Genomic DNA, 135,838 nt, shown 5'->3' with positions numbered 1-135,838 from the left:
ATGTGGCTGCAGTTTGTGGTTGTGATGTCACTTGTGGCTCAGTGCCTGATAGGCCAGTGCTGGTGTTGTGGGTGGAGTTTGTGGTTGTGATGTCACTTGTGGCTGAGTGCCTGATAGGCCAGTGCTGGTGATGTGGCTGCTCTTTGTGGTTGTGAGGTCGCTTGAGGCTGAGTGTCTGATAGGCCAGTGCTGGTCCTGTGGCTGCAGTTTGTGGTTGTGATGTCACTTGTGGCTGAGTGGCTGATAGGCCAGTGCTGGTCCTGTGGGTGCAGTTTGTGGTTGTGATGTCACTTGTGGCTGAGTGCCTGATAGGCCAGTGCTGGTGATGTGGGTGCAGTTTGTGGTTGTGATGTCACTTGTGGCTCAGTGCCTGATAGGCCAGTGCTGGTCCTGTGGGTGCAGTTTGTGGTTGTGATGTCACTTGTGGCTCAGTGCCTGATAGGCCAGTGCTGGTGATGTGGCTGCAGTTTGTGGTTGTGATGTCACTTGTGGCTCAGTGCCTGATAGGCCAGTGCTGGTGATGTGGGTGCAGTTTGTGGTTGTGATGTCTGTTGTGGCTGACTGCCTGATAGGCCAGTGTTGGTCCTGTGGGTGGAGTTTGTGTTTGTGATGTCACTTGTGGCTCAGTGCCTGATAGGCCAGTGCTGGTGTTGTGGGTGGAGTTTGTGGTTGTGATGTCACTTGTGGCTGAGTGCCTGATAGGCCAGTGCTGGTCCTGTGTGTGGAGTTTGTGGTTGTGATGTCACTTGTGGCTGACTGCCTGATAGGGCAGTGCTGGTGATGTGGGTGGAGTTTGTGGTTGTGATGTCACTTGAGGCTGAGTGCCTGATAGGCCAGTGCTGGTCCTGTGGGTGGAGTTTGTGGTTGTGATGTCACTTGTGGCTGAGTGCCTGATAGGCCAGTGCTTGTCCTGTGGGTGCAGTTTGTGGTTGTGATGTCACTTGTGGCTGAGTGCCTGATAGGCCAGTGCTGGTCCTGTGGGTGGAGTTTGTGGTTGTGATGTCACTTGTGGCTGAGTGCCTGATAGGCCAGTGCTGGTGTTGTGGGTGCAGTTTGTGGTTGTGATGTCACTTGTGGCTCAGTGCCTGATAGGGCAGTGCTGGTGGTGTGGGTGGAGTTTGTGGTTGTGATGTCACTTGTGGCTGAGTGCCTGATTGGCCAGTGCTGGTGATGTAGCTGCAGTTCTTGGTTGTGATGTCACTTGTAGCTCAGTGCCTGATAGGCCAGTGCTGGTCCTGTGGGTGCAGTTTGTGGTTGTGATGTCACTTGTGGCTCAGTGCCTGATAGGCCAGTGCTGGTGATGTGGGTGCAATTTGTGGTTGTGATGTCACTTGTGGCTGACTGCCTGATAGGCCAGTGCTGGTGATGTGGCTGCATTTTGTTTGGGAGGTCACTTGTGGCTCAGTACCTGATAGGCCAGTGCTGGTCATGTGGCTGCAGTTTGTGGTTGTGAGGTCACTTGTGGCTCAGTACCTCATAGGCCAGTGCTGGTCGTGTGGGTGCAGTTTGTGGTTGTGATGTCACTTGTGGCTCAGTGCCTGATAGGCCAGTGCTGGTGCTGTGGGTGCAGTTTGTGGTTGTGATGTCACTTGTGGCTCAGTGCCTGATAGGCGAGTGCTGGTGATGTGGCTGCAGTTCTTGGTTGTGATGTCACTTGTGGCTCAGTGCCTGATAGGCCAGTGCTGGTCCTGTGGCTTCAGTTTGTGGTTGTGATGTCAGTTGTGGCTCAGTGCCTGATAGGCCAGTGCTGGTGATGTGGGTGGAGTTTGTGGTTGTGATGTCACTTGTGGCTGAGTGCCTGATAGGCCAGTGCTGGTGATGTGGGTGGAGTTTGTGGTTGTGATGTCACTTGTGGCTGAGTGCCTGATTGGCCAGTGCTGGTGATGTGGGTGCAGTTTGTGGTTGTGATGTCACTTGTGGCTCAGTGCCTGATAGGCCAGTGCTGGTGTTGTGGGTGGAGTTTGTGTTTGTGATGTCACTTGTGGCTGAGTGCCTGATAGGCCAGTGCTGGTGATGTGGCTGCACTTTGTGGTTGTCAGGTCGCTTGAGGCTGAGTGTCTGATAGGCCAGTGCTGGTCCTGTGGCTGCAGTTCGTGGTTGTGATGTCACTTGTGGCTGAGTGGCTGATAGGCCAGTGCTGGTCCTGTGGGTGCAGTTTGTGGTTGTGATGTCACTTGTGGCTCAGTGCCTGATAGGCCAGTGCTGGTGATGTGGGTGCAGTTTGTGGTTGTGATGTCACTTGTGGCTCAGTGCCTGATAGGCCAGTGCTGGTCCTGTGGGTGCAGTTTGTGGTTGTGATGTCACTTGTGGCTCAGTGCCTGATAGGCCAGTGCTGGTGATGTGGCTGCAGTTTGTGTTTGTGATGTCACTTGTGGCTCAGTGCCTGATAGGCCAGTGTTGGTCCTGTGGGTGGAGTTTGTGTTTGTGATGTCACTTATGGCTCAGTGCCTGATAGGCCAGTGCTGGTGATGTGGGTGCAGTTTGTGGTTGTGATGTCACTTGTGGCTCAGTGCCTGATAGGCCAGTGTTGGTCCTGTGGGTGGAGTTTGTGGTTGTGATGTCACTTGTGGCTCAGTGCCTGATAGGCCAGTGCTGGTGATGTGGGTGCAGTTTGTGGTTGTGATGTCACTTGTGGCTGAGTTCCTGATAGGCCAGTGCTGGTGATGTGGCTGCACTTTGTGGTTGTGAGGTCGCTTGAGGCTGAGTGTCTGATAGGCCAGTGCTGGTCCTGTGGGTGCAGTTTGTGGTTGTTATGTCACTTGTGGCTGAGTGCCTGATAGGCCAGTGCTCGTGCTGTGGGTGGAGTTTGTGTTTGTGATGTCAGTTGTGTCTCAGTGCCTGATAGGCCAGTGCTGGTGATGTGGGTGCAGTTTGTGGTTGTGAGGTCACTTGTGGCTGAGTGCCTGATAGGCCAGTGCTGGTGATGTGGGTGCAGTTTGTGGTTGTGATGTCACTTGTGGCTCAGTGCCTGATAGGCCAGTGCTGGTGTTGTGGGTGCAGTTTGTGGTTGTGATGTCACTTGTGGCTCAGTGCCTGATAGGGCAGTGCTGGTGATGTGGGTGGAGTTTGTGGTTGTGATGTCACTTGTGGCTGAGTGCCTGATTGGCCAGTGCTGGTGTTGTGGGTGCAGTTTGTGGTTGTGAGGCCACTTGTGGCTCAGTGCTTGACAGGCCAGTGCTGGTGTTGTGGGTGCAGTTTGTGGCTGTGAGGTCACTTGTGTCTCAGTGCCTGATAGGCCAGTGCTGGTGATGTGGCTGCAGTTTGTGGTTGTGATGTCACTTGTGGCTCAGTGCCTGATAGGCCAGTGCTGGTGATGTGGCTGCAGTTTGTGGTTGTGAATGGCACTTGTGGCTCAGTGCCTGATAGGCCAGTGCTGGTGTTGTGGGTGGAGTTTGTGTTTGTGATGTTACTTGTGGCTCAGTGCCTGATAGGCCAGTGCTGGTGATGTGGCTGCAGTTTGTGGTTGTGAGGTCACTTGTGGCTCAGTGCCTGATAGGCCAGTGCTGGTCCTGTGGCTGCAGTTTGTGTTTGTGATGTCACTTGTGGCTCAGTGCCTGATAGGCCAGTGCTGGTGTTGTGGGTGGAGTTTGTGGTTGTGATGTCACTTGTGGCTCAGTGCCTGATAGGCCAGTGCTGGTGTTGTGGGTGGAGTTTGTGGTTGTGATGTCACTTGTGGCTGACTGCCTGATAGGGCAGTGCTGGTGGTGTGGGTGGAGTTTGTGGTTGTGATGTCACTTGTGGCTGAGTGCCTGATAGGCCAGTGCTGGTGATGTGGCTGCACTTTGTGGTTGTGATGTCGCTTGAGGCTGAGTGTCTGATAGGCCAGTGCTGGTCCTGTGGGTGCAGTTTGTGGTTGTTATGTCACTTGTGGCTGAGTGCCTGGTAGGCCAGTGCTGGTGCTGTGGGTGGAGTTTGTGTTTGTGATGTCAGTTGTGTCTCAGTGCCTGATAGGCCAGTGCTGGTGATGTGGGTGCAGTTTGTGTTTGTGATGTCCCTTGTGGCTGAGTGCCTGATAGGCCAGTGCTGGTGTTGTGGGTGGAGTTTGTGGTTGTGATGTCACTTGTGTCTCAGTGCCTGATAGGCCAGTGCTGGTGTTGTGGGTGCAGTTTGTGGTTGTGATGTCACTTGTGGCTCAGTGCCTGATAGGGCAGTGCTGGTGATGTGGGTGCAGTTTGTGGTTGTGATGTCACTTGTGGCTGAGTGCCTGATAGGCCAGTGCTGGTCCTGTGGCTGCAGTTTGTGGTTGTGATGTCACTTGTGGCTCAGTGCCTGATAGGCCCGTGGTGGTGTTGTGGGTGGAGTTTGTGTTTGTGATGTCACTTGTGGCTCAGTGCCTGATAGGCCAGTGCTGGTCCTGTGGCTGCAGTTTGTGGTTGTGATGTCACTTGTGGCTCAGTGCCTGATAGGCCAGTGCTGGTGATGTGGCTGCAGTTTGTGGTTGTGATGTCTGTTGTGGCTGAGTGCCTGATAGGCCAGTGCTGGTCCTGTGGGTGGAGTTTGTGGTTGTGAGGTCACTTGTGGCTGAGTGCCTGATAGGCCAGTGCTGGTCACATGGCTGCAGTTTGTGTTTGTGATGTCACTTGTGGCTGAGTGCCTGATAGGCCAGTGCTGGTCCTGTGGGTGCAGTTTGTGGTTGTGATGTCACTTGTGGCTCAGTGCCTGATAGGGCAGTGCTGGTGATGTGGGTGCAGTTTGTGGTTGTGATGTCACTTGTGGCTGAGTGCCTGATAGGCCAGTGCTGGTGATGTGGCTGCAGTTTGTGGTTGTGATGTCACTTGTGGCTGAGTGCCTGATAGGCCAGTGTTGGTGATGTGGGTGGAGTTTGTGTTTGTGATGTCACTTGTGGCTGAGTGGCTGATAGGCCAGTGCTGGTCCTGTGGGTGGAGTTTGTGGTTGTGATGTCACTTGTGGCTGAGTGTCTGATAGGCCAGTGCTGGTCCTGTGTGTGGAGTTTGTGGTTGTGATGTCACTTGTGGCTGACTGCCTGATAGGGCAGTGCTGGTGATGTGGGTGCAGTTTGTGGTTGTGATGTCACTTGTGGCTCAGTGCCTGATAGGCCAGTGCTGGTGATGCGGCTGCAGTTTCTGGTTGTGAGGTCACTTGAAGCTGAGTGCCTGATAGGCCAGTGGTGGTCCTGTGGGTGGAGTTTGTGGTTGTGATGTCGCTTGTGTCTCAGTGCCTGATAGGCCAGTGCTGGTCCTGTGGGTGGAGTTTGTGGTTGTGAGGTCTCTTGAGGCTGAGTGCCTGATAGGCTAGTGCTGGTCCTGTGGGTGGAGTTTGCGGTTGTGATGTCACTTGTGGCTGAGTGGCTGATAGGCCAGTGCTGGTCCTGTGGGTGCAGTTTGTGGTTGTGATGTCACTTGTGGCTCAGTGCCTGATAGGCCACTGCTGGTCCTGTGGGTGCAGTTTGTGGTTGTGATGTCACTTGTGGCTCAGTGCCTGATAGGCCAGTGCTGGTGTTGTGGGTGGAGTTTGTGTTTGTGATGTCACTTGTGGCTCAGTGCCTGATAGGCCAGTGCTGGTCCTGTGGGTGGAGTTTGTGGTTGTGATGTCACTTGTGGCTGAGTGCCTGATAGGCCAGTGCTGGTGTTGTGGGTGCAGTTTGTGGTTGTGATGTCACTTGTGGCTCAGTGCCTGATAGGGCAGTGCTGGTGGTGTGGGTGGAGTTTGTGTTTGTGATGTCACTTGTGGCTGAGTGCCTGATTGGCCAGTGCTAGTGATGTAGCTGCAGTTCTTGGTTGTGATGTCACTTGTAGCTCAGTGCCTGATAGGCCAGTGCTGGTCCTGTGGGTGCAGTTTGTGGTTGTGATGTCACTTGTGGCTCAGTGCCTGATAGGCCAGTGCTGGTGATGTGGGTGCAATTTGTGGTTGTGATGTCACTTGTGGCTGACTGCCTGATAGGCCAGTGCTGGTGATGTGGCTGCATTTTGTGGTTGTGAGGTCACTTGTGGCTCAGTACCTGATAGGCCAGTGCTGGTCATGTGGCTGCAGTTTGTGGTTGTGAGGTCACTTGTGGCTCAGTACCTCATAGGCCAGTGCTGGTCGTGTGGGTGCAGTTTGTGGTTGTGATGTCACTTGTGGCTCAGTGCCTGATAGGCCAGTGCTGGTGCTGTGGGTGCAGTTTGTGGTTGTGATGTCACTTGTGGCTCAGTGCCTGATAGGCGAGTGCTGGTGATGTGGCTGCAGTTCTTGGTTGTGATGTCACTTGTGGCTCAGTGCCTGATAGGCCAGTGCTGGTCCTGTGGCTTCAGTTTGTGTTTGTGATGTCACTTGTGGCTCAGTGCCTGATAGGCCAGTGCTGGTGATGTGGGTGGAGTTTGTGTTTGTGATGTCACTTGTGGCTGAGTGCCTGATAGGCCAGTGCTGGTGATGTGGGTGGAGTTTGTGGTTGTGATGTCACTTGTGGCTGAGTGGCTGATAGGCCAGTGCTGGTCCTGTGGGTGGAGTTTGTGGTTGTGATGTCACTTGTGACTCAGTGCCTGATAGGCCAGTGCTGGTCCTGTGGGTGGAGTTTGTGGTTGTGATGTCACTTGTGGCTGAGTGCCTGATAGGCCAGTGCTGGTGATGTGGCTGCAGTTTGTGGTTGTGATGTCACTTGTGGCTGAGTGGCTGATAGGCCAGTGCTGGTCCTGTGGGTGCAGTTTGTGGTTGTGATGTCACTTGTGGCTCAGTGCCTGATAGGCCAGTGCTGGTCCTGTGGGTGCAGTTTGTGGTTGTGATGTCACTTGTGGCTCAGTGCCTGATAGGCCAGTGCTGGTGTTGTGGGTGGAGTTTGTGTTTGTGATGTCACTTGTGGCTGAGTGCCTGATAGGCCAGTGCTGGTCCTGTGGGTGGAGTTTGTGGTTGTGATGTCACTTGTGGCTGAGTGCCTGATAGGCCAGTGCTGGTGTTGTGGGTGCAGTTTGTGGTTGTGATGTCACTTGTGGCTCAGTGCCTGATAGGGCAGTGCTGGTGGTGTGGGTGGAGTTTGTGGTTGTGATGTCACTTGTGGCTGAGTGCCTGATAGGCCAGTGCTGGTGATGTGGCTGCAGTTTGTGGTTGTGATGTCACTTGTGGCTGAGTGCCTGATAGGCCAGTGCTGGTGTTGTGGGTGCAGTTTGTGGTTGTGATGTCACTTGTGGCTGAGTGCCTGATAGGCCAGTGCTGGTGATGTGGCTGCTCTTTGTGGTTGTGAGGTCGCTTGAGGCTGAGTGTCTGATAGGCCAGTGCTGGTCCTGTGGCTGCAGTTCGTGGTTGTGATGTCACTTGTGGCTGAGTGGCTGATAGGCCAGTGCTGGTCCTGTGGGTGCAGTTTGTGGTTGTGATGTCACTTGTGGCTCAGTGCCTGATAGGCCAGTGCTGGTGATGTGGGTGCAGTTTGTGGTTGTGATGTCACTTGTGGCTGAGTGCCTGATAGGCCAGTGCTGGTCCTGTGGGTGCAGTTTGTGGTTGTGATGTCACTTGTGGCTCAGTGCCTGATAGGCCAGTGCTGGTGATGTGGCTGCAGTTTGTGTTTGTGATGTCACTTGTGGCTCAGTGCCTGATAGGCCACTGTTGGTCCTGTGGGTGGAGTTTGTGTTTGTGATGTCACTTATGGCTCAGTGCCTGATAGGCCAGTGTTGGTCCTGTGGGTGGAGTTTGTGTTTGTGATGTCACTTGTGGCTCAGTGCCTGATAGGCCAGTGCTGGTGTTGTGGGTGGAGTTTGTGGTTGTGATGTCACTTGTGGCTGAGTGTCTGATAGGCCAGTGCTGGTCCTGTGTGTGGAGTTTGTGGTTGTGATGTCACTTGTGGCTCAGTGCCTGATAGGGCAGTGCTGGTGATGTGGGTGGAGTTTGTGGTTGTGATGTCACTTGTGGCTGAGTGCCTGATAGGCCAGTGCTGGTCCTGTGGGTGGAGTTTGTGGTTGTGATGTCACTTGTGGCTGAGTGCCTGATAGGCCAGTGCTGGTGATGTGGCTGCACTTTGTGGTTGTGATGTCCCTTGTGGCTGAGTGCCTGATAGGCCAGTGCTGGTGTTGTGGGTGGAGTTTGTGGTTGTGATGTCACTTGTGGCTGAGTGCCTGATAGGCCAGTGCTGGTGTTGTGGGTGCAGTTTGTGGTTGTGATGTCACTTGTGGCTCAGTGCCTGATAGGCCAGTGCTGGTGATGTGGCTGCACTTTGTGGTTGTGATGTCACTTGTGGCTGAGTGCCTGATAGGCCAGTGCTGGTCCTGTGGCTGCAGTTTGTGGTTGTGATGTCACTTGTGGCTCAGTGCCTGATAGGCCCGTGGTGGTGTTGTGGGTGGAGTTTGTGTTTGTGATGTCACTTGTGGCTCAGTGCCTGATAGGCCAGTGCTGGTCCTGTGGCTGCAGTTTGTGGTTGTGATGTCACTTGTGGCTCAGTGCCTGATAGGCCAGTGCTGGTGATGTGGGTGCAGTTTGTGTTTGTGATGTCCCTTGTGGCTGAGTGCCTGATAGGCCAGTGCTGGTGTTGTGGGTGGAGTTTGTGGTTGTGATGTCACTTGTGGCTGAGTGCCTGATAGGCCAGTGCTGGTGTTGTGGGTGCAGTTTGTGGTTGTGATGTCACTTGTGGCTCAGTGCCTGATAGGGCAGTGCTGGTGATGTGGGTGCAGTTTGTGGTTGTGATGTCACTTGTGGCTGAGTGCCTGATAGGCCAGTGCTGGTCCTGTGGCTGCAGTTTGTGGTTGTGATGTCACTTGTGGCTCAGTGCCTGATAGGCCCGTGGTGGTGTTGTGGGTGGAGTTTGTGTTTGTGATGTCACTTGTGGCTCAGTGCCTGATAGGCCAGTGCTGGTCCTGTGGCTGCAGTTTGTGGTTGTGATGTCACTTGTGGCTCAGTGCCTGATAGGCCAGTGCTGGTGATGTGGCTGCAGTTTGTGGTTGTGATGTCTGTTGTGGCTGACTGCCTGATAGGCCACTGCTGGTCCTGTGGGTGGAGTTTGTGGTTGTGAGGTCACTTGTGGCTGAGTGCCTGATAGGCCAGTGCTGGTCACATGGCTGCAGTTTGTGTTTGTGATGTCACTTGTGGCTGAGTGCCTGATAGGCCAGTGCTGGTCCTGTGGGTGCAGTTTGTGGTTGTGATGTCACTTGTGGCTCAGTGCCTGATAGGGCAGTGCTGGTGATGTGGGTGCAGTTTGTGGTTGTGATGTCACTTGTGGCTGAGTGCCTGATAGGCCAGTGCTGGTGATGTGGCTGCAGTTTGTGGTTGTGATGTCACTTGTGGCTGAGTGCCTGATAGGCCAGTGTTGGTGATGTGGGTGGAGTTTGTGTTTGTGATGTCACTTGTGGCTGAGTGTCTGATAGGCCAGTGCTGGTCCTGTGGGTGCAGTTTGTGGTTGTGATGTCACTTGTGGCTGAGTGTCTGATAGGCCAGTGCTGGTGATGTGTGTGGAGTTTGTGGTTGTGATGTCACTTGTGGCTGACTGCCTGATAGGGCAGTGCTGGTGATGTGGGTGCAGTTTGTGGTTGTGATGTCACTTGTGGCTCAGTGCCTGATAGGCCAGTGCTGGTGATGTGGCTGCAGTTTCTGGTTGTGAGGTCACTTGAAGCTGAGTGCCTGATAGGCCAGTGGTGGTCCTGTGGGTGGAGTTTGTGGTTGTGATGTCGCTTGTGTCTCAGTGCCTGATAGGCCAGTGCTGGTCCTGTGGGTGGAGTTTGTGGTTGTGAGGTCTCTTGAGGCTGAGTGCCTGATAGGCTAGTGCTGGTCCTGTGGGTGGAGTTTGCGGTTGTGATGTCACTTGTGGCTGAGTGGCTGATAGGCCAGTGCTGGTCCTGTGGGTGCAGTTTGTGGTTGTGATGTCACTTGTGGCTCAGTGCCTGATAGGCCACTGCTGGTCCTGTGGGTGCAGTTTGTGGTTGTGATGTCACTTGTGGCTCAGTGCCTGATAGGCCAGTGCTGGTGTTGTGGGTGGAGTTTGTGTTTGTGATGTCACTTGTGGCTCAGTGCCTGATAGGCCAGTGCTGGTGTTGTGGGTGCACTTTGTGGTTGTGAGGTCGCTTGAGGCTGAGTGTCTGATAGGCCAGTGCTGGTCCTGTGGGTGCAGTTTGTGGTTGTTATGTCACTTGTGGCTGAGTGCCTGATAGGCCAGTGCTCGTGCTGTGGGTGGAGTTTGTGTTTGTGATGTCAGTTGTGTCTCAGTGCCTGATAGGCCAGTGCTGGTGATGTGGGTGCAGTTTGTGGTTGTGAGGTCACTTGTGGCTGAGTGCCTGATAGGCCAGTGCTGGTGATGTGGGTGCAGTTTGTGGTTGTGATGTCACTTGTGGCTGAGTGCCTGATAGGCCAGTGCTGGTGTTGTGGGTGCAGTTTGTGGTTGTGATGTCACTTGTGGCTCAGTGCCTGATAGGGCAGTGCTGGTGATGTGGGTGGAGTTTGTGGTTGTGATGTCACTTGTGGCTGAGTGCCTGATTGGCCAGTGCTGGTGTTGTGGGTGCAGTTTGTGGTTGTGAGGCCACTTGTGGCTCAGTGCTTGACAGGCCAGTGCTGGTGTTGTGGGTGCAGTTTGTGGTTGTGAGGTCACTTGTGTCTCAGTGCCTGATAGGCCAGTGCTGGTGATGTGGCTGCAGTTTGTGGTTGTGATGTCACTTGTGGCTCAGTGCCTGATAGGCCAGTGCTGGTGATGTGGCTGCAGTTTGTGGTTGTGAATGGCACTTGTGGCTCAGTGCCTGATAGGCCAGTGCTGGTGTTGTGGGTGGAGTTTGTGTTTGTGATGTTACTTGTGGCTCAGTGCCTGATAGGCCAGTGCTGGTGATGTGGCTGCAGTTTGTGGTTGTGAGGTCACTTGTGGCTCAGTGCCTGATAGGCCAGTGCTGGTCCTGTGGCTGCAGTTTGTGTTTGTGATGTCACTTGTGGCTCAGTGCCTGATAGGCCAGTGCTGGTGTTGTGGGTGGAGTTTGTGGTTGTGATGTCACTTGTGGCTCAGTGCCTGATAGGCCAGTGCTGGTGTTGTGGGTGGAGTTTGTGGTTGTGATGTCACTTGTGGCTGACTGCCTGATAGGGCAGTGCTGGTGGTGTGGGTGGAGTTTGTGGTTGTGATGTCACTTGTGGCTGAGTGCCTGATAGGCCAGTGCTGGTGATGTGGCTGCACTTTGTGGTTGTGATGTCGCTTGAGGCTGAGTGTCTGATAGGCCAGTGCTGGTCCTGTGGGTGCAGTTTGTGGTTGTTATGTCACTTGTGGCTGAGTGCCTGGTAGGCCAGTGCTGGTGCTGTGGGTGGAGTTTGTGTTTGTGATGTCAGTTGTGTCTCAGTGCCTGATAGGCCAGTGCTGGTGATGTGGGTGCAGTTTGTGTTTGTGATGTCCCTTGTGGCTGAGTGCCTGATAGGCCAGTGCTGGTGTTGTGGGTGGAGTTTGTGGTTGTGATGTCACTTGTGGCTGAGTGCCTGATAGGCCAGTGCTGGTGTTGTGGGTGCAGTTTGTGGTTGTGATGTCACTTGTGGCTCAGTGCCTGATAGGGCAGTGCTGGTGATGTGGGTGCAGTTTGTGGTTGTGATGTCACTTGTGGCTGAGTGCCTGATAGGCCAGTGCTGGTCCTGTGGCTGCAGTTTGTGGTTGTGATGTCACTTGTGGCTCAGTGCCTGATAGGCCCGTGGTGGTGTTGTGGGTGGAGTTTGTGTTTGTGATGTCACTTGTGGCTCAGTGCCTGATAGGCCAGTGCTGGTCCTGTGGCTGCAGTTTGTGGTTGTGATGTCACTTGTGGCTCAGTGCCTGATAGGCCAGTGCTGGTGATGTGGCTGCAGTTTGTGGTTGTGATGTCTGTTGTGGCTGACTGCCTGATAGGCCACTGCTGGTCCTGTGGGTGGAGTTTGTGGTTGTGAGGTCACTTGTGGCTGAGTGCCTGATAGGCCAGTGCTGGTCACATGGCTGCAGTTTGTGTTTGTGATGTCACTTGTGGCTGAGTGCCTGATAGGCCAGTGCTGGTCCTGTGGGTGCAGTTTGTGGTTGTGATGTCACTTGTGGCTCAGTGCCTGATAGGGCAGTGCTGGTGATGTGGGTGCAGTTTGTGGTTGTGATGTCACTTGTGGCTGAGTGCCTGATAGGCCAGTGCTGGTGATGTGGCTGCAGTTTGTGGTTGTGATGTCACTTGTGGCTGAGTGCCTGATAGGCCAGTGTTGGTGATGTGGGTGGAGTTTGTGTTTGTGATGTCACTTGTGGCTGAGTGGCTGATAGGCCAGTGCTGGTCCTGTGGGTGGAGTTTGTGGTTGTGATGTCACTTGTGGCTGAGTGTCTGATAGGCCAGTGCTGGTGATGTGTGTGGAGTTTGTGGTTGTGATGTCACTTGTGGCTGACTGCCTGATAGGGCAGTGCTGGTGATGTGGGTGCAGTTTGTGGTTGTGATGTCACTTGTGGCTCAGTGCCTGATAGGCCAGTGCTGGTGATGTGGCTGCAGTTTCTGGTTGTGAGGTCACTTGAAGCTGAGTGCCTGATAGGCCAGTGGTGGTCCTGTGGGTGGAGTTTGTGGTTGTGATGTCGCTTGTGTCTCAGTGCCTGATAGGCCAGTGCTGGTCCTGTGGGTGGAGTTTGTGGTTGTGAGGTCTCTTGAGGCTGAGTGCCTGATAGGCTAGTGCTGGTCCTGTGGGTGGAGTTTGCGGTTGTGATGTCACTTGTGGCTGAGTGGCTGATAGGCCAGTGCTGGTCCTGTGGGTGCAGTTTGTGGTTGTGATGTCACTTGTGGCTCAGTGCCTGATAGGCCACTGCTGGTCCTGTGGGTGCAGTTTGTGGTTGTGATGTCACTTGTGGCTCAGTGCCTGATAGGCCAGTGCTGGTGTTGTGGGTGGAGTTTGTGTTTGTGATGTCACTTGTGGCTCAGTGCCTGATAGGCCAGTGCTGGTCCTGTGGGTGGAGTTTGTGGTTGTGATGTCACTTGTGGCTGAGTGCCTGATAGGCCAGTGCTGGTGTTGTGGGTGCAGTTTGTGGTTGTGATGTCACTTGTGGCTCAGTGCCTGATAGGGCAGTGCTGGTGGTGTGGGTGGAGTTTGTGTTTGTGATGTCACTTGTGGCTGAGTGCCTGATTGGCCAGTGCTAGTGATGTAGCTGCAGTTCTTGGTTGTGATGTCACTTGTAGCTCAGTGCCTGATAGGCCAGTGCTGGTCCTGTGGGTGCAGTTTGTGGTTGTGATGTCACTTGTGGCTCAGTGCCTGATAGGCCAGTGCTGGTGATGTGGGTGCAATTTGTGGTTGTGATGTCACTTGTGGCTGACTGCCTGATAGGCCAGTGCTGGTGATGTGGCTGCATTTTGTGGTTGTGAGGTCACTTGTGGCTCAGTACCTGATAGGCCAGTGCTGGTCATGTGGCTGCAGTTTGTGGTTGTGAGGTCACTTGTGGCTCAGTACCTCATAGGCCAGTGCTGGTCGTGTGGGTGCAGTTTGTGGTTGTGATGTCACTTGTGGCTCAGTGCCTGATAGGCCAGTGCTGGTGCTGTGGGTGCAGTTTGTGGTTGTGATGTCACTTGTGGCTCAGTGCCTGATAGGCGAGTGCTGGTGATGTGGCTGCAGTTCTTGGTTGTGATGTCACTTGTGGCTCAGTGCCTGATAGGCCAGTGCTGGTCCTGTGGCTTCAGTTTGTGTTTGTGATGTCACTTGTGGCTCAGTGCCTGATAGGCCAGTGCTGGTGATGTGGGTGGAGTTTGTGTTTGTGATGTCACTTGTGGCTGAGTGCCTGATAGGCCAGTGCTGGTGATGTGGGTGGAGTTTGTGGTTGTGATGTCACTTGTGGCTGAGTGGCTGATAGGCCAGTGCTGGTCCTGTGGGTGGAGTTTGTGGTTGTGATGTCACTTGTGACTCAGTGCCTGATAGGCCAGTGCTGGTCCTGTGGGTGGAGTTTGTGGTTGTGATGTCACTTGTGGCTGAGTGCCTGATAGGCCAGTGCTGGTGATGTGGCTGCAGTTTGTGGTTGTGATGTCACTTGTGGCTGAGTGGCTGATAGGCCAGTGCTGGTCCTGTGGGTGCAGTTTGTGGTTGTGATGTCACTTGTGGCTCAGTGCCTGATAGGCCAGTGCTGGTCCTGTGGGTGCAGTTTGTGTTTGTGATGTCACTTGTGGCTCAGTGCCTGATAGGCCAGTGCTGGTGTTGTGGGTGGAGTTTGTGTTTGTGATGTCACTTGTGGCTGAGTGCCTGATAGGCCAGTGCTGGTCCTGTGGGTGGAGTTTGTGGTTGTGATGTCACTTGTGGCTGAGTGCCTGATAGGCCAGTGCTGGTGTTGTGGGTGCAGTTTGTGGTTGTGATGTCACTTGTGGCTCAGTGCCTGATAGGGCAGTGCTGGTGGTGTGGGTGGAGTTTGTGGTTGTGATGTCACTTGTGGCTGAGTGCCTGATAGGCCAGTGCTGGTGATGTGGCTGCAGTTTGTGGTTGTGATGTCACTTGTGGCTGAGTGCCTGATAGGCCAGTGCTGGTGTTGTGGGTGCAGTTTGTGGTTGTGATGTCACTTGTGGCTGAGTGCCTGATAGGCCAGTGCTGGTGATGTGGCTGCTCTTTGTGGTTGTGAGGTCGCTTGAGGCTGAGTGTCTGATAGGCCAGTGCTGGTCCTGTGGCTGCAGTTCGTGGTTGTGATGTCACTTGTGGCTGAGTGGCTGATAGGCCAGTGCTGGTCCTGTGGGTGCAGTTTGTGGTTGTGATGTCACTTGTGGCTCAGTGCCTGATAGGCCAGTGCTGGTGATGTGGGTGCAGTTTGTGGTTGTGATGTCACTTGTGGCTGAGTGCCTGATAGGCCAGTGCTGGTCCTGTGGGTGCAGTTTGTGGTTGTGATGTCACTTGTGGCTCAGTGCCTGATAGGCCAGTGCTGGTGATGTGGCTGCAGTTTGTGTTTGTGATGTCACTTGTGGCTCAGTGCCTGATAGGCCACTGTTGGTCCTGTGGGTGGAGTTTGTGTTTGTGATGTCACTTATGGCTCAGTGCCTGATAGGCCAGTGTTGGTCCTGTGGGTGGAGTTTGTGTTTGTGATGTCACTTGTGGCTCAGTGCCTGATAGGCCAGTGCTGGTGTTGTGGGTGGAGTTTGTGGTTGTGATGTCACTTGTGGCTGAGTGTCTGATAGGCCAGTGCTGGTCCTGTGTGTGGAGTTTGTGGTTGTGATGTCACTTGTGGCTCAGTGCCTGATAGGGCAGTGCTGGTGATGTGGGTGGAGTTTGTGGTTGTGATGTCACTTGTGGCTGAGTGCCTGATAGGCCAGTGCTGGTCCTGTGGGTGGAGTTTGTGGTTGTGATGTCACTTGTGGCTGAGTGCCTGATAGGCCAGTGCTGGTGATGTGGCTGCACTTTGTGGTTGTGATGTCCCTTGTGGCTGAGTGCCTGATAGGCCAGTGCTGGTGTTGTGGGTGGAGTTTGTGGTTGTGATGTCACTTGTGGCTGAGTGCCTGATAGGCCAGTGCTGGTGTTGTGGGTGCAGTTTGTGGTTGTGATGTCACTTGTGGCTCAGTGCCTGATAGGGCAGTGCTGGTGATGTGGGTGCAGTTTGTGGTTGTGATGTCACTTGTGGCTGAGTGCCTGATAGGCCAGTGCTGGTCCTGTGGCTGCAGTTTGTGGTTGTGATGTCACTTGTGGCTCAGTGCCTGATAGGCCCGTGGTGGTGTTGTGGGTGGAGTTTGTGTTTGTGATGTCACTTGTGGCTCAGTGCCTGATAGGCCAGTGCTGGTCCTGTGGCTGCAGTTTGTGGTTGTGATGTCACTTGTGGCTCAGTGCCTGATAGGCCAGTGCTGGTGATGTGGCTGCAGTTTGTGGTTGTGATGTCTGTTGTGGCTGACTGCCTGATAGGCCACTGCTGGTCCTGTGGGTGGAGTTTGTGGTTGTGAGGTCACTTGTGGCTGAGTGCCTGATAGGCCAGTGCTGGTCGTGTGGGTGCAGTTTGTGTTTGTGATGTCACTTGTGGCTGAGTGCCTGATAGGCCAGTGCTGGTCCTGTGGGTGCAGTTTGTGGTTGTGATGTCACTTGTGGCTCAGTGCCTGATAGGCCAGTGCTGGTGATGTGGGTGCAGTTTGTGGTTGTGATGTCACTTGTGGCTGAGTGCCTGATAGGCCAGTGCTGGTGATGTGGCTGCAGTTTGTGGTTGTGATGTCACTTGTGGCTGAGTGCCTGATAGGCCAGTGTTGGTGATGTGGGTGGAGTTTGTGTTTGTGATGTCACTTGTGGCTCAGTGCCTGATAGGCCAGTGCTGGTCCTGTGTGTGGAGTTTGTGGCTGTGATGTCACTTGTGGCTGACTGCCTGATAGGGCAGTGCTGGTGATGTGGGTGCAGTTTGTGGTTGTGATGTCACTTGTGGCTCAGTGCCTGATAGGCCAGTGCTGGTGATGTGGCTGCAGTTTCTGGTTGTGAGGTCACTTGAAGCTGAGTGCCTGATAGGCCAGTGGTGGTCCTGTGGGTGGAGTTTGTGGTTGTGATGTCACTTGTGTCTCAGTGCCTGATAGGCCAGTGCTGGTCCTGTGGGTGGAGTTTGTGGTTGTGAGGTCTCTTGAGGCTGAGTGCCTGATAGGCTAGTCCTGGTCCTGTGGGTGGAGTTTGCGGTTGTGATGTCACTTGTGGCTGAGTGGCTGATAGGCCAGTGCTGGTCCTGTGGGTGCCGTTTGTGGTTGTGATGTCACTTGTGGCTCAGTGCCTGATAGGCCACTGCTGGTCCTGTGGGTGCAGTTTGTGGTTGTGATGTCACTTGTGGCTCAGTGCCTGATAGGCCAGTGCTGGTGTTGTGGGTGGAGTTTGTGTTTGTGATGTCACTTGTGGCTCAGTGCCTGATAGGCCAGTGCTGGTCCTGTGGGTGGAGTTTGTGGTTGTGATGTCACTTGTGGCTGAGTGCCTGATAGGCCAGTGCTGGTGTTGTGGGTGCAGTTTGTGGTTGTGATGTCACTTGTGGCTCAGTGCCTGATAGGGCAGTGCTGGTGGTGTGGGTGGAGTTTGTGTTTGTGATGTCACTTGTGGCTGAGTGCCTGATTGGCCAGTGCTAGTGATGTAGCTGCAGTTCTTGGTTGTGATGTCACTTGTAGCTCAGTGCCTGATAGGCCAGTGCTGGTCCTGTGGGTGCAGTTTGTGGTTGTGATGTCACTTGTGGCTCAGTGCCTGATAGGCCAGTGCTGGTGATGTGGGTGCAATTTGTGGTTGTGATGTCACTTGTGGCTGACTGCCTGATAGGCCAGTGCTGGTGATGTGGCTGCATTTTGTGGTTGTGAGGTCACTTGTGGCTCAGTACCTGATAGGCCAGTGCTGGTCATGTGGCTGCAGTTTGTGGTTGTGAGGTCACTTGTGGCTCAGTACCTCATAGGCCAGTGCTGGTCGTGTGGGTGCAGTTTGTGGTTGTGATGTCACTTGTGGCTCAGTGCCTGATAGGCCAGTGCTGGTGCTGTGGGTGCAGTTTGTGGTTGTGATGTCACTTGTGGCTCAGTGCCTGATAGGCGAGTGCTGGTGATGTGGCTGCAGTTCTTGGTTGTGATGTCACTTGTGGCTCAGTGCCTGATAGGCCAGTGCTGGTCCTGTGGCTTCAGTTTGTGTTTGTGATGTCACTTGTGGCTCAGTGCCTGATAGGCCAGTGCTGGTGATGTGGGTGGAGTTTGTGTTTGTGATGTCACTTGTGGCTGAGTGCCTGATAGGCCAGTGCTGGTGATGTGGGTGGAGTTTGTGGTTGTGATGTCACTTGTGGCTGAGTGGCTGATAGGCCAGTGCTGGTCCTGTGGGTGGAGTTTGTGGTTGTGATGTCACTTGTGACTCAGTGCCTGATAGGCCAGTGCTGGTCCTGTGGGTGGAGTTTGTGGTTGTGATGTCACTTGTGGCTGAGTGCCTGATAGGCCAGTGCTGGTGATGTGGCTGCAGTTTGTGGTTGTGATGTCACTTGTGGCTGAGTGGCTGATAGGCCAGTGCTGGTCCTGTGGGTGCAGTTTGTGGTTGTGATGTCACTTGTGGCTCAGTGCCTGATAGGCCAGTGCTGGTCCTGTGGGTGCAGTTTGTGGTTGTGATGTCACTTGTGGCTCAGTGCCTGATAGGCCAGTGCTGGTGTTGTGGGTGGAGTTTGTGTTTGTGATGTCACTTGTGGCTGAGTGCCTGATAGGCCAGTGCTGGTCCTGTGGGTGGAGTTTGTGGTTGTGATGTCACTTGTGGCTGAGTGCCTGATAGGCCAGTGCTGGTGTTGTGGGTGCAGTTTGTGGTTGTGATGTCACTTGTGGCTCAGTGCCTGATAGGGCAGTGCTGGTGGTGTGGGTGGAGTTTGTGGTTGTGATGTCACTTGTGGCTGAGTGCCTGATAGGCCAGTGCTGGTGATGTGGCTGCAGTTTGTGGTTGTGATGTCACTTGTGGCTGAGTGCCTGATAGGCCAGTGCTGGTGTTGTGGGTGCAGTTTGTGGTTGTGATGTCACTTGCGGCTGAGTGCCTGATAGGCCAGTGCTGGTGATGTGGCTGCTCTTTGTGGTTGTGAGGTCGCTTGAGGCTGAGTGTCTGATAGGCCAGTGCTGGTCCTGTGGCTGCAGTTCGTGGTTGTGATGTCACTTGTGGCTGAGTGGCTGATAGGCCAGTGCTGGTCCTGTGGGTGCAGTTTGTGGTTGTGATGTCACTTGTGGCTCAGTGCCTGATAGGCCAGTGCTGGTGATGTGGGTGCAGTTTGTGGTTGTGATGTCACTTGTGGCTGAGTGCCTGATAGGCCAGTGCTGGTCCTGTGGGTGCAGTTTGTGGTTGTGATGTCACTTGTGGCTCAGTGCCTGATAGGCCAGTGCTGGTGATGTGGCTGCAGTTTGTGTTTGTGATGTCACTTGTGGCTCAGTGCCTGATAGGCCACTGTTGGTCCTGTGGGTGGAGTTTGTGTTTGTGATGTCACTTATGGCTCAGTGCCTGATAGGCCAGTGCTGGTGATGTGGGTGCAGTTTGTGGTTGTGATGTCACTTGTGGCTCAGTGCCTGATAGGCCAGTGTTGGTCCTGTGGGTGGAGTTTGTGTTTGTGATGTCACTTGTGGCTCAGTGCCTGATAGGCCAGTGCTGGTGTTGTGGGTGGAGTTTGTGGTTGTGATGTCACTTGTGGCTGAGTGTCTGATAGGCCAGTGCTGGTCCTGTGTGTGGAGTTTGTGGTTGTGATGTCACTTGTGGCTCAGTGCCTGATAGGGCAGTGCTGGTGATGTGGGTGGAGTTTGTGGTTGTGATGTCACTTGTGGCTGAGTGCCTGATAGGCCAGTGCTGGTCCTGTGGGTGGAGTTTGTGGTTGTGATGTCACTTGTGGCTGAGTGCCTGATAGGCCAGTGCTGGTGATGTGGCTGCACTTTGTGGTTGTGATGTCCCTTGTGGCTGAGTGCCTGATAGGCCAGTGCTGGTGTTGTGGGTGGAGTTTGTGGTTGTGATGTCACTTGTGGCTGAGTGCCTGATAGGCCAGTGCTGGTGTTGTGGGTGCAGTTTGTGGTTGTGATGTCACTTGTGGCTCAGTGCCTGATAGGGCAGTGCTGGTGATGTGGGTGCAGTTTGTGGTTGTGATGTCACTTGTGGCTGAGTGCCTGATAGGCCAGTGCTGGTGATGTGGGTGGAGTTTGTGGTTGTGAGGTCGCTTGAGGCTGAGTGTCTGATAGGCCAGTGCTGGTCCTGTGGGTGCAGTTTGTGGTTGTTATGTCACTTGTGGCTGAGTGCCTGATAGGCCAGTGCTGGTGTTGTGGGTGCAGTTTGTGGTTGTGATGTCTGTTGTGGCTGACTGCCTGATAGGCCAGTGCTCGTCCTGTGGGTGGAGTTTGTGGTTGTGAGGTCACTTGTGGCTGAGTGCCTGATAGGCCAGTGCTGGTCACATGGCTGCAGTTTGTGTTTGTGATGTCACTTGTGGCTGAGTGCCTGATAGGCCAGTGCTGGTCCTGTGGGTGCAGTTTGTGGTTGTGATGTCACTTGTGGCTCAGTGCCTGATAGGGCAGTGCTGGTGATGTGGGTGCAGTTTGTGGTTGTGATGTCACTTGTGGCTGAGTGCCTGATAGGCCAGTGCTGGTGATGTGGCTGCACTTTGTGGTTGTGATGTCACTTGTGGCTGAGTGCCTGATAGGCCAGTGCTGGTCCTGTGGGTGCAGTTTGTGGTTGTGATGTCACTTGTGGCTGAGTGCCTGATAGGCCAGTGCTGGTGTTGTGGGTGCAGTTTGTGGTTGTGATGTCACTTGTGGCTCAGTGCCTGATAGGGCAGTGCTGGTGGTGTGGGTGGAGTTTGTGGTTGTGATGTCACTTGTGGCTGAGTGCCTGATAGGCCAGTGCTGGTGATGTGGCTGCAGTTTGTGGTTGTGATGTCACTTGTGGCTGAGTGCCTGATAGGCCAGTGCTGGTGTTGTGGGTGCAGTTTGTGGTTGTGATGTCACTTGTGGCTCAGTGCCTGATAGGCCAGTGCTGGTGATGTGGCTGCTCTTTGTGGTTGTGAGGTCGCTTGAGGCTGAGTGTCTGATAGGCCAGTGCTGGTCCTGTGGCTGCAGTTCGTGGTTGTGATGTCACTTGTGGCTGAGTGGCTGATAGGCCAGTGCTGGTCCTGTGGGTGCAGTTTGTGGTTGTGATGTCACTTGTGGCTCAGTGCCTGATAGGCCAGTGCTGGTGATGTGGGTGGAGTTTGTGGTTGTGATGTCACTTGTGGCTGAGTGCCTGATTGGCCAGTGCTGGTGTTGTGGGTGCAGTTTGTGGTTGTGAGGCCACTTGTGGCTCAGTGCTTGACAGGCCAGTGCTGGTGTTGTGGGTGCAGTTTGTGGCTGTGAGGTCACTTGTGTCTCAGTGCCTGATAGGCCAGTGCTGGTGATGTGGCTGCAGTTTGTGGTTGTGATGTCACTTGTGGCTCAGTGCCTGATAGGCCAGTGCTGGTGATGTGGGTGCAGTTTGTGGTTGTGAATGGCACTTGTGGCTCAGTGCCTGATAGGCCAGTGCTGGTCCTGTGGGTGCAGTTTGTGTTTGTGATGTCCCTTGTGGCTGAGTGCCTGATAGGCCAGTGCTGGTGTTGTGGGTGGAGTTTGTGGTTGTGATGTCACTTGTGGCTGAGTGCCTGATAGGCCAGTGCTGGTGTTGTGGGTGCAGTTTGTGGTTGTGATGTCACTTGTGGCTGAGTGCCTGATAGGCCAGTGTTGGTGATGTGGGTGGAGTTTGTGTTTGTGATGTCACTTGTGGCTCAGTGCCTGATATGCCAGTGCTGGTCCTGTGGGTGGAGTTTGTGGTTGTGATGTCACTTGTGGCTGAGTGTCTGATAGGCCAGTGCTGGTCCTGTGTGTGGAGTTTGTGGTTGTGATGTCACTTGTGGCTGACTGCCTGATAGGGCAGTGCTGGTGATGTGGGTGCAGTTTGTGGTTGTGATGTCACTTGTGGCTCAGTGCCTGATAGGCCAGTGCTGGTGATGTGGCTGCAGTTTCTGGTTGTGAGGTCACTTGAAGCTGAGTGCCTGATAGGCCAGTGGTGGTCCTGTGGGTGGAGTTTGTGGTTGTGATGTCGCTTGTGTCTCAGTGCCTGATAGGCCAGTGCTGGTCCTGTGGGTGCAGTTTGTGGCTGTGAGGTCACTTGAGGCTGAGTGCCTGATAGGCCAGTGCTGGTGTTGTGGGTGCAGTTTGTGGTTGTGATGTCACTTGTGGCTGAGTGCCTGATAGGCCAGTACTGGTCCTGTGGGTGGAGTTTGTGGTAGTGAGGTCACTTGTGGCTCAGTGCCTGATAGGCCAGTGCTGGTCCTGTGGGTGGAGTTTGTGGTTGTGAGGTCACTTGCGGCTGAGTGCCTGATAGGCCAGTGCTGGTCCTGTGGGTGCAGTTTGTGGTTGTGATGTCACTTGTGGCTGAGTGCCTGATAGGCCAGTGGTGGTCCTGTGGGTGGAGTTTGTGGTTGTGAGGTCACTTGAGGCTGAGTGTCTGATAGGCCAGTGCTGGTCCTGTGGGTGGAGTTTGTGGTTGTGATGTCACTTGTGGCTGAGTGCCTGATAGGCCAGTGCTGGTCCTGTGGGTGGAGTTTGTGTTTGTGATGTCAGTTGTAGCTCAGTGCCTGATAGGCCAGTGCTGGTGATGTGGGTGCAGTTTGTGGTTGTGATGTCACTTGTGGCTCAGTGCCTGATAGGCCAGTGCTGGTGTTGTGGGTGCAGTTTGTGGTTGTGATGTCACTTGTGGCTCAGTGCCTGATAGGCCAGTGCTGGTGATTTGGCTGCAGTTTGTGGTTGTTATGTCACTTGTGGCTGAGTGCCTGATAGGCCAGTGCTGGTGATGTGGCTGCAGTTTGTGGTTGTGAGGTCACTTGAGGCTGAGTGCCTGATAGGGCAGTGGTGGTGTTGTGGGTGGAGTTTGTGTTTGTGATGTCACTTGTGTCTCAGTGCCTGATAGGCCAGTGCTGGTGTTGTGGGTGCAGTTTGTGGTTGTGATATCACTTGAGGCTGAGTGTCTGATAGGCCAGTGCTGGTGATGTGGGTGGAGTTTGTGGTTGTGATGTCACTTGTGGCTGAGTGCCTGATAGGCCAGTGCTGGTCCTGTGGGTGCAGTTTGTGGTTGTGATGTCACTTGTGGCTCAGTGCCTGATAGGCCAGTGCTGGTCCTGTGGGTGCAGTTTGTGGTTGTGATGTCACTTGTGGCTGAGTGCCTGATAGGCCAGTGCTGGTGATGTGGGTGCAGTTTGTGGTTGTGATGTCACTTGTGGCTCAGTGCCTGATAGGGCAGTGCTGGTGGTGTGGGTGGAGTTTGTGGTTGTGATGTCACTTGTGGCTGAGTGCCTGATTGGCCAGTGCTGGTGATGTGGGTGCAGTTTGTGGTTGTGAGGCCACTTGTTGCTCAGTGTCTGACAGGCCAGTGCTGGTGTTGTGGGTGCAGTTTGTGGCTGTGAGGTCACTTGAGGCTGAGTGCCTGATAGGCCAGTGCTGGTGATGTGGCTGCAGTTTGTGGTTGTGATGTCACTTGTGGCTGAGTGGCTGATAGGCCAGTGCTGGTCCTGTGGGTGCAGTTTGTGGTTGTGATGTCCCTTGTGGCTGAGTGCCTGATAGGCCAGTGCTGGTGATGTGGCTGCACTTTGTGGTTGTGAGGTCGCTTGAGGCTGAGTGTCTGATAGGCCAGTGCTGGTCCTGTGGGTGCAGTTTGTGGTTGTGATGTCACTTGTGACTCAGTGCCTGATAGGCCAGTGCTGGTGTTGTGGGTGGAGTTTGTGGTTGTGATGTCACTTGTGGCTGAGTGCCTGATAGGCCAGTGCTGGTCCTGTGGGTGGAGTTTGTGGTTGTGATGTCACTTGTGGCTCAGTGCCTGATAGGCCAGTGCTGGTGATGTGGGTGCAGTTTGTGGTTGTGATGTCACTTGTGGCTGAGTGCCTGATAGGCCAGTGGTGGTCCTGTGGGTGGAGTTTGTGGTTGTGATGTCACTTGTGGCTCAGTGCCTGATAGGCCAGTGCTGGTGATGTGGGTGCAGTTTGTGGTTGTGAGGTCACTTGTGGCTGAGTGCCTGATAGGCCAGTGCTGGTCACATGGCTGCAGTTTGTGTTTGTGATGTCACTTGTGGCTGAGTGCCTGATAGGCCAGTGGTGGTCCTGTGGGTGCAGTTTGTGGTTGTGATGTCACTTGTGGCTCAGTGCCTGATAGGCCAGTGCTGGTGATGTGGGTGCAGTTTGTGGTTGTGATGTCACTTGTGGCTCAGTGCCTGATAGGCCAGTGCTGGTGATGTGGCTGCAGTTTGTGGTTGTGATGTCACTTGTGGCTGAGTGCCTGATAGGCCAGTGCTGGTCCTGTGTGTGGAGTTTGTGGTTGTGATGTCACTTGTGGCTGACTGCCTGATAGGGCAGTGCTGGTGATGTGGGTGGAGTTTGTGGTTGTGATGTCACTTGTGGCTGAGTGCCTGATAGGCCAGTGCTGGTGATGTGGCTGCACTTTGTGGTTGTGAGGTCGCTTGAGGCTGAGTGTCTGATAGGCCAGTGCTGGTCCTGTGGGTGCAGTTTGTGGTTGTTATGTCACTTGTGGCTGAGTGCCTGGTAGGCCAGTGCTGGTCCTGTGGGTGCAGTTTGTGTTTGTGATGTCAGTTGTGTCTCAGTGCCTGATAGGCCAGTGCTGGTGATGTGGGTGCAGTTTGTGTTTGTGATGTCCCTTGTGGCTGAGTGCCTGATAGGCCAGTGCTGGTGATGTGGGTGCAGTTTGTGGTTGTGATGTCACTTGTGGCTGAGTGCCTGATAGGCCAGTGCTGGTGTTGTGGGTGCAGTTTGTGGTTGTGATGTCACTTGTGTCTCAGTGCCTGATAGGGCAGTGCTGGTGATGTGGGTGGAGTTTGTGGTTGTGATGTCACTTGTGGCTGAGTGCCTGATTGGCCAGTGCTGGTGTTGTGGGTGCAGTTTGTGGTTGTGAGGCCACTTGTGGCTCAGTGCTTGACAGGCCAGTGCTGGTGTTGTGGGTGCAGTTTGTGGCTGTGAGGTCACTTGTGTCTCAGTCCCTGATAGGCCAGTGCTGGTGATGTGGCTGCAGTTTGTGGTTGTGATGTCACTTGTGGCTCAGTGCCTGATAGGCCAGTGCTGGTGATGTGGGTGCAGTTTGTGGTTGTGAATGGCACTTGTGGCTCAGTGCCTGATAGGCCAGTGGTGGTGTTGTGGGTGGAGTTTGTGTTTGTGATGTTACTTGTGGCTCAGTGCCTGATAGGCCAGTGCTGGTGATGTGGCTGCAGTTTGTGGTTGTGATGTCACTTGTTGCTCAGTGCCTGATAGGCCAGTGCTGGTCCTGTGGGTGCAGTTTGTGTTTGTGATGTCACTTGTGGCTCAGTGCCTGATAGGCCAGTGCTGGTGTTGTGGGTGGAGTTTTTGGTTGTGATGTCACTTTTGGCTGAGTGCCTGATAGGCCAGTGCTGGTCCTGTGGGTGGAGTTTGTGGTTGTGATGTCACTTGTAGCTCAGTGCCTGCTCGGCCAGTGCTGGCGATGAGGGTGCAGTTTGTGTTTGTGATGTCACTTGTGGCTCAGTGCCTGATAGGCCAGTGCTGGTCCTGTGGGTGGAGTTTGTGGTTGTGATGTCACTTGTGGTTGAGTGCCTGATAGGCCAGTGCTGGTGATGTGGCTGAACTTTGTGGTTGTGAGGTCACTTGAGGCTGAGTGCCTGATAGGCCAGTGCTGGTGTTGTGGGTGGAGTTTGTGTTTGTGATGTCACTTGTGTCTCAGTGCCTGATAGGCCAGTGCTGGTGTTGTGGGTGCAGTTCGTGGTTGTGATATCACTTGAGGCTGAGTGTCTGATAGGCCAGTGCTGGTGATGTGGGTGGAGTTTGTGGTTGTGATGTCACTTGTGGCTGAGTGCCTGATAGGCCAGTGTTGGTCCTGTGGGTGGAGTTTGTGTTTGTGATGTCACTTGTGGCTCAGTGCCTGATAGGCCAGTGGTGGTCCTGTGGGTGGAGTTTGTGGTTGTGATGTCACTTGTGGCTGAGTGTCTGATAGGCCAGTGCTGGTCCTGTGTGTGGAGTTTGTGGTTGTGATGTCACTTGTGGCTGACTGCCTGATAGGGCAGTGCTGGTGATGTGGGTGGAGTTTGTGGTTGTGATGTCACTTGTGGCTCAGTGCCTGATAGGCCAGTGCTGGTGATGTGGGTGGAGTTTGTGGTTGTGATGTCACTTGTGGCTCAGTGCCTGATAGGCCAGTGCTGGTCCTGTGGGTGGAGTTTGTGGTTGTGATGTCTCTTGTGGCTCAGTGCCTGATAGCCCAGTGCTGGTCCTGTGGGTGCAGTTTGTGGTTGTGATGTCACTTGTGGCGGAGTGCCTGATAGGCCAGTGCTGGTGATGTGGGTTTATTTTGTGTTTGTGATGTCACTTGTGGCTGAGTGCCTGATAGGCCAGTGCTGGTGATGTGGGTAGGGTTTGTGTTTGTGATGTCACTTGTGTCTCAGTGCCTGATAGGCCAGTGCTGGTGATGTGGGTGGAGTTTGTGGTTGTGATGTCACTTGTGGCTGAGTGCCTGATAGGCCAGTGCTGGTGTTGTGGGTGGAGTTTGTGGTTGTGATGTCACTTGTGGCTGAGTGCCTGATAGGCCAGTGCTGGTGTTGTGGGTGGAGTTTGTGTTTGTGATGTCACTTGTGGCTGAGTGCCTGATAGGCCAGTGGTGGTGATGTGGGTGGAGTTTGTGGTTGTGATGTCACTTGTGGCTGAGTGCCTGATAGGCCAGTGCTGGTGATGTGGCTGCAGTTTGTGGTTGTGATGTCACTTGTGGCTCAGTGCCTGATAGGCCCGTTGTGGTCCTGTGGGTGGAGTTTGTGGTTGTGATGTCACTTGTGGCTCGGTGCCTGATAGGTCAGTGGTGGTGTTGTGGGTGGAGTTTGTGGTTGCGATGTCACTTGTGGCTCAGTGCCTGATAGGCCAGTGCTGCTCCTGTGGGTGGAGTTTGTGGTTGTGATGTCACTTGTGGCTCAGTGCCTGATAGGCCAGTGCTGGTCCTGTGGGTGCAGTTTGTGGTTGTGATGTCACTTGTGGCTGAGTGCCTGATAGGCCAGTGCTGGTCCTGTGGGTGCAGTTTGTGGTTGTGATGTCACTTGTGGCTGAGTGCCTGATAGGCCAGTGCTGGTGTTGTGGGTGGAGTTTGTGGTTGTGATGTCACTTGTGGCTGAGTGCCTGATAGGCCAGTGCTGGTGATGTGGGTGGAGTTTGTGGTTGTGATGTCACTTGTGGCTCAGTGCCTGATAGGCCAGTGCTGGTGATGTGGGTGCAGTTTGTGGTTGTGATGTCACTTGTGGCTCAGTGCCTGATAGGGCAGTGCTGGTGATGTGGGTGCAGTTTGTGGTTGTGATGTCACTTGTGGCTGAGTGCCTGATTGGCCAGTGCTGGTGTTGTGGGTGCAGTTTGTGGTTGTGAGGCCACTTGTGGCTCAGTGCTTGAGAGGCCAGTGCTGGTGTTGTGGGTGCAGTTTGTGGCTGTGAGGTCACTTGTGTCTCAGTCCCTGATAGGCCAGTGCTGGTGATGTGGGTGGAGTTTGTGGTTGTGATGTCACTTGTGGCTGAGTGCCTGATAGGCCAGTGCTGGTGTTGTGGGTGGAGTTTGTGTTTGTGATGTCACTTGTGGCTGAGTGCCTGATAGGCCAGTGGTGGTGATGTGGGTGCAGTTTGTGGTTGTGATGTCACTTGTGGCTCAGTGCCTGATAGGCCAGTGCTGGTCCTGTGGGTGCAGTTTGTGTTTGTGATGTCACTTGTGGCTCAGTGCCTGATAGGCCAGTGCTGGTCCTGTGGGTGGAGTTTGTGGTTGTCATGTCACTTGTGGCTCAGTGCCTGATAGGCCAGTGCTGGTGTTGTGGGTGCAGTTCGTGGTTGTGATATTACTTGAGGCTGAGTGTCTGATAGGCCAGTGCTGGTGATGAGGGTGCAGTTTGTGGTTGTGATGTCACTTGTAGCTCAGTGCCTGCTCGGCCAGTGCTGGCGATGAGGGTGCAGTTTGTGTTTGTGATGTCACTTGTGGCTGAGTGCCTGATAGGCCAGTGGTGGTCCTGTGGGTGGAGTTTGTGGTTGTGATGTCACTTGTGGTTGAGTGCCTGATAGGCCAGTGCTGGTGATGTGGCTGCACTTTGTGGTTGTGAGGTCACTTGAGGCTGAGTGCCTGATAGGCCAGTGGTGGTGTTGTGGGTGGAGTTTGTGTTTGTGATGTCACTTGTGTCTCAGTGCCTGATAGGCCAGTGCTGGTGTTGTGGGTGCAGTTTGTGGTTGTGATGTCACTTGTGGCTGAGTGCCTGATAGGCCAGTGCTGGTCCTGTGTGTGGAGTTTGTGGTTGTGATGTCACTTGTGGCTGAGTGCCTGATAGGGCAGTGCTGGTGTTGTGGGTGGAGTTTGTGTTTGTGATGTCACTTGTGGCTGAGTGCCTGATAGGCCAGTGGTGGTGATGTGGGTGGAGTTTGTGTTTGTGATGTCACTTGTGGCTGAGTGCCTGATAGGCCAGTGCTGGTGTTGTGGGTGGAGTTTGTGGTTGTGATGTCACTTGTGGCTCAGTGCCTGATAGGCCCGTGGTGGTCCTGTGGGTGGAGTTTGTGTTTGTGATGTCACTTGTGGCTCAGTGCCTGATAGGCCAGTGCTGGTCCTGTGGGTGCAGTTTGTGGTTGTGATGTCACTTGTGGCTCAGTGCCTGATAGGCCAGTGCTGGTCCTGTGGGTGCAGTTTGTGGTTGTGATGTCACTTGTGGCTGAGTGCCTGATAGGCCAGTGCTGGTCCTGTGGGTGGAGTTTGTGGTTGTGATGTCACTTGTGGCTCAGTGCCTGATAGGCCAGTGCTGGTCCTGTGGGTGGAGTTTGTTGTTGTGAGGTCACTTGAGGCTGAGTGCCTGATACGCCAGTGGTGGTGTTGTGGGTGGAGTTTGTGTTTGTGATGTCACTTGTGTCTCAGTGCCTGATAGGCCAGTGCTGGTGATGTGGGTGCAGGTTGTGGTTGTGATGTCACTTGTGGCTGAGTGCCTGATAGGCCAGTGCTGGTGATGTGGCTGCACTTTGTGGTTGTGAGGTCGCTTGAGGCTGAGTGTCTGATAGGCCAGTGCTGGTCCTGTGGGTGCAGTTTGTGGTTGTGATGTCACTTGTGGCTCAGTGCCTGATAGGCCAGTGCTGGTCCTGTGGGTGGAGTTTGTGGTTGTGATGTCACTTGTGGCTGAGTGCCTGATAGGCCAGTGCTGGTCCTGTGGGTGGAGTTTGTGTTTGTGATGTCACTTGTGGCTGAGTGCCTGATAGGGCAGTGCTGGTGATGTGGGTGGAGTTTGTGGTTGTGATGTCACTTGTGGCTCAGTGCCTGATAGGCCAGTGCTGGTGATGTGGGTGGAGTTTGTGGTTGTGATGTCACTTGTGGCTGAGTGCCTGATAGGCCAGTGCTGGTCCTGTGGGTGGAGTTTGTGGTTGTGATGTCACTTGTGTCTGAGTGCCTGACAGGCCAGTGCTGTTGATGTGGCTGCAGTTTGTGGTTGTGAGGTCTCTTGAGGCTGAGTGCCTGATAGGCCAGTGCTGGTGTTGTGGGTGGAGTTTGTGGTTGTTATGTCACTTGTGGCTGAGTGCCTGATAGGCCAGTGCTGGTCCTGTGGGTGGAGTTTGTGGTTGTGATGTCACTTGTGGCTGAGTGCCTGATAGGCCAGTGCTGGTGATGTGGGTGCAGTTTGTGGTTGTGAGGCCACTTGTGGCTCAGTGCCTGACAGGCCAATGCTGGTGATGTGGGTGGAGTTTGTGGTTGTGAGGTCGCTTGAGGCTGAGTGTCTGATAGGCCAGTGCTGGTCCTGTGGGTGGAGTTTGTGTTTGTGATGTCACTTGTGGCTGAGTGCCTGATAGGCCAGTGCTGGTCCTGTGGGTGGAGTTTGTGGTTGTGATGTCACTTGTGGCTCAGTGCCTGATAGGCCAGTGCTGGTGATGTGGGTGCAGTTTGTGGTTGTGATGTCACTTGTGGCTGAGTGCCTGATTGGCCAGTGCTGGTGATGTGGCTGCAGTTTGTGGTTGTGATGTCACTTGTGGCTCAGTGCCTGATAGGCCAGTGCTGGTGTTGTGGGTGGAGTTTGTGGTTGTGATGTCACTTGTGGCTCAGTGCCTGATAGGCCAGTGCTGGTGATGTGGGTGGAGTTTGTGGTTGTGATGTCACTTGTGGCTCAGTGCCTGATAGGCCCATGGTGGTCCTGTGGGTGGAGTTTGTGGTTGTGATGTCACTTGTGGCTCAGTGCCTGATAGGCCAGTGCTGGTGTTGTGGGTGGAGTTTGTGGTTGTGATGTCACTTGTGGCTCAGTGCCTGATAGGCCAGTGCTGGTGTTGTGGGTGCAGTTTGTGTTTGTGATGTCACTTGTGGCTCAGTGCCTGACAGGGCAATGCTGGTGATGTGGGTGGAGTTTGTGGTTGTGAGGTCGCTTGAGGCTGAGTGTCTGATAGGCCAGTGCTGGTCCTGTGGGTGGAGTTTGTGGTTGTTATGTCACTTGTGGCTGAGTGCCTGATAGGCCAGTGCTGGTCCTGTGGGTGGAGTTTGTGGTTGTGATGTCACTTGTGGCTCAGTGCCTGATAGGCCAGTGCTGGTCCTGTGGGTGCAGTTTTTGGTTGTGATGTCACTTTTGGCTGAGTGCCTGATAGGCCAGTGCTGGTGTTGTGGGTGGAGTTTGTGGTTGTGATGTCACTTGTGGCTGAGTGCCTGATAGGCCAGTGCTGGTGATGTGGGTGCAGTTTGTGGTTGTGATATCACTTGAGGCTGAGTGTCTGATAGGCCAGTGCTGGTGATGTGGGTGGAGTTTGTGGTTGTGATGTCACTTGTGGCTGAGTGCCTGATAGGCCAGTGCTGGTCCTGTGGGTGGAGTTTGTGGTTGTGATGTCACTTGTGGCTGAGTGCCTGATAGGCCAGTGCTGGTGATGTGGGTGTAGTTTGTGGTTGTGATGTCACTTGTAGCTCAGTGCCTGCTCGGCCAGTGCTGGCGATGAGGGTGCAGTTTGTGTTTGTGATGTCACTTGTGGCTGAGTGCCTGATAGGCCAGTGGTGGTCCTGTGGGTGGAGTTTGTGGTTGTGATGTCACTTGTGGTTGAGTGCCTGATAGGCCAGTGCTGGTGATGTGGCTGCACTTTGTGGTTGTGAGGTCACTTGAGGCTGAGTGCCTGATAGGCCAGTGGTGGTGTTGTGGGTGGAGTTTGTGTTTGTGATGTCACTTGTGTCTCAGTGCCTGATAGGCCAGTGCTGGTGATGTGGCTGCAGTTTGTGGTTGTGATGTCACTTGTGGCTGAGTGCCTGATAGGCCAGTGCTGGTCCTGTGGGTGGAGTTTGTGGTTGTGATGTCACTTGTGGCTCAGTGCCTGACAGGCCAGTGCTGTTCCTGTGGCTGCAGTTTGTGGTTGTGATGTCACTTGTGGCTGAGTGTCTGATAGGCCAGTGCTGGTCCTGTGGGTGCAGTTTGTGGTTGTGATGTCACTTGTGTCTCAGTGCCTGATAGGCCAGTGCTGGTGTTGTGGGTGCAGTTCGTGGTTATGATGTCACTTGTGGCTCAGTGCCTGATAGGCCAGTGCTGGTCCTGTGGGTGGAGTTTGTGGTTGTGATGTCACTTGTGGCTGAGTGCCTGATAGGCCAGTGCTGGTGATGTGGCTGCACTTTGTGGTTGTGAGGTCACTTGAGGCTGAGTGTCTGATAGGCCAGTGCTGGTCCTGTGGGTGGAGTTTGCGTTTGTGATGTCACTTGTGGCTCAGTGCCTGATAGGCCAGTGCTGGTCCTGTGGGTGGAGTTTGTGGTTGTGATGTCTCTTGTGGCTGAGTGCCTGATAGGCCAGTGCTGGTCCTGTGGGTGCAGTTTGTGGTTGTGATGTCACTTGTGGCTGAGTGGCTGATAGGCCAGTGCTGGTCCTGTGGGTGCAGTTTGTGGTTGTGATGTCCCTTGTGGCTGAGTGCCTGATAGGCCAGTGCTGGTGATGTGGCTGCACTTTGTGGTTGTGAGGTCGCTTGAGGCTGAGTGTCTGATAGGCCAGTGCTGGTCCTGTGGGTGCAGTTTGTGGTTGTGATGTCACTTGTGACTCAGTGCCTGATAGGCCAGTGCTGGTCCTGTGGGTGCAGTTTGTGTTTGTGATGTCAGTTGTGTCTCAGTGCCTGATAGGCCAGTGCTGGTGATGTGGGTGCAGTTTGTGTTTGTGATGTCCCTTGTGGCTGAGTGCCTGATAGGCCAGTGCTGGTGATGTGGGTGCAGTTTGTGGTTGTGATGTCACTTGTGGCTGAGTGCCTGATAGGCCAGTGCTGGTGTTGTGGGTGCAGTTTGTGGTTGTGATGTCACTTGTGTCTCAGTGCCTGATAGGGCAGTGCTGGTGATGTGGGTGGAGTTTGTGGTTGTGATGTCACTTGTGGCTGAGTGCCTGATTGGCCAGTGCTGGTGTTGTGGGTGCAGTTTGTGGTTGTGAGGCCACTTGTGGCTCAGTGCTTGACAGGCCAGTGCTGGTGTTGTGGGTGCAGTTTGTGGCTGTGAGGTCACTTGTGTCTCAGTCCCTGATAGGCCAGTGCTGGTGATGTGGCTGCAGTTTGTGGTTGTGATGTCACTTGTGGCTCAGTGCCTGATAGGCCAGTGCTGGTGATGTGGGTGCAGTTTGTGGTTGTGAATGGCACTTGTGGCTCAGTGCCTGATAGGCCAGTGGTGGTGTTGTGGGTGGAGTTTGTGTTTGTGATGTTACTTGTGGCTCAGTGCCTGATAGGCCAGTGCTGGTGATGTGGCTGCAGTTTGTGGTTGTGATGTCACTTGTGGCTGAGTGCCTGATAGGCCAGTGCTGGTCCTGTGGGTGCAGTTTGTGTTTGTGATGTCACTTGTGGCTCAGTGCCTGATAGGCCAGTGCTGGTGTTGTGGGTGGAGTTTTTGGTTGTGATGTCACTTTTGGCTGAGTGCCTGATAGGCCAGTGCTGGTCCTGTGGGTGGAGTTTGTGGTTGTGATGTCACTTGTAGCTCAGTGCCTGCTCGGCCAGTGCTGGCGATGAGGGTGCAGTTTGTGTTTGTGATGTCACTTGTGGCTCAGTGCCTGATAGGCCAGTGCTGGTCCTGTGGGTGGAGTTTGTGGTTGTGATGTCACTTGTGGTTGAGTGCCTGATAGGCCAGTGCTGGTGATGTGGCTGAACTTTGTGGTTGTGAGGTCACTTGAGGCTGAGTGCCTGATAGGCCAGTGCTGGTGTTGTGGGTGGAGTTTGTGTTTGTGATGTCACTTGTGTCTCAGTGCCTGATAGGCCAGTGCTGGTGTTGTGGGTGCAGTTCGTGGTTGTGATATCACTTGAGGCTGAGTGTCTGATAGGCCAGTGCTGGTGATGTGGGTGGAGTTTGTGGTTGTGATGTCACTTGTGGCTGAGTGCCTGATAGGCCAGTGTTGGTCCTGTGGGTGGAGTTTGTGTTTGTGATGTCACTTGTGGCTCAGTGCCTGATAGGCCAGTGGTGGTCCTGTGGGTGGAGTTTGTGGTTGTGATGTCACTTGTGGCTGAGTGTCTGATAGGCCAGTGCTGGTCCTGTGTGTGGAGTTTGTGGTTGTGATGTCACTTGTGGCTGACTGCCTGATAGGGCAGTGCTGGTGATGTGGGTGGAGTTTGTGGTTGTGATGTCACTTGTGGCTGAGTGGCTGATAGGCCAGTGCTGGTCCTGTGGGTGGAGTTTGTGTTTGTGATGTCACTTGTGGCTCAGTGCCTGATAGGCCAGTGCTGGTGATGTGGGTGGAGTTTGTGGTTGTGATGTCACTTGTGGCTCAGTGCCTGATAGGCCAGTGCTGGTCCTGTGGGTGGAGTTTGTGGTTGTGATGTCTCTTGTGGCTCAGTGCCTGATAGCCCAGTGCTGGTCCTGTGGGTGCAGTTTGTGGTTGTGATGTCACTTGTGGCGGAGTGCCTGATAGGCCAGTGCTGGTGATGTGGGTTTATTTTGTGTTTGTGATGTCACTTGTGGCTGAGTGCCTGATAGGCCAGTGCTGGTGATGTGGGTAGGGTTTGTGTTTGTGATGTCACTTGTGTCTCAGTGCCTGATAGGCCAGTGCTGGTGATGTGGGTGGAGTTTGTGGTTGTGATGTCACTTGTGGCTGAGTGCCTGATAGGCCAGTGCTGGTGTTGTGGGTGGAGTTTGTGGTTGTGATGTCACTTGTGGCTCAGTGCCTGATAGGCCAGTGCTGGTCCTGTGGGTGGAGTTTGTGTTTGTGATGTCACTTGTGGCTGAGTGCCTGATAGGCCAGTGGTGGTGATGTGGGTGGAGTTTGTGGTTGTGATGTCACTTGTGGCTGAGTGCCTGATAGGCCAGTGCTGGTGATGTGGCTGCAGTTTGTGGTTGTGATGTCACTTGTGGCTCAGTGCCTGATAGGCCCGTTGTGGTCCTGTGGGTGGAGTTTGTGGTTGTGATGTCACTTGTGGCTCGGTGCCTGATAGGTCAGTGGTGGTGTTGTGGGTGGAGTTTGTGGTTGCGATGTCACTTGTGGCTCAGTGCCTGATAGGCCAGTGCTGCTCCTGTGGGTGGAGTTTGTGGTTGTGATGTCACTTGTGGCTCAGTGCCTGATAGGCCAGTGCTGGTCCTGTGGGTGCAGTTTGTGGTTGTGATGTCACTTGTGGCTGAGTGCCTGATAGGCCAGTGCTGGTCCTGTGGGTGCAGTTTGTGGTTGTGATGTCACTTGTGGCTGAGTGCCTGATAGGCCAGTGCTGGTGTTGTGGGTGGAGTTTGTGGTTGTGATGTCACTTGTGGCTGAGTGCCTGATAGGCCAGTGCTGGTGATGTGGGTGGAGTTTGTGGTTGTGATGTCACTTGTGGCTCAGTGCCTGATAGGCCAGTGCTGGTGATGTGGGTGCAGTTTGTGGTTGTGATGTCACTTGTGGCTCAGTGCCTGATAGGGCAGTGCTGGTGATGTGGGTGCAGTTTGTGGTTGTGATGTCACTTGTGGCTGAGTGCCTGATTGGCCAGTGCTGGTGTTGTGGGTGCAGTTTGTGGTTGTGAGGCCACTTGTGGCTCAGTGCTTGACAGGCCAGTGCTGGTGTTGTGGGTGCAGTTTGTGGCTGTGAGGTCACTTGTGTCTCAGTCCCTGATAGGCCAGTGCTGGTGATGTGGGTGGAGTTTGTGGTTGTGATGTCACTTGTGGCTGAGTGCCTGATAGGCCAGTGCTGGTGTTGTGGGTGGAGTTTGTGTTTGTGATGTCACTTGTGGCTGAGTGCCTGATAGGCCAGTGGTGGTGATGTGGGTGCAGTTTGTGGTTGTGATGTCACTTGTGGCTCAGTGCCTGATAGGCCAGTGCTGGTCCTGTGGGTGCAGTTTGTGGTTGTCATGTCACTTGTGGCTCAGTGCCTGATAGGCCAGTGCTGGTGTTGTGGGTGCAGTTCGTGGTTGTGATATTACTTGAGGCTGAGTGTCTGATAGGCCAGTGCTGGTGATGAGGGTGCAGTTTGTGGTTGTGATGTCACTTGTAGCTCAGTGCCTGCTCGGCCAGTGCTGGCGATGAGGGTGCAGTTTGTGTTTGTGATGTCACTTGTGGCTGAGTGCCTGATAGGCCAGTGCTGGTGTTGTGGGTGGAGTTTGTGGTTGTGATGTCACTTGTGGCTCAGTGCCTGATAGGCCCGTGGTGGTCCTGTGGGTGGAGTTTGTGTTTGTGATGTCACTTGTGGCTCAGTGCCTGATAGGCCAGTGCTGGTCCTGTGGGTGCAGTTTGTGGTTGTGATGTCACTTGTGGCTCAGTGCCTGATAGGCCAGTGCTGGTCCTGTGGGTGCAGTTTGTGGTTGTGATGTCACTTGTGGCTGAGTGCCTGATAGGCCAGTGCTGGTCCTGTGGGTGGAGTTTGTGGTTGTGATGTCACTTGTGGCTCAGTGCCTGATAGGCCAGTGCTGGTCCTGTGGGTGGAGTTTGTTGTTGTGAGGTCACTTGAGGCTGAGTGCCTGATACGCCAGTGGTGGTGTTGTGGGTGGAGTTTGTGTTTGTGATGTCACTTGTGTCTCAGTGCCTGATAGGCCAGTGCTGGTGATGTGGGTGCAGGTTGTGGTTGTGATGTCACTTGTGGCTGAGTGCCTGATAGGCCAGTGCTGGTGATGTGGGTGCAGTTTGTGGTTGTGAGGCCACTTGTGGCTCAGTGCCTGATAGGGCAGTGCTGGTGATGTGGGTGGAGTTTGTGTTTGTGATGTCACTTGTGGCTGAGTGCCTGATAGGGCAGTGCTGGTCCTGTGGGTGGAGTTTGTGTTTGTGATGTCACTTGTGGCTGAGTGCCTGATAGGGCAGTGCTGGTGATGTGGGTGGAGTTTGTGGTTGTGATGTCACTTGTGGCTGAGTGCCTGATAGGCCAGTGGTGGTGTTGTGGGTGGAGTTTGTGTTTGTGATGTCACTTGTGGCTCAGTGCCTGATAGGCCAGTGCTGGTGATGTGGGTGGAGTTTGTGGTTGTGATGTCACTTGTGGCTGAGTGCCTGATAGGCCCGTGGTGGTCCTGTGTGTGGAGTTTGTGGTTGTGATGTCACTTGTGTCTGAGTGCCTGACAGGCCAGTGCTGGTGATGTGGCTGCAGTTTGTGGTTGTGAGGTCTCTTGAGGCTGAGTGCCTGATAGGCCAGTGCTGGTGTTGTGGGTGGAGTTTGTGGTTGTTATGTCACTTGTGGCTGAGTGCCTGATAGGCCAGTGCTGGTCCTGTGGGTGGAGTTTGTGGTTGTGATGTCACTTGTGGCTGAGTGCCTGATAGGCCAGTGCTGGTGATGTGGGTGCAGTTTGTGGTTGTGAGGCCACTTGTGGCTCAGTGCCTGACAGGCCAATGCTGGTGATGTGGGTGGAGTTTGTGGTTGTGAGGTCGCTTGAGGCTGAGTGTCTGATAGGCCAGTGCTGGTCCTGTGGGTGGAGTTTGTGTTTGTGATGTCACTTGTGGCTGAGTGCCTGATAGGCCAGTGCTGGTCCTGTGGGTGGAGTTTGTGGTTGTGATGTCACTTGTGGCTCAGTGCCTGATAGGCCAGTGCTGGTGATGTGGGTGCAGTTTGTGGTTGTGATGTCACTTGTGGCTGAGTGCCTGATTGGCCAGTGCTGGTGATGTGGCTGCAGTTTGTGGTTGTGATGTCACTTGTGGCTCAGTGCCTGATAGGCCAGTGCTGGTGTTGTGGGTGGAGTTTGTGGTTGTGATGTCACTTGTGGCTCAGTGCCTGATAGGCCAGTGCTGGTGATGTGGGTGGAGTTTGTGGTTGTGATGTCACTTGTGGCTCAGTGCCTGATAGGCCCATGGTGGTCCTGTGGGTGGAGTTTGTGTTTGTGATGTCACTTGTGGCTCAGTGCCTGATAGGCCAGTGCTGGTGTTGTGGGTGGAGTTTGTGGTTGTGATGTCACTTGTGGCTGAGTGCCTGATAGGCCAGTGCTGGTGATGTGGCTGCACTTTGTGGTTGTGAGGTCACTTGAGGCTGAGTGTCTGATAGGCCAGTGCTGGTCCTGTGGGTGGAGTTTGCGTTTGTGATGTCACTTGTGGCTCAGTGCCTGATAGGCCAGTGCTGGTCCTGTGGGTGGAGTTTGTGGTTGTGATGTCTCTTGTGGCTGAGTGCCTGATAGGCCAGTGCTGGTCCTGTGGGTGCAGTTTGTGGTTGTGATGTCACTTGTGGCTGAGTGCCTGGTAGTCAAGTGCTGGTCCTGTGGGTGGAGTTTGTGGTTGTGATGTCACTTGTGGCTCAGTGCCTGATAGGGCAGTGCTGGTGATGTGGGTGCAGTTTGTGGTTGTGATGTCACTTGTGGCTGAGTGCCTGATAGGCCAGTGCTGGTGATGTGGCTGCACTTTGTGGTTGTGAGGTCACTTGAGGCTCAGTGTCTGATAGGCCAGTGCTGGTGATGTGGGTGCAGTTTGTGGTTCTGATGTCAGTTGTGGCTGAGTGCCTGATAGGCCAGTGCTGGTGATGTGGGTGCAGTTTGTGGTTGTGAGGTCACTTGAGGCTGAGTGCCTGATAGGCCAGTGCTGGTGTTGTGGGTGGAGTTTGTGTTTGTGATGTCACTTGTGGCTGAGTGCCTGATAGGCCAGTGCTGGTGATGTGGCTGCAGTTTGTGGTTGTGATGTCACTTGTGGCTGAGTGCCTGATAGGCCAGTGCTGGTCCTGTGGGTGGAGTTTGTGGTTGTGATGTCACTTGTGGCTGAGTGCCTGATAGGCCAGTGCTGGTCCTGTGGGTGCAGTTTGTGGTTGTGATGTCACTTGTGGCTGAGTGCCTGATAGTCCAGTGCTGGTCCTGTGGGTGGAGTTTGTGGTTGTGATGTCACTTGTGGCTCAGTGCCTGATAGGGCAGTGCTGGTCCTGTGGGTGGAGTTTGTGTTTGTGATGTCACTTGTGGCTGAGTGCCTGATAGGCCAGTGCTGGTGATGTGGGTGGAGTTTGTGGTTGTGATGTCACTTGTGGCTGAGTGCCTGATAGGCCCGTGGTGGTCCTGTGTGTGGAGTTTGTGGTTGTGATGTCACTTGTGGCTGAGTGCCTGATAGGCCAGTGATGGTCCTGTGGGTGGAGTTTGTGGTTGTGATGTCACTTGTGGCTCAGTGCCTGATAGGCCCGTGGTGGTCCTGTGGGTGCAGTTTGTGGTTGTGATGTCGCTTGTGTCTCAGTGCCTGATAGGGCAGTGCTGGTGATGTGGGTGCAGTTTGTGGTTGTGATGTCACTTGTGGCTGAGTGCCTGATAGGCCAGTGCTGGTGCTGTGGGTGGAGTTTGTGTTTGTGATGTCAGTTGTGTCTCAGTGCCTGATAGGCCAGTGCTGGTCCTGTGGGTGGAGTTTGTGGTTGTGATGTCACTTGTGGCTGAGTGCCTGATAGGTCAGTGCTGGTCCTGTGGGTGGAGCTTGTGGTTGTGATGTCACTTGTGGCTGACTGCCTGATAGGCCAGTGCTGGTCCTGTGGGTGGAGTTTGTGGTTGTGATGTCACTTGTGGCTGAGTTCCTGATAGGCCAGTGCTGGTGTTGTGGGTGCAGTTTGTGGTTGTGATGTCACTTGTGGCTCAGTGCCTGATAGGCCAGTGCTGGTCCTGTGGGTGCAGTTTGTGGTTGTGATGTCACTTGTGGCTCAGTGCCTGATAGGCCAGTGCTGGTGATGTGGGTGCAGTTTGTGGCTGTGATGTCACTTGAGGCTGAGTGCCTGATAGGCCAGTGCTGGTGATGTGGCTGCAGTTTGTGTTTGTGATGTCACTTGTGGCTGAGTGTCTGATAGGCCAGTGCTGGTCCTGTGGGTGCAGTTTGTGGTTGTGATGTCACTTGTGGCTCAGTGCCTGATAGGCCAGTGCTGGTGATGTGGGTGGAGTTTGTGGTTGTGATGTCACTTGTGGCTGAGTGCCTGATAGGCCAGTGCTGGTGATGTGGCTGCAGTTTGTGGCTGTGAGGTCACTTGTGGCTCAGTGCCTGATAGGCCAGTGCTGGTGATGTGGGTGCAGTTTGTGTTTGTGATGTCACTTGTGGCTCAGTGCCTGATAGGCCAGTGTTGGTCCTGTGGGTGGAGTTTGTGTTTGTGATGTCACTTGTGGCTCAGTGCCTGATAGGCCAGTGCTGGTGTTGTGGGTGGAGTTTGTGGTTGTGATGTCACTTGTGGCTGAGTGCCTGATAGGCCAGTGCTGGTCCTGTGTGTGGAGTTTGTGGTTGTGATGTCACTTGTGGCTGACTGCCTGATAGGGCAGTGCTGGTGATGTGGGTGGAGTTTGTGGTTGTGATGTCACTTGTGGCTGAGTGCCTGATAGGCCAGTGCTGGTCCTGTGGTTGCAGTTTGTGTTTGTGATGTCACTTGTGGCTGAGTGCCTGATAGGCCAGTGCTGGTGTTGTGGGTGGAGTTTGTGTTTGTGATGTCACTTGTGGCTCAGTGCCTGATAGGCCAGTGCTGGTGATGTGGCTGCACTTTGTGGTTGTGAGGTCGCTTGAGGCTGAGTGTCTGATAGGCCAGTGCTGGTCCTGTGGGTGCAGTTTGTGGTTGTTATGTCACTTGTGGCTGAGTGCCTGGTAGGCCAGTGCTGGTGCTGTGGGTGGAGTTTGTGTTTGTGATGTCAGTTGTGTCTCAGTGCCTGATAGGCCAGTGCTGGTGATGTGGGTGCAGTTTGTGTTTGTGATGTCCCTTGTGGCTGAGTGCCTGATAGGCCAGTGCTGGTGATGTGGGTGCAGTTTGTGGTTGTGATGTCACTTGTGGCTGAGTGCCTGATAGGCCAGTGCTGGTGTTGTGGGTGTAGTTTGTGGTTGTGATGTCACTTGTGGCTCAGTGCCTGATAGGGCAGTGCTGGTGATGTGGCTGCAGTTTGTGGTTGTGATGTCACTTGTGGCTCAGTGCCTGATAGGCCAGTGCTGGTGATGTGGCTGCAGTTTGTGGTTGTGATGTCACTTGTGGCTGAGTGTCTGATAGGCCAGTGCTGCTCCTGTGGGTGCAGTTTGTGGTTGTGATGTCACTTGTGGCTGAGTGCCTGATAGGCCAGTGGTGGTGTTGTGGCTGCAGTTTGTGGTTGTGATGTCACTTGTGGCTCAGTGCCTGATAGGCCAGTGCTGGTCCTGTGGGTGGAGTTTGTGGTTGTGATGTCACTTGTGGCTGAGTGCCTGATAGGCCAGTGCTGGTGGTGTGGCTGCACTTTGTGGTTGTGAGGTCACTTGAGGCTGAGTGTCTGATAGGCCAGTGCTGCTCCTGTGGGTGCAGTTTGTGGTTGTGATGTCACTTGTGGCTGAGTGCCTGATAGGCCAGTGGTGGTCCTGTGGGTGGAGTTTGTGGTTGTGATGTCACTTGTGGCTCAGTGCCTGATAGGCCAGTGGTGGTCCTGTGGGTGGAGTTTGTGGTTGTGATGTCACTTGTGGCTCAGTGCCTGATAGGCCAGTGCTGGTGTTGTGGGTGGAGTTTGTGTTTGTGATGTCACTTGTGGCTGAGTGCCTGATAGGCCAGTGCTGGTCCTGTGGGTGCAGTTTGTGGTTGTGATGTCACTTGTGGCTGAGTGCCTGATAGGCCAGTGGTGGTGTTGTGGGTGGAGTTTGTGGTTGTGATGTCACTTGTGGCTGAGTGCCTGATAGGCCAGTGGTGGTCCTGTGGGTGCAGTTTGTGGTTGTGATGTCACTTGTGGCTCAGTGCCTGATAGGCCAGTGCTGGTGTTGTGGGTGGAGTTTGTGGTTGTGAGGTCACTTGAGGCTGAGTGTCTGATAGGCCAGTGCTGGTCCTGTGGCTGCAGTTCGTGGTTGTGATGTCACTTGTGGCTCAGTGCCTGATAGGCCAGTGCTGGTGATGTGGGTGCAGTTTGTGGTTGTGAGGCCACTTGTTGCTCAGTGTCTGACAGGCCAGTGCTGGTGTTGTGGGTGCAGTTTGTGGCTGTGAGGTCACTTGAGGCTGAGTGCCTGATAGGCCAGTGCTGGTGATGTGGCTGCAGTTTGTGGTTGTGATGTCACTTGTGGCTGAGTGGCTGATAGGCCAGTGCTGGTCCTGTGGGTGCAGTTTGTGGTTGTGATGTCACTTGTGGCTCAGTGCCTGATAGGCCAGTGCTGGTGATGTGGGTGCAGTTTGTGGTTGTGAGGTCACTTGTGGCTGAGTGCCTGATAGGCCAGTGCTGGTCCTGTGGCTGCAGTTCGTGGTTGTGATGTCACTTGTGGCTCAGTGCCTGATAGGCCAGTGCTGGTCCTGTGGGTGGAGTTTGTGGTTGTGATATCAGTTGTAGCTCAGTGCCTGATAGGCCAGTGCTGGTGATGTGGGTGCAGTTTGTGGTTGTGATGTCACTTGTGGCTGACTGCCTGATAGGCCAGTGCTGGTGATGTGGCTGCAATTTCTGGTTGTGAGGTCACTTTAAGCTGAGTGTCTGATAGGCTAGTGCTGGTCCTGTGGGTGGAGTTTGCGGTTGTGATGTCACTTGTGGCTCAGTGTCTGATAGGCCAGTGCTGGTCCTGCGGCTGCAGTTTGTGGTTGTGATGTCAGTTGTGGCTCAGTGCCTGATAGGCCAGTGCTGGTGATGTGGGTGCAGTTTGTGGTTGTGATGTCACTTGTGGCTGAGTGCCTGATAGGCCAGTGCTGGTGATGTGGGTGGAGTTTGTGGTTGTGATGTCACTTGTGGCTGAGTGGCTGATAGGCCAGTGCTGGTCTTGTGGGTGCAGTTTGTGGTTGTGATGTCACTTGTGTCTCAGTGCCTGATAGGCCAGTGCTGGTGATGTGGGTGGAGTTTGTGGTTGTGATGTCACTTGTGGCTCAGTGCCTGATAGGCCAGTGCTGGTGATGTGGGTGCAGTTTGTGGTTGTGATGTCGCTTGTGTCTCAGTGCCTGATAGGCCAGTGCTGGTCCTGTGGGTGCAGTTTGTGTTTGTGATGTCACTTGTGGCTGAGTGCCTGATAGGCCAGTGCTGGTGATGTGGCTGCACTTTGTGGTTGTGATGTCACTTGTGGCTGAGTGCCTGATAGGCCAGTGGTGGTGTTGTGGGTGGAGTTTGTGTTTGTGATGTCACTTGTGGCTCAGTGCCTGATAGGCCAGTGCTGGTGATGTGGCTGCACTTTGTGGTTGTGAGGTCACTTGAGGCTGAGTGTCTGATAGGCCAGTGCTGGTCCTGTGGGTGGAGTTTGCGTTTGTGATGTCACTTGTGGCTCAGTGCCTGATAGGCCAGTGCTGGTCCTGTGGGTGGATTTTGTGGTTGTGATGTCTCTTGTGGCTGAGTGCCTGATAGGCCAGTGCTGGTCCTGTGGGTGCAGTTTGTGGTTGTGATGTCACTTGTGGCTGAGTGCCTGATAGTCAAGTGCTGGTCCTGTGGGTGGAGTTTGTGGTTGTGATGTCACTTGTGGCTCAGTGCCTGATAGGCCAGTGCTGGTGATGTGGCTGCACTTTGTGGTTGTGAGGTCACTTGAGGCTCAGTGTCTGATAGGCCAGTGCTGGTGATGTGGGTGCAGTTTGTGGTTCTGATGTCAGTTGTGGCTGAGTGCCTGATAGGCCAGTGCTGGTGATGTGGGTGCAGTTTGTGGTTGTGAGGTCACTTGAGGCTGAGTGCCTGATAGGCCAGTGCTGGTGTTGTGGGTGGAGTTTGTGGTTGTGATGTCACTTGTGGCTGAGTGCCTGATAGGCCAGTGCTGGTGATGTGGCTGCAGTTTGTGGTTGTGATGTCACTTGTGGCTGAGTGCCTGATAGGCCAGTGCTGGTCCTGTGGGTGGAGTTTGTGGTTGTGATGTCACTTGTGGCTGAGTGCCTGATAGGCCAGTGCTGGTCCTGTGGGTGCAGTTTGTGGTTGTGATGTCACTTGTGGCTCAGTGCCTGATAGGCCAGTGCTGGTGATGTGGCTGCAGTTTGTGGTTGTGAGGTCACTTGTGGCTGAGTGCCTGATAGTCCAGTGCTGGTCCTGTGGGTGGAGTTTGTGGTTGTGATGTCACTTGTGGCTCAGTGCCTGATAGGGCAGTGCTGGTCCTGTGGGTGGAGTTTGTGTTTGTGATGTCACTTGTGGCTGAGTGCCTGATAGGCCAGTGCTGGTCCTGTGGGTGGAGTTTGTGGTTGTGATGTCACTTGTGGCTCAGTGCCTGATAGGCCAGTGCTGGTCCTGTGGGTGGAGTTTGTGGTTGTGATGTCAGTTGTGGCTCAGTGCCTGATAGGCCAGTGCTGGTCCTGTGGGTGCAGTTTGTGGTTGTGATGTCACTTGTGTCTCAGTGCCTGATAGGGCAGTGCTGGTGATGTGGGTGCAGTTTGTGGTTGTGATGTCACTTGTGGCTGAGTGCCTGATAGGCCAGTGCTGGTGCTGTGGGTGCAGTTTGTGTTTGTGATGTCAGTTGTGTCTCAGTGCCTGATAGGCCAGTTCTGGTCCTGTGGGTGGAGTTTGTGGTTGTGATGTCACTTGTGGCTGAGTGCCTGATAGGTCAGTGCTGGTCCTGTGGGTGGAGCTTGTGGTTGTGATGTCACTTGTGGCTGACTGCCTGATAGGCCAGTGCTGGTGTTGTGGGTGGAGTTTGTGTTTGTGATGTCACTTGTGGCTGAGTTCCTGATAGGCCAGTGCTGGTGTTGTGGGTGCAGTTTGTGGTTGTGATGTCACTTGTGGCTCAGTGCCTGATAGGCCAGTGCTGGTCCTGTGGGTGCAGTTTGTGTTTGTGATGTCACTTGTGGCTCAGTGCCTGATAGGCCAGTGCTGGTGATGTGGGTGCAGTTTGTGGCTGTGAGGTCACTTGAGGCTGAGTGCCTGATAGGCCAGTGCTGGTGATGTGGCTGCAGTTTGTGTTTGTGATGTCACTTGTGGCTGAGTGTCTGATAGGCCAGTGGTGGTCCTGTGGGTGCAGTTTGTGGTTGTGATGTCACTTGTGGCTCAGTGCCTGATAGGCCAGTGCTGGTGATGTGGGTGCAGTTTGTGGTTGTGATGTCACTTGTGGCTGAGTGCCTGATAGGCCAGTGCTGGTGATGTGGCTGCAGTTTGTGGCTGTGAGGTCACTTGTGGCTGAGTGCCTGATAGGCCAGTGCTGGTGATGTGGGTGGAGTTTGTGTTTGTGATGTCACTTGTGGCTCAGTGCCTGATAGGCCAGTGTTGGTCCTGTGGGTGGAGTTTGTGTTTGTGATGTCACTTGTGGCTCAGTGCCTGATAGGCCAGTGCTGGTGTTGTGGGTGGAGTTTGTGGTTGTGATGTCACTTGTGGCTGAGTGTCTGATAGGCCAGTGCTGGTCCTGTGTGTGGAGTTTGTGGTTGTGATGTCACTTGTGGCTGACTGCCTGATAGGGCAGTGCTGGTGATGTGGGTGCAGTTTGTGGTTGTGATGTCACTTGTGGCTGAGTGCCTGATAGGCCAGTGCTGGTCCTGTGGGTGCAGTTTGTGTTTGTGATGTCACTTGTGGCTGAGTGCCTGATAGGCCAGTGCTGGTGTTGTGGGTGGAGTTTGTGTTTGTGATGTCACTTGTGGCTGAGTGCCTGATAGGCCAGTGCTGGTGATGTGGCTGCACTTTGTGGTTGTGAGGTCGCTTGAGGCTGAGTGTCTGATAGGCCAGTGCTGGTCCTGTGGGTGCAGTTTGTGGTTGTGAGGTCACTTGTGGCTGAGTGCCTGATAGGCCAGTGCTGGTCACATGGCTGCAGTTTGTGTTTGTGATGTCACTTGTGGCTGAGTGCCTGATAGGCCAGTGCTGGTGATGTGGGTGCAGTTTGTGTTTGTGATGTCCCTTGTGGCTGAGTGCCTGATAGGCCAGTGCTGGTGATGTGGGTGCAGTTTGTGGTTGTGATGTCACTTGTGGCTGAGTGCCTGATAGGCCAGTGCTGGTGTTGTGGGTGTAGTTTGTGGTTGTGATGTCACTTGTGGCTCAGTGCCTGATAGGCCAGTGCTGGTGATGTGGCTGCAGTTTGTGGTTGTGATGTCACTTGTGGCTCAGTGCCTGATAGGCCAGTGCTGGTGATGTGGCTGCAGTTTGTGGTTGTGATGTAACTTGTGGCTGAGTGTCTGATAGGCTAGTGCTGCTCCTGTGGGTGCAGTTTGTGGTTGTGAGGTCACTTGTGGCTGACTGCCTGATAGGCCAGTGCTGGTGGTGTGGCTGCACTTTGTGGTTGTGAGGTCACTTGAGGCTGAGTGTCTGATAGGCCAGTGCTGGTGTTGTGGGTGCAGTTTGTGGTTGTGATGTCACTTGTGGCTCAGTGCCTGATAGGCCAGTGCTGGTCCTGTGGGTGCAGTTTGTGTTTGTGATGTCACTTGTGGCTCAGTGCCTGATAGGCCAGTGCTGGTGATGTGGGTGCAGTTTGTGGCTGTGAGGTCACTTGAGGCTGAGTGCCTGATAGGCCAGTGCTGGTGATGTGGCTGCAGTTTGTGTTTGTGATGTCACTTGTGGCTGAGTGTCTGATAGGCCAGTGGTGGTCCTGTGGGTGCAGTTTGTGGTTGTGATGTCACTTGTGGCTCAGTGCCTGATAGGCCAGTGCTGGTGATGTGGGTGCAGTTTGTGGTTGTGATGTCACTTGTGGCTGAGTGCCTGATAGGCCAGTGCTGGTGATGTGGCTGCAGTTTGTGGCTGTGAGGTCACTTGTGGCTGAGTGCCTGATAGGCCAGTGCTGGTGATGTGGTGGAGTTTGTGTTTGTGATGTCACTTGTGGCTCAGTGCCTGATAGGCCAGTGTTGGTCCTGTGGGTGGAGTTTGTGTTTGTGATGTCACTTGTGGCTCAGTGCCTGATAGGCCAGTGCTGGTGTTGTGGGTGGAGTTTGTGGTTGTGATGTCACTTGTGGCTGAGTGTCTGATAGGCCAGTGCTGGTCCTGTGTGTGGAGTTTGTGGTTGTGATGTCACTTGTGGCTGACTGCCTGATAGGGCAGTGCTGGTGATGTGGGTGGAGTTTGTGGTTGTGATGTCACTTGTGGCTGAGTGCCTGATAGGCCAGTGCTGGTCCTGTGGGTGCAGTTTGTGTTTGTGATGTCACTTGTGGCTGAGTGCCTGATAGGCCAGTGCTGGTGTTGTGGGTGGAGTTTGTGTTTGTGATGTCACTTGTGGCTGAGTGCCTGATAGGCCAGTGCTGGTGATGTGGCTGCACTTTGTGGTTGTGAGGTCGCTTGAGGCTGAGTGTCTGATAGGCCAGTGCTGGTCCTGTGGGTGCAGTTTGTGGTTGTGAGGTCACTTGTGGCTGAGTGCCTGATAGGCCAGTGCTGGTCACATGGCTGCAGTTTGTGTTTGTGATGTCACTTGTGGCTGAGTGCCTGATAGGCCAGTGCTGGTGATGTGGGTGCAGTTTGTGTTTGTGATGTCCCTTGTGGCTGAGTGCCTGATAGGCCAGTGCTGGTGATGTGGGTGCAGTTTGTGGTTGTGATGTCACTTGTGGCTGAGTGCCTGATAGGCCAGTGCTGGTGTTGTGGGTGTAGTTTGTGGTTGTGATGTCACTTGTGGCTCAGTGCCTGATAGGCCAGTGCTGGTGATGTGGCTGCAGTTTGTGGTTGTGATGTCACTTGTGGCTCAGTGCCTGATAGGCCAGTGCTGGTGATGTGGCTGCAGTTTGTGGTTGTGATGTCACTTGTGGCTGAGTGTCTGATAGGCCAGTGCTGCTCCTGTGGGTGCAGTTTGTGGTTGTGAGGTCACTTGTGGCTGACTGCCTGATAGGCCAGTGCTGGTGGTGTGGCTGCACTTTGTGGTTGTGAGGTCACTTGAGGCTGAGTGTCTGATAGGCCAGTGCTGGTGATGTGGCTGCAGTTTGTGGTTGTGATGTCACTTGTGGCTCAGTGCCTGATAGGCCAGTGCTGGTCCTGTGGGTGGAGTTTGTGGTTGTGATGTCACTTGTGGCTCAGTGCCTGATAGGCCAGTGGTGGTCCTGTGGGTGGAGTTTGTGGTTGTGATGTCACTTGTGGCTCAGTGCCTGATAGGCCACTGGTGGTCCTGTGGGTGCAGTTTTTGGTTGTGATGTCACTTGTGGCTGAGTGCCTGATAGGCCAGTGCTGGTCCTGTGGGTGCAGTTTGTGGTTGTGATGTCACTTGTGGCTGAGTGCCTGATAGGCCAGTGGTGGTGTTGTGGGTGGAGTTTGTGGTTGTGAGGCCACTTGTTGCTCAGTGTCTGACAGGCCAGTGCTGGTGTTGTGGGTGCAGTTTGTGGCTGTGAGGTCATTTGAGGCTGAGTGCCTGATAGGCCAGTGCTGGTCCTGTGGCTGCAGTTCGTGGTTGTGATGTCACTTGTGGCTCAGTGCCTGATAGGCCAGTGCTGGTGATGTGGGTGCAGTTTGTGGTTGTGAGGCCACTTGTTGCTCAGTGTCTGACAGGCCAGTGCTGGTGTTGTGGGTGCAGTTTGTGGCTGTGAGGTCATTTGAGGCTGAGTGCCTGATAGGCCAGTGCTGGTGATGTGGCTGCAGTTTGTGGTTGTGATGTCACTTGTGGCTGAGTGGCTGATAGGCCAGTGCTGGTCCTGTGGGTGCAGTTTGTGGTTGTGATGTCACTTGTGGCTCAGTGCCTGATAGGGCAGTGCTGGTGATGTGGGTGCAGTTTGTGGTTGTGATGTCACTTGTGGCTGAGTGCCTGATAGGCCAGTGCTGGTCCTGTGGCTGCAGTTCGTTGTTGTGATGTCACTTGTGGCTCAGTGCCTGATAGGCCAGTGCTGGTCCTGTGGGTGGAGTTTGTGGTTGTGATATCAGTTGTAGCTCAGTGCCTGATAGGCCAGTGCTGGTGATGTGGGTGCAGTTTGTGGTTGTGATGTCACTTGTGGCTGAGTGCCTGATAGGCCAGTGGTGGTCCTGTTACTAGTGTTTGTGTTTGTGATGTCACCTGTGGCTCAGTGCCTGATAGGCCAGTGCTGGTGATGTGGGTGGAGTTTGTGGTTGTGATGTCACTTGTGGCTCAGTGCCTGATAGGCCAGTGCTGGTGATGTGGCTGCAGTTTGTGGTTGTGATGTCACTTGTGGCTCAGTGCCTGATAGGCCAGTGCTGGTGATGTGGCTGCAATTTCTGGTTGTGAGGTCACTTGAAGCTGAGTGTCTGATAGGCTAGTGCTGGTCCTGTGGGTGGAGTTTGCGGTTGTGATGTCACTTGTGGCTCAGTGCCTGATAGGCCAGTGCTGGTCCTGCGGCTGCAGTTTGTGGTTGTGATGTCAGTTGTGGCTCAGTGCCTGATAGGCCAGTGCTGGTGATGTGGTGGAGTTTGTGGTTGTGATGTCACTTGTGGCTGAGTGGCTGATAGGCCAGTGCTGGTCCTGTGGGTGCAGTTTGTGGTTGTGATGTCACTTGTGGCTCAGTGCCTGATAGGCCAGTGCTGGTGATGTGGGTGGAGTTTGTGGTTGTGATGTCACTTGTGGCTCAGTGCCTGATAGGCCAGTGCTGGTGTTGTGGGTGCAGTTTGTGGTTGTGATGTCACTTGTGGCTGAGTGGCTGATAGGCCAGTGCTGGTCCTGTGGGTGCAGTTTGTGGTTGTGATGTCACTTGTGGCTCAGTGCCTGATAGGCCAGTGCTGGTCCTGTGGGTGCAGTTTGTGGTTGTGATGTCACTTGTGGCTCAGTGCCTGATAGGCCAGTGCTGGTCCTGTGTGTGGAGTTTGTGGTTGTGATGTCACTTGTGGCTGAGTGCCTGATAGGCCAGTGCTGGTGTTGTGGGTGCAGTTTGTGGTTGTGATGTCGCTTGAGGCTGAGTGTCTGATAGGCCAGTGCTGGTCCTGTGGCTGCAGTTCGTGGTTGTGATGTCACTTGTGGCTCAGTGCCTGATAGGCCAGTGCTGGTGATGTGGGTGGAGTTTGTGGTTGTGAGGCCACTTGTTGCTCAGTGTCTGACAGGCCAGTGCTGGTGTTGTGGGTGCAGTTTGTGGCTGTGAGGTCACTTGAGGCTGAGTGCCTGATAGGCCAGTGCTGGTGATGTGGCTGCAGTTTGTGGTTGTGATGTCACTTGTGTCTGAGTGGCTGATAGGCCAGTGCTGGTCCTGTGGGTGCAGTTTGTGGTTGTGATGTCACTTGTGGCTCAGTGCCTGATAGGCCAGTGCTGGTGATGTGGGTGCAGTTTGTGGTTGTGAGGTCACTTGTGGCTGAGTGCCTGATAGGCCAGTGCTGGTGATGTGGCTGCAGTTTGTGGTTGTGATGTCACTTGTGGCTGAGTGTCTGATAGGCCAGTGCTGGTCCTGTGTGTGGAGTTTGTGGTTGTGATGTCACTTGTGGCTGACTGCCTGATAGGGCAGTGCTGGTGATGTGGGTGGAGTTTGTGGTTGTGATGTCACTTGTGGCTGAGTGCCTGATAGGCCAGTGCTGGTCCTGTGGGTGCAGTTTGTGGTTGTGATGTCACTTGTGGCTGAGTGCCTGATAGGCCAGTGCTGGTCCTGTGGGTGGAGTTTGTGGTTGTGATGTCACTTGTGGCTGAGTGTCTGATAGGCCAGTGCTGGTCCTGTGGGTGCAGTTTGTGGTTGTGATGTCACTTGTGGCTCAGTGCCTGATAGGCCAGTGCTGGTGTTGTGGGTGGAGTTTGTGTTTGTGATGTCACTTGTGGCTGAGTGCCTGATAGGCCAGTGCTGGTGATGTGGCTGCACTTTGTGGTTGTGAGGTTGCTTGAGGCTGAGTGTCTGATAGGCCAGTGCTGGTCCTGTGGGTGCAGTTTGTGGTTGTTATGTCACTTGTGGCTGAGTGCCTGGTAGGCCAGTGCTGGTCCTGTGGGTGGAGTTTGTGTTTGTGATGTCAGTTGTGTCTCAGTGCCTGATAGGCCAGTGCTGGTGATGTGGGTGCAGTTTGTGTTTGTGATGTCCCTTGTGGCTGAGTGCCTGATAGGCCAGTGCTGGTGAGGTGGGTGCAGTTTGTGGTTGTGATGTCACTTGTGGCTGAGTGCCTGATAGGCCAGTGCTGGTGTTGTGGGTGCAGTTTGTGGTTGTGATGTCACTTGTGGCTCAGTGCCTGATAGGGCAGTGCTGGTGATGTGGGTGGAGTTTGTGTTTGTGATGTCACTTGTGGCTCAGTGCCTGATAGGCCAGTGCTGGTGATGTGGGTGCAGTTCGTGGTTGTGATATCACTTGAGGCTGAGTGTCTGATAGGCCAGTGCTGGTCCTGTGGGTGGAGTTTGTGGTTGTGATGTCACTTGTGGCTCAGTGCCTGATAGGGCAGTGCTGGTGATGTGGGTGGAGTTTGTGGTTGTGATGTCACTTGTGGCTGAGTGCCTGATTGGCCAGTGCTGGTGATGTGGCTGCAGTTTGTGGTTGTGATGTCACTTGTGGCTCAGTGCCTGATAGGCCAGTGCTGGTGTTGTGGGTGCAGTTTGTGGTTGTGATGTCACTTGTGGCTCAGTGCCTGATCGGCCAGTGCTGGTGATGTGGCTGCAGTTTGTGGTTGTGAGGTCGCTTGAGGCTGAGTGTCTGATAGGCCAGTGCTGGTCCTGTGCGTGCAGTTTGTGGTTGTTATGTCACTTGTGGCTCAGTGCCTGATAGGCCAGTGCTGGTGATGTGGCTGCAGTTTGTGGTTGTGATGTCACTTGTGTCTCAGTGCCTGATAGGCCAGTGCTGGTGATGTGGCTGCAGTTTGTGGTTGTGAGGTCACTTGTGGCTGAGTGCCTGATAGGCCAGTGCTGGTCACATGGCTGCAGTTTGTGTTTGTGATGTCACTTGTGGCTGAGTGCCTGATAGGCCAGTGCTGGTCCTGTGGGTGGAGTTTGTGGTTGTGATGTCACTTGTGTCTGAGTGCCTGACAGGCCAGTGCTGTTGATGTGGCTGCAGTTTGTGGTTGTGATGTCACTTGTGGCTCAGTGCCTGATAGGCCAGTGCTGGTCCTGTGTGTGGAGTTTGTGGTTGTGATGTCACTTGTGGCTGACTGCCTGATAGGGCAGTGCTGGTGATGTGGGTGGAGTTTGTGGTTGTGATGTCACTTGTGGCTGAGTGCCTGATAGGCCAGTGCTGGTCCTGTGGGTGGAGTTTGTGGTTGTGATGTCACTTGTGGCTCAGTGCCTGATAGGCCAGTGCTGGTGTTGTGGGTGGAGTTTGTGGTTGTGATGTCACTTGTGGCTGAGTGTCTGATAGGCCAGTGCTGGCCCTGTGTGTAGTTTGTGGTTGTGATGTCACTTGTGGCTGACTGCCTGATAGGGCAGTGCTGGTGATGTGGGTGGAGTTTGTGGTTGTGATGTCACTTGTGGCTGAGTGCCTGATAGGCCAGTGCTGGTCCTGTGGGTGCAGTTTGTGGTTGTGATGTCACTTGTGGCTGAGTGCCTGATAGGCCAGTGCTGGTCCTGTGGGTGCAGTTTGTGGTTGTGAGGTCGCTTGAGGCTGAGTGTCTGATAGGCCAGTGCTGGTCCTGTGGGTGCAGTTTGTGGTTGTGATATCAGTTGTAGCTCAGTGCCTGATAGGCCAGTGCTGGTGATGTGGGTGGAGTTTGTGGTTGTGAGGCCACTTGTGGCTCAGTGCTTGACAGGCCAGTGCTGGTGTTGTGGGTGCAGTTTGTGGCTGTGAGGTCACTTGAGGCTGAGTGCCTGATTGGCCAGTGCTGGTGATGTGGGTGCAGTTTGTGGTTGTGATGTCACTTGTGGCTCAGTGCCTGATAGGCCAGTGCTGGTGATGTGGGTGGAGTTTGTGGTTGTGAATGGCACTTGTGGCTCAGTGCCTGATAGGCCAGTGGTGGTGTTGTGGGTGGAGTTTGTGTTTGTGATGTTACTTGTGGCTCAGTGCCTGATAGGCCAGTGCTGGTGATGTGGGTGCAGTTTGTGGTTGTGATGTCACTTGTGGCTGAGTGCCTGATAGGCCAGTGCTGGTGATGTGGCTGCAGTTTGTGGTTGTGATGTCACTTGTGGCTGAGTGCCTGATAGGCCAGTGCTGGTCCTGCGGCTGCAGTTTGTGGTTGTGATGTCACTTGTGGCTGAGTGCCTGATAGGCCAGTGCTGGTCCTGTGGGTGGAGTTTGTGGTTGTGATGTCACTTGTGGCTGAGTGCCTGATAGGCCAGTGCTGGTGTTGTGGGTGGAGTTTGTGTTTGTGATGTCACTTGTGGCTGAGTGCCTGATAGGCCAGTGCTGGTCCTGTGGGTGGAGTTTGTGGTTGTGATGTCACTTGTGGCTGAGTGCCTGATAGGCCAGTGCTGGTCCTGTGGCTGCAGTTTGTGGTTGTGAGGCCACTTGTGGCTGAGTGCCTGATAGGCCAGTGCTGGTGATGTGGCTGCAGTTTGTGGTTGTGATGTCACTTGTGGCTGACTGCCTGATAGGCCAGTGCTGCTCCTGTGGGTGCAGTTTGTGGTTGTGAGGTCACTTGTGGCTGAGTGCCTGATAGGCCAGTGCTGGTCACATGGCTGCAGTTTGTGTTTGTGATGTCACTTGTGGCTGAGTGCCTGATAGGCCAGTGCTGGTCCTGTGGGTGGAGTTTGTGGTTGTGATGTCACTTGTGGCTCAGTGCCTGATAGGCCAGTGCTGGTGATGTGGGTGGAGTTTGTGGTTGTGATGTCACTTGTGGCTCAGTGCCTGATAGGCCAGTGCTGGTGATGTGGCTGCAGTTTGTGGTTGTGATGTCACTTGTGGCTCAGTGCCTGATAGGCCAGTGCTGGTGATGTGGGTGCAGTTTGTGTTTGTGATGTCACTTGTGGCTCAGTGCCTGATAGGCCAGTGTTGGTCCTGTGGGTGGAGTTTGTGTTTGTGATGTCACTTGTGGCTCAGTGCCTGATAGGCCAGTGCTGGTCCTGTGGGTGGAGTTTGTGGTTGTGATGTCACTTGTGGCTGAGTGTCTGATAGGCCAGTGCTGGTCCTGTGGGTGCAGTTTGTGGTTGTGATGTCACTTGTGGCTGACTGCCTGATAGGGCAGTGCTGGTGATGTGGGTGGAGTTTGTGGTTGTGATGTCACTTGTGGCTGAGTGCCTGATAGGCCAGTGCTGGTGATGTGGGTGCAGTTTGTGGTTGTGATGTCACTTGTGGCTGAGTGCCTGATAGGCCAGTGCTGGTCCTGTGGGTGCAGTTTGTGGTTGTGATGTCACTTGTGTCTCAGTGCCTGATAGGCCAGTGGTGGTGTTGTGGGTGGAGTTTGTGGTTGTGATGTCACTTGTGGCTGAGTGCCTGATAGGCCAGTGCTGGTGTTGTGGGTGGAGTTTGTGGTTGTGATGTCACTTGTGTCTGAGTGCCTGATAGGCCAGTGCTGGTGTTGTGGGTGGAGTTTGTGGTTGTGAGGTCACTTGAGGCTGAGTGCCTGATAGGCCAGTGCTGGTGTTGTGGGTGCAGTTTGTGGCTGTGAGGTCACTTGAGGCTGAGTGCCTGATTGGCCAGTGCTGGTGATGTGGGTGCAGTTTGTGGTTGTGATGTCACTTGTGGCTCAGTGCCTGATAGGCCAGTGCTGGTTATGTGGGTGGAGTTTGTGGTTGTGAATGGCACTTGTGGCTCAGTGCCTGATAGGCCAGTGGTGGTGTTGTGGGTGGAGTTTGTGTTTGTGATGTTACTTGTGGCTCAGTGCCTGATAGGCCAGTGCTGGTGATGTGGGTGCAGTTTGTGGTTGTGATGTCACTTGTGGCTGAGTGCCTGATAGGCCAGTGCTGGTGATGTGGGTGCAGTTTGTGGTTGTGAGGTCACTTGAGGCTCAGTGCCTGATAGGCCAGTGCTGGTGTTGTGGGTGCAGTTTGTGGTTGTGATGTCACTTGTGGCTGAGTGCCTGATAGGCCAGTGGTGGTCCTGTGGGTGCAGTTTGTGGTTGTGATGTCACTTGTGGCTCAGTGCCTGATAGGCCAGTGCTGGTGATGTGTGTGCAGTTTGTGGTTGTGATGTCACTTGTGGCTCAGTGCCTGATAGGCCAGTGGTGGTGTTGTGGGTGGAGTTTGTGTTTGTGATGTCACTTGTGGCTCAGTGCCTGATAGGCCAGTGCTGGTCCTGTGGGTGGAGTTTGTGGTTGTGATGTCACTTGTGGCTGAGTGCCTGATAGGCCAGTGCTGGTGTTGTGGGTGCAGTTTGTGGTTGTGATGTCACTTGTGGCTCAGTGCCTGATAGGCCAGTGCTGGTCCTGTGGGTGGAGTTTGTGGTTGTGATGTCACTTGTGGCTGAGTGCCTGATTGGCCAGTGCTGGTGATGTAGCTGCAGTTCTTGGTTGTGATGTCACTTGTAGCTCAGTGCCTGATAGGCCAGTGCTGGTCCTGTGGGTGCAGTTTGTGTTTGTGATGTCACTTGTGGCTCAGTGCCTGATAGGCCAGTGCTGGTGATGTGGGTGCGATTTGTGGTTGTGATGTCACTTGTGGCTGACTGCCTGATAGGCCAGTGCTGGTCATGTGGCTGCAGTTTGTGGTTGTGAGGTCACTTGTGGCTCAGTACCTCATAGGCCAGTGCTGGTCCTGTGGCTTCAGTTTGTGGTTGTGATGTCAGTTGTGGCTCAGTGCCTGATAGGCCAGTGCTGGTGATGTGGGTGGAGTTTGTGGTTGTGATGTCACTTGTGGCTGAGTGCCTGATAGGCCAGTGCTGGTGATGTGGGTGGAGTTTGTGGTTGTGATGTCACTTGTGGCTGAGTGGCTGATAGGCCAGTGCTGGTGATGTGGCTGCACTTTGTGGTTGTGAGGTCGCTTGAGGCTGAGTGTCTGATAGGCCAGTGCTGGTCCTGTGGCTGCAGTTCGTGGTTGTGATGTCACTTGTGGCTGAGTGGCTGATAGGCCAGTGCTGGTCCTGTGGGTGCAGTTTGTGGTTGTGATGTCACTTGTGGCTCAGTGCCTGATAGGCCAGTGCTGGTGATGTGGGTGCAGTTTGTGGTTGTGATGTCACTTGTGGCTCAGTGCCTGATAGGCCAGTGCTGGTCCTGTGGGTGGAGTTTGTGGTTGTGATGTCACTTGTGGCTGAGTGCCTGATAGGCCAGTGCTGGTGATGTGGCTGCAGTTTGTGTTTGTGATGTGACTTGTGGCTCAGTGCCTGATAGGCCAGTGTTGGTCCTGTGGGTGGAGTTTGTGTTTGTGATGTCACTTATGGCTCAGTGCCTGATAGGCCAGTGCTGGTGATGTGGCTGCAGTTTGTGTTTGTGATGTCACTTGTGGCTCAGTGCCTGATAGGCCAGTGTTGGTCCTGTGGGTGGAGTTTGTGTTTGTGATGTCACTTGTGGCTGTGTGCCTGATAGGCCAGTGCTGGTGTTGTGGGTGGAGTTTGTGGTTGTGATGTCACTTGTGGCTGAGTGTCTGATAGGCCAGTGCTGGTCCTGTGGGTGCAGTTTGTGGTTGTGATGTCACTTGTGGCTGAGTGCCTGATAGGCCAGTGCTGGTGTTGTGGGTGGAGTTTGTGTTTGTGATGTCACTTGTGGCTGAGTGCCTGATAGGCCAGTGCTGGTGATGTGGCTGCACTTTGTGGTTGTGAGGTCGCTTGAGGCTGAGTGTCTGATAGGCCAGTGCTGGTCCTGTGTGTGGAGTTTGTGGTTGTGATGTCACTTGTGGCTGACTGCCTGATAGGGCAGTGCTGGTGATGTGGGTGGAGTTTGTGGTTGTGATGTCACTTGTGGCTGAGTGGCTGATAGGCCAGTGCTGGTCCTGTGGGTGGAGTTTGTGTTTGTGATGTCACTTGTGGCTGAGTGCCTGATAGGCCAGTGCTGGTGATGTGGCTGCACTTTGTGGTTGTGAGGTCGCTTGAGGCTGAGTGTCTGATAGGCCAGTGGTGGTGATGTGGGTGGAGTTTGTGGTTGTGATGTCACTTGTGGCTCAGTGCCTGATAGGCCAGTGCTGGTCCTGTGGGTGGACTTTGTGGTTGTGATGTCTCTTGTGGCTCAGTGCCTGATAGCCCAGTGCTGGTCCTGTGGGTGGAGTTTGTGGTTGTGATGTCACTTGTGGCGGAGTGCCTGATAGGCCAGTGCTGGTGATGTGGGTTTATTTTGTGTTTGTGATGTCACTTGTGGCTGAGTGCCTGATAGGCCAGTGCTGGTGATGTGGGTAGGGTTTGTGTTTGTGATGTCACTTGTGTCTCAGTGCCTGATAGGCCAGTGCTGGTGATGTGGGTGGAGTTTGTGGTTGTGATGTCACTTGTGGCTCAGTGCCTGATAGGGCAGTGCTGGTTTTGTGGGTGGAGTTTGTGGTTGTGATGTCACTTGTGGCTCAGTGCCTGATAGGCCAGTGCTGGTGTTGTGGGTGGAGTTTGTGTTTGTGATGTCACTTGTGGCTCAGTGCCTGATAGGCCAGTGCTGGCGATGTGGGTGCAGTTTGTGGTTGTGATGTCACTTGTGGCTCAGTGCCTGATAGGCCAGTGCTGGTGATGTGGCTGCAGTTTGTGGTTGTGATGTCACTTGTGGCTCAGTGCCTGATAGGCCCGTTGTGGTCCTGTGGGTGGAGTTTGTGGTTGTGATGTCACTTGTGGCTCGGTGCCTGATAGGTCAGTGGTGGTGTTGTGGGTGGAGTTTGTGGTTGCGATGTCACTTGTGGCTCAGTGCCTGATAGGCCAGTGCTGGTCCTGTGGGTGGAGTTTGTGGTTGTGATGTCACTTGTGGCTCAGTGCCTGATAGGCCAGTGCTGGTCCTGTGGGTGCAGTTTGTGGTTGTGATGTCACTTGTGGCTCAGTGCCTGATAGGCCCGTGGTGGTCCTGTGGGTGGAGTTTGTGTTTGTGATGTCACTTGTGGCTCAGTGCCTGATAGGCCAGTGCTGGTCCTGTGGGTGGAGTTTGTGGTTGTGATGTCACTTGTGGCTCAGTGCCTGATAGGCCAGTGCTGGTCCTGTGGGTGGAGTTTGTGGTTGTGAGGTCACTTGAGGCTGAGTGCCTGATACGCCAGTGGTGGTGTTGTGGGTGGAGTTTGTGTTTGTGATGTCACTTGTGTCTCAGTGCCTGATAGGCCAGTGCTGGTGATGTGGGTGCAGGTTGTGGTTGTGATGTCACTTGTGGCTGAGTGCCTGATAGGCCAGTGCTGGTGATGTGGCTGCACTTTGTGGTTGTGAGGTCGCTTGTGGCTGAGTGCCTGATAGGCCAGTGCTGGTCCTGTGGGTGCAGTTTGTGGTTGTGATGTCACTTGTGGCTGAGTGCCTGATAGGCCAGTGCTGGTGTTGTGGGTGCAGTTTGTGGTTGTGATGTCACTTGTGGCTCAGTGCCTGATAGGGCAGTGCTGGTGATGTGGGTGGAGTTTGTGGTTGTGATGTCACTTGTGGCTGAGTGCCTGATAGGCCAGTGCTGGTGATGTGGCTGCAGTTTGTGGTTGTGATGTCACTTGTGGCTCAGTGCCTGATAGGCCAGTGCTGGTGTTGTGGGTGCAGTTTGTGGTTGTGAGGTCACTTGAGGCTGAGTGCCTGATAGGCCAGTGGTGGTGTTGTGGGTGGAGTTTGTGGTTGTGATGTCACTTGTGGCTCAGTGCCTGATAGGCCAGTGCTGGTGACGTGGGTGGAGTTTGTGGTTGTGATGTCACTTGTGGCTCAGTGCCTGATAGGCCAGTGCTGGTCCTGTGGGTGGAGTTTGTGGTTGTGATGTCACTTGTGTCTGAGTGCCTGACAGGCCAGTGCTGGTGATGTGGCTGCAGTTTGTGGTTGTGAGGTCTCTTGAGGCTGAGTGCCTGATAGGCCAGTGCTGGTGTTGTGGGTGGAGTTTGTGGTTGTTATGTCACTTGTGGCTGAGTGCCTGATAGGCCAGTGCTGGTCCTGTGGGTGGAGTTTGTGGTTGTGATGTCACTTGTGGCTCAGTGCCTGATAGGCCAGTGCTGGTGATGTGGGTGCAGTTTGTGGTTGTGAGGCCACTTGTGGCTCAGTGCCTGACAGGCCAATGCTGGTGATGTGGGTGGAGTTTGTGGTTGTGAGGTCGCTTGAGGCTGAGTGTCTGATAGGCCAGTGCTGGTCCTGTGGGTGGAGTTTGTGTTTGTGATGTCACTTGTGGCTGAGTGCCTGATAGGCCAGTGCTGGTCCTGTGGGTGGAGTTTGTGTTTGTGATGTCACTTGTGGCTCAGTGCCTGATAGGCCAGTGCTGGTGATGTGGGTGCAGTTTGTGGTTGTGATGTCACTTGTGACTCAGTGCCTGATAGGCCAGTGCTGGTGTTGTGGGTGCAGTTCGTGGTTGTGATGTCACTTGTGGCTGAGTGCCTGATAGGCCGGTGCTGGTCCTGTGGGTGGAGTTTGTGGTTGTGATGTCACTTGTGGCTCAGTGCCTGATAGGGCAGTGCTGGTGATGTGGCTGGAGTTTGTGGTTGTGATGTCACTTGTGGCTGAGTGCCTGATAGGCCAGTGCTGGTGTTGTGGGTGCAGTTTGTGGTTGTGAGGTCACTTGAGGCTGAGTGCCTGATAGGCCAGTGCTGGTGTTGTGGGTGGAGTTTGTGTTTGTGATGTCACTTGTGGCTGAGTGCCTGATAGGCCAGTGCTGGTGATGTGGGTGGAGTTTGTGGTTGTGATGTCACTTGTGGCTCAGTGCCTGATAGGCCCATGGTGGTCCTGTGGGTGGAGTTTGTGGTTGTGATGTCACTTGTGGCTCAGTGCCTGATAGGCCAGTGCTGGTGTTGTGGGTGGAGTTTGTGGTTGTGATGTCACTTGTGGCTCAGTGCCTGATAGGCCAGTGCTGGTGTTGTGGGTGCAGTTTGTGTTTGTGATGTCACTTGTGGCTCAGTGCCTGACAGGGCAATGCTGGTGATGTGGGTGGAGTTTGTGGTTGTGATGTCACTTGTGGCTGAGTGCCTGATAGGCCAGTGCTGGTGATGTGGGTGGAGTTTGTGGTTGTGATATCACTTGAGGCTGAGTGTCTGATAGGCCAGTGCTGGTGATGTGGGTGGAGTTTGTGGTTGTGATGTCACTTGTGGCTGAGTGCCTGATAGGCCAGTGCTGGTCCTGTGGGTGGAGTTTGTGGTTGTGATGTCACTTGTGGCTCAGTGCCTGATAGGCCAGTGCTGGTCCTGTGGGTGCAGTTTGTGGTTGTGAGGTCACTTGTGGCTGAGTGCCTGATAGGCCAGTGCTGGTGATGTGGGTGTAGTTTGTGGTTGTGATGTCACTTGTAGCTCAGTGCCTGCTCGGCCAGTGCTGGCGATGAGGGTGCAGTTTGTGTTTGTGATGTCACTTGTGGCTCAGTGCCTGATAGGCCAGTGCTGTTCCTGTGTGTGCAGTTTGTGGTTGTGATGTCACTTGTGGCTGAGTGCCTGATAGGCCAGTGGTGGTCCTGTGGGTGGAGTTTGTGGTTGTGATGTCACTTGTGGCTCAGTGCCTGATAGGCCAGTGCTGGTGATGTGGGTGGAGTTTGTGGTTGTGATGTCACTTGTGGCTCAGTGCCTGATAGGCCAGTGCTGGTGATGTGGGTGCAGTTTGTGGTTGTGAGGTCACTTGAGGCTGAGTGCCTGATAGGCCAGTGCTGGTCCTGTGGGTGGAGTTTGTGGTTGTGATGTCACTTGTGGCTCAGTGCCTGATAGGCCAGTGCTGGTCCTGTGGGTGCAGTTTGTGGTTGTGAGGTCACTTGTGGCTGAGTGCCTGATAGGCCAGTGCTGGTGATGTGGGTGTAGTTTGTGGTTGTGATGTCACTTGTAGCTCAGTGCCTGCTCGGCCAGTGCTGGCGATGAGGGTGCAGTTTGTGTTTGTGATGTCACTTGTGGCTCAGTGCCTGATAGGCCAGTGCTGTTCCTGTGTGTGCAGTTTGTGGTTGTGATGTCACTTGTGGCTGAGTGCCTGATAGGCCAGTGGTGGTCCTGTGGGTGGAGTTTGTGGTTGTGATGTCACTTGTGGCTCAGTGCCTGATAGGCCAGTGCTGGTGATGTGGGTGGAGTTTGTGGTTGTGATGTCACTTGTGGCTCAGTGCCTGATAGGCCAGTGCTGGTGATGTGGCTGCACTTTGTGGTTGTGAGGTCACTTGAGGCTGAGTGCCTGATAGGCCAGTGGTGGTGTTGTGGGTGGAGTTTGTGTTTGTGATGTCACTTGTGTCTCAGTGCCTGATAGGCCAGTGCTGGTGATGTGGCTGCAGTTTGTGGTTGTGATGTCACTTGTGGCTGAGTGCCTGATAGGCCAGTGCTGGTCCTGTGTGTGGAGTTTGTGGTTGTGATGTCACTTGTGGCTGAGTGCCTGATAGGCCAGTGCTGGTGTTGTGGGTGGAGTTTGTGTTTGTGATGTCACTTGTGGCTGAGTGCCTGATAGGCCAGTGGTGGTGATGTGGGTGGAGTTTGTGGTTGTGATGTCACTTGTGGCTCAGTGCCTGATAGGCCAGTGCTGGTGATGTGGCTGCAGTTTGTGTTTGTGATGTCACTTGTGGCTCAGTGCCTGATAGGCCAGTGCTGGTGTTGTGGGTGCAGTTTGTGGTTGTGATGTCACTTGTGGCTCAGTGCCTGATAGGCCAGTGCTGGTCCTGTGGGTGCAGTTTGTGGTTGTGATGTCACTTGTGGCTGAGTGCCTGATAGGCCAGTGCTGGTCCTGTGGGTGGAGTTTGTGGTTGTGATGTCACTTGTGGCTCAGTGCCTGATAGGCCAGTGCTGGTCCTGTGGGTGGAGTTTGTGGTTGTGAGGTCACTTGAGGCTGAGTGCCTGATAGGCCAGTGGTGGTGTTGTGGGTGGAGTTTGTGTTTGTGATGTCACTTGTGGCTCAGTGCCTGATAGGCCAGTGGTGGTCCTGTGGGTGGAGTTTGTGGTTGTGATGTCACTTGTGGCTGAGTGCCTGATAGGCCAGTGCTGGTCCTGTGGGTGGAGTTTGTGGTTGTGATGTCACTTGTGTCTGAGTGCCTGACAGGCCAATGCTGGTGATGTGGGTGGAGTTTGTGGTTGTGAGGTCGCTTGAGGCTGAGTGTCTGATAGGCCAGTGCTGGTGTTGTGGGTGGAGTTTGTGTTTGTGATGTCACTTGTGGCTGAGTGCCTGATAGGCCAGTGCTGGTCCTGTGGGTGGAGTTTGTGGTTGTGATGTCACTTGTGGCTCAGTGCCTGATAGGCCAGTGCTGGTGATGTGGGTGCAGTTTGTGGTTGTGATGTCACTTGTGACTCAGTGCCTGATAGGCCAGTGCTGGTGTTGTGGGTGCAGTTCGTGGTTGTGATGTCACTTGTGGCTGAGTGCCTGATAGGCCGGTGCTGGTCCTGTGGGTGGAGTTTGTGGTTGTGATGTCACTTGTGGCTCAGTGCCTGATAGGGCAGTGCTGGTGATGTGGGTGGAGTTTGTGGTTGTGATGTCACTTGTGGCTGAGTGCCTGATTGGCCAGTGCTGGTGATGTGGCTCCAGTTTGTGGTTGTGATGTCACTTGTGGCTCAGTGCCTGATAGGCCAGTGCTGGTGTTGTGGGTGCAGTTTGTGGTTGTGAATGGCACTTGTGGCTGAGTGCCTGATAGGCCAGTGCTGGTGATGTGGCTGCAGTTTGTGGTTGTGATGTCACTTGTGGCTCAGTGCCTGATAGGCCCATGGTGGTCCTGTGGGTGGAGTTTGTGGTTGTGATGTCACTTGTGGCTCAGTGCCTGATAGGCCAGTGCTGGTGTTGTGGGTGGAGTTTGTGGTTGTGATGTCACTTGTGGCTCAGTGCCTGATAGGCCAGTGCTGGTGTTGTGGGTGCAGTTTGTGTTTGTGATGTCACTTGTGGCTCAGTGCCTGATAGGCCAGTGCTGGTGATGTGGGTGGAGTTTGTGGTTGTGATGTCACTTGTGGCTGAGTGCCTGATAGGCCAGTGCTGGTCCTGTGGGTGGAGTTTGTGGTTGTGATGTCACTTGTGTCTGAGTGCCTGACAGGCCAGTGCTGGTGATGTGGCTGCAGTTTGTGGTTGTGAGGTCTCTTGAGGCTGAGTGCCTGATAGGCCAGTGCTGGTGAGGTGGCTGCAGTTTGTGTTTGTGAGGTCACTTGAAGCTGAGTGCCTGATAGGCCAGTGCTGGTCCTGTGGGTGGAGTTTGTGGTTGTGATGTCACTTGTGGCTGAGTGCCTGATAGGCCAGTGCTGGTGATGTGGGTGCAGTTTGTGGTTGTGATGTCACTTGTGGCTGAGTGCCTGATAGGCCAGTGCTGGTGATGTGGGTGCAGTTTGTGGTTGTGATGTCACTTGTGGCTGAGTGCCTGATAGGCCAGTGCTGGTGATGTGCGTGCAGTTTGTGTTTGTGATGTCACTTGTGGCTGAGTGCCTGATAGGCCACTGCTGGTCCTGTGGGTGGAGTTTGTGTTTGTGATGTCACTTGTGGCTGAGTGCCTGATAGGCCAGTGCTGGTGTTGTGGGTGGAGTTTGTGTTTGTGATGTCACTTGTGGCTCAGTGCCTGATAGGCCAGTGCTGGTCCTGTGGGTGGAGTTTGTGGTTGTGATGTCACTTGTGGCTCAGTGCCTGATAGGCCGGTGCTGGTGATGTGGCTGCAGTTTGTGGTTGTGATGTCACTTGTGGCTCAGTGCCTGATAGGCCAGTGCTGGTGATGTGGCTGCAGTTTGTGGTTGTGATGTCACTTGTGGCTGAGTGCCTGATAGGCCAGTGCTGGTGATGTGGGTGCAGTTTGTGTTTGTGATGTCACTTGTGGCTCAGTGCCTGATAGGCCCGTGGTGGTCCTGTGGGTGCCGTTTGTGGTTGTGATGTCACTTATGGCTCAGTGCCTGATAGGCCAGTGCTGGTCCTGTGGGTGGAGTTTGTGGTTGTGATGTCACTTGTGGCTGAGTGTCTGATAGGCCAGTGCTGGTCCTGTGTGTGGAGTTTGTGGTTGTGATGTCACTTGTGGCTGACTGCCTGATAGGGCATTGCTGGTGATGTGGGTGGAGTTTGTGGTTGTGATGTCACTTGTGGCTGACTGCCTGATAGGGCAGTGCTGGTGATGTGGGTGGAGTTTGTGGTTGTGATGTCACTTGTGGCTGAGTGCCTGATAGGCCAGTGCTGGTCCTGTGGGTGCAGTTTGTGGTTGTGATGTCACTTGTGTCTCAGTGCCTGATAGGGCAGTGCTGGTGATGTGGGTGCAGTTTGTGGTTGTGATGTCACTTGTGGCTGAGTGCCTGATAGGCCAGTGCTGGTGATGTGGCTGCAGTTTGTGGTTGTGATGTCACTTGTGGCTGAGTGCCTGATAGGCCAGTGCTGGTGATGTGGGTGCAGTTCGTGGTTGTGATATCACTTGAGGCTGAGTGTCTGATAGGCCAGTGCTGGTCCTGTGGGTGGAGTTTGTGGTTGTGATGTCACTTGTGGCTGAGTGCCTGATAGGCCAGTGCTGGTGTTGTGGGTGGAGTTTGTGTTTGTGATGTCACTTGTGGCTCAGTGCCTGATAGGGCAGTGCTGGTGATGTGGGTGGAGTTTGTGGTTGTGATGTCACTTGTGGCTGAGTGCCTGATTGGCCAGTGCTGGTGATGTGGCTGCAGTTTGTGGTTGTGATGTCACTTGTGGCTCAGTGCCTGATAGGCCAGTGCTGGTGTTGTGGGTGCAGTTTGTGGTTGTGATGTCACTTGTGGCTCAGTGCCTGATAGGCCAGTGCTGGTGATGTGGCTGCACTTTGTGGTTGTGAGGTCGCTTGAGGCTGAGTGTCTGATAGGCCAGTGCTGGTCCTGTGGGTGCAGTTTGTGGTTGTGAGGTCACTTGTGGCTGAGTGCCTGATAGGCCAGTGCTGGTCACATGGCTGCAGTTTGTGTTTGTGATGTCACTTGTGGCTGAGTGGCTGATAGGCCCGTGCTGGTCCTGTGGGTGCAGTTTGTGGTTGTGATGTCACTTGTGGCTCAGTGCCTGATAGGCCAGTGCTGGTGATGTGGGTGCAGTTTGTGGTTGTGATGTCACTTGTGGCTGAGTGTCTGATAGGCCAGTGCTGGTCCTGTGTGTGGAGTTTGTGGTTGTGATGTCACTTGTGGCTCAGTGCCTGATAGGCCAGTGCTGGTGATGTGGGTGGAGTTTGTGGTTGTGATGTCACTTGTGGCTGAGTGCCTGATAGGCCAGTGCTGGTCCTGTGGGTGGAGTTTGTGTTTGTGATGTCACTTGTGGCTCAGTGCCTGATAGGCCAGTGCTGGTGTTGTGGGTGGAGTTTGTGGTTGTGATGTCACTTGTGGCTGAGTGTCTGATAGGCCAGTGCTGGTCCTGTGTGTGGAGTTTGTGGTTGTGATGTCACTTGTGGCTGACTGCCTGATAGGGCAGTGCTGGTGATGTGGGTGGAGTTTGTGGTTGTGATGTCACTTGTGGCTGAGTGCCTGATAGGCCAGTGCTGGTCCTGTGGGTGGAGTTTGTGGTTGTGATGTCACTTGTGGCTGAGTGCCTGATAGGCCAGTGCTGGTGATGTGGCTGCACTTTGTGGTTGTGAGGTCGCTTGAGGCTGAGTGTCTGATAGGCCAGTGCTGGTCCTGTGGGTGCAGTTTGTGGTTGTGATATCAGTTGTAGCTCAGTGCCTGATAGGCCAGTGCTGGTGATGTGGGTGCAGTTTGTGGTTGTGAGGCCACTTGTGGCTCAGTGCTTGACAGGCCAGTGCTGGTGTTGTGGGTGCAGTTTGTGGCTGTGAGGTCACTTGAGGCTGAGTGCCTGATTGGCCAGTGCTGGTGATGTGGGTGCAGTTTGTGGTTGTGATGTCACTTGTGGCTCAGTGCCTGTGGCTCAGTGCCTCAATGTGTATAAGTATCTGAAGGGAGGGTGTCGAGAGGATGGGGCCAGACTCTTTTCAGTGGTGCCGAGCGACAGGACGCGAGGCAATGGGCACAAACTGAAACACAGACACTTCCATCTTAACATGAGGAAAAACTTTTTCACTGTGAGGGTGACAGAGCACTGGAACAGGTTGCCCCGAGAGGTGGTGGAGTCTCCTTCTCTGGAGATATTCAAAAGCCGCCTGGATGCAATCCTGTGCAATGTGCTCTAGGTGACCCTGGTGGAGCAGGGGGGTTGGACTAGATGATCTCCAGAGGTCCCTTCCAACCTCAGTGATTCTGTGATTCTGTGATAGGCCAGTGCTGGTGATGTGGGTGGAGTTTGTGGTTGTGAATGGCACTTGTGGCTCAGTGCCTGATAGGCCAGTGGTGGTGTTGTGGGTGGAGTTTGTGTTTGTGATGTTACTTGTGGCTCAGTGCCTGATAGGCCAGTGCTGGTGATGTGGGTGCAGTTTGTGGTTGTGATGTCACTTGTGGCTGAGTGCCTGATAGGCCAGTGCTGGTGATGTGGCTGCACTTTGTGGTTGTGAGGTCGCTTGAGGCTGAGTGTCTGATAGGCCAGTGCTGGTCCTGTGGGTGCAGTTTGTGGTTGTGATGTCACTTGTGGCTGAGTGCCTGATAGGCCCGTGGTGGTGTTGTGGGTGGAGTTTGTGTTTGTGATGTCACTTGTGGCTCAGTGCCTGATAGGCCAGTGCTGGTCCTGTGGGTGGAGTTTGTGGTTGTGATGTCACTTGTGGCTGAGTGCCTGATAGGCCAGTGCTGGTCCTGTGGCTGCAGTTTGTGGTTGTGAGGCCACTTGTGGCTCAGTGCCTGATAGGCCAGTGCTGGTGATGTGGCTGCAGTTTGTGGTTGTGATGTCACTTGTGGCTGACTGCCTGATAGGCCAGTGCTGCTCCTGTGGGTGCAGTTTGTGGTTGTGAGGTCACTTGTGGCTGAGTGCCTGATAGGCCAGTGCTGGTCACATGGCTGCAGTTTGTGTTTGTGATGTCACTTGTGGCTGAGTGCCTGATAGGCCAGTGCTGGTCCTGTGGGTGGAGTTTGTGGTTGTGATGTCACTTGTGGCTCAGTGCCTGATAGGCCAGTGCTGGTGATGTGGGTGGAGTTTGTGGTTGTGATGTCACTTGTGGCTCAGTGCCTGATAGGCCAGTGCTGGTGATGTGGCTGCAGTTTGTGGTTGTGATGTCACTTGTGGCTCAGTGCCTGATAGGCCAGTGCTGGTGATGTGGGTGCAGTTTGTTGTTGTGATGTCACTTGTGGCTCAGTGCCTGATAGGCCAGTGCTGGTCCTGTGGGTGGAGTTTGTGGTTGTGATGTCACTTGTGGCTGAGTGTCTGATAGGCCAGTGCTGGTCCTGTGGGTGCAGTTTGTGGTTGTGATGTCACTTGTGGCTGACTGCCTGATAGGGCAGTGCTGGTGATGTGGGTGGAGTTTGTGGTTGTGATGTCACTTGTGGCTGAGTGCCTGATAGGGCAGTGCTGGTCCTGTGGGTGCAGTTTGTGGTTGTGATGTCACTTGTGGCTGAGTGCCTGATAGGCCAGTGCTGGTCCTGTGGGTGCAGTTTGTGGTTGTGATGTCACTTGTGTCTCAGTGCCTGATAGGCCAGTGGTGGTGTTGTGGGTGGAGTTTGTGGTTGTGATGTCACTTGTGGCTGAGTGCCTGATAGGCCAGTGCTGGTGTTGTGGGTGCAGTTTGTGGTTGTGATGTCACTTGTGGCTCAGTGCCTGATAGGCCAGTGCTGGTGTTGTGGGTGGAGTTTGTGGTTGTGAGGTCACTTGAGGCTCAGTGCCTGATAGGCCAGTGCTGGTCCTGTGGCTGCAGTTTGTGGTTGTGATGTCACTTGTGGCTGAGTGCCTGATAGGCCAGTGCTGGTCCTGTTACTAGAGTTTGTGTTTGTGATGTCACCTGTGGCTCAGTGCCTGATAGGCCAGTGCTGGTGATGTGGGTGGAGTTTGTGGTTGTGATGTCACTTGTGGCTCAGTGCCTGATAGGCCAGTGCTGGTGATGTGGCTGCAATTTCTGGTTGTGAGGTCACTTGAAGCTGAGTGTCTGATAGGCTAGTGCTGGTCCTGTGGGTGGAGTTTGCGGTTGTGATGTCACTTGAGGCTGAGTGTCTGATAGGCCAGTGCTGGTCCTGTGGGTGCAGTTTGTGGTTGTGATGTCACTTGTGGCTGAGTGGCTGATAGGCCAGTGCTGGTCCTGTGGGTGCAGTTTGTGGTTGTGATGTCACTTGTGGCTGAGTGCCTGATAGGCCAGTGCTGGTGATGTGGGTGCAGTTTGTGGTTGTGATGTCACTTGTGGCTCAGTGCCTGATAGGCCAGTGCTGGTCCTGTGGGTGCAGTTTGTGGTTGTGATGTCACTTGTGGCTCAGTGCCTGATAGGCGAGTGCTGGTGATGTGGCTGCAGTTCTTGGTTGTGATGTCACTTGTGGCTCAGTGCCTGATAGGCCAGTGCTGGTCCTGTGGCTTCAGTTTGTGGTTGTGATGTCAGTTGTGGCTCAGTGCCTGATAGGCCAGTGCTGGTGATGTGGGTGGAGTTTGTGGTTGTGATGTCACTTGTGGCTGAGTGCCTGATAGGCCAGTGCTGGTGATGTGGGTGGAGTTTGTGGTTGTGATGTCACTTGTGGCTGAGTGCCTGATTGGCCAGTGCTGGTGATGTGGCTGCAGTTTGTGGTTGTGAGGCCACTTGTGGCTCAGTGCCTGATAGGCCAGTGCTGGTGATGTGGCTGCAGTTTGTGGTTGTGATGTCACTTGTGGCTGACTGCCTGATAGGCCAGTGCTGCTCCTGTGGGTGGAGTTTGTGGTTGTGAGGTCACTTGTGGCTGAGTGCCTGATAGGCCAGTGCTGGTCACATGGCTGCAGTTTGTGTTTGTGATGTCACTTGTGGCTGAGTGCCTGATAGGCCAGTGCTGGTCCTGTGGGTGGAGTTTGTGGTTGTGATGTCACTTGTGGCTCAGTGCCTGATAGGCCAGTGCTGGTGATGTGGGTGGAGTTTGTGGTTGTGATGTCACTTGTGGCTCAGTGCCTGATAGGCCAGTGCTGGTGATGTGGCTGCAGTTTGTGGTTGTGATGTCACTTGTGGCTCAGTGCCTGATAGGCCAGTGCTGGTGATGTGGGTGCAGTTTGTTGTTGTGATGTCACTTGTGGCTCAGTGCCTGATAGGCCAGTGCTGGTCCTGTGGGTGGAGTTTGTGGTTGTGATGTCAGTTGTGGCTCAGTGTCTGATAGGCCAGTGCTGGTCCTGTGGGTGCAGTTTGTGGTTGTGATGTCACTTGTGGCTGACTGCCTGATAGGGCAGTGCTGGTGATGTGGGTGGAGTTTGTGGTTGTGATGTCACTTGTGGCTGAGTGCCTGATAGGGCAGTGCTGGTCCTGTGGGTGCAGTTTGTGGTTGTGATGTCACTTGTGGCTGAGTGCCTGATAGGCCAGTGCTGGTCCTGTGGGTGCAGTTTGTGGTTGTGATGTCACTTGTGTCTCAGTGCCTGATAGGCCAGTGGTGGTGTTGTGGGTGGAGTTTGTGGTTGTGATGTCACTTGTGGCTGAGTGCCTGATAGGCCAGTGCTGGTGTTGTGGGTGCAGTTTGTGGTTGTGATGTCACTTGTGGCTGAGTGCCTGATAGGCCAGTGCTGGTGTTGTGGGTGGAGTTTGTGGTTGTGAGGTCACTTGAGGCTCAGTGCCTGATAGGCCAGTGCTGGTCCTGTGGCTGCAGTTTGTGGTTGTGATGTCACTTGTGGCTGAGTGCCTGATAGGCCAGTGCTGGTCCTGTTACTAGAGTTTGTGTTTGTGATGTCACCTGTGGCTCAGTGCCTGATAGGCCAGTGCTGGTGATGTGGGTGCAGTTTGTGGTTGTGATGTCACTTGTGGCTCAGTGCCTGATAGGCCAGTGCTGCTGATGTGGCTGCAATTTCTGGTTGTGAGGTCACTTGAAGCTGAGTGTCTGATAGGCTAGTGCTGGTCCTGTGGGTGGAGTTTGCGGTTGTGATGTCACTTGAGGCTGAGTGTCTGATAGGCCAGTGCTGGTCCTGTGGGTGCAGTTTGTGGTTGTGATGTCACTTGTGGCTGAGTGGCTGATAGGCCAGTGCTGGTCCTGTGGGTGCAGTTTGTGGTTGTGATGTCACTTGTGGCTGAGTGCCTGATAGGCCAGTGCTGGTGATGTGGGTGCAGTTTGTGGTTGTGATGTCACTTGTGGCTCAGTGCCTGATAGGCCAGTGCTGGTCCTGTGGGTGCAGTTTGTGGTTGTGATGTCACTTGTGGCTCAGTGCCTGATAGGCCAGTGCTGGTGATGTGGGTGCAGTTTGTGGTTGTTATGTCACTTGTGGCTCAGTGCCTGATAGGCCAGTGCTGGTGTTGTGGGTGGAGTTTGTGGTTGTGATGTCACTTGTGGCTCAGTGCCTGATAGGCCAGTGCTGGTCCTGTGGGTGGAGTTTGTGGTTGTGATGTCACTTGTGGCTGACTGCCTGATAGGGCAGTGCTGGTGATGTGGGTGGAGTTTGTGGTTGTGATGTCACTTGAGGCTGAGTGCCTGATAGGCCAGTGCTGGTCCTGTGGGTGGAGTTTGTGGTTGTGATGTCACTTGTGGCTGAGTGCCTGATAGGCCAGTGCTGGTCCTGTGGGTGGAGTTTGTGGTTGTGATGTCACTTGTGGCTGAGTGCCTGATAGGCCAGTGCTGGTGTTGTGGGTGCAGTTTGTGGTTGTGATGTCACTTGTGGCTCAGTGCCTGATAGGGCAGTGCTGGTGGTGTGGGTGGAGTTTGTGGTTGTGATGTCACTTGTGGCTGAGTGCCTGATTGGCCAGTGCTGGTGATGTAGCTGCAGTTCTTGGTTGTGATGTCACTTGTAGCTCAGTGCCTGATAGGCCAGTGCTGGTCCTGTGGGTGCAGTTTGTGGTTGTGATGTCACTTGTGGCTCAGTGCCTGATAGGCCAGTGCTGGTGATGTGGGTGCAATTTGTGGTTGTGATGTCACTTGTGGCTGACTGCCTGATAGGCCAGTGCTGGTGATGTGGCTGCATTTTGTGGTTGGGAGGTCACTTGTGGCTCAGTACCTGATAGGCCAGTGCTGGTCATGTGGCTGCAGTTTGTGGTTGTGAGGTCACTTGTGGCTCAGTACCTCATAGGCCAGTGCTGGTGTTGTGGGTGCAGTTTGTGGTTGTGATGTCACTTGTGGCTCAGTGCCTGATAGGCCAGTGCTGGTGCTGTGGGTGCAGTTTGTGGTTGTGATGTCACTTGTGGCTGAGTGCCTGATAGGCGAGTGCTGGTGATGTGGCTGCAGTTCTTGGTTGTGATGTCACTTGTGGCTCAGTGCCTGATAGGCCAGTGCTGGTCCTGTGGCTTCAGTTTGTGGTTGTGATGTCAGTTGTGGCTCAGTGCCTGATAGGCCAGTGCTGGTGATGTGGGTGGAGTTTGTGGTTGTGATGTCACTTGTGGCTGAGTGCCTGATAGGCCAGTGCTGGTGATGTGGGTGGAGTTTGTGGTTGTGATGTCACTTGTGGCTGAGTGCCTGATAGGGCAGTGCTGGTGATGTGGGTGGAGTTTGTGGTTGTGATGTCACTTGTGGCTGAGTGCCTGATAGGGCAGTGCTGGTCCTGTGGGTGCAGTTTGTGGTTGTGATGTCACTTGTGGCTGAGTGCCTGATAGGCCAGTGCTGGTCCTGTGGGTGCAGTTTGTGGTTGTGATGTCACTTGTGTCTCAGTGCCTGATAGGCCAGTGGTGGTGTTGTGGGTGGAGTTTGTGGTTGTGATGTCACTTGTGGCTGAGTGCCTGATAGGCCAGTGCTGGTGTTGTGGGTGCAGTTTGTGGTTGTGATGTCACTTGTGGCTGAGTGCCTGATAGGCCAGTGCTGGTGTTGTGGGTGGAGTTTGTGGTTGTGAGGTCACTTGAGGCTCAGTGCCTGATAGGCCAGTGCTGGTCCTGTGGCTGCAGTTTGTGGTTGTGATGTCACTTGTGGCTGAGTGCCTGATAGGCCAGTGCTGGTCCTGTTACTAGAGTTTGTGTTTGTGATGTCACCTGTGGCTCAGTGCCTGATAGGCCAGTGCTGGTGATGTGGGTGCAGTTTGTGGTTGTGATGTCACTTGTGGCTCAGTGCCTGATAGGCCAGTGCTGGTGATGTGGCTGCAATTTCTGGTTGTGAGGTCACTTGAAGCTGAGTGTCTGATAGGCTAGTGCTGGTCCTGTGGGTGGAGTTTGCGGTTGTGATGTCACTTGAGGCTGAGTGTCTGATAGGCCAGTGCTGGTCCTGTGGGTGCAGTTTGTGGTTGTGATGTCACTTGTGGCTGAGTGGCTGATAGGCCAGTGCTGGTCCTGTGGGTGCAGTTTGTGGTTGTGATGTCACTTGTGGCTGAGTGCCTGATAGGCCAGTGCTGGTGATGTGGGTGCAGTTTGTGGTTGTGATGTCACTTGTGGCTCAGTGCCTGATAGGCCAGTGCTGGTCCTGTGGGTGCAGTTTGTGGTTGTGATGTCACTTGTGGCTCAGTGCCTGATAGGCCAGTGCTGGTGATGTGGCTGCAGTTTGTGTTTGTGATGTCACTTGTGGCTCAGTGCCTGATAGGCCAGTGTTGGTCCTGTGGGTGGAGTTTGTGTTTGTGATGTCACTTATGGCTCAGTGCCTGATAGGCCAGTGCTGGTGATGTGGGTGCAGTTTGTGGTTGTGATGTCTGTTGTGGCTGACTGCCTGATAGGCCAGTGTTGGTCCTGTGGGTGGAGTTTGTGTTTGTGATGTCACTTGTGGCTCAGTGCCTGATAGGCCAGTGCTGGTGTTGTGGGTGGAGTTTGTGGTTGTGATGTCACTTGTGGCTCAGTGCCTGATAGGCCAGTGCTGGTCCTGTGGGTGGAGTTTGTGGTTGTGATGTCACTTGTGGCTGACTGCCTGATAGGGCAGTGCTGGTGATGTGGGTGGAGTTTGTGGTTGTGATGTCACTTGAGGCTGAGTGCCTGATAGGCCAGTGCTGGTCCTGTGGGTGGAGTTTGTGGTTGTGATGTCACTTGTGGCTGAGTGCCTGATAGGCCAGTGCTGGTGTTGTGGGTGCAGTTTGTGGTTGTGATGTCACTTGTGGCTCAGTGCCTGATAGGGCAGTGCTGGTGGTGTGGGTGGAGTTTGTGGTTGTGATGTCACTTGTGGCTGAGTGCCTGATTGGCCAGTGCTGGTGATGTAGCTGCAGTTCTTGGTTGTGATGTCACTTGTAGCTCAGTGCCTGATAGGCCAGTGCTGGTCCTGTGGGTGCAGTTTGTGGTTGTGATGTCACTTGTGGCTCAGTGCCTGATAGGCCAGTGCTGGTGATGTGGGTGCAATTTGTGGTTGTGATGTCACTTGTGGCTGACTGCCTGATAGGCCAGTGCTGGTGATGTGGCTGCATTTTGTGGTTGGGAGGTCACTTGTGGCTCAGTACCTGATAGGCCAGTGCTGGTCATGTGGCTGCAGTTTGTGGTTGTGAGGTCACTTGTGGCTCAGTACCTCATAGGCCAGTGCTGGTGTTGTGGGTGCAGTTTGTGGTTGTGATGTCACTTGTGGCTGAGTGCCTGATAGGCGAGTGCTGGTGATGTGGCTGCAGTTCTTGGTTGTGATGTCACTTGTGGCTCAGTGCCTGATAGGCCAGTGCTGGTCCTGTGGCTTCAGTTTGTGGTTGTGATGTCACTTGTGGCTCAGTGCCTGATAGGCCAGTGCTGGTGATGTGGGTGGAGTTTGTGGTTGTGATGTCACTTGTGGCTGAGTGCCTGATAGGCCAGTGCTGGTGATGTGGGTGGAGTTTGTGGTTGTGATGTCACTTGTGGCTGAGTGCCTGATTGGCCAGTGCTGGTGATGTGGCTGCAGTTTGTGGTTGTGATGTCACTTGTGACTCAGTGCCTGATAGGCCAGTGCTGGTCCTGTGGGTGGAGTTTGTGGTTGTGATGTCACTTGTGGCTGAGTGCCTGATAGGCCAGTGCTGGTGATGTGGCTGCAGTTTGTGGTTGTGATGTCACTTGTGGCTGAGTGGCTGATAGGCCAGTGCTGGTCCTGTGGGTGCAGTTTGTGGTTGTGATGTCACTTGTGGCTCAGTGCCTGATAGGCCACTGCTGGTCCTGTGGGTGCAGTTTGTGGTTGTGATGTCACTTGTGGCTCAGTGCCTGATAGGCCAGTGCTGGTGTTGTGGGTGGAGTTTGTGTTTGTGATGTCACTTGTGGCTCAGTGCCTGATAGGCCAGTGCTGGTCCTGTGGGTGGAGTTTGTGGTTGTGATGTCACTTGTGGCTGAGTGCCTGATAGGCCAGTGCTGGTGTTGTGGGTGCAGTTTGTGGTTGTGATGTCACTTGTGGCTCAGTGCCTGATAGGGCAGTGCTGGTGGTGTGGGTGGAGTTTGTGGTTGTGATGTCACTTGTGGCTGAGTGCCTGATTGGCCAGTGCTGGTGATGTGGCTGCAGTTTGTGGTTGTGATGTCACTTGTGGCTCAGTGCCTGATAGGCCAGTGCTGGTGTTGTGGGTGGAGTTTGTGGTTGTGATGTCACTTGTGGCTGAGTGCCTGATAGGCCAGTGCTGGTGATGTGGCTGCACTTTGTGGTTGTGAGGTCGCTTGAGGCTGAGTGTCTGATAGGCCAGTGCTGGTCCTGTGGCTGCAGTTCGTGGTTGTGATGTCACTTGTGGCTGAGTGGCTGATAGGCCAGTGCTGGTCCTGTGGGTGCAGTTTGTGGTTGTGATGTCACTTGTGGCTCAGTGCCTGATAGGCCAGTGCTGGTGATGTGGGTGCAGTTTGTGGTTGTGATGTCACTTGTGGCTCAGTCCCTGATAGGCCAGTGCTGGTCCTGTGGGTGCAGTTTGTGGTTGTGATGTCACTTGTGGCTCAGTGCCTGATAGGCCAGTGCTGGTGATGTGGCTGCAGTTTGTGTTTGTGATGTCACTTGTGGCTCAGTGCCTGATAGGCCAGTGTTGGTCCTGTGGGTGGAGTTTGTGTTTGTGATGTCACTTATGGCTCAGTGCCTGATAGGCCAGTGCTGGTGATGTGGGTGCAGTTTGTGGTTGTGATGTCACTTGTGGCTCAGTGCCTGATAGGCCAGTGTTGGTCCTGTGGGTGGAGTTTGTGGTTGTGATGTCACTTGTGGCTCAGTGCCTGATAGGCCAGTGCTGGTGTTGTGGGTGGAGTTTGTGGTTGTGATGTCACTTGTGGCTCAGTGCCTGATAGGCCAGTGCTGGTCCTGTGTGTGGAGTTTGTGGTTGTGATGTCACTTGTGGCTGACTGCCTGATAGGGCAGTGCTGGTGATGTGGGTGGAGTTTGTGGTTGTGATGTCACTTGTGGCTGAGTGCCTGATAGGCCAGTGCTGGTCCTGTGGGTGGAGTTTGTGGTTGTGATGTCACTTGTGGCTGAGTGCCTGATAGGCCAGTGCTGGTCCTGTGGGTGCAGTTTGTGGTTGTGATGTCACTTGTGGCTGAGTGTCTGATAGGCCAGTGCTGGTCCTGTGGGTGCAGTTTGTGGTTGTTATGTCACTTGTGGCTCAGTGCCTGATAGGCCAGTGCTGGTGATGTGGGTGGAGTTTGTGGTTGTGATGTCACTTGTGGCTCAGTGCCTGATAGGCCAGTGCTGGTGATGTGGGTGCAGTTTGTGGTTGTGATGTCACTTGTGGCTGAGTTCCTGATAGGCCAGTGCTGGTGATGTGGCTGCACTTTGTGGTTGTGAGGTCGCTTGAGGCTGAGTGTCTGATAGGCCAGTGCTGGTCCTGTGGGTGCAGTTTGTGGTTGTTATGTCACTTGTGGCTGAGTGCCTGATAGGCCAGTGCTGGTGCTGTGGGTGGAGTTTGTGTTTGTGATGTCACTTGTGTCTCAGTGCCTGATAGGCCAGTGCTGGTGATGTGGGTGCAGTTTGTGGTTGTGAGGTCACTTGTGGCTGAGTGCCTGATAGGCCAGTGCTGGTGATGTGGGTGCAGTTTGTGGTTGTGATGTCACTTGTGGCTGAGTGCCTGATAGGCCAGTGCTGGTGTTGTGGGTGCAGTTTGTGGTTGTGATGTCACTTGTGGCTCAGTGCCTGATAGGGCAGTGCTGGTGATGTGGGTGGAGTTTGTGGTTGTGATGTCACTTGTGGCTGAGTGCCTGATTGGCCAGTGCTGGTGTTGTGGGTGCAGTTTGTGGTTGTGAGGCCACTTGTGGCTCAGTGCTTGACAGGCCAGTGCTGGTGTTGTGGGTGCAGTTTGTGGCTGTGAGGTCACTTGTGTCTCAGTGCCTGATAGGCCAGTGCTGGTGATGTGGCTGCAGTTTGTGGTTGTGATGTCACTTGTGGCTCAGTGCCTGATAGGCCAGTGCTGGTGATGTGGGTGCAGTTTGTGGTTGTGAATGGCACTTGTGGCTCAGTGCCTGATAGGCCAGTGCTGGTGTTGTGGGTGGAGTTTGTGTTTGTGATGTTACTTGTGGCTCAGTGCCTGATAGGCCAGTGCTGGTGATGTGGCTGCAGTTTGTGGTTGTGAGGTCACTTGTGGCTCAGTGCCTGATAGGCCAGTGCTGGTCCTGTGGCTGCAGTTTGTGTTTGTGATGTCACTTGTGGCTCAGTGCCTGATAGGCCAGTGCTGGTGTTGTGGGTGGAGTTTGTGGTTGTGATGTCACTTGTGGCTGAGTGCCTGATAGGCCAGTGCTGGTGTTGTGGGTGCAGTTTGTGGTTGTGATGTCACTTGTGGCTCAGTGCCTGATAGGGCAGTGCTGGTGATGTGGGTGCAGTTTGTGGTTGTGATGTCACTTGTGGCTGAGTGCCTGATAGGCCAGTGCTGGTCCTGTGGCTGCAGTTTGTGGTTGTGATGTCACTTGTGGCTCAGTGCCTGATAGGCCCGTGGTGGTGTTGTGGGTGGAGTTTGTGTTTGTGATGTCACTTGTGGCTCAGTGCCTGATAGGCCAGTGCTGGTCCTGTGGCTGCAGTTTGTGGTTGTGATGTCACTTGTGGCTCAGTGCCTGATAGGCCAGTGCTGGTGATGTGGCTGCAGTTTGTGGTTGTGATGTCTGTTGTGGCTGACTGCCTGATAGGCCACTGCTGGTCCTGTGGGTGGAGTTTGTGGTTGTGAGGTCACTTGTGGCTGAGTGCCTGATAGGCCAGTGCTGGTCACATGGCTGCAGTTTGTGTTTGTGATGTCACTTGTGGCTGAGTGCCTGATAGGCCAGTGCTGGTCCTGTGGGTGCAGTTTGTGGTTGTGATGTCACTTGTGGCTCAGTGCCTGATAGGGCAGTGCTGGTGATGTGGGTGCAGTTTGTGGTTGTGATGTCACTTGTGGCTGAGTGCCTGATAGGCCAGTGCTGGTGATGTGGCTGCAGTTTGTGGTTGTGATGTCACTTGTGGCTGAGTGCCTGATAGGCCAGTGTTGGTGATGTGGGTGGAGTTTGTGTTTGTGATGTCACTTGTGGCTCAGTGCCTGATAGGCCAGTGCTGGTCCTGTGGGTGGAGTTTGTGGTTGTGATGTCACTTGTGGCTGAGTGTCTGATAGGCCAGTGCTGGTCCTGTGTGTGGAGTTTGTGGTTGTGATGTCACTTGTGGCTGACTGCCTGATAGGGCAGTGCTGGTGATGTGGGTGCAGTTTGTGGTTGTGATGTCACTTGAAGCTGAGTGCCTGATAGGCCAGTGGTGGTCCTGTGGGTGGAGTTTGTGGTTGTGATGTCGCTTGTGTCTCAGTGCCTGATAGGCCAGTGCTGGTCCTGTGGGTGGAGTTTGTGGTTGTGAGGTCTCTTGAGGCTGAGTGCCTGATAGGCTAGTGCTGGTCCTGTGGGTGGAGTTTGCGGTTGTGATGTCACTTGTGGCTGAGTGGCTGATAGGCCAGTGCTGGTGTTGTGGGTGGAGTTTGTGTTTGTGATGTCACTTGTGGCTGAGTGCCTGATAGGCCAGTGCTGGTCCTGTGGGTGGAGTTTGTGGTTGTGATGTCACTTGTGGCTGAGTGCCTGATAGGCCAGTGCTGGTGTTGTGGGTGGAGTTTGTGGTTGTGATGTCACTTGTGGCTCAGTGCCTGCTAGGCCAGTGCTGGCGATGAGGGTGGAGTTTGTGGTTGTGATGTCACTTGTGGCTGAGTGCCTGATTGGCCAGTGCTGGTGATGTGGCTGCAGTTTGTGGTTGTGATGTCACTTGTGGCTGAGTGCCTGATAGGCCAGTGCTGGTGTTGTGGGTGCAGTTTGTGGTTGTGATGTCACTTGTGGCTGAGTGCCTGATAGGCCAGTGCTGGTGATGTGGCTGCTCTTTGTGGTTGTGAGGTCGCTTGAGGCTGAGTGTCTGATAGGCCAGTGCTGGTCCTGTGGCTGCAGTTCGTGGTTGTGATGTCACTTGTGGCTGAGTGCCTGATAGGCCAGTGCTGGTCCTGTGGGTGCAGTTTGTGGTTGTGATGTCACTTGTGGCTCAGTGCCTGATAGGCCAGTGCTGGTGATGTGGGTGCAGTTTGTGGTTGTGATGTCACTTGTGGCTGAGTGCCTGATAGGCCAGTGCTGGTCCTGTGGGTGCAGTTTGTGGTTGTGATGTCACTTGTGGCTCAGTGCCTGATAGGCCAGTGCTGGTGATGTGGCTGCAGTTTGTGTTTGTGATGTCACTTGTGGCTCAGTGCCTGATAGGCCACTGTTGGTCCTGTGGGTGGAGTTTGTGTTTGTGATGTCACTTATGGCTCAGTGCCTGATAGGCCAGTGCTGGTGATGTGGGTGCAGTTTGTGGTTGTGATGTCACTTGTGGCTCAGTGCCTGATAGGCCAGTGTTGGTCCTGTGGGTGGAGTTTGTGTTTGTGATGTCACTTGTGGCTGAGTGCCTGATAGGCCAGTGCTGGTCCTGTGGGTGCAGTTTGTGGTTGTGATGTCACTTGTGGCTGAGTGCCTGATAGGCCAGTGCTGGTCCTGTGTGTGGAGTTTGTGGTTGTGATGTCACTTGTGGCTGACTGCCTGATAGGGCAGTGCTGGTGATGTGGGTGGAGTTTGTGGTTGTGATGTCACTTGTGGCTGAGTGCCTGATAGGCCAGTGCTGGTCCTGTGGGTGGAGTTTGTGGTTGTGATGTCACTTGTGGCTGAGTGCCTGATAGGCCAGTGCTGGTGTTGTGGGTGGAGTTTGTGGTTGTGATGTCACTTGTGGCTGAGTGCCTGATAGGCCAGTGCTGGTCCTGTGGGTGGAGTTTGTGGTTGTGATGTCACTTGTGGCTGAGTGCCTGATAGGCCAGTGCTGGTGCTGTGGGTGCAGTTTGTGGTTGTGATGTCACTTGTGGCTCAGTGCCTGATAGGCGAGTGCTGGTGATGTGGCTGCAGTTCTTGGTTGTGATGTCACTTGTGGCTCAGTGCCTGATAGGCCAGTGCTGGTCCTGTGGCTTCAGTTTGTGGTTGTGATGTCAGTTGTGGCTCAGTGCCTGATAGGCCAGTGCTGGTGATGTGGGTGGAGTTTGTGGTTGTGATGTCACTTGTGGCTGAGTGCCTGATAGGCCAGTGCTGGTGATGTGGGTGCAGTTTGTGTTTGTGATGTCACTTGTGGCTCAGTGCCTGATAGGCCAGTGCTGGTCCTGTGGGTGGAGTTTGTGGTTGTGATGTCACTTGTGACTCAGTGCCTGATAGGCCAGTGCTGGTCCTGTGGGTGGAGTTTGTGGTTGTGATGTCACTTGTGGCTGAGTGCCTGATAGGCCAGTGCTGGTGGTGTGGGTGGAGTTTGTGGTTGTGATGTCACTTGTGGCTGAGTGCCTGATTGGCCAGTGCTGGTGATGTGGGTGCAGTTTGTGTTTGTGATGTCACTTGTGGCTCAGTGCCTGATAGGCCAGTGCTGGTGTTGTGGGTGCAGTTTGTGGTTGTGATGTCACTTGTGGCTGAGTGCCTGATAGGCCAGTGCTGGTGATGTGGCTGCACTTTGTGGTTGTGAGGTCGCTTGAGGCTGAGTGTTTGATAGGCCAGTGCTGGTCCTGTGGCTGCAGTTCGTGGTTGTGATGTCACTTGTGGCTGAGTGGCTGATAGGCCAGTGCTGGTCCTGTGGGTGCAGTTTGTGGTTGTGATGTCACTTGTGGCTGACTGCCTGATAGGGCAGTGCTGGTGATGTGGGTGGAGTTTGTGGTTGTGATGTCACTTGTGGCTGAGTGCCTGATAGGCCAGTGCTGGTCCTGTGGGTGCAGTTTGTGGTTGTGATGTCACTTGTGGCTCAGTGCCTGATAGGCCAGTGCTGGTGATGTGGCTGCAGTTTGTGGTTGTGATGTCACTTGTGGCTCAGTGCCTGATAGGCCAGTGCTGGTGTTGTGGGTGGAGTTTGTGGTTGTGATGTCACTTGTGGCTGAGTGTCTGATAGGCCAGTGCTGGTCCTGTGTGTGGAGTTTGTGGTTGTGATGTCACTTGTGGCTGACTGCCTGATAGGGCAGTGCTGGTGATGTGGGTGGAGTTTGTGGTTGTGATGTCACTTGTGGCTGAGTGCCTGATAGGCCAGTGCTGGTCCTGTGGGTGGAGTTTGTGGTTGTGATGTCACTTGTGGCTGAGTGCCTGATAGGCCAGTGCTGGTCCTGTGGGTGCAGTTTGTGGTTGTGATGTCACTTGTGGCTGAGTGCCTGATAGGCCAGTGCTGGTCCTGTGGGTGGAGTTTGTGTTTGTGATGTCACTTGTGGCTGAGTGCCTGATAGGCCAGTGCTGGTGATGTGGCTGCAGTTTGTGGTTGTGAGGTCGCTTGAGGCTGAGTGTCTGATAGGCCAGTGCTGGTCCTGTGGGTGCAGTTTGTGGTTGTTATGTCACTTGTGGCTGAGTGCCTGATAGGCCAGTGCTGGTGCTGTGGGTGGAGTTTGTGTTTGTGATGTCAGTTGTGTCTCAGTGCCTGATAGGCCAGTGCTGGTGATGTGGGTGCAGTTTGTGGTTGTGAGGTCACTTGTGGCTGAGTGCCTGATAGGCCAGTGCTGGTGATGTGGGTGCAGTTTGTGTTTGTGATGTCACTTGTGGCTGAGTGCCTGATAGGCCAGTGCTGGTGTTGTGGGTGCAGTTTGTGGTTGTGATGTCACTTGTGGCTCAGTGCCTGATAGGGCAGTGCTGGTGATGTGGGTGGAGTTTGTGGTTGTGATGTCACTTGTGGCTGAGTGCCTGATTGGCCAGTGCTGGTGTTGTGGGTGCAGTTTGTGGTTGTGAGGCCACTTGTGGCTCAGTGCTTGACAGGCCAGTGCTGGTGTTGTGGGTGCAGTTTGTGGCTGTGAGGTCACTTGTGTCTCAGTGCCTGATAGGCCAGTGCTGGTGATGTGGCTGCAGTTTGTGGTTGTGATGTCACTTGTGGCTCAGTGCCTGATAGGCCAGTGCTGGTGATGTGGGTGCAGTTTGTGGTTGTGAATGGCACTTGTGGCTCAGTGCCTGATAGGCCAGTGCTGGTCCTGTGGGTGCAGTTTGTGTTTGTGATGTCCCTTGTGGCTGAGTGCCTGATAGGCCAGTGCTGGTGTTGTGGGTGGAGTTTGTGGTTGTGATGTCACTTGTGGCTGAGTGCCTGATAGGCCAGTGCTGGTGTTGTGGGTGCAGTTTGTGGTTGTGATGTCACTTGTGGCTCAGTGCCTGATAGGGCAGTGCTGGTGATGTGGGTGCAGTTTGTGGTTGTGATGTCACTTGAGGCTCAGTGCCTGATAGGCCAGTGGTGGTGTTGTGGGTGGAGTTTGTGTTTGTGATGTTACTTGTGGCTCAGTGCCTGATAGGCCAGTGCTGGTGATGTGGGTGCAGTTTGTGGTTGTGATGTCACTTGTGGCTGAGTGCCTGATAGGCCAGTGCTGGTGATGTGGGTGCAGTTTGTGGTTGTGATGTCACTTGTGGCTGAGTGCCTGATAGGCCAGTGCTGGTCCTGTGGCTGCAGTTTGTGTTTGTGATGTCACTTGTGGCTGAGTGCCTGATAGGCCAGTGCTGGTGATGTGGGTGGAGTTTGTGGTTGTGAGGTCGCTTGAGGCTGAGTGTCTGATAGGCCAGTGCTGGTCCTGTGGGTGCAGTTTGTGGTTGTTATGTCACTTGTGGCTGAGTGCCTGATAGGCCAGTGCTGGTGCTGTGGGTGGAGTTTGTGTTTGTGATGTCAGTTGTGTCTCAGTGCCTGATAGGCCAGTGCTGGTGATGTGGGTGCAGTTTGTGGTTGTGAGGTCACTTGTGGCTGAGTGCCTGATAGGCCAGTGCTGGTGATGTGGGTGCAGTTTGTGGTTGTGATGTCACTTGTGGCTGAGTGCCTGATAGGCCAGTGCTGGTGTTGTGGGTGCAGTTTGTGGTTGTGATGTCACTTGTGGCTCAGTGCCTGATAGGGCAGTGCTGGTGATGTGGGTGGAGTTTGTGGTTGTGATGTCACTTGTGGCTGAGTGCCTGATTGGCCAGTGCTGGTGTTGTGGGTGCAGTTTGTGGTTGTGAGGCCACTTGTGGCTCAGTGCTTGACAGGCCAGTGCTGGTGTTGTGGGTGCAGTTTGTGGCTGTGAGGTCACTTGTGTCTCAGTGCCTGATAGGCCAGTGCTGGTGATGTGGCTGCAGTTTGTGGTTGTGATGTCACTTGTGGCTCAGTGCCTGATAGGCCAGTGCTGGTGATGTGGGTGCAGTTTGTGGTTGTGAATGGCACTTGTGGCTGAGTGCCTGATAGGCCAGTGCTGGTGTTGTGGGTGCAGTTTGTGGTTGTGATGTCACTTGTGGCTCAGTGCCTGATAGGGCAGTGCTGGTGATGTGGGTGGAGTTTGTGGTTGTGATGTCACTTGTGGCTGAGTGCCTGATAGGCCAGTGCTGGTCCTGTGGCTGCAGTTTGTGGTTGTGATGTCACTTGTGGCTGACTGCCTGATAGGCCAGTGCTGGTGTTGTGGGTGGAGTTTGTGTTTGTGATGTCACTTGTGGCTCAGTGCCTGATAGGCCAGTGCTGGTCCTGTGGCTGCACTTTGTGGTTGTGAGGTCACTTGTGGCTCAGTGCCTGATAGGCCAGTGGTGGTGATGTGGCTGCAGTTTGTGGTTGTGATGTCTGTTGTGGCTGACTGCCTGATAGGCCAGTGCTGGTCCTGTGGGTGGAGTTTGTGGTTGTGAGGTCACTTGTGGCTGAGTGCCTGATAGGCCAGTGCTGGTCACATGGCTGCAGTTTGTGTTTGTGATGTCACTTGTGGCTGAGTGCCTGATAGGCCAGTGCTGGTCCTGTGGGTGCAGTTTGTGTTTGTGATGTCACTTGTGGCTCAGTGCCTGATAGGGCAGTGCTGGTGATGTGGGTGCAGTTTGTGGTTGTGATGTCACTTGTGGCTGAGTGCCTGATAGGCCAGTGCTGGTGATGTGGCTGCAGTTTGTGGTTGTGATGTCACTTGTGGCTGAGTGCCTGATAGGCCAGTGTTGGTGATGTGGGTGGAGTTTGTGTTTGTGATGTCACTTGTGGCTCAGTGCCTGATAGGCCAGTGCTGGTCCTGTGTGTGGAGTTTGTGTTTGTGATGTCACTTGTGGCTGAGTGTCTGATAGGCCAGTGCTGGTCCTGTGTGTGGAGTTTGTGGTTGTGATGTCACTTGTGGCTGACTGCCTGATAGGGCAGTGCTGGTGATGTGGGTGCAGTTTGTGGTTGTGATGTCACTTGTGGCTCAGTGCCTGATAGGCCAGTGCTGGTGATGTGGCTGCAGTTTCTGGTTGTGAGGTCACTTGAAGCTGAGTGCCTGATAGGCCAGTGGTGGTCCTGTGGGTGGAGTTTGTGGTTGTGATGTCGCTTGTGTCTCAGTGCCTGATAGGCCAGTGCTGGTGTTGTGGGTGCAGTTTGTGGCTGTGAGGTCACTTGAGGCTGAGTGCCTGATAGGCCAGTGCTGGTGTTGTGGGTGCAGTTTGTGGTTGTGATGTCACTTGTGGCTGAGTGCCTGATAGGCCAGTACTGGTCCTGTGGGTGGAGTTTGTGGTAGTGAGGTCACTTGTGGCTCAGTGCCTGATAGGCCAGTGCTGGTGATGTGGGTGGAGTTTGTGGTTGTGATGTCACTTGTGGCTGAGTGCCTGATTGGCCAGTGCTGGTGTTGTGGGTGCAGTTTGTGGTTGTGAGGCCACTTGTGGCTCAGTGCTTGACAGGCCAGTGCTGGTGTTGTGGGTGCAGTTTGTGGCTGTGAGGTCACTTGTGTCTCAGTGCCTGATAGGCCAGTGCTGGTGATGTGGCTGCAGTTTGTGGTTGTGATGTCACTTGTGGCTCACTGCCTGATAGGCCAGTGCTGGTGATGTGGGTGCAGTTTGTGGTTGTGAATGGCACTTGTGGCTCAGTGCCTGATAGGCCAGTGCTCGTCCTGTGGGTGCAGTTTGTGTTTGTGATGTCCCTTGTGGCTGAGTGCCTGATAGGCCAGTGCTGGTGTTGTGGGTGGAGTTTGTGGTTGTGATGTCACTTGTGGCTGAGTGCCTGATAGGCCAGTGCTGGTGTTGTGGGTGCAGTTTGTGGTTGTGATGTCACTTGTGGCTCAGTGCCTGATAGGGCAGTGCTGGTGATGTGGGTGCAGTTTGTGGTTGTGATGTCACTTGAGGCTCAGTGCCTGATAGGCCAGTGGTGGTGTTGTGGGTGGAGTTTGTGTTTGTGATGTTACTTGTGGCTCAGTGCCTGATAGGCCAGTGCTGGTGATGTGGGTGCAGTTTGTGGTTGTGATGTCACTTGTGGCTGAGTGCCTGATAGGCCAGTGCTGGTGATGTGGGTGCAGTTTGTGGTTGTGATGTCACTTGTGGCTGAGTGCCTGATAGGCCAGTGCTGGTCCTGTGGCTGCAGTTTGTGGTTGTGATGTCACTTGTGGCTGACTGCCTGATAGGCCAGTGCTGGTGTTGTGGGTGGAGTTTGTGTTTGTGATGTCACTTGTGGCTCAGTGCCTGATAGGCCAGTGCTGGTCCTGTGGCTGCAGTTTGTGTTTGTGATGTCACTTGTGGCTCAGTGCCTGATAGGCCAGTGCTGGTGATGTGGCTGCAGTTTGTGGTTGTGATGTCTGTTGTGGCTGACTGCCTGATAGGCCAGTGCTGGTCCTGTGGGTGGAGTTTGTGGTTGTGAGGTCACTTGTGGCTGAGTGCCTGATAGGCCAGTGCTGGTCACATGGCTGCAGTTTGTGTTTGTGATGTCACTTGTGGCTGAGTGCCTGATAGGCCAGTGCTGGTCCTGTGGGTGCAGTTTGTGGTTGTGATGTCACTTGTGGCTCAGTGCCTGATAGGCCAGTGCTGGTGATGTGGGTGCAGTTTGTGGTTGTGATGTCACTTGTGGCTGAGTGCCTGATAGGCCAGTGCTGGTGATGTGGCTGCAGTTTGTGGTTGTGATGTCACTTGTGGCTGAGTGCCTGATAGGCCAGTGTTGGTGATGTGGGTGGAGTTTGTGTTTGTGATGTCACTTGTGGCTCAGTGCCTGATAGGCCAGTGCTGGTCCTGTGGGTGGAGTTTGTGGTTGTGATGTCACTTGTGGCTGAGTGTCTGATAGGCCAGTGCTGGTCCTGTGTGTGGAGTTTGTGGTTGTGATGTCACTTGTGGCTGACTGCCTGATAGGGCAGTGCTGGTGATGTGGGTGCAGTTTGTGGTTGTGATGTCACTTGTGGCTCAGTGCCTGATAGGCCAGTGCTGGTGATGTGGCTGCAGTTTCTGGTTGTGAGGTCACTTGAAGCTGAGTGCCTGATAGGCCAGTGGTGGTCCTGTGGGTGGAGTTTGTGGTTGTGATGTCGCTTGTGTCTCAGTGCCTGATAGGCCAGTGCTGGTGTTGTGGGTGCAGTTTGTGGCTGTGAGGTCACTTGAGGCTGAGTGCCTGATAGGCCAGTGCTGGTGTTGTGGGTGCAGTTTGTGGTTGTGATGTCACTTGTGGCTGAGTGCCTGATAGGCCAGTACTGGTCCTGTGGGTGGAGTTTGTGGTAGTGAGGTCACTTGTGGCTCAGTGCCTGATAGGCCAGTGCTGGTGATGTGGGTGGAGTTTGTGGTTGTGATGTCACTTGTGGCTGAGTGCCTGATTGGCCAGTGCTGGTGTTGTGGGTGCAGTTTGTGGTTGTGAGGCCACTTGTGGCTCAGTGCTTGACAGGCCAGTGCTGGTGTTGTGGGTGCAGTTTGTGGCTGTGAGGTCACTTGTGTCTCAGTGCCTGATAGGCCAGTGCTGGTGATGTGGCTGCAGTTTGTGGTTGTGATGTCACTTGTGGCTCAGTGCCTGATAGGCCAGTGCTGGTGATGTGGGTGCAGTTTGTGGTTGTGAATGGCACTTGTGGCTCAGTGCGTGATAGGCCAGTGCTGGTCCTGTGGGTGCAGTTTGTGTTTGTGATGTCCCTTGTGGCTGAGTGCCTGATAGGCCAGTGCTGGTGTTGTGGGTGGAGTTTGTGGTTGTGATGTCACTTGTGGCTGAGTGCCTGATAGGCCAGTGCTGGTGTTGTGGGTGCAGTTTGTGGTTGTGATGTCACTTGTGGCTCAGTGCCTGATAGGGCAGTGCTGGTGATGTGGGTGCAGTTTGTGGTTGTGATGTCACTTGAGGCTCAGTGCCTGATAGGCCAGTGGTGGTGTTGTGGGTGGAGTTTGTGTTTGTGATGTTACTTGTGGCTCAGTGCCTGATAGGCCAGTGCTGGTGATGTGGGTGCAGTTTGTGGTTGTGATGTCACTTGTGGCTGAGTGCCTGATAGGCCAGTGCTGGTGATGTGGGTGCAGTTTGTGGTTGTGATGTCACTTGTGGCTGAGTGCCTGATAGGCCAGTGCTGGTCCTGTGGCTGCAGTTTGTGGTTGTGATGTCACTTGTGGCTGACTGCCTGATAGGCCAGTGCTGGTGTTGTGGGTGGAGTTTGTGTTTGTGATGTCACTTGTGGCTCAGTGCCTGATAGGCCAGTGCTGGTCCTGTGGCTGCAGTTTGTGGTTGTGATGTCACTTGTGGCTCAGTGCCTGATAGGCCAGTGGTGGTGATGTGGCTGCAGTTTGTGGTTGTGATGTCTGTTGTGGCTGACTGCCTGATAGGCCAGTGCTGGTCCTGTGGGTGGAGTTTGTGGTTGTGAGGTCACTTGTGGCTGAGTGCCTGATAGGCCAGTGCTGGTCACATGGCTGCAGTTTGTGTTTGTGATGTCACTTGTGGCTGAGTGCCTGATAGGCCAGTGCTGGTCCTGTGGGTGCAGTTTGTGGTTGTGATGTCACTTGTGGCTCAGTGCCTGATAGGGCAGTGCTGGTGATGTGGGTGCAGTTTGTGGTTGTGATGTCACTTGTGGCTGAGTGCCTGATAGGCCAGTGCTGGTGATGTGGCTGCAGTTTGTGGTTGTGATGTCACTTGTGGCTGAGTGCCTGATAGGCCAGTGTTGGTGATGTGGGTGGAGTTTGTGTTTGTGATGTCACTTGTGGCTCAGTGCCTGATAGGCCAGTGCTGGTCCTGTGGGTGGAGTTTGTGGTTGTGATGTCACTTGTGGCTGAGTGTCTGATAGGGCAGTGCTGGTCCTGTGTGTGGAGTTTGTGGTTGTGATGTCACTTGTGGCTGACTGCCTGATAGGGCAGTGCTGGTGATGTGGGTGCAGTTTGTGGTTGTGATGTCACTTGTGGCTCAGTGCCTGATAGGCCAGTGCTGGTGATGTGGCTGCAGTTTCTGGTTGTGAGGTCACTTGAAGCTGAGTGCCTGATAGGCCAGTGGTGGTCCTGTGGGTGGAGTTTGTGGTTGTGATGTCGCTTGTGTCTCAGTGCCTGATAGGCCAGTGCTGGTGTTGTGGGTGCAGTTTGTGGCTGTGAGGTCACTTGAGGCTGAGTGCCTGATAGGCCAGTGCTGGTGTTGTGGGTGCAGTTTGTGGTTGTGATGTCACTTGTGGCTGAGTGCCTGATAGGCCAGTACTGGTCCTGTGGGTGGAGTTTGTGGTAGTGAGGTCACTTGTGGCTCAGTGCCTGATAGGCCAGTGCTGGTCCTGTGGGTGGAGTTTGTGGTTGTGAGGTCACTTGCGGCTGAGTGCCTGATAGGCCAGTGCTGGTCCTGTGGGTGCAGTTTGTGGTTGTGATGTCACTTGTGGCTGAGTGCCTGATAGGCCAGTGCTGGTCCTGTGGGTGGAGTTTGTGGTTGTGAGGTCACTTGAGGCTGAGTGTCTGATAGGCCAGTGTTGGTCCTGTGGGTGGAGTTTGTGGTTGTGATGTCACTTGTGGCTGAGTGCCTGATAGGCCAGTGCTGGTCCTGTGGGTGGAGTTTGTGGTTGTGATGTCAGTTGTAGCTCAGTGCCTGATAGGCCAGTGCTGGTGATGTGGGTGCAGTTTGTGGTTGTGATGTCACTTGTGGCTCAGTGCCTGATAGGCCAGTGCTGGTGTTGTGGGTGCAGTTTGTGGTTGTGATGTCACTTGTGGCTCAGTGCCTGATAGGCCAGTGCTGGTGATTTGGCTGCAGTTTGTGGTTGTTATGTCACTTGTGGCTGAGTGCCTGATAGGCCAGTGCTGGTGATGTGGCTGCAGTTTGTGGTTGTGAGGTCACTTGAGGCTGAGTGCCTGATAGGGCAGTGGTGGTGTTGTGGGTGGAGTTTGTGTTTGTGATGTCACTTGTGTCTCAGTGCCTGATAGGCCAGTGCTGGTGTTGTGGGTGCAGTTTGTGGTTGTGATATCACTTGAGGCTGAGTGTCTGATAGGCCAGTGCTGGTGATGTGGGTGGAGTTTGTGGTTGTGATGTCACTTGTGGCTGAGTGCCTGATAGGCCAGTGCTGGTCCTGTGGGTGCAGTTTGTGGTTGTGATGTCACTTGTGGCTCAGTGCCTGATAGGCCAGTGCTGGTCCTGTGGGTGCAGTTTGTGGTTGTGATGTCACTTGTGGCTGAGTGCCTGATAGGCCAGTGCTGGTGATGTGGGTGCAGTTTGTGGTTGTGATGTCACTTGTGGCTCAGTGCCTGATAGGGCAGTGCTGGTGGTGTGGGTGGAGTTTGTGGTTGTGATGTCACTTGTGGCTGAGTGCCTGATTGGCCAGTGCTGGTGATGTGGGTGCAGTTTGTGGTTGTGAGGCCACTTGTTGCTCAGTGTCTGACAGGCCAGTGCTGGTGTTGTGGGTGCAGTTTGTGGCTGTGAGGTCACTTGAGGCTGAGTGCCTGATAGGCCAGTGCTGGTGATGTGGCTGCAGTTTGTGGTTGTGATGTCACTTGTGGCTGAGTGGCTGATAGGCCAGTGCTGGTCCTGTGGGTGCAGTTTGTGGTTGTGATGTCCCTTGTGGCTGAGTGCCTGATAGGCCAGTGCTGGTGATGTGGCTGCACTTTGTGGTTGTGAGGTCGCTTGAGGCTGAGTGTCTGATAGGCCAGTGCTGGTCCTGTGGGTGCAGTTTGTGGTTGTGATGTCACTTGTGACTCAGTGCCTGATAGGCCAGTGCTGGTGTTGTGGGTGCAGTTCGTGGTTGTGATGTCACTTGTGGCTGAGTGCCTGATAGGCCAGTGCTGGTCCTGTGGGTGGAGTTTGTGGTTGTGATGTCACTTGTGGCTCAGTGCCTGATAGGCCAGTGCTGGTGATGTGGGTGCAGTTTGTGGTTGTGATGTCACTTGTGGCTGAGTGCCTGATAGGCCAGTGCTGGTCCTGTGGGTGGAGTTTGTGGTTGTGATGTCACTTGTGGCTCAGTGCCTGATAGGCCAGTGCTGGTGATGTGGGTGCAGTTTGTGGTTGTGAGGTCACTTGTGGCTGAGTGCCTGATAGGCCAGTGCTGGTCACATGGCTGCAGTTTGTGTTTGTGATGTCACTTGTGGCTGAGTGCCTGATAGGCCAGTGGTGGTCCTGTGGGTGCAGTTTGTGGTTGTGATGTCACTTGTGGCTCAGTGCCTGATAGGCCAGTGCTGGTGATGTGGGTGCAGTTTGTGGTTGTGATGTCACTTGTGGCTCAGTGCCTGATAGGCCAGTGCTGGTGATGTGGCTGCAGTTTGTGGTTGTGATGTCACTTGTGGCTGAGTGGCTGATAGGCCAGTGCTGGTCCTGTGTGTGGAGTTTGTGGTTGTGATGTCACTTGTGGCTGACTGCCTGATAGGGCAGTGCTGGTGATGTGGGTGGAGTTTGTGGTTGTGATGTCACTTGTGGCTGAGTGCCTGATAGGCCAGTGCTGGTCCTGTGGGTGGAGTTTGTGGTTGTGATGTCACTTGTGGCTGAGTGCCTGATAGGCCAGTCCTGGTCCTGTGGGTGCAGTTTGTGGTTGTGATGTCACTTGTGGCTGAGTGCCTGATAGGCCAGTGCTGGTGTTGTGGGTGGAGTTTGTGTTTGTGATGTCACTTGTGGCTGAGTGCCTGATAGGCCAGTGCTGGTGATGTGGCTGCACTTTGTGGTTGTGAGGTCGCTTGAGGCTGAGTGTCTGATAGGCCAGTGCTGGTCCTGTGGGTGCAGTTTGTGGTTGTTATGTCACTTGTGGCTGAGTGCCTGGTAGGCCAGTGCTGGTGATGTGGGTGGAGTTTGTGTTTGTGATGTCAGTTGTGTCTCAGTGCCTGATAGGCCAGTGCTGGTGATGTGGGTGCAGTTTGTGTTTGTGATGTCCCTTGTGGCTGAGTGCCTGATAGGCCAGTGCTGGTGATGTGGGTGCAGTTTGTGGTTGTGATGTCAGTTGTGGCTGAGTGCCTGATAGGCCAGTGCTGGTCCTGCGGCTGCAGTTTGTGGTTGTGATGTCACTTGTGTCTCAGTGCCTGATAGGGCAGTGCTGGTGATGTGGGTGGAGTTTGTGGTTGTGATGTCACTTGTGGCTGAGTGCCTGATTGGCCAGTGCTGGTGTTGTGGGTGCAGTTTGTGGTTGTGAGGCCACTTGTGGCTCAGTGCTTGACAGGCCAGTGCTGGTGTTGTGGGTGCAGTTTGTGGCTGTGAGGTCACTTGTTTCTCAGTCCCTGATAGGCCAGTGCTGGTGATGTGGCTGCAGTTTGTGGTTGTGATGTCACTTGTGGCTCAGTGCCTGATAGGCCAGTGCTGGTGATGTGGGTGCAGTTTGTGGTTGTGAATGGCACTTGTGGCTCAGTGCCTGATAGGCCAGTGGTGGTGTTGTGGGTGGAATTTGTGTTTGTGATGTTACTTGTGGCTCAGTGCCTGATAGGCCAGTGCTGGTGATGTGGCTGCAGTTTGTGGTTGTGATGTCACTTGTTGCTCAGTGCCTGATAGGCCAGTGCTGGTCCTGTGGGTGCAGTTTGTGTTTGTGATGTCACTTGTGGCTCAGTGCCTGATAGGCCAGTGCTGGTGTTGTGGGTGGAGTTTTTGGTTGTGATGTCACTTTTGGCTGAGTGCCTGATAGGCCAGTGCTGGTCCTGTGGGTGGAGTTTGTGGTTGTGATGTCACTTGTAGCTCAGTGCCTGCTCGGCCAGTGCTGGTGATGAGGGTGCAGTTTGTGTTTGTGATGTCACTTGTGGCTCAGTGCCTGATAGGCCAGTGCTGGTCCTGTGGGTGGAGTTTGTGGTTGTGATGTCACTTGTGGTTGAGTGCCTGATAGGCCAGTGCTGGTGATGTGGCTGAACTTTGTGGTTGTGAGGTCACTTGAGGCTGAGTGCCTGATAGGCCAGTGCTGGTGTTGTGGGTGGAGTTTGTGTTTGTGATGTCACTTGTGTCTCAGTGCCTGATAGGCCAGTGCTGGTGTTGTGGGTGCAGTTCGTGGTTGTGATATCACTTGAGGCTGAGTGTCTGATAGGCCAGTGCTGGTGATGTGGGTGGAGTTTGTGGTTGTGATGTCACTTGTGGCTGAGTGCCTGATAGGCCAGTGTTGGTCCTGTGGGTGGAGTTTGTGTTTGTGATGTCACTTGTGGCTCAGTGCCTGATAGGCCAGTGCTGGTGATGTGGGTTTATTTTGTGTTTGTGATGTCACTTGTGGCTGAGTGCCTGATAGGCCAGTGCTGGTGATGTGGGTAGGGTTTGTGTTTGTGATGTCACTTGTGTCTCAGTGCCTGATAGGCCAGTGCTGGTGATGTGGGTGGAGTTTGTGGTTGTGATGTCACTTGTGGCTGAGTGCCTGATAGGCCAGTGCTGGTGTTGTGGGTGGAGTTTGTGGTTGTGATGTCACTTGTGGCTGAGTGCCTGATAGGCCAGTGCTGGTGTTGTGGGTGGAGTTTGTGTTTGTGATGTCACTTGTGGCTGAGTGCCTGATAGGCCAGTGGTGGTGATGTGGGTGGAGTTTGTGGTTGTGATGTCACTTGTGGCTGAGTGCCTGATAGGCCAGTGCTGGTGATGTGGCTGCAGTTTGTGGTTGTGATGTCACTTGTGGCTCAGTGCCTGATAGGCCCGTTGTGGTCCTGTGGGTGGAGTTTGTGGTTGTGATGTCACTTGTGGCTCGGTGCCTGATAGGTCAGTGGTGGTGTTGTGGGTGGAGTTTGTGGTTGCGATGTCACTTGTGGCTCAGTGCCTGATAGGCCAGTGCTGGTCCTGTGGGTGGAATTTGTGGTTGTCATGTCACTTGTGGCTCAGTGCCTGATAGGCCAGTGCTGGTGTTGTGGGTGCAGTTCGTGGTTGTGATATTACTTGAGGCTGAGTGCCTGATAGGCCAGTGCTGGTCCTGTGGGTGCAGTTTGTGTTTGTGATGTCACTTGTGGCTCAGTGCCTGATAGGCCAGTGCTGGTCCTGTGGGTGCAGTTTGTGGTTGTGATGTCACTTGTGGCTGAGTGCCTGATAGGCCAGTGCTGGTGATGTGGGTGCAGTTTGTGGTTGTGATGTCACTTGTGGCTCAGTGCCTGATAGGGCAGTGCTGGTGGTGTGGGTGGAGTTTGTGGTTGTGATGTCACTTGTGGCTGAGTGCCTGATTGGCCAGTGCTGGTGATGTGGGTGCAGTTTGTGGTTGTGAGGCCACTTGTTGCTCAGTGTCTGACAGGCCAGTGCTGGTGTTGTGGGTGCAGTTTGTGGCTGTGAGGTCACTTGAGGCTGAGTGCCTGATAGGCCAGTGCTGGTGATGTGGCTGCAGTTTGTGGTTGTGATGTCACTTGTGGCTGAGTGGCTGATAGGCCAGTGCTGGTCCTGTGGGTGCAGTTTGTGGTTGTGATGTCCCTTGTGGCTGAGTGCCTGATAGGCCAGTGCTGGTGATGTGGCTGCACTTTGTGGTTGTGAGGTCGCTTGAGGCTGAGTGTCTGATAGGCCAGTGCTGGTCCTGTGGGTGCAGTTTGTGGTTGTGATGTCACTTGTGACTCAGTGCCTGATAGGCCAGTGCTGGTGATGTGGGTGCAGTTTGTGGTTGTGATGTCACTTGTGGCTGAGTGCCTGATAGGCCAGTGCTGGTCCTGTGGGTGGAGTTTGTGGTTGTGATGTCACTTGTGGCTCAGTGCCTGATAGGCCAGTGCTGGTGATGTGGGTGCAGTTTGTGGTTGTGAGGTCACTTGTGGCTGAGTGCCTGATAGGCCAGTGCTGGTCACATGGCTGCAGTTTGTGTTTGTGATGTCACTTGTGGCTGAGTGCCTGATAGGCCAGTGGTGGTCCTGTGGGTGCAGTTTGTGGTTGTGATGTCACTTGTGGCTCAGTGCCTGATAGGCCAGTGCTGGTGATGTGGGTGCAGTTTGTGGTTGTGATGTCACTTGTGGCTCAGTGCCTGATAGGCCAGTGCTGGTGATGTGGCTGCAGTTTGTGGTTGTGATGTCACTTGTGGCTGAGTGCCTGATAGGCCAGTGCTGGTCCTGTGTGTGGAGTTTGTGGTTGTGATGTCACTTGTGGCTGACTGCCTGATAGGGCAGTGCTGGTGATGTGGGTGGAGTTTGTGGTTGTGATGTCACTTGTGGCTGAGTGCCTGATAGGCCAGTGCTGGTCCTGTGGGTGGAGTTTGTGGTTGTGATGTCACTTGTGGCTGAGTGCCTGATAGGCCAGTCCTGGTCCTGTGGGTGCAGTTTGTGGTTGTGATGTCACTTGTGGCTGAGTGCCTGATAGGCCAGTGCTGGTGTTGTGGGTGGAGTTTGTGTTTGTGATGTCACTTGTGGCTGAGTGCCTGATAGGCCAGTGCTGGTGATGTGGCTGCACTTTGTGGTTGTGAGGTCGCTTGAGGCTGAGTGTCTGATAGGCCAGTGCTGGTCCTGTGGGTGCAGTTTGTGGTTGTTATGTCACTTGTGGCTGAGTGCCTGGTAGGCCAGTGCTGGTGATGTGGGTGGAGTTTGTGTTTGTGATGTCAGTTGTGTCTCAGTGCCTGATAGGCCAGTGCTGGTGATGTGGGTGCAGTTTGTGTTTGTGATGTCCCTTGTGGCTGAGTGCCTGATAGGCCAGTGCTGGTGATGTGGGTGCAGTTTGTGGTTGTGATGTCACTTGTGGCTGAGTGCCTGATAGGCCAGTGCTGGTGTTGTGGGTGCAGTTTGTGGTTGTGATGTCACTTGTGTCTCAGTGCCTGATAGGGCAGTGCTGGTGATGTGGGTGGAGTTTGTGGTTGTGATGTCACTTGTGGCTGAGTGCCTGATTGGCCAGTGCTGGTGTTGTGGGTGCAGTTTGTGGTTGTGAGGCCACTTGTGGCTCAGTGCTTGACAGGCCAGTGCTGGTGTTGTGGGTGCAGTTTGTGGCTGTGAGGTCACTTGTGTCTCAGTCCCTGATAGGCCAGTGCTGGTGATGTGGCTGCAGTTTGTGGTTGTGATGTCACTTGTGGCTCAGTGCCTGATAGGCCAGTGCTGGTGATGTGGGTGCAGTTTGTGGTTGTGAATGGCACTTGTGGCTCAGTGCCTGATAGGCCAGTGCTGGTGTTGTGGGTGGAGTTTGTGTTTGTGATGTTACTTGTGGCTCAGTGCCTGATAGGCCAGTGCTGGTGATGTGGCTGCAGTTTGTGGTTGTGATGTCACTTGTTGCTCAGTGCCTGATAGGCCAGTGCTGGTCCTGTGGGTGCAGTTTGTGTTTGTGATGTCACTTGTGGCTCAGTGCCTGATAGGCCAGTGCTGGTGTTGTGGGTGGAGTTTTTGGTTGTGATGTCACTTGTGGCTGAGTGCCTGATAGGCCAGTGGTGGTCCTGTGGGTGGAGTTTGTGGTTGTGATGTCACTTGTGGCTGAGTGTCTGATAGGCCAGTGCTGGTCCTGTGTGTGGAGTTTGTGGTTGTGATATCACTTGTGGCTGACTGCCTGATAGGGCAGTGCTGGTGATGTGGGTGGAGTTTGTGGTTGTGATGTCACTTGTGGCTGAGTGGCTGATAGGCCAGTGCTGGTCCTGTGGGTGGAGTTTGTGTTTGTGATGTCACTTGTGGCTCAGTGCCTGATAGGCCAGTGCTGGTGATGTGGGTGGAGTTTGTGGTTGTGATGTCACTTGTGGCTCAGTGCCTGATAGGCCAGTGCTGGTCCTGTGGGTGGAGTTTGTGGTTGTGATGTCTCTTGTGGCTCAGTGCCTGATAGCCCAGTGCTGGTCCTGTGGGTGCAGTTTGTGGTTGTGATGTCACTTGTGGCGGAGTGCCTGATAGGCCAGTGCTGGTGATGTGGGTTTATTTTGTGTTTGTGATGTCACTTGTGGCTGAGTGCCTGATAGGCCAGTGCTGGTGATGTGGGTAGGGTTTGTGTTTGTGATGTCACTTGTGTCTCAGTGCCTGATAGGCCAGTGCTGGTGATGTGGGTGGAGTTTGTGGTTGTGATGTCACTTGTGGCTGAGTGCCTGATAGGCCAGTGCTGGTGTTGTGGGTGGAGTTTGTGGTTGTGATGTCACTTGTGGCTGAGTGCCTGATAGGCCAGTGCTGGTGTTGTGGGTGGAGTTTGTGTTTGTGATGTCACTTGTGGCTGAGTGCCTGATAGGCCAGTGGTGGTGATGTGGGTGGAGTTTGTGGTTGTGATGTCACTTGTGGCTGAGTGCCTGATAGGCCAGTGCTGGTGATGTGGCTGCAGTTTGTGGTTGTGATGTCACTTGTGGCTCAGTGCCTGATAGGCCCGTTGTGGTCCTGTGGGTGGAGTTTGTGGTTGTGATGTCACTTGTGGCTGAGTGCCTGATAGGTCAGTGGTGGTGTTGTGGGTGGAGTTTGTGGTTGCGATGTCACTTGTGGCTCAGTGCCTGATAGGCCAGTGCTGCTCCTGTGGGTGGAGTTTGTGGTTGTGATGTCACTTGTGGCTCAGTGCCTGATAGGCCAGTGCTGGTCCTGTGGGTGCAGTTTGTGGTTGTGATGTCACTTGTGGCTGAGTGCCTGATAGGCCAGTGCTGGTGATGTGGGTGCAGTTTGTGGTTGTGATGTCACTTGTGGCTGAGTGCCTGATAGGCCAGTGCTGGTGTTGTGGGTGGAGTTTGTGGTTGTGATGTCACTTGTGGCTGAGTGCCTGATAGGCCAGTGCTGGTGATGTGGGTGGAGTTTGTGGTTGTGATGTCACTTGTGGCTCAGTGCCTGATAGGCCAGTGCTGGTGATGTGGGTGCAGTTTGTGGTTGTGATGTCACTTGTGGCTCAGTGCCTGATAGGGCAGTGCTGGTGACGTGGGTGCAGTTTGTGGTTGTGATGTCACTTGTGGCTGAGTGCCTGATTGGCCAGTGCTGGTGATGTGGCTGCAGTTTGTGGTTGTGAGGCCACTTGTGGCTCAGTGCTTGACAGGCCAGTGCTGGTGTTGTGGGTGCAGTTTGTGGCTGTGAGGTCACTTGTGTCTCAGTCCCTGATAGGCCAGTGCTGGTGATGTGGGTGGAGTTTGTGGTTGTGATGTCACTTGTGGCTGAGTGCCTGATAGGCCAGTGCTGGTGTTGTGGGTGGAGTTTGTGTTTGTGATGTCACTTGTGGCTGAGTGCCTGATAGGCCAGTGGTGGTGATGTGGGTGCAGTTTGTGGTTGTGATGTCACTTGTGGCTCAGTGCCTGATAGGCCAGTGCTGGTCCTGTGGGTGCAGTTTGTGTTTGTGATGTCACTTGTGGCTCAGTGCCTGATAGGCCAGTGCTGGTCCTGTGGGTGGAGTTTGTGGTTGTCATGTCACTTGTGGCTCAGTGCCTGATAGGCCAGTGCTGGTGTTGTGGGTGCAGTTCGTGGTTGTGATATTACTTGAGGCTGAGTGTCTGATAGGCCAGTGCTGGTGATGAGGGTGCAGTTTGTGGTTGTGATGTCACTTGTAGCTCAGTGCCTGCTCGGCCAGTGCTGGCGATGAGGGTGCAGTTTGTGTTTGTGATGTCACTTGTGGCTGAGTGCCTGATAGGCCAGTGGTGGTCCTGTGGGTGGAGTTTGTGGTTGTGATGTCACTTGTGGTTGAGTGCCTGATAGGCCAGTGCTGGTGATGTGGCTGCACTTTGTGGTTGTGAGGTCACTTGAGGCTGAGTGCCTGATAGGCCAGTGGTGGTGTTGTGGGTGGAGTTTGTGTTTGTGATGTCACTTGTGTCTCAGTGCCTGATAGGCCAGTGCTGGTGTTGTGGGTGCAGTTTGTGGTTGTGATGTCACTTGTGGCTGAGTGCCTGATAGGCCAGTGCTGGTCCTGTGTGTGGAGTTTGTGGTTGTGATGTCACTTGTGGCTGAGTGCCTGATAGGGCAGTGCTGGTGTTGTGGGTGGAGTTTGTGTTTGTGATGTCACTTGTGGCTGAGTGCCTGATAGGCCAGTGGTGGTGATGTGGGTGGAGTTTGTGTTTGTGATGTCACTTGTGGCTGAGTGCCTGATAGGCCAGTGCTGGTGTTGTGGGTGGAGTTTGTGGTTGTGATGTCACTTGTGGCTCAGTGCCTGATAGGCCCGTGGTGGTCCTGTGGGTGGAGTTTGTGTTTGTGATGTCACTTGTGGCTCAGTGCCTGATAGGCCAGTGCTGGTCCTGTGGGTGCAGTTTGTGGTTGTGATGTCACTTGTGGCTCAGTGCCTATTAGGCCAGTGCTGGTCCTGTGTGTGGAGTTTGTGGTTGTGATGTCACTTGTGGCTGAGTGCCTGATAGGCCAGTGCTGGTCCTGTGGGTGGAGTTTGTGGTTGTGATGTCACTTGTGGCTCAGTGCCTGATAGGCCAGTGCTGGTCCTGTGGGTGGAGTTTGTTGTTGTGAGGTCACTTGAGGCTGAGTGCCTGATACGCCAGTGGTGGTGTTGTGGGTGGAGTTTGTGTTTGTGATGTCACTTGTGTCTCAGTGCCTGATAGGCCAGTGCTGGTGATGTGGGTGCAGGTTGTGGTTGTGATGTCACTTGTGGCTGAGTGCCTGATAGGCCAGTGCTGGTGATGTGGCTGCACTTTGTGGTTGTGAGGTCGCTTGAGGCTGAGTGTCTGATAGGCCAGTGCTGGTCCTGTGGGTGCAGTTTGTGGTTGTTATGTCACTTGTGGCTGAGTGCCTGATAGGCCAGTGCTGGTCCTGTGGGTGCAGTTTGTGGTTGTGATGTCACTTGTGGCTCAGTGCCTGATAGGCCAGTGCTGGTCCTGTGGGTGGAGTTTGTGGTTGTGATGTCACTTGTGGCTGAGTGCCTGATAGGCCAGTGCTGGTGTTGTGGGTGGAGTTTGTGTTTGTGATGTCACTTGTGGCTGAGTGCCTGATAGGGCAGTGCTGGTGATGTGGGTGGAGTTTGTGGTTGTGATGTCACTTGTGGCTGAGTGCCTGATAGGCCAGTGGTGGTGTTGTGGGTGGAGTTTGTGTTTGTGATGTCACTTGTGGCTCAGTGCCTGATAGGCCAGTGCTGGTGATGTGGGTGGAGTTTGTGGTTGTGATGTCACTTGTGGCTGAGTGCCTGATAGGCCAGTGCTGGTCCTGTGGGTGGAGTTTGTGGTTGTGATGTCACTTGTGTCTGAGTGCCTGACAGGCCAGTGCTGGTGATGTGGCTGCAGTTTGTGGTTGTGAGGTCTCTTGAGGCTGAGTGCCTGATAGGCCAGTGCTGGTGTTGTGGGTGGAGTTTGTGGTTGTTATGTCACTGGTGGCTGAGTGCCTGATAGGCCAGTGCTGGTCCTGTGGGTGGAGTTTGTGGTTGTGATGTCACTTGTGGCTCAGTGCCTGATAGGCCAGTGCTGGTGATGTGGGTGCAGTTTGTGGTTGTGAGGCCACTTGTGGCTCAGTGCCTGACAGGCCAATGCTGGTGATGTGGGTGGAGTTTGTGGTTGTGAGGTCGCTTGAGGCTGAGTGTCTGATAGGCCAGTGCTGGTCCTGTGGGTGGAGTTTGTGTTTGTGATGTCACTTGTGGCTGAGTGCCTGATAGGCCAGTGCTGGTCCTGTGGGTGGAGTTTGTGGTTGTGATGTCACTTGTGGCTCAGTGCCTGATAGGCCAGTGCTGGTGATGTGGGTGCAGTTTGTGGTTGTGATGTCACTTGTGGCTGAGTGCCTGATTGGCCAGTGCTGGTGATGTGGCTGCAGTTTGTGGTTGTGATGTCACTTGTGGCTCAGTGCCTGATAGGCCAGTGCTGGTGTTGTGGGTGGAGTTTGTGGTTGTGATGTCACTTGTGGCTCAGTGCCTGATAGGCCAGTGCTGGTGATGTGGGTGGAGTTTGTGGTTGTGATGTCACTTGTGGCTCAGTGCCTGATAGGCCCATGGTGGTCCTGTGGGTGGAGTTTGTGGTTGTGATGTCACTTGTGGCTCAGTGCCTGATAGGCCAGTGCTGGTGTTGTGGGTGGAGTTTGTGGTTGTGATGTCACTTGTGGCTGAGTGCCTGATAGGCCAGTGCTGGTGTTGTGGGTGCAGTTTGTGTTTGTGATGTCACTTGTGGCTCAGTGCCTGACAGGGCAATGCTGGTGATGTGGGTGGAGTTTGTGGTTGTGAGGTCGCTTGAGGCTGAGTGTCTGATAGGCCAGTGCTGGTCCTGTGGGTGGAGTTTGTGGTTGTTATGTCACTTGTGGCTGAGTGCCTGATAGGCCAGTGCTGGTCCTGTGGGTGGAGTTTGTGGTTGTGATGTCACTTGTGGTTGAGTGCCTGATAGGCCAGTGCTGGTGATGTGGCTGCACTTTGTGGTTGTGAGGTCACTTGAGGCTGAGTGCCTGATAGGCCAGTGGTGGTGTTGTGGGTGGAGTTTGTGTTTGTGATGTCACTTGTGTCTCAGTGCCTGATAGGCCAGTGCTGGTGATGTGGCTGCAGTTTGTGGTTGTGATGTCACTTGTGGCTGAGTGCCTGATAGGCCAGTGCTGGTCCTGTGGGTGGAGTTTGTGGTTGTGATGTCACTTGTGGCTCAGTGCCTGACAGGCCAGTGCTGTTCCTGTGGCTGCAGTTTGTGGTTGTGATGTCACTTGTGGCTGAGTGTCTGATAGGCCAGTGCTGGTCCTGTGGGTGCAGTTTGTGGTTGTGATGTCACTTGTGTCTCAGTGCCTGATAGGCCAGTGCTGGTGTTGTGGGTGCAGTTCGTGGTTATGATGTCACTTGTGGCTCAGTGCCTGATAGGCCAGTGCTGGTCCTGTGGGTGGAGTTTGTGGTTGTGATGTCACTTGTGGCTGAGTGCCTGATAGGCCAGTGCTGGTGATGTGGCTGCACTTTGTGGTTGTGAGGTCACTTGAGGCTGAGTGTCTGATAGGCCAGTGCTGGTCCTGTGGGTGGAGTTTGCGTTTGTGATGTCACTTGTGGCTCAGTGCCTGATAGGCCAGTGCTGGTCCTGTGGGTGGAGTTTGTGGTTGTGATGTCTCTTGTGGCTGAGTGCCTGATAGGCCAGTGCTGGTCCTGTGGGTGCAGTTTGTGGTTGTGATGTCACTTGTGGCTGAGTGCCTGATAGTCAAGTGCTGGTCCTGTGGGTGGAGTTTGTGGTTGTGATGTCACTTGTGGCTCAGTGCCTGATAGGCCAGTGCTGGTGATGTGGCTGCACTTTGTGGTTGTGAGGTCACTTGAGGCTCAGTGTCTGATAGGCCAGTGCTGGTGATGTGGGTGCAGTTTGTGGTTCTGATGTCAGTTGTGGCTGAGTGCCTGATAGGCCAGTGCTGGTGATGTGGGTGCAGTTTGTGGTTGTGAGGTCACTTGAGGCTGAGTGCCTGATAGGCCAGTGCTGGTGTTGTGGGTGGAGTTTGTGTTTGTGATGTCACTTGTGGCTGAGTGCCTGATAGGCCAGTGCTGGTGATGTGGCTGCAGTTTGTGGTTGTGATGTCACTTGTGGCTGAGTGCCTGATAGGCCAGTGCTGGTCCTGTGGGTGGAGTTTGTGGTTGTGATGTCACTTGTGGCTGAGTGCCTGATAGGCCAGTGCTGGTCCTGTGGGTGCAGTTTGTGGTTGTGATGTCACTTGTGGCTGAGTGCCTGATAGTCCAGTGCTGGTCCTGTGGGTGGAGTTTGTGGTTGTGATGTCACTTGTGGCTCAGTGCCTGATAGGGCAGTGCTGGTCCTGTGGGTGGAGTTTGTGTTTGTGATGTCACTTGTGGCTGAGTGCCTGATAGGCCAGTGCTGGTCCTGTGGGTGGAGTTTGTGGTTGTGATGTCACTTGTGGCTGAGTGCCTGATAGGCCCGTGGTGGTCCTGTGGGTGGAGTTTGTGGTTGTGATGTCACTTGTGGCTGAGTGCCTGATAGGCCAGTGATGGTCCTGTGGGTGGAGTTTGTGGTTGTGATGTCACTTGTGGCTCAGTGCCTGATAGGCCCGTGGTGGTCCTGTGGGTGCAGTTTGTGGTTGTGATGTCGCTTGTGTCTCAGTGCCTGATAGGGCAGTGCTGGTGATGTGGGTGCAGTTTGTGGTTGTGATGTCACTTGTGGCTGAGTGCCTGATAGGCCAGTGCTGGTGCTGTGGGTGGAGTTTGTGTTTGTGATGTCAGTTGTGTCTCAGTGCCTGATAGGCCAGTGCTGGTCCTGTGGGTGGAGTTTGTGGTTGTGATGTCACTTGTGGCTGAGTGCCTGATAGGTCAGTGCTGGTCCTGTGGGTGGAGCTTGTGGTTGTGATGTCACTTGTGGCTGACTGCCTGATAGGCCAGTGCTGGTGTTGTGGGTGGAGTTTGTGTTTGTGATGTCACTTGTGGCTGAGTTCCTGATAGGCCAGTGCTGGTGTTGTGGGTGCAGTTTGTGGTTGTGATGTCACTTGTGGCTCAGTGCCTGATAGGCCAGTGCTGGTCCTGTGGGTGCAGTTTGTGGTTGTGATGTCACTTGTGGCTCAGTGCCTGATAGGCCAGTGCTGGTGATGTGGGTGCAGTTTGTGGCTGTGATGTCACTTGAGGCTGAGTGCCTGATAGGCCAGTGCTGGTGATGTGGCTGCAGTTTGTGTTTGTGATGTCACTTGTGGCTGAGTGTCTGATAGGCCAGTGCTGGTCCTGTGTGTGGAGTTTGTGGTTGTGATGTCACTTGTGGCTCAGTGCCTGATAGGCCAGTGCTGGTGATGTGGGTGGAGTTTGTGGTTGTGATGTCACTTGTGGCTGAGTGCCTGATAGGCCAGTGCTGGTGATGTGGCTGCAGTTTGTGGCTGTGAGCTCACTTGTGGCTGAGTGCCTGATAGGCCAGTGCTGGTGATGTGGGTGCAGTTTGTGTTTGTGATGTCACTTGTGGCTCAGTGCCTGATAGGCCAGTGTTGGTCCTGTGGGTGGAGTTTGTGTTTGTGATGTCACTTGTGGCTCAGTGCCTGATAGGCCAGTGCTGGTGTTGTGGGTGGAGTTTGTGGTTGTGATGTCACTTGTGGCTGACTGCCTGATAGGGCAGTGCTGGTGATGTGGGTGGAGTTTGTGGTTGTGATGTCACTTGTGGCTGAGTGTCTGATAGGCCAGTGCTGGTGTTGTGGGTGTAGTTTGTGGTTGTGATGTCACTTGTGGCTCAGTGCCTGATAGGGCAGTGCTGGTGATGTGGCTGCAGTTTGTGGTTGTGATGTCACTTGTGGCTCAGTGCCTGATAGGCCAGTGCTGGTGATGTGGCTGCAGTTTGTGGTTGTGATGTCACTTGTGGCTGAGTGTCTGATAGGCCAGTGCTGCTCCTGTGGGTGCAGTTTGTGGTTGTGATGTCACTTGTGGCTGAGTGCCTGATAGGCCAGTGGTGGTGTTGTGGCTGCAGTTTGTGGTTGTGATGTCACTTGTGGCTCAGTGCCTGATAGGCCAGTGCTGGTGATGTGGGTGCAGTTTGTGGTTGTGAGGTCACTTGTGGCTGAGTGCCTGATAGGCCAGTGCTGGTCCTGTGGCTGCAGTTCGTGGTTGTGATGTCACTTGTGGCTGAGTGCCTGATAGGCCAGTGCTGGTCCTGTGGGTGCAGTTTGTGGTTGTGATATCAGTTGTAGCTCAGTGCCTGATAGGCCAGTGCTGGTGATGTGGGTGCAGTTTGTGGTTGTGATGTCACTTGTGGCTGAGTGCCTGATAGGCCAGTGGTGGTCCTGTTACTAGTGTTTGTGTTTGTGATGTCACCTGTGGCTCAGTGCCTGATAGGCCAGTGCTGGTGATGTGGGTGCAGTTTGTGGTTGTGATGTCACTTGTGGCTCAGTGCCTGATAGGCCAGTGCTGGTGATGTGGCTGCAGTTTGTGGTTGTGATGTCACTTGTGGCTGACTGCCTGATAGGCCAGTGCTGGTGATGTGGCTGCAATTTCTGGTTGTGAGGTCACTTGAAGCTGAGTGTCTGATAGGCTAGTGCTGGTCCTGTGGGTGGAGTTTGCGGTTGTGATGTCACTTGTGGCTCAGTGCCTGATAGGCCAGTGCTGGTCCTGCGGCTGCAGTTTGTGGTTGTGATGTCAGTTGTGGCTCAGTGCCTGATAGGCCAGTGCTGGTGATGTGGGTGGAGTTTGTGGTTGTGATGTCACTTGTGGCTGAGTGCCTGATAGGCCAGTGCTGGTGATGTGGGTGGAGTTTGTGGTTGTGATGTCACTTGTGGCTGAGTGGCTGATAGGCCAGTGCTGGTCCTGTGGGTGCAGTTTGTGGTTGTGATGTCACTTGTGTCTCAGTGCCTGATAGGCCAGTGCTGGTGATGTGGGTGGAGTTTGTGGTTGTGATGTCACTTGTGGCTCAGTGCCTGATAGGCCAGTGCTGGTGATGTGGGTGCAGTTTGAGGTTGTGATGTCGCTTGTGTCTCAGTGCCTGATAGGCCAGTGCTGGTCCTGTGGGTGGAGTTTGTGTTTGTGATGTCACTTGTGGCTGAGTGCCTGATAGGCCAGTGCTGGTGATGTGGCTGCAGTTTGTGGTTGTGATGTCACTTGTGGCTGAGTGCCTGATAGGCCAGTGGTGGTGTTGTGGGTGGAGTTTGTGTTTGTGATGTCACTTGTGGCTCAGTGCCTGATAGGCCAGTGCTGGTGATGTGGCTGCACTTTGTGGTTGTGAGGTCACTTGAGGCTGAGTGTCTGATAGGCCAGTGCTGGTCCTGTGGGTGGATTTTGTGGTTGTGATGTCTCTTGTGGCTGAGTGCCTGATAGGCCAGTGCTGGTCCTGTGGGTGCAGTTTGTGGTTGTGATGTCACTTGTGGCTGAGTGCCTGATAGTCAAGTGCTGGTCCTGTGGGTGGAGTTTGTGGTTGTGATGTCACTTGTGGCTCAGTGCCTGATAGGCCAGTGCTGGTGATGTGGCTGCACTTTGTGGTTGTGAGGTCACTTGAGGCTCAGTGTCTGATAGGCCAGTGCTGGTGATGTGGGTGCAGTTTGTGGTTCTGATGTCAGTTGTGGCTGAGTGCCTGATAGGCCAGTGCTGGTGATGTGGGTGCAGTTTGTGGTTGTGAGGTCACTTGAGGCTGAGTGCCTGATAGGCCAGTGCTGGTGTTGTGGGCGGAGTTTGTGGTTGTGATGTCACTTGTGGCTGAGTGCCTGATAGGCCAGTGCTGGTGATGTGGCTGCAGTTTGTGGTTGTGATGTCACTTGTGGCTGAGTGCCTGATAGGCCAGTGCTGGTCCTGTGGGTGGAGTTTGTGGTTGTGATGTCACTTGTGGCTGAGTGCCTGATAGGCCAGTGCTGGTCCTGTGGGTGCAGTTTGTGGTTGTGATGTCACTTGTGGCTCAGTGCCTGATAGGCCAGTGCTGGTGATGTGGCTGCAGTTTGTGGTTGTGAGGTCACTTGTGGCTGAGTGCCTGATAGTCCAGTGCTGGTCCTGTGGGTGGAGTTTGTGTTTGTGATGTCACTTGTGGCTCAGTGCCTGATAGGGCAGTGCTGGTCCTGTGGGTGGAGTTTGTGTTTGTGATGTCACTTGTGGCTGAGTGCCTGATAGGCCAGTGCTGGTCCTGTGGGTGGAGTTTGTGGTTGTGATGTCACTTGTGGCTCAGTGCCTGATAGGCCAGTGCTGGTCCTGTGGGTGCAGTTTGTGGTTGTGATGTCAGTTGTGGCTCAGTGCCTGATAGGCCAGTGCTGGTCCTGTGGGTGCAGTTTGTGGTTGTGATGTCACTTGTGTCTCAGTGCCTGATAGGGCAGTGCTGGTGATGTGGGTGCAGTTTGTGGTTGTGATGTCACTTGTGGCTGAGTGCCTGATAGGCCAGTGCTGGTGCTGTGGGTGCAGTTTGTGTTTGTGATGTCAGTTGTGTCTCAGTGCCTGATAGGCCAGTTCTGGTCCTGTGGGTGGAGTTTGTGGTTGTGATGTCACTTGTGGCTGAGTGCCTGATAGGTCAGTGCTGGTCCTGTGGGTGGAGCTTGTGGTTGTGATGTCACTTGTGGCTGACTGCCTGATAGGCCAGTGCTGGTGTTGTGGGTGGAGTTTGTGTTTGTGATGTCACTTGTGGCTGAGTTCCTGATAGGCCAGTGCTGGTGTTGTGGGTGCAGTTTGTGGTTGTGATGTCACTTGTGGCTCAGTGCCTGATAGGCCAGTGCTGGTCCTGTGGGTGCAGTTTGTGTTTGTGATGTCACTTGTGGCTCAGTGCCTGATAGGCCAGTGCTGGTGATGTGGGTGCAGTTTGTGGCTGTGAGGTCACTTGAGGCTGAGTGCCTGATAGGCCAGTGCTGGTGATGTGGCTGCAGTTTGTGTTTGTGATGTCACTTGTGGCTGAGTGTCTGATAGGCCAGTGGTGGTCCTGTGGGTGCAGTTTGTGGTTGTGATGTCACTTGTGGCTCAGTGCCTGATAGGCCAGTGCTGGTGATGTGGGTGCAGTTTGTGGTTGTGATGTCACTTGTGGCTGAGTGCCTGATAGGCCAGTGCTGGTGATGTGGCTGCAGTTTGTGGCTGTGAGGTCACTTGTGGCTGAGTGCCTGATAGGCCAGTGCTGGTGATGTGGGTGGAGTTTGTGTTTGTGATGTCACTTGTGGCTCAGTGCCTGATAGGCCAGTGTTGGTCCTGTGGGTGGAGTTTGTGTTTGTGATGTCACTTGTGGCTCAGTGCCTGATAGGCCAGTGCTGGTGTTGTGGGTGGAGTTTGTGGTTGTGATGTCACTTGTGGCTGAGTGTCTGATAGGCCAGTGCTGGTCCTGTGTGTGGAGTTTGTGGTTGTGATGTCACTTGTGGCTGACTGCCTGATAGGGCAGTGCTGGTGATGTGGGTGGAGTTTGTGGTTGTGATGTCACTTGTGGCTGAGTGCCTGATAGGCCAGTGCTGGTCCTGTGGGTGCAGTTTGTGTTTGTGATGTCACTTGTGGCTGAGTGCCTGATAGGCCAGTGCTGGTGTTGTGGGTGGAGTTTGTGTTTGTGATGTCACTTGTGGCTGAGTGCCTGATAGGCCAGTGCTGGTGATGTGGCTGCACTTTGTGGTTGTGAGGTCGCTTGAGGCTGAGTGTCTGATAGGCCAGTGCTGGTCCTGTGGGTGCAGTTTGTGGTTGTTATGTCACTTGTGGCTGAGTGCCTGGTAGGCCAGTGCTGGTGCTGTGGGTGGAGTTTGTGTTTGTGATGTCAGTTGTGTCTCAGTGCCTGATAGGCCAGTGCTGGTGATGTGGGTGCAGTTTGTGTTTGTGATGTCCCTTGTGGCTGAGTGCCTGATAGGCCAGTGCTGGTGATGTGGGTGCAGTTTGTGGTTGTGATGTCACTTGTGGCTGAGTGCCTGATAGGCCAGTGCTGGTGTTGTGGGTGTAGTTTGTGGTTGTGATGTCACTTGTGGCTCAGTGCCTGATAGGGCAGTGCTGGTGATGTGGCTGCAGTTTGTGGTTGTGATGTCACTTGTGGCTCAGTGCCTGATAGGCCAGTGCTGGTGATGTGGCTGCAGTTTGTGGTTGTGATGTCACTTGTGGCTGAGTGTCTGATAGGCCAGTGCTGCTCCTGTGGGTGCAGTTTGTGGTTGTGAGGTCACTTGTGGCTGACTGCCTGATAGGCCAGTGCTGGTGGTGTGGCTGCACTTTGTGGTTGTGAGGTCACTTGAGGCTGAGTGTCTGATAGGCCAGTGCTGGTCCATCGGGTGCAGTTTGTGGTTGTGATGTCACTTGTGGCTGAGTGCCTGATAGGCCAGTGCTGGTCCTGTGGGTGGAGTTTGTGGTTGTGATGTCACTTGTGGCTCAGTGCCTGATAGGCCAGTGGTGGTCCTGTGGGTGGAGTTTGTGGTTGTGATGTCACTTGTGGCTCAGTGCCTGATAGGCCACTGGTGGTCCTGTGGGTGCAGTTTTTGGTTGTGATGTCACTTGTGGCTGAGTGCCTGATAGGCCAGTGCTGGTCCTGTGGGTGCAGTTTGTGGTTGTGATGTCACTTGTGGCTGAGTGCCTGATAGGCCAGTGGTGGTGTTGTGGGTGGAGTTTGTGGTTGTGATGTCACTTGTGGCTGAGTGCCTGATAGGCCAGTGGTGGTCCTGTGGGTGCAGTTTGTGGTTGTGATGTCACTTGTGGCTCAGTGCCTGATAGGCCAGTGCTGGTGTTGTGGGTGGAGTTTGTGGTTGTGAGGTCACTTGAGGCTGAGTGTCTGATAGGCCAGTGCTGGTCCTGTGGCTGCAGTTCGTGGTTGTGATGTCACTTGTGGCTCAGTGCCTGATAGGCCAGTGCTGGTGATGTGGGTGCAGTTTGTGGTTGTGAGGCCACTTGTTGCTCAGTGTCTGACAGGCCAGTGCTGGTGTTGTGGGTGCAGTTTGTGGCTGTGAGGTCATTTGAGGCTGAGTGCCTGATAGGCCAGTGCTGGTGATGTGGCTGCAGTTTGTGGTTGTGATGTCACTTGTGGCTGAGTGGCTGATAGGCCAGTGCTGGTCCTGTGGGTGCAGTTTGTGGTTGTGATGTCACTTGTGGCTCAGTGCCTGATAGGCCAGTGCTGGTGATGTGGGTGCAGTTTGTGGTTGTGATGTCACTTGTGGCTGAGTGCCTGATAGGCCAGTGCTGGTCCTGTGGCTGCAGTTCGTTGTTGTGATGTCACTTGTGGCTCAGTGCCTGATAGGCCAGTGCTGGTCCTGTGGGTGGAGTTTGTGGTTGTGATATCAGTTGTAGCTCAGTGCCTGATAGGCCAGTGCTGGTGATGTGGGTGCAGTTTGTGGTTGTGATGTCACTTGTGGCTGAGTGCCTGATAGGCCAGTGGTGGTCCTGTTACTAGTGTTTGTGTTTGTGATGTCACCTGTGGCTCAGTGCCTGATAGGCCAGTGCTGGTGATGTGGGTGGAGTTTGTGGTTGTGATGTCACTTGTGGCTCAGTGCCTGATAGGCCAGTGCTGGTGATGTGGCTGCAGTTTGTGGTTGTGATGTCACTTGTGGCTCAGTGCCTGATAGGCCAGTGCTGGTGATGTGGCTGCAATTTCTGGTTGTGAGGTCACTTGAAGCTGAGTGTCTGATAGGCTAGTGCTGGTCCTGTGGGTGGAGTTTGCGGTTGTGATGTCACTTGTGGCTCAGTGCCTGATAGGCCAGTGCTGGTCCTGCGGCTGCAGTTTGTGGTTGTGATGTCAGTTGTGGCTCAGTGCCTGATAGGCCAGTGCTGGTGATGTGGTGGAGTTTGTGGTTGTGATGTCACTTGTGGCTGAGTGGCTGATAGGCCAGTGCTGGTCCTGTGGGTGCAGTTTGTGGTTGTGATGTCACTTGTGGCTCAGTGCCTGATAGGCCAGTGCTGGTGATGTGGGTGCAGTTTGTGGTTGTGATGTCAGTTGTGGCTCAGTGCCTGATAGGCCAGTGCTGGTGATGTGGCTGCAGTTTGTGGTTGTGATGTCATTTGTGGCTGAGTGGCTGATAGGCCAGTGCTGGTCCTGTGGGTGCAGTTTGTGTTTGTGATGTCAGTTGTGGCTCAGTGCCTGATAGGCCAGTGCTGGTCCTGTGGGTGCAGTTTGTGGTTGTGATGTCACTTGTGGCTCAGTGCCTGATAGGCCAGTGCTGGTCCTGTGTGTGGAGTTTGTGGTTGTGATGTCACTTGTGGCTGAGTGCCTGATAGGCCAGTGCTGGTGTTGTGGGTGCAGTTTGTGGTTGTGAGGTCGCTTGAGGCTGAGTGTCTGATAGGCCAGTGCTGGTCCTGTGGCTGCAGTTCGTGGTTGTGATGTCACTTGTGGCTCAGTGCCTGATAGGCCAGTGCTGGTGATGTGGGTGCAGTTTGTGGTTGTGAGGCCACTTGTTGCTCAGTGTCTGACAGGCCAGTGCTGGTGTTGTGGATGCAGTTTGTGGCTGTGAGGTCACTTGAGGCTGAGTGCCTGATAGGCCAGTGCTGGTGATGTGGCTGCAGTTTGTGGTTGTGATGTCACTTGTGTCTGAGTGGCTGATAGGCCAGTGCTGGTCCTGTGGGTGCAGTTTGTGGTTGTGATGTCACTTGTGGCTCAGTGCCTGATAGGCCAGTGCTGGTGATGTGGGTGCAGTTTGTGGTTGTGAGGTCACTTGTGGCTGAGTGCCTGATAGGCCAGTGCTGGTGATGTGGCTGCAGTTTGTGGTTGTGATGTCACTTGTGGCTGAGTGTCTGATAGGCCAGTGCTGGTCCTGTGTGTGGAGTTTGTGGTTGTGATGTCACTTGTGGCTGACTGCCTGATAGGGCAGTGCTGGTGATGTGGGTGGAGTTTGTGGTTGTGATGTCACTTGTGGCTGAGTGCCTGATAGGCCAGTGCTGGTCCTGTGGGTGCAGTTTGTGGTTGTGATGTCACTTGTGGCTGAGTGCCTGATAGGCCAGTGCTGGTCCTGTGGGTGGAGTTTGTGGTTGTGATGTCACTTGTGGCTCAGTGCCTGATAGGCCAGTGCTGGTGATGTGGGTGCAGTTCGTGGTTGTGATATCACTTGAGGCTGAGTGTCTGATAGGCCAGTGCTGGTCCTGTGGGTGGAGTTTGTGGTTGTGATGTCACTTGTGGCTGAGTGCCTGATAGGCCAGTGCTGGTGTTGTGGGTGGAGTTTGTGTTTGTGATGTCACTTGTGGCTCAGTGCCTGATAGGGCAGTGCTGGTGATGTGGGTGGAGTTTGTGGTTGTGATGTCACTTGTGGCTGAGTGCCTGATTGGCCAGTGCTGGTGATGTGGCTGCAGTTTGTGGTTGTGATGTCACTTGTGGCTCAGTGCCTGATAGGCCAGTGCTGGTCCTGTGTGTGGAGTTTGTGGTTGTGATGTCACTTGTGGCTCAGTGCCTGATAGGCCAGTGCTGGTGATGTGGGTGCAGTTTGTGGTTGTGATGTCACTTGTGGCTGAGTGCCTGATAGGCCAGTGCTGGTGATGTGGCTGCAGTTTGTGGCTGTGAGGTCACTTGTGGCTGAGTGCCTGATAGGCCAGTGCTGGTGATGTGGGTGGAGTTTGTGTTTGTGATGTCACTTGTGGCTCAGTGCCTGATAGGCCAGTGTTGGTCCTGTGGGTGGAGTTTGTGTTTGTGATGTCACTTGTGGCTCAGTGCCTGATAGGCCAGTGCTGGTGTTGTGGGTGGAGTTTGTGGTTGTGATGTCACTTGTGGCTGAGTGTCTGATAGGCCAGTGCTGGTCCTGTGTGTGGAGTTTGTGGTTGTGATGTCACTTGTGGCTGACTGCCTGATAGGGCAGTGCTGGTGATGTGGGTGGAGTTTGTGGTTGTGATGTCACTTGTGGCTGAGTGCCTGATAGGCCAGTGCTGGTCCTGTGGGTGCAGTTTGTGTTTGTGATGTCACTTGTGGCTGAGTGCCTGATAGGCCAGTGCTGGTGTTGTGGGTGGAGTTTGTGTTTGTGATGTCACTTGTGGCTGAGTGCCTGATAGGCCAGTGCTGGTGATGTGGCTGCAGTTTGTGGTTGTGAGGTCGCTTGAGGCTGAGTGTCTGATAGGCCAGTGCTGGTCCTGTGGGTGCAGTTTGTGGTTGTTATGTCACTTGTGGCTGAGTGCCTGGTAGGCCAGTGCTGGTGCTGTGGGTGGAGTTTGTGTTTGTGATGTCAGTTGTGTCTCAGTGCCTGATAGGCCAGTGCTGGTGATGTGGGTGCAGTTTGTGTTTGTGATGTCCCTTGTGGCTGAGTGCCTGATAGGCCAGTGCTGGTGATGTGGGTGCAGTTTGTGGTTGTGATGTCACTTGTGGCTGAGTGCCTGATAGGCCAGTGCTGGTCCTGTGTGTGGAGTTTGTGGTTGTGATGTCACTTGTGGCTGACTGCCTGATAGGGCAGTGCTGGTGATGTGGGTGGAGTTTGTGGTTGTGATGTCACTTGTGGCTGAGTGCCTGATAGGCCAGTGCTGGTGTTGTGGGTGTAGTTTGTGGTTGTGATGTCACTTGTGGCTCAGTGCCTGATAGGGCAGTGCTGGTGATGTGGCTGCAGTTTGTGGTTGTGATGTCACTTGTGGCTCAGTGCCTGATAGGCCAGTGCTGGTGATGTGGCTGCAGTTTGTGGTTGTGATGTCACTTGTGGCTGAGTGTCTGATAGGCCAGTGCTGCTCCTGTGGGTGCAGTTTGTGGTTGTGAGGTCACTTGTGGCTGAGTGCCTGATAGGCCAGTGCTGGTGGTGTGGCTGCACTTTGTGGTTGTGAGGTCACTTGAGGCTGAGTGTCTGATAGGCCAGTGCTGGTCCAGTGGCTGCAGTTTGTGGTTGTGATGTCACTTGTGGCTGAGTGCCTGATAGGCCAGTGCTGGTCCTGTGGGTGGAGTTTGTGGTTGTGATGTCACTTGTGGCTCAGTGCCTGATAGGCCAGTGGTGGTCCTGTGGGTGGAGTTTGTGGTTGTGATGTCACTTGTGGCTCAGTGCCTGATAGGCCAGTGCTGGTCCTGTGGGTGCAGTTTTTGGTTGTGATGTCACTTGTGGCTGAGTGCCTGATAGGCCCGTGCTGGTCCTGTGGGTGCAGTTTGTGGTTGTGATGTCACTTGTGGCTGAGTGCCTGATAGGCCAGTGGTGGTGTTGTGGGTGGAGTTTGTGGTTGTGATGTCACTTGTGGCTGAGTGCCTGATAGGCCAGTGGTGGTCCTGTGGGTGCAGTTTGTGGTTGTGATGTCACTTGTGGCTCAGTGCCTGATAGGCCAGTGCTGGTGTTGTGGGTGGAGTTTGTGGTTGTGAGGTCACTTGAGGCTGAGTGTCTGATAGGCCAGTGCTGGTCCTGTGGCTGCAGTTCGTGGTTGTGATGTCACTTGTGGCTCAGTGCCTGATAGGCCAGTGCTGGTGATGTGGGTGCAGTTTGTGGTTGTGAGGCCACTTGTTGCTCAGTGTCTGACAGGCCAGTGCTGGTGATGTGGCTGCAGTTTGTGGCTGTGAGGTCACTTGTGGCTGAGTGGCTGATAGGCCAGTGCTGGTCCTGTGGGTGCAGTTTGTGTTTGTGATGTCACTTGTGGCTCAGTGCCTGATAGGCCAGTGCTGGTCCTGTGGGTGCAGTTTGTGGTTGTGATGTCACTTGTGGCTCAGTGCCTGATAGGCCAGTGCTGGTCCTGTGTGTGGAGTTTGTGGTTGTGATGTCACTTGTGGCTGAGTGCCTGATAGGCCAGTGCTGGTGTTGTGGGTGCAGTTTGTGGTTGTGAGGTCGCTTGAGGCTGAGTGTCTGATAGGCCAGTGCTGGTCCTGTGGCTGCAGTTCGTGGTTGTGATGTCACTTGTGGCTCAGTGCCTGATAGGCCAGTGCTGGTGATGTGGGTGGAGTTTGTGGTTGTGAGGCCACTTGTTGCTCAGTGTCTGACAGGCCAGTGCTGGTGTTGTGGGTGCAGTTTGTGGCTGTGAGGTCACTTGAGGCTGAGTGCCTGATAGGCCAGTGCTGGTGATGTGGCTGCAGTTTGTGGTTGTGATGTCACTTGTGTCTGAGTGGCTGATAGGCCAGTGCTGGTCCTGTGGGTGCAGTTTGTGGTTGTGATGTCACTTGTGGCTCAGTGCCTGATAGGCCAGTGCTGGTGATGTGGGTGCAGTTTGTGGTTGTGAGGTCACTTGTGGCTGAGTGCCTGATAGGCCAGTGCTGGTGATGTGGCTGCAGTTTGTGGTTGTGATGTCACTTGTGGCTGAGTGTCTGATAGGCCAGTGCTGGTCCTGTGTGTGGAGTTTGTGGTTGTGATGTCACTTGTGGCTGACTGCCTGATAGGGCAGTGCTGGTGATGTGGGTGGAGTTTGTGGTTGTGATGTCACTTGTGGCTGAGTGCCTGATAGGCCAGTGCTGGTCCTGTGGGTGCAGTTTGTGGTTGTGATGTCACTTGTGGCTGAGTGCCTGATAGGCCAGTGCTGGTCCTGTGGGTGGAGTTTGTGGTTGTGATGTCACTTGTGGCTGAGTGTCTGATAGGCCAGTGCTGGTCCTGTGGGTGCAGTTTGTGGTTGTGATGTCACTTGTGGCTGAGTGCCTGATAGGCCAGTGCTGGTGTTGTGGGTGGAGTTTGTGTTTGTGATGTCACTTGTGGCTGAGTGCCTGATAGGCCAGTGCTGGTGATGTGGCTGCACTTTGTGGTTGTGAGGTTGCTTGAGGCTGAGTGTCTGATAGGCCAGTGCTGGTCCTGTGGGTGCAGTTTGTGGTTGTTATGTCACTTGTGGCTGAGTGCCTGGTAGGCCAGTGCTGGTCCTGTGGGTGGAGTTTGTGTTTGTGATGTCAGTTGTGTCTCAGTGCCTGATAGGCCAGTGCTGGTGATGTGGGTGCAGTTTGTGTTTGTGATGTCCCTTGTGGCTGAGTGCCTGATAGGCCAGTGCTGGTCCTGTGGGTGCAGTTTTTGGTTGTGATGTCACTTGTGGCTCAGTGCCTGATAGGCCAGTGGTGGTCCTGTGGGTGGAGTTTGTGGTTGTGATGTCACTTGTGGCTCAGTGCCTGATAGGCCAGTGCTGGTCCTGTGGGTGCAGTTTTTGGTTGTGATGTCACTTGTGGCTGAGTGCCTGATAGGCCCGTGCTGGTCCTGTGGGTGCAGTTTGTGGTTGTGATGTCACTTGTGGCTGAGTGCCTGATAGGCCAGTGGTGGTGTTGTGGGTGGAGTTTGTGGTTGTGATGTCACTTGTGGCTGAGTGCCTGATAGGCCAGTGGTGGTCCTGTGGGTGCAGTTTGTGGTTGTGATGTCACTTGTGGCTCAGTGCCTGATAGGCCAGTGCTGGTGTTGTGGGTGGAGTTTGTGGTTGTGAGGTCACTTGAGGCTGAGTGTCTGATAGGCCAGTGCTGGTCCTGTGGCTGCAGTTCGTGGTTGTGATGTCACTTGTGGCTCAGTGCCTGATAGGCCAGTGCTGGTGATGTGGGTGCAGTTTGTGGTTGTGAGGCCACTTGTTGCTCAGTGTCTGACAGGCCAGTGCTGGTGATGTGGCTGCAGTTTGTGGCTGTGAGGTCACTTGTGGCTGAGTGGCTGATAGGCCAGTGCTGGTCCTGTGGGTGCAGTTTGTGTTTGTGATGTCACTTGTGGCTCAGTGCCTGATAGGCCAGTGCTGGTCCTGTGGGTGCAGTTTGTGGTTGTGATGTCACTTGTGGCTCAGTGCCTGATAGGCCAGTGCTGGTCCTGTGTGTGGAGTTTGTGGTTGTGATGTCACTTGTGGCTGAGTGCCTGATAGGCCAGTGCTGGTGTTGTGGGTGCAGTTTGTGGTTGTGAGGTCGCTTGAGGCTGAGTGTCTGATAGGCCAGTGCTGGTCCTGTGGCTGCAGTTCGTGGTTGTGATGTCACTTGTGGCTCAGTGCCTGATAGGCCAGTGCTGGTGATGTGGGTGGAGTTTGTGGTTGTGAGGCCACTTGTTGCTCAGTGTCTGACAGGCCAGTGCTGGTGTTGTGGGTGCAGTTTGTGGCTGTGAGGTCACTTGAGGCTGAGTGCCTGATAGGCCAGTGCTGGTGATGTGGCTGCAGTTTGTGGTTGTGATGTCACTTGTGTCTGAGTGGCTGATAGGCCAGTGCTGGTCCTGTGGGTGCAGTTTGTGGTTGTGATGTCACTTGTGGCTCAGTGCCTGATAGGCCAGTGCTGGTGATGTGGGTGCAGTTTGTGGTTGTGAGGTCACTTGTGGCTGAGTGCCTGATAGGCCAGTGCTGGTGATGTGGCTGCAGTTTGTGGTTGTGATGTCACTTGTGGCTGAGTGTCTGATAGGCCAGTGCTGGTCCTGTGTGTGGAGTTTGTGGTTGTGATGTCACTTGTGGCTGACTGCCTGATAGGGCAGTGCTGGTGATGTGGGTGGAGTTTGTGGTTGTGATGTCACTTGTGGCTGAGTGCCTGATAGGCCAGTGCTGGTCCTGTGGGTGCAGTTTGTGGTTGTGATGTCACTTGTGGCTGAGTGCCTGATAGGCCAGTGCTGGTCCTGTGGGTGGAGTTTGTGGTTGTGATGTCACTTGTGGCTGAGTGTCTGATAGGCCAGTGCTGGTCCTGTGGGTGCAGTTTGTGGTTGTGATGTCACTTGTGGCTGAGTGCCTGATAGGCCAGTGCTGGTGTTGTGGGTGGAGTTTGTGTTTGTGATGTCACTTGTGGCTGAGTGCCTGATAGGCCAGTGCTGGTGATGTGGCTGCACTTTGTGGTTGTGAGGTTGCTTGAGGCTGAGTGTCTGATAGGCCAGTGCTGGTCCTGTGGGTGCAGTTTGTGGTTGTTATGTCACTTGTGGCTGAGTGCCTGGTAGGCCAGTGCTGGTGCTGTGGGTGGAGTTTGTGTTTGTGATGTCAGTTGTGTCTCAGTGCCTGATAGGCCAGTGCTGGTGATGTGGGTGCAGTTTGTGTTTGTGATGTCCCTTGTGGCTGAGTGCCTGATAGGCCAGTGCTGGTGAGGTGGGTGCAGTTTGTGGTTGTGATGTCACTTGTGGCTGAGTGCCTGATAGGCCAGTGCTGGTGTTGTGGGTGGAGTTTGTGGTTGTGATGTCACTTGTGGCTCAGTGCCTGATAGGGCAGTGCTGGTGATGTGGGTGGAGTTTGTGTTTGTGATGTCACTTGTGGCTCAGTGCCTGATAGGCCAGTGCTGGTGATGTGGGTGCAGTTCGTGGTTGTGATATCACTTGAGGCTGAGTGTCTGATAGGCCAGTGCTGGTCCTGTGGGTGGAGTTTGTGGTTGTGATGTCACTTGTGGCTGAGTGCCTGATAGGCCAGTGCTGGTGTTGTGGGTGGAGTTTGTGTTTGTGATGTCACTTGTGGCTCAGTGCCTGATAGGGCAGTGCTGGTGATGTGGGTGGAGTTTGTGGTTGTGATGTCACTTGTGGCTGAGTGCCTGATTGGCCAGTGCTGGTGATGTGGCTGCAGTTTGTGGTTGTGATGTCACTTGTGGCTCAGTGCCTGATAGGCCAGTGCTGGTGTTGTGGGTGCAGTTTGTGGTTGTGATGTCACTTGTGGCTCAGTGCCTGATCGGCCAGTGCTGGTGATGTGGCTGCAGTTTGTGGTTGTGAGGTCGCTTGAGGCTGAGTGTCTGATAGGCCAGTGCTGGTCCTGTGCGTGCAGTTTGTGGTTGTTATGTCACTTGTGGCTCAGTGCCTGATAGGCCAGTGCTGGTGATGTGGCTGCAGTTTGTGGTTGTGATGTCACTTGTGGCTCAGTGCCTGATAGGCCAGTGCTGCTCCTGTGGGTGCAGTTTGTGGTTGTGAGGTCACTTGTGGCTGAGTGCCTGATAGGCCAGTGCTGGTCACATGGCTGCAGTTTGTGTTTGTGATGTCACTTGTGGCTGAGTGGCTGATAGGCCAGTGCTGGTCCTGTGGGTGCAGTTTGTGTTTGTGATGTCACTTGTGGCTCAGTGCCTGATAGGCCAGTGCTGGTGATGTGGGTGCAGTTTGTGGTTGTGATGTCACTTGTGGCTCAGTGCCTGATAGGCCAGTGCTGGTCCTGTGTGTGGAGTTTGTGGTTGTGATGTCACTTGTGGCTGACTGCCTGATAGGGCAGTGCTGGTGATGTGGGTGGAGTTTGTGGTTGTGATGTCACTTGTGGCTGAGTGCCTGATAGGCCAGTGCTGGTGTTGTGGGTGGAGTTTGTGTTTGTGATGTCACTTGTGGCTCAGTGCCTGATAGGCCAGTGCTGGTGTTGTGGGTGGAGTTTGTGGTTGTGATGTCACTTGTGGCTGAGTGTCTGATAGGCCAGTGCTGGCCCTGTGTGTAGTTTGTGGTTGTGATGTCACTTGTGGCTGACTGCCTGATAGGGCAGTGCTGGTGATGTGGGTGGAGTTTGTGGTTGTGATGTCACTTGTGGCTGAGTGCCTGATAGGCCAGTGCTGGTCCTGTGGGTGCAGTTTGTGGTTGTGATGTCACTTGTGGCTGAGTGCCTGATAGGCCAGTGCTGGTCCTGTGGGTGCAGTTTGTGGTTGTGAGGTCGCTTGAGGCTGAGTGTCTGATAGGCCAGTGCTGGTCCTGTGGGTGCAGTTTGTGGTTGTGATATCAGTTGTAGCTCAGTGCCTGATAGGCCAGTGCTGGTGATGTGGGTGGAGTTTGTGGTTGTGAGGCCACTTGTGGCTCAGTGCTTGACAGGCCAGTGCTGGTGTTGTGGGTGCAGTTTGTGGCTGTGAGGTCACTTGAGGCTGAGTGCCTGATTGGCCAGTGCTGGTGATGTGGGTGCAGTTTGTGGTTGTGATGTCACTTGTGGCTCAGTGCCTGATAGGCCAGTGCTGGTGATGTGGGTGGAGTTTGTGGTTGTGAATGGCACTTGTGGCTCAGTGCCTGATAGGCCAGTGGTGGTGTTGTGGGTGGAGTTTGTGTTTGTGATGTTACTTGTGGCTCAGTGCCTGATAGGCCAGTGCTGGTGATGTGGGTGCAGTTTGTGGTTGTGATGTCACTTGTGGCTGAGTGCCTGATAGGCCAGTGCTGGTCCTGCGGCTGCAGTTTGTGGTTGTGATGTCACTTGTGGCTGAGTGCCTGATAGGCCAGTGCTGGTCCTGTGGGTGGAGTTTGTGGTTGTGATGTCACTTGTGGCTGAGTGCCTGATAGGCCAGTGCTGGTGTTGTGGGTGGAGTTTGTGTTTGTGATGTCACTTGTGGCTGAGTGCCTGATAGGCCAGTGCTGGTCCTGTGGGTGGAGTTTGTGGTTGTGATGTCACTTGTGGCTGAGTGCCTGATAGGCCAGTGCTGGTCCTGTGGCTGCAGTTTGTGGTTGTGAGGCCACTTGTGGCTCAGTGCCTGATAGGCCAGTGCTGGTGATGTGGCTGCAGTTTGTGGTTGTGATGTCACTTGTGGCTGACTGCCTGATAGGCCAGTGCTGCTCCTGTGGGTGCAGTTTGTGGTTGTGAGGTCACTTGTGGCTGAGTGTCTGATAGGCCAGTGCTGGTCCTGTGGGTGGAGTTTGTGGTTGTGATGTCACTTGTGGCTGACTGCCTGATAGGCCAGTGCTGGTGATGTGGGTGGAGTTTGTGGTTGTGATGTCACTTGTGGCTCAGTGCCTGATAGGCCAGTGCTGGTGATGTGGCTGCAGTTTGTGGTTGTGATGTCACTTGTGGCTCAGTGCCTGATAGGCCAGTGCTGGTGATGTGGGTGCAGTTTGTGTTTGTGATGTCACTTGTGGCTCAGTGCCTGATAGGCCAGTGTTGGTCCTGTGGGTGGAGTTTGTGTTTGTGATGTCACTTGTGGCTCAGTGCCTGATAGGCCAGTGCTGGTCCTGTGGGTGGAGTTTGTGGTTGTGATGTCACTTGTGGCTGAGTGTCTGATAGGCCAGTGCTGGTCCTGTGGGTGGAGTTTGTGGTTGTGATGTCACTTGTGGCTGACTGCCTGATAGGGCAGTGCTGGTGATGTGGGTGGAGTTTGTGGTTGTGATGTCACTTGTGGCTGAGTGCCTGATAGGCCAGTGCTGGTGATGTGGGTGCAGTTTGTGGTTGTGATGTCACTTGTGGCTGAGTGCCTGATAGGCCAGTGCTGGTCCTGTGGGTGCAGTTTGTGGTTGTGATGTCACTTGTGTCTCAGTGCCTGATAGGCCAGTGGTGGTGTTGTGGGTGGAGTTTGTGGTTGTGATGTCACTTGTGGCTGAGTGCCTGATAGGCCAGTGCTGGTGTTGTGGGTGGAGTTTGTGGTTGTGATGTCACTTGTGGCTCAGTGCCTGATAGGCCAGTGCTGGTGTTGTGGGTGGAGTTTGTGGTTGTGAGGTCACTTGAGGCTGAGTGCCTGATAGGCCAGTGCTGGTGTTGTGGGTGCAGTTTGTGGCTGTGAGGTCACTTGAGGCTGAGTGCCTGATTGGCCAGTGCTGGTGATGTGGGTGCAGTTTGTGGTTGTGATGTCACTTGTGGCTCAGTGCCTGATAGGCCAGTGCTGGTGATGTGGGTGGAGTTTGTGGTTGTGAATGGCACTTGTGGCTCAGTGCCTGATAGGCCAGTGGTGGTGTTGTGGGTGGAGTTTGTGTTTGTGATGTTACTTGTGGCTCAGTGCCTGATAGGCCAGTGCTGGTGATGTGGGTGCAGTTTGTGGTTGTGATGTCACTTGTGGCTGAGTGCCTGATAGGCCAGTGCTGGTGATGTGGGTGCAGTTTGTGGTTGTGAGGTCACTTGAGGCTCAGTGCCTGATAGGCCAGTGCTGGTGTTGTGGGTGCAGTTTGTGGTTGTGATGTCACTTGTGGCTGAGTGCCTGATAGGCCAGTGGTGGTCCTGTGGGTGCAGTTTGTGGTTGTGATGTCACTTGTGGCTCAGTGCCTGATAGGCCAGTGCTGGTGATGTGTGTGCAGTTTGTGGTTGTGATGTCACTTGTGGCTCAGTGCCTGATAGGCCAGTGGTGGTGTTGTGGGTGGAGTTTGTGGTTGTGATGTCACTTGTGGCTGAGTGCCTGATTGGCCAGTGCTGGTGATGTAGCTGCAGTTCTTGGTTGTGATGTCACTTGTAGCTCAGTGCCTGATAGGCCAGTGCTGGTCCTGTGGGTGGAGTTTGTGTTTGTGATGTCACTTGTGGCTCAGTGCCTGATAGGCCAGTGCTGGTGATGTGGGTGCGATTTGTGGTTGTGATGTCACTTGTGGCTGACTGCCTGATAGGCCAGTGCTGGTGATGTGGCTGCATTTTGTGGTTGTGAGGTCACTTGTGGCTCAGTACCTGATAGGCCAGTGCTGGTCATGTGGCTGCAGTTTGTGGTTGTGAGGTCACTTGTGGCTCAGTACCTCATAGGCCAGTGCTGGTCCTGTGGCTTCAGTTTGTGGTTGTGATGTCAGTTGTGGCTCAGTGCCTGATAGGCCAGTGCTGGTGATGTGGGTGGAGTTTGCGGTTGTGATGTCACTTGTGGCTGAGTGCCTGATAGGCCAGTGCTGGTGATGTGGGTGGAGTTTGTGGTTGTGATGTCACTTGTGGCTGAGTGGCTGATAGGCCAGTGCTGGTGATGTGGCTGCACTTTGTGGTTGTGAGGTCGCTTGAGGCTGAGTGTCTGATAGGCCAGTGCTGGTCCTGTGGCTGCAGTTTGTGGTTGTGATGTCACTTGTGGCTGAGTGGCTGATAGGCCAGTGCTGGTCCTGTGGGTGCAGTTTGTGGTTGTGATGTCACTTGTGGCTCAGTGCCTGATAGGCCAGTGCTGGTGATGTGGGTGCAGTTTGTGGTTGTGATGTCACTTGTGGCTCAGTGCCTGATAGGCCAGTGCTGGTCCTGTGGGTGGAGTTTGTGGTTGTGATGTCACTTGTGGCTGAGTGCCTGATAGGCCAGTGCTGGTGATGTGGCTGCAGTTTGTGTTTGTGATGTCACTTGTGGCTCAGTGCCTGATAGGCCAGTGTTGGTCCTGTGGGTGGAGTTTGTGTTTGTGATGTCACTTATGGCTCAGTGCCTGATAGGCCAGTGCTGGTGATGTGGCTGCAGTTTGTGTTTGTGATGTCACTTGTGGCTCAGTGCCTGATAGGCCAGTGTTGGTGCTGTGGGTGGAGTTTGTGTTTGTGATGTCACTTGTGGCTGTGTGCCTGATAGGCCAGTGCTGGTGTTGTGGGTGGAGTTTGTGGTTGTGATGTCACTTGTGGCTGAGTGTCTGATAGGCCAGTGCTGGTCCTGTGGGTGCAGTTTGTGGTTGTGATGTCACTTGTGGCTGAGTGCCTGATAGGCCAGTGCTGGTGTTGTGGGTGGAGTTTGTGTTTGTGATGTCACTTGTGGCTGAGTGCCTGATAGGCCAGTGCTGGTGATGTGGCTGCACTTTGTGGTTGTGAGGTCGCTTGAGGCTGAGTGTCTGATAGGCCAGTGCTGGTCCTGTGGGTGCAGTTTGTGGTTGTTATGTCACTTGTGGCTGAGTGCCTGGTAGGCCAGTGCTGGTGCTGTGGGTGGAGTTTGTGTTTGTGATGTCAGTTGTGTCTCAGTGCCTGATAGGCCAGTGCTGGTGATGTGGGTGCAGTTTGTGTTTGTGATGTCCCTTGTGGCTGAGTGCCTGATAGGCCAGTGCTGGTGATGTGGGTGCAGTTTGTGGTTGTGATGTCACTTGTGGCTGAGTGCCTGATAGGCCAGTGCTGGTGTTGTGGGTGCAGTTTGTGGTTGTGATGTCACTTGTGGCTCAGTGCCTGATAGGGCAGTGCTGGTGATGTGGGTGGAGTTTGTGGTTGTGATGTCACTTGTGGCTGAGTGCCTGATTGGCCAGTGCTGGTGTTGTGGGTGCAGTTTGTGGTTGTGAGGCCACTTGTGGCTCAGTGCTTGACAGGCCAGTGCTGGTGTTGTGGGTGCAGTTTGTGGCTGTGAGGTCACTTGTGTCTCAGTCCCTGATAGGCCAGTGCTGGTGATGTGGCTGCAGTTTGTGGTTGTGATGTCACTTGTGGCTCAGTGCCTGATAGGCCAGTGCTGGTGATGTGGGTGCAGTTTGTGGTTGTGAATGGCACTTGTGGCTCAGTGCCTGATAGGCCAGTGCTGGTGATGTGGCTGCAGTTTGTGGTTGTGATGTCACTTGTGGCTGAGTGCCTGATAGGCCAGTGCTGGTCCTGTGGGTGCAGTTTGTGTTTGTGATGTCACTTGTGGCTCAGTGCCTGATAGGCCAGTGCTGGTGTTGTGGGTGGAGTTTTTGGTTGTGATGTCACTTTTGGCTGAGTGCCTGATAGGCCAGTGCTGGTCCTGTGGGTGGAGTTTGTGGTTGTGATGTCACTTGTAGCTCAGTGCCTGCTCGGCCAGTGCTGGTGATGAGGGTGCAGTTTGTGGTTGTGATGTCACTTGTGGCTGAGTGCCTGATAGGCCAGTGGTGGTCCTGTGGGTGGAGTTTGTGGTTGTGATGTCACTTGTGGCTGAGTGTCTGATAGGCCAGTGCTGGTCCTGTGTGTGGAGTTTGTGGTTGTGATGTCACTTGTGGCTGACTGCCTGATAGGGCAGTGCTGGTGATGTGGGTGGAGTTTGTGGTTGTGATGTCACTTGTGGCTGAGTGGCTGATAGGCCAGTGCTGGTCCTGTGGGTGGAGTTTGTGTTTGTGATGTCACTTGTGGCTGAGTGCCTGATAGGCCAGTGCTGGTGATGTGGCTGCACTTTGTGGTTGTGAGGTCGCTTGAGGCTGAGTGTCTGATAGGCCAGTGGTGGTGATGTGGGTGGAGTTTGTGGTTGTGATGTCACTTGTGGCTCAGTGCCTGATAGGCCAGTGCTGGTCCTGTGGGTGGAGTTTGTGGTTGTGATGTCTCTTGTGGCTCAGTGCCTGATAGCCCAGTGCTGGTCCTGTGGGTGCAGTTTGTGGTTGTGATGTCACTTGTGGCGGAGTGCCTGATAGGCCAGTGCTGGTGATGTGGGTTTATTTTGTGTTTGTGATGTCACTTGTGGCTGAGTGCCTGATAGGCCAGTGCTGGTGATGTGGGTAGGGTTTGTGTTTGTGATGTCACTTGTGTCTCAGTGCCTGATAGGCCAGTGCTGGTGATGTGGGTGGAGTTTGTGGTTGTGATGTCACTTGTGGCTCAGTGCCTGATAGGGCAGTGCTGGTTTTGTGGGTGGAGTTTGTGGTTGTGATGTCACTTGCGGCTCAGTGCCTGATAGGCCAGTGCTGGTGTTGTGGGTGGAGTTTGTGTTTGTGATGTCACTTGTGGCTCAGTGCCTGATAGGCCAGTGCTGGCGATGTGGGTGCAGTTTGTGGTTGTGATGTCACTTGTGGCTCAGTGCCTGATAGGCCAGTGCTGGTGATGTGGCTGCAGTTTGTGGTTGTGATGTCACTTGTGGCTCAGTGCCTGATAGGCCCGTTGTGGTCCTGTGGGTGGAGTTTGTGGTTGTGATGTCACTTGTGGCTCGGTGCCTGATAGGCCAGTGGTGGTCCTGTGGGTGGAGTTTGTGGTTGCGATGTCACTTGTGGCTCAGTGCCTGATAGGCCAGTGCTGGTCCTGTGGGTGCAGTTTGTGGTTGTGATGTCACTTGTGGCTCAGTGCCTGATAGGCCAGTGCTGGTCCTGTGGGTGCAGTTTGTGGTTGTGATGTCACTTGTGGCTCAGTGCCTGATAGGCCCGTGGTGGTCCTGTGGGTGGAGTTTGTGTTTGTGATGTCACTTGTGGCTCAGTGCCTGATAGGCCAGTGCTGGTCCTGTGGGTGGAGTTTGTGGTTGTGATGTCACTTGTGGCTCAGTGCCTGATAGGCCAGTGCTGGTCCTGTGGGTGGAGTTTGTGGTTGTGAGGTCACTTGAGGCTGAGTGCCTGATACGCCAGTGGTGGTGTTGTGGGTGGAGTTTGTGTTTGTGATGTCACTTGTGTCTCAGTGCCTGATAGGCCAGTGCTGGTGATGTGGGTGCAGGTTGTGGTTGTGATGTCACTTGTGGCTGAGTGCCTGATAGGCCAGTGCTGGTGATGTGGCTGCACTTTGTGGTTGTGAGGTCGCTTGTGGCTGAGTGCCTGATAGGCCAGTGCTGGTCCTGTGGGTGCAGTTTGTGGTTGTGATGTCACTTGTGGCTCAGTGCCTGATAGGCCAGTGCTGGTCCTGTGGGTGGAGTTTGTGGTTGTGATGTCACTTGTGGCTCAGTGCCTGATAGGCCACTGCTGGTGTTGTGGGTGCAGTTTGTGGTTGTGATGTCACTTGTGGCTCAGTGCCTGATAGGGCAGTGCTGGTGATGTGGGTGGAGTTTGTGGTTGTGATGTCACTTGTGGCTGAGTGCCTGATTGGCCAGTGCTGGTGTTGTGGGTGGAGTTTGTGTTTGTGATGTCACTTGTGGCTCAGTGCCTGATAGGCCAGTGCTGGTGACGTGGGTGGAGTTTGTGGTTGTGATGTCACTTGTGGCTGAGTGCCTGATAGGCCAGTGCTGGTCCTGTGGGTGGAGTTTGTGGTTGTGATGTCACTTGTGTCTGAGTGCCTGACAGGCCAGTGCTGGTGATGTGGCTGCAGTTTGTGGTTGTGAGGTCTCTTGAGGCTGAGTGCCTGATAGGCCAGTGCTGGTGTTGTGGGTGGAGTTTGTGGTTGTTATGTCACTTGTGGCTGAGTGCCTGATAGGCCAGTGCTGGTCCTGTGGGTGGAGTTTGTGGTTGTGATGTCACTTGTGGCTCAGTGCCTGATAGGCCAGTGCTGGTGATGTGGGTGCAGTTTGTGGTTGTGAGGCCACTTGTGGCTCAGTGCCTGACAGGCCAATGCTGGTGATGTGGGTGGAGTTTGTGGTTGTGAGGTCGCTTGAGGCTGAGTGTCTGATAGGCCAGTGCTGGTCCTGTGGGTGGAGTTTGTGTTTGTGATGTCACTTGTGGCTGAGTGCCTGATAGGCCAGTGCTGGTCCTGTGGGTGGAGTTTGTGTTTGTGATGTCACTTGTGGCTCAGTGCCTGATAGGCCAGTGCTGGTGTTGTGGGTGCAGTTCGTGGTTGTGATGTCACTTGTGGCTGAGTGCCTGATAGGCCAGTGCTGGTGATGTGGCTGCAGTTTGTGTTTGTAATGTCACTTGTGGCTCAGTGCCTGATAGGCCAGTGCTGGTGTTGTGGGTGGAGTTTGTGGTTGTGATGTCACTTGTGGCTGAGTGCCTGATAGGCCAGTGCTGGTGTTGTGGGTGGAGTTTGTGGTTGTGAGGTCGCTTGAGGCTGAGTGTCTGATAGGCCAGTGCTGGTGTTGTGGGTGCAGTTTGTGGTTGTGATGTCACTTGTGGCTCAGTGCCTGATAGGCCAGTGCTGGTCCTGTGGGTGCAGTTTGTGGTTGTGATGTCACTTGTGGCTCAGTGCCTGATAGGCCAGTGCTGGTGATGTGGCTGCACTTTGTGGTTGTGATGTCACTTGTGGCTCAGTGCCTGATAGGCCAGTGCTGGTGTTGTGGGTGGAGTTTGTGGTTGTGAGGTCACTTGAGGCTGAGTGTCTGATAGGCCAGTGCTGGTCCTGTGGGTGGAGTTTGTGGTTGTGATGTCACTTGTGGCTCAGTGCTTGATAGGCCAGTGCTGGTCCTGTGGGTGGAGTTTGTGGTTGTGATATCAGTTGTAGCTCAGTGCCTGAGAGGCCAGTGCTGGTGATGTGGCTGCAGTTTGTGGTTGTGATGTCACTTGTGTCTCAGTGCCTGATAGGCCAGTGCTGGTGATGTGGCTGCAGTTTCTGGTTGTGAGGTCACTTGAAGCTGAGTGTCTGATAGGCCAGTGCTGGTGATGTGGGTGGAGTTTGCGGTTGTGATGTCACTTGTGGCTCAGTGCCTGATAGGCCAGTGCTGGTCCTGTGGCTGCAGTTTGTGGTTGTGATGACAGTTGTGGCTCAGTGCCTGATAGGCCAGTGGTGGTCCTGTGGGTGGAGTTTGTGTTTGTGATGTCACTTGTGGCTGAGTGCCTGATAGGCCAGTGCTGGTGATGTGGGTGGAGTTTGTGGCTGTGATGTCACTTGTGGCTCAGTGCCTGATAGGCCAGTGCTGGTGATGTGGGTGGAGTTTGTGGTTGTGATGTCACTTGTGGCTCAGTGCCTGATAGGCCAGTGCTGGTCCTGTGGGTGCAGTTTGTGGTTGTGATGTCACTTGTGGCTCAGTGCCTGATAGGCCAGTGCTGGTCCTGTGGGTGGAGTTTGTGGTTGTGATGTCACTTGTGGCTGAGTGCCTGATAGGCCTGTGCTGGTGATGTGGCTGCAGTTTGTGGTTGTGATGTCACTTGTGGCTGAGTGCCTGATAGGCCAGTGCTGGTCCTGTGGGTGGAGTTTGTGGTTGTGATGTCACTTGTGGCTCAGTGCCTGATAGGCCAGTGCTGGTGATGTGGGTGGAGTTTGTGGTTGTGATGTCACTTGTGGCTGTGTGCCTGATAGGCCAGTGCTGGTGATGTGGGTAGAGTTTGTGGTTGTGATGTCACTTGTGGCTGACTGCCTGATAGGCCAGTGCTGCTCCTGTGGGTGCAGTTTGTGTTTGTGATGTCACTTGTGGCTGAGTGCCTGATAGGCCAGTGCTGGTCCTGTGGGTGGAGTTTGTGGTTGTGATGTCACTTGTGGCTCAGTGCCTGATAGGCCGGTGCTGGTGATGTGGCTGCAGTTTGTGGTTGTGATGTCACTTGTGGCTCAGTGCCTGATAGGCCAGTGCTGGTGATGTGGCTGCAGTTTGTGGTTGTGATGTCACTTGTGGCTGAGTGCCTGATAGGCCAGTGCTGGTGATGTGGGTGCAGTTTGTGTTTGTGATGTCACTTGTGGCTCAGTGCCTGATAGGCCCGTGGTGGTCCTGTGGGTGCCGTTTGTGGTTGTGATGTGACTTATGGCTCAGTGCCTGATAGGCCAGTGCTGGTCCTGTGGGTGGAGTTTGTGGTTGTGATGTCACTTGTGGCTGAGTGTCTGATAGGCCAGTGCTGGTCCTGTGTGTGGAGTTTGTGGTTGTGATGTCACTTGTGGCTGACTGCCTGATAGGGCAGTGCTGGTGATGTGGGTGGAGTTTGTGGTTGTGATGTCACTTGTGGCTGAGTGCCTGATAGGCCAGTGCTGGTCCTGTGGGTGGAGTTTGTGGTTGTGATGTCACTTGTGGCTGAGTGCCTGATAGGCCAGTGCTGGCGATGAGGGTGCAGTTTGTGTTTGTGATGTCACTTGTGGCTCAGTGCCTGATAGGCCAGTGCTGGTCCTGTGGGTGGAGTTTGTGGTTGTGATGTCACTTGTGGCTGAGTGCCTGATAGGCCAGTGCTGGTGTTGTGGCTGCAGTTTGTGGTTGTGATGTCACTTGTGGCTGAGTGCCTGATAGGCCAGTGCTGGTGTTGTGGGTGCAGTTTGTGGTTGTGATGTCACTTGTGGCTGAGTGCCTGATAGGCCAGTGCTGGTGATGTGGCTGCACTTTGTGGTTGTGAGGTCGCTTGAGGCTGAGTGTCTGATAGGCCAGTGCTGGTGTTGTGGGTGCAGTTTGTGGTTGTGATGTCACTTGTGGCTCAGTGCCTGATAGGCCAGTGCTGGTCCTGTGGGTGCAGTTTGTGATTGTGATGTCACTTGTGGCTCAGTGCCTGATAGGCCAGTGCTGGTGTTGTGGGTGGAGTTTGTGGTTGTGATGTCACTTGTGGCTGAGTGCCTGATAGGCCAGTGCTGGTGATGTGGCTGCAGTTTGTGGTTGTGAGGTCTCTTGAGGCTGAGTGCCTGATAGGCCAGTGGTGGTCCTGTGGGTGGAGTTTGTGGTTGTGATGTCACTTGTGGCTGAGTGCCTGATAGGCCAGTGCTGGTGATGTGGCTGCAGTTTGTGTTTGTAATGTCACTTGTGGCTCAGTGCCTGATAGGCCAGTGCTGGTGTTGTGGGTGGAGTTTGTGGTTGTGATGTCACTTGTGGCTGAGTGCCTGATAGGCCAGTGCTGGTGTTGTGGGTGGAGTTTGTGGTTGTGAGGTCGCTTGAGGCTGAGTGTCTGATAGGCCAGTGCTGGTGTTGTGGGTGCAGTTTGTGGTTGTGATGTCACTTGTGGCTCAGTGCCTGATAGGCCAGTGCTGGTCCTGTGGGTGCAGTTTGTGGTTGTGATGTCACTTGTGGCTCAGTGCCTGATAGGCCAGTGCTGGTGATGTGGCTGCACTTTGTGGTTGTGATGTCACTTGTGGCTCAGTGCCTGATAGGCCAGTGCTGGTGTTGTGGGTGGAGTTTGTGGTTGTGAGGTCACTTGAGGCTGAGTGTCTGATAGGCCAGTGCTGGTCCTGTGGGTGGAGTTTGTGGTTGTGATGTCACTTGTGGCTCAGTGCTTGATAGGCCAGTGCTGGTCCTGTGGGTGGAGTTTGTGGTTGTGATATCAGTTGTAGCTCAGTGCCTGATAGGCCAGTGCTGGTGATGTGGCTGCAGTTTGTGGTTGTGATGTCACTTGTGTCTCAGTGCCTGATAGGCCAGTGCTGGTGATGTGGCTGCAGTTTCTGGTTGTGAGGTCACTTGAAGCTGAGTGTCTGATAGGCCAGTGCTGGTGATGTGGGTGCAGTTTGCGGTTGTGATGTCACTTGTGGCTCAGTGCCTGATAGGCCAGTGCTGGTCCTGTGGGTGCAGTTTGTGGTTGTGATGACAGTTGTGGCTCAGTGCCTGATAGGCCAGTGGTGGTCCTGTGGGTGGAGTTTGTGTTTGTGATGTCACTTGTGGCTGAGTGCCTGATAGGCCAGTGCTGGTGATGTGGGTGGAGTTTGTGGCTGTGATGTCACTTGTGGCTGAGTGCCTGATAGGCCAGTGCTGGTGATGTGGGTGGAGTTTGTGGTTGTGATGTCACTTGTGGCTGAGTGCCTGATAGGCCAGTGCTGGTCCTGTGGGTGCAGTTTGTGGTTGTGATGTCACTTGTGGCTCAGTGCCTGATAGGCCAGTGCTGGTCCTGTGGGTGGAGTTTGTGGTTGTGATGTCACTTGTGGCTGAGTGCCTGATAGGCCTGTGCTGGTGATGTGGCTGCAGTTTGTGGTTGTGATGTCACTTGTGGCTGAGTGCCTGATAGGCCAGTGCTGGTGATGTGGGTGCAGTTTGTGGTTGTGATGTCACTTGTGGCTGAGTGCCTGATAGGCCAGTGCTGGTCCTGTGGGTGCAGTTTGTGGTTGTGATGTCACTTGTGGCTGAGTGCCTGATAGTCCAGTGCTGGTCCTGTGGGTGGAGTTTGTGTTTGTGATGTCACTTGTGGCTCAGTGCATGATAGGCCAGTGCTGGTCCTGTGGGTGCAGTTTGTGGTTGTGATGTCACTTGTGGCTCAGTGCCTGATAGGCCAGTGGTGGTCCTGTGGGTGGAGTTTGTGGTTGTGATGTCACTTGTGGCTCAGTGCCTGCTAGGCCAGTGCTGGTGATGTGGCTGCAGTTTGTGGTTGTGATGTCACTTGTGGCTCAGTGCCTGATAGGCCCGTGGTGGTCCTGTGGGTGGAGTTTGTGGTTGTGATGTCACTTGTGGCTCAGTGCCTGATAGGCCAGTGCTGGTGATGTGGGTGGAGTTTGTGGTTGTGATGTCACTTGTGGCTGAGTGCCTGATAGGCCAGTGCTGGTCCTGTGGGTGGAGTTTGTGGTTGTGATGTCACTAGTGGGTCAGTGCCTGATAGGCCACTGGTGGTCCTGTGGGTGCAGTTTGTGTTTGTGATGTCACTTGTGGCTCAGTGCCTGATAGGCCAGTGCTGGTGATGTGGCTGCAGTTTGTGGTTGTGATGTCACTTGTGGCTCAGTGCCTGATAGGCCAGTGCTGGTGTTGTGGGTGGAGTTTGTGGTTGTGATGTCACTTGCGGCTGAGTGCCTGATAGGCCAGTGCTGGTCCTGTGGGTGGAGTTTGTGGTTGTGATGTCACTTGTGGCTCAGTGCCTGATAGGCCAGTGCTGGTGATGTGGGTGCAGTTTGTGGTTGTGATGTCACTTGTGGCTCAGTGCCTGATAGGGCAGTGCTGGTGATGTGGGTGCAGTTTGTGGTTGTTATGTCGCTTGTGGCTGAGTGCCTGATTGGCCAGTGCTGGTGATGTGGCTGCAGTTTGTGGTTGTGATGTCACTTGTGGCTCAGTGCCTGATAGGCCAGTGCTGGTGTTGTGGGTGCAGTTTGTGGTTGTGATGTCACTTGTGGCTGAGTGCCTGATAGGCCAGTGCTGGTGATGTGGCTGCACTTTGTGGTTGTGAGGTCGCTTGAGGCTGAGTGTCTGATAGGCCAGTGCTGGTCCTGTGGGTGCAGTTTGTGGTTGTGATGTCACTTGTGGCTGAGTGCCTGATAGGCCAGTGCTGGTGTTGTGGGTGCAGTTTGTGGTTGTGATGTCACTTGTGGCTCAGTGCCTGATAGGGCAGTGCTGGTGATGTGGCTGCAGTTTGTGGTTGTGATGTCACTTGTGGCTCAGTGCCTGATAGGCCAGTGCTGGTGATGTGGGTGCAGTTCGTGGTTGTGATATCACTTGTGGCTGAGTGCCTGATAGTCCAGTGCTGGTCCTGTGGGTGGAGTTTGTGGTTGTGATGTCACTTGTGGCTCAGTGCCTGATAGGCCAGTGCTGGTGCTGTGGCTGCAGTTTGTGGTTGTGATGTCACTTGTGGCTGTGTGCCTGATAGGCCAGTGCTGGTGATGTGGCTGCAGTTTGTGGTTGTGATGTCACTTGTGGCTGTGTGCCTGATAGGCCAGTGCTGCTCCTGTGGGTGCAGTTTGTGTTTGTGATGTCACTTGTGGCTGAGTGCCTGATAGGCCAGTGCTGGTGTTGTGGGTGGAGTTTGTGGTTGTGATGTCACTTGTGGCTGAGTGCCTGATAGGCCAGTGCTGGTCCTGTGGGTGCAGTTTGTGGTTGTGATGTCACTTGTGGCTGAGTGCCTGATAGTCCAGTGCTGGTCCTGTGGGTGGAGTTTGTGGTTGTGATGTCACTTGTGGCTGAGTGCCTGATAGTCCAGTGCTGGTCCTGTGGGTGCAGTTTGTGGTTGTGATGTCACTTGTGGCTCAGTGCCTGATAGGCCCGTGGTGGTCCTGTGGGTGGAGTTTGTGGTTGTGATGTCACTTGTGGCTCAGTGCCTGATAGGCCAGTGCTGGTGATGTGGGTGGAGTTTGTGTTTGTGATGTCACTTTTGTCTGAGTGCCTGATAGGCCAGTGCTGGTCCTGTGGGTGGAGTTTGCGGTTGTGATGTCACTTGTGGCTCAGTGCCTGATAGGCCAGTGCTGGTGATGTGGGTGGAGTTTGTGGTTGTGATGTCACTTGTGGCTGAGTGCCTGATAGGCCAGTGCTGGTGATGTGGGTGGAGTTTGTGGTTGTGATGTCACTTGTGGCTGAGTGCCTGATAGGCCAGTGCTGGTCCTGTGGCTGCAGTTTGTGGTTGTGATGACAGTTGTGGCTCAGTGCCTGATAGGCCAGTGGTGGTCCTGTGGGTGGAGTTTGTGGTTGTGATGTCACTTGTGGCTGAGTGCCTGATAGGCCAGTGCTGGTGATGTGGGTGGAGTTTGTGGTTGTGATGTCACTTGTGGCTGAGTGCCTGATAGGCCAGTGCTGGTGATGTGGGTGGAGTTTGTGGTTGTGATGTCACTTGTGGCTGAGTGCCTGATAGGCCAGTGCTGGTCCTGTGGGTGCAGTTTGTGGTTGTGATGTCACTTGTGGCTCAGTGCCTGATAGGCCAGTGCTGGTCCTGTGGGTGGAGTTTGTGTTTGTGATGTCACTTGTGGCTGAGTGCCTGATAGGCCTGTGCTGGTGATGTGGCTGCAGTTTGTGGTTGTGATGTCACTTGTGGCTGAGTGCCTGATAGGCCAGTGCTGGTGATGTGGGTGCAGTTTGTGGTTGTGATGTCACTTGTGGCTGAGTGCCTGATAGGCCAGTGCTGGTCCTGTGGGTGCAGTTTGTGGTTGTGATGTCACTTGTGGCTGAGTGCCTGATAGGCCAGTGCTGCTGTTGTGGGTGGAGTTTGTGTTTGTGATGTCACTTGTGGCTCAGTGCCTGATAGGCCAGTGCTGGTCCTGTGGGTGGAGTTTGTGGTTGTGATGTCACTTGTGGCTCAGTGCCTGATAGGCCAGTGCTGGTCCTGTGGCTGCAGTTTGTGGTTGTGATGTCACTTGTGGCTGTGTGCCTGATAGGCCAGTGCTGGTGATGTGGCTGCAGTTTGTGGTTGTGATGTCACTTGTGGCTGACTGCCTGATAGGCCAGTGCTGCTCCTGTGGGTGCAGTTTGTGGTTGTGATGTCACTTGTGGCTCAGTGCCTGATAGGGCAGTGCTGGTCCTGTGGGTGCAGTTTGTGGTTGTGATGTCACTTGTGGCTGAGTGCCTGATAGGCCAGTGCTGGTCCTGTGGGTGCAGTTTGTGGTTGTGATGTCACTTGTGGCTCAGTGCCTGATAGGCCAGTGCTGGTGATGTGGCTGCAGTTTGTGGTTGTGATGTCACTTGTGGCTCAGTGCCTGATAGGCCAGTGCTGGTGCTGTGGGTGGAGTTTGTGGTTGTGATGTCACTTGTGGCTGAGTGCCTGATAGGCCAGTGCTGGTCCTGTGTGTGGAGTTTGTGGTTGTGATGTCACTTGTGGCTGAGTGCCTGATAGGCCAGTGCTGGTGTTGTGGGTGGAGTTTGTGTTTGTGATGTCACTTGTGGCTGAGTGCCTGATAGGCCAGTGGTGGTGATGTGGGTGCAGTTTGTGGTTGTGATGTCACTTGTGGCTGAGTGCCTGATAGGCCAGTGCTGGTGATGTGGCTGCAGTTTGTGGTTGTGATGTCACTTGTGGCTCAGTGCCTGATAGGCCCGTGGTGGTCCTGTGGGTGGAGTTTGTGTTTGTGATGTCACTTGTGGCTCAGTGCCTGATAGGCCAGTGCTGGTCCTGTGGCTGGAGTTTGTGTTTGTGATGTCACTTGTGGCTCAGTGCCTGATAGGCCAGTGCTGGTCCTGTGGGTGGAGTTTGTGGTTGTGATGTCACTTGTGGCTCAGTGCCTGATAGGCCAGTGCTGTTCCTGTGGCTGCAGTTTGTGGTTGTGAGGTCACTTGTGGCTCAGTGCCTGATAGGCCAGTGCTGGTCCTGTGGGTGCAGTTTGTGGTTGTGATGTCACTTGTGGCTCAGTGCCTGATAGGCCAGTGCTGGTGCTGTGGGTGCAGTTTGTGGTTGTGATGTCACTTGTGGCTCAGTGCCTGATAGGCCAGTGCTGGTGATGTGGGTGCAGTTTGTGGTTGTGATGTCACTTGTGGCTGAGTGCCTGATAGGCCAGTGCTGGTCCTGTGGGTGGAGTTTGTGGTTGTGATGTCACTTGTGGCTGAGTGCCTGATAGGCCAGTGCTGGTGTTGTGGGTGGAGTTTGTGTTTGTGATGTCACTTGTGGCTCAGTGCCTGATAGGCCAGTGCTGGTCCTGTGGGTGGAGTTTGTGGTTGTGATGTCACTTGTGGCTGAGTGCCTGATAGGCCGGTGCTGGTCCTGTGGGTGGAGTTTGTGGTTGTGATGTCACTTGTGGCTGAGTGCCTGATAGGCCAGTGCTGGTCCTGTGGGTGCAGTTTGTGGTTGTGATGTCACTTGTGGCTGACTGCCTGATAGGCCAGTGCTGCTCCTGTGGGTGGAGTTTGTGGTTGTGATGTCACTTGTGGCTGAGTGCCTGATAGGCCAGTGCTGGTCCTGTGGGTGCAGTTTGTGGTTGTGATGTCACTTGTGGCTGAGTGCCTGATAGGCCAGTGCTGGTCCTGTGGGTGCAGTTTGTGGTTGTGATGTCACTTGTGGCTGAGTGCCTGATAGGCCAGTGCTGGTGATGTGGGTGCAGTTTGTGGTTGTGATGTCACTTGTGGCTCAGTGCCTGATAGGCCAGTGCTGGTGATGTGGGTGGAGTTTGTGGTTGTGATGTCACTTGTGGCTCAGTGCCTGATAGGCCAGTGCTGGTGATGTGGGTGCAGTTTGTGTTTGTGATGTCACTTGTGGCTCAGTGCCTGATAGGCCAGTGTTGGTCCTGTGGGTGGAGTTTGTGTTTGTGGTGTCACTTGTGGCTGACTGCCTGATAGGGCAGTGCTGGTGATGTGGGTGGAGTTTGTGGTTGTGATGTCACTTGTGGCTGAGTGCCTGATAGGCCAGTGCTGGTCCTGTGTGTGCAGTTTGTGGTTGTGATGTCACTTGTGGCTGAGTGCCTGATAGGCCAGTACTGGTCCTGTGGGTGCAGTTTGTGGTTGTGATGTCACTTGTGGCTGAGTGCCTGATAGGCCAGTGCTGGTGTTGTGGGTGGAGTTTGTGGTTGTGATGTCACTTGTGGCTGAGTGCCTGATAGGCCAGTGCTGGTGTTGTGGGTGGAGTTTGTGGTTGTGATGTCACTTGTGGCTGAGTGCCTGATAGGCCAGTGGTGGTGATGTGGGTGGAGTTTGTGGTTGTGATGTCACTTGTGGCTGAGTGCCTGATAGGCCAGTGCTGGTGATGTGGCTGCAGTTTGTGGTTGTGATGTCACTTGTGGCTCAGTGCCTGATAGGCCCGTGGTGGTCCTGTGGGTGGAGTTTGTGGTTGTGATGTCACTTGTGGCTCAGTGCCTGATAGGTCAGTGGTGGTGTTGTGGGTGGAGTTTGTGTTTGTGATGTCACTTGTGGCTCAGTGCCTGATAGGCCAGTGCTGGTCCTGTGGGTGGAGTTTGTGGTTGTGATGTCACTTGTGGCTCAGTGCCTGATAGGCCAGTGCTGTTCCTGTGGCTGCAGTTTGTGTTTGTGATGTCACTTGTGGCTCAGTGCCTGATAGGCCAGTGCTGGTCCTGTGGGTGCAGTTTGTGGTTGTGATGTCACTTGTGGCTGAGTGCCTGATAGTCCAGTGCTGGTCCTGTGGGTGGAGTTTGTGGTTGTGATGTCACTTGTGGCTCAGTGCCTGATAGGCCAGTGCTGGTGATGTGGCTGCAGTTTGTGGTTGTGATGTCACTTGTGGCTCAGTGCCTGATAGGCCCGTGGTGGTCCTGTGGGTGGAGTTTGTGGTTGTGATGTCACTTGTGGCTCAGTGCCTGATAGGCCAGTGCTGGTCCTGTGGGTGGAGTTTGTGGTTGTGATGTCACTTGTGGCTGAGTGCCTGATAGGCCAGTGCTGGTGCTGTGGGTGGAGTTTGTGGTTGTGATGTCACTTGTGGCTGAGTGCCTGATAGGCCAGTGCTGGTGATGTGGGTGCAGTTTGTGTTTGTGATGTCACTTGTGGCTGAGTGCCTGATAGGCCAGTGCTGGTCCTGTGGGTGGAGTTTGTGGTTGTGATGTCACTTGTGGCTGTGTGCCTGATAGGCCAGTGCTGGTGTTGTGGGTGCAGTTTGTGGTTGTGATGTCACTTGTGGCTGAGTGCCTGATAGGCCAGTGCTGGTGATGTGGCTGCACTTTGTGGTTGTGAGGTCGCTTGAGGCTGAGTGTCTGATAGGCCAGTGCTGGTCCTGTGGGTGCAGTTTGTGGTTGTGATGTCACTTGTGGCTGAGTGCCTGATAGGCCAGTGCTGGTGTTGTGGGTGGAGTTTGTGTTTGTGATGTCACTTGTGGCTCAGTGCCTGATAGGCCAGTGCTGGTCCTGTGTGTGGAGTTTGTGGTTGTGATGTCACTTGTGGCTCAGTGCCTGATAGGCCAGTGCTGGTGCTGTGGCTGCAGTTTGTGGTTGTGATGTCACTTGTGGCTGTGTGCCTGATAGGCCAGTGCTGGTGATGTGGGTGCAGTTTGTGGTTGTGATGTCACTTGTGGCTGACTGCCTGATAGGCCAGTGCTGCTCCTGTGGGTGCAGTTTGTGTTTGTGATGTCACTTGTGGCTGAGTGCCTGATAGGCCAGTGCTGGTGTTGTGGGTGGAGTTTGTGGTTGTGATGTCACTTGTGGCTGAGTGCCTGATAGGCCAGTGCTGGTCCTGTGGGTGCAGTTGTGGTTGTGATGTCACTTGTGGCTGAGTGCCTGATAGTCCAGTGCTGGTCCTGTGGGTGGAGTTTGTGGTTGTGATGTCACTTGTGGCTGAGTGCCTGATAGTCCAGTGCTGGTCCTGTGGGTGCAGTTTGTGGTTGTGATGTCACTTGTGGCTCAGTGCCTGATAGGCCAGTGGTGGTCCTGTGGGTGGAGTTTGTGGTTGTGATGTCACTTGTGGCTCAGTGCCTGATAGGCCAGTGCTGGTCCTGTGGGTGCAGTTTGTGGTTGTGATGTCACTTGTGGCTCAGTGCCTGATAGGCCCGTGGTGGTCCTGTGGGTGGAGTTTGTGGTTGTGATGTCACTTGTGGCTCAGTGCCTGATAGGCCAGTGCTGGTGATGTGGGTGGAGTTTGTGTTTGTGATGTCACTTGTGTCTGAGTGCCTGATAGGCCAGTGCTGGTCCTGTGGGTGGAGTTTGCGGTTGTGATGTCACTTGTGGCTGAGTGCCTGATAGGCCAGTGCTGGTCCTGTGGCTGCAGTTTGTGGTTGTGATGTCACTTGTGGCTCAGTGCCTGATAGGCCAGTGGTGGTCCTGTGGGTGGAGTTTGTGGTTGTGATGTCACTTGTGGCTGAGTGCCTGATAGGCCAGTGCTGGTGATGTGGGTGGAGTTTGTGGTTGTGATGTCACTTGTGGCTGAGTGCCTGATAGGCCAGTGCTGGTGATGTGGGTGGAGTTTGTGGTTGTGATGTCACTTGTGGCTGAGTGCCTGATAGGCCAGTGCTGGTCCTGTGGGTGCAGTTTGTGGTTGTGATGTCACTTGTGGCTCAGTGCCTGATAGGCCAGTGCTGGTCCTGTGGGTGGAGTTTGTGGTTGTGATGTCACTTGTGGCTGAGTGCCTGATAGGCCTGTGCTGGTGATGTGGCTGCAGTTTGTGGTTGTGATGTCACTTGTGGCTGAGTGCCTGATAGGCCAGTGCTGGTGATGTGGGTGCAGTTTGTGGTTGTGATGTCACTTGTGGCTGAGTGCCTGATAGGCCAGTGCTGGTCCTGTGGGTGCAGTTTGTGGTTGTGATGTCACTTGTGGCTGAGTGCCTGATAGGCCAGTGCTGCTGTTGTGGGTGGAGTTTGTGTTTGTGATGTCACTTGTGGCTCAGTGCCTGATAGGCCAGTGCTGGTCCTGTGGGTGGAGTTTGTGGTTGTGATGTCACTTGTGGCTGAGTGGCTGATAGGCCAGTGCTGGTCCTGTGGCTGCAGTTTGTGGTTGTGATGTCACTTGTGGCTGTGTGCCTGATAGGCCAGTGCTGGTGATGTGGCTGCAGTTTGTGGTTGTGATGTCACTTGTGGCTGACTGCCTGATAGGCCAGTGCTGCTCCTGTGGGTGCAGTTTGTGGTTGTGAGGTCACTTGTGGCTGAGTGCCTGATAGGGCAGTGCTGGTCCTGTGGGTGCAGTTTGTGGTTGTGATGTCACTTGTGGCTCAGTGCCTGATAGGCCAGTGCTGGTGATGTGGGTGCAGTTTGTGGTTGTGATGTCACTTGTGGCTCAGTGCCTGATAGGCCAGTGCTGGTCCTGTGGGTGGAGTTTGTGGTTGTGATGTCACTTGTGGCTCAGTGCCTGATAGGCCAGTGCTGGTGATGTGGGTGCAGTTTGTGTTTGTGATGTCACTTGTGGCTCAGTGCCTGATAGGCCAGTGTTGGTCCTGTGGGTGGAGTTTGTGTTTGTGGTGTCACTTGTGGCTGAGTGCCTGATAGGCCAGTGCTGGTGCTGTGGGTGGAGTTTGTGGTTGTGATGTCACTTGTGGCTGAGTGCCTGATAGGCCAGTGCTGGTCCTGTGTGTGGAGTTTGTGGTTGTGATGTCACTTGTGGCTGAGTGCCTGATAGGCCAGTGCTGGTCCTGTGTGTGGAGTTTGTGGTTGTGATGTCACTTGTGGCTGAGTGCCTGATAGGCCAGTGCTGGTGTTGTGGGTGGAGTTTGTGTTTGTGATGTCACTTGTGGCTGAGTGCCTGATAGGCCAGTGGTGGTGATGTGGGTGCAGTTTGTGGTTGTGATGTCACTTGTGGCTCAGTGCCTGATAGGCCAGTGCTGGTGATGTGGCTGCAGTTTGTGGTTGTGATGTCACTTGTGGCTCAGTGCCTGATAGGCCCGTGGTGGTCCTGTGGGTGGAGTTTGTGGTTGTGATGTCACTTGTGGCTCAGTGCCTGATAGGCCAGTGCTGGTGTTGTGGGTGGAGTTTGTGTTTGTGATGTCACTTGTGGCTCAGTGCCTGATAGGCCAGTGCTGGTCCTGTGGGTGGAGTTTGTGTTTGTGATGTCACTTGTGGCTGAGTTCCTGATAGGCCAGTGCTGGTGTTGTGGGTGCAGTTTGTGGTTGTGATGTCACTTGTGGCTCAGTGCCTGATAGGCCAGTGCTGGTCCTGTGGCTGCAGTCTGTGGTTGTGATGTCACTTGTGGCTCAGTGCCTGATAGGCCAGTGCTGGTGATGTGGGTGGAGTTTGTGGTTGTGATGTCACTTGTGGCTGAGTGCCTGATAGGCCAGTGCTGGTGATGTGGGTGCAGTTTGTGGTTGTGATGTCACTTGTGGCTGAGTGCCTGATAGGCCAGTGCTGGTCCTGTGGGTGGAGTTTGTGGTTGTGATGTCACTTGTGGCTGAGTGCCTGATAGGCCAGTGCTGGTGTTGTGGGTGGAGTTTGTGTTTGTGATGTCACTTGTGGCTCAGTGCCTGATAGGCCAGTGCTGGTCCTGTGGGTGGAGTTTGTGGTTGTGATGTCACTTGTGGCTGAGTGCCTGATAGGCCAGTGCTGGTCCTGTGGGTGGAGTTTGTGGTTGTGATGTCACTTGTGGCTGAGTGCCTGATAGGCCAGTGCTGGTCCTGTGGGTGCAGTTTGTGGTTGTGATGTCACTTGTGGCTGACTGCCTGATAGGCCAGTGCTGGTGATGTGGGTGGAGTTTGTGGTTGTGATGTCACTTGTGGCTGACTGCCTGATAGGCCAGTGCTGGTCCTGTGGGTGCAGTTTGTGGTTGT

Source organism: Apteryx mantelli, unplaced genomic scaffold, assembly GCF_036417845.1.
Source record: "Apteryx mantelli isolate bAptMan1 unplaced genomic scaffold, bAptMan1.hap1 HAP1_SCAFFOLD_33, whole genome shotgun sequence".
Taxonomy (NCBI): Eukaryota; Metazoa; Chordata; class Aves; order Apterygiformes; family Apterygidae; genus Apteryx; species Apteryx mantelli.
This window is presented reverse-complemented; position numbering follows the sequence as displayed.